This window comes from Saimiri boliviensis, chromosome 8, assembly GCF_048565385.1.
Source record: "Saimiri boliviensis isolate mSaiBol1 chromosome 8, mSaiBol1.pri, whole genome shotgun sequence".
In the NCBI taxonomy this organism is placed as follows: Eukaryota; Metazoa; Chordata; class Mammalia; order Primates; family Cebidae; genus Saimiri; species Saimiri boliviensis.
The window spans coordinates 18,889,061-19,007,605 of NC_133456.1; the positions used below are offsets into that span (position 1 = coordinate 18,889,061).

At 41.2% G+C, this 118,545-nt stretch overlaps 1 protein-coding gene across 3 annotated transcripts; it reads left to right on the plus strand.

Moving 5' to 3' along the window:
* Positions 1-2,612: 2,612 nt before the first annotated feature.
* On the plus strand, positions 2,613-83,336 carry PAK2 (p21 (RAC1) activated kinase 2). 3 transcript variants are annotated; one of them, XM_003926200.4, is made up of 15 exons: positions 2,613-2,918; positions 39,025-39,235; positions 52,849-52,949; positions 53,931-54,078; positions 56,260-56,291; positions 57,435-57,542; positions 58,794-58,926; positions 61,616-61,679; positions 63,364-63,412; positions 63,893-64,005; positions 65,483-65,600; positions 69,530-69,629; positions 73,510-73,706; positions 78,542-78,679; positions 79,130-83,336. In XM_003926200.4, exons 2-15 carry the CDS (start codon positions 39,046-39,048, stop codon positions 79,214-79,216), a joined length of 1,578 nt encoding a protein of 525 aa, XP_003926249.1. In that variant the 5' UTR covers positions 2,613-2,918; positions 39,025-39,045; the 3' UTR covers positions 79,217-83,336. The 3 variants fall into 3 exon arrangements, with proteins under 3 accessions (XP_003926249.1, XP_074260154.1, XP_074260153.1); XM_074404053.1 differs by lacking the exon at positions 2,613-2,918 and adding an exon at positions 7,887-7,979; XM_074404052.1 differs by lacking the exon at positions 2,613-2,918 and adding an exon at positions 22,006-24,080.
* Positions 83,337-118,545: the final 35,209 nt, after the last annotated feature.

A 118,545-nucleotide genomic window follows, 5' to 3' on the forward strand; every position in this document is an offset into this window, starting at 1 on the left:
GCTACTAATTTTCTCTTCACTTGTGTATAATCTGCTATTTAACCAAACGTTGGCTTTGGTTTCAATTATTCTTTATTTCTAGAAATTCTACTTAATTCATTTTCTGTTTTTGTTTGTTTTGAGATGAAGTTTTGCTCTTGTTACCCAGGCTAGAGAGCAGTGGCACAATCTCGGCTCACTGCAGTCTTTACCTCCCAGGTTCAAGCAATTCTCCTGCCTCAGCCTCCCAAGTAGCTGGGACTACAGGCGCTCACTACCACGCCAGGTGAATTTTTGCATTTTTAGTAGATAGGGTTTCACCATGTTGGCCAGGATGGTCTTGAACTCCTGACCTCAGGTGATCCGTCCGCCTTGGCATCCCAAAGTGTGACAGACGTGAGCCACTGTGCACAGCCTACTTAATTCATTTTCAAAGCTATTTGGTTGTCTAAAAAAAAAAAAAAAAAAGCTGCTTATTTCCTGCTTATGTTTCCTAGCTTCTGTCTTTCTTTAATCATTTAAATAAGTGTATTTTATATTCTGTAGCTATCAATTCCAGTAGCTAAAGTCCGTATGGGTTTCATTATGTTATTTGTAATTTCTCTTGACTCACTCATTGCAGCTTATTTCCTTAGGTGTATTGTATTTTGGGTGCTGATGTTTGTCTCTGGAAATCCTGTTTATCTGTGGAATCTTTTGAGACCAGGTTGAGGGTACACCTGTGCAGTCAGGATTTGTATTTGCTTCTTCCCAGGCCCCCCAACTCTCTAGCCTGGGACCACTTTCTTGACAAATTTGAACTTTAAAACTTAGTAAGGGAAAAATTGTGGTTTTTATTTCTAAAGGGAAAATGTTCTTTTTCCCTCCACGCGCACCGCAGACCAAAGTAAATAAATGTTTTGTATGTCTCCCTGGGCTAGTATAGGGTTTTTTTCACCCAATCTGTTCTTGGAGAGTATAGCACTTTGAATTTCCAGTCCTATGCAGGATCACACTCCTGATTTCTTGTATAGGCCCAAGTCCTTGTCTTTAGTTTCCTGTGCAGCTGTTAAAACTCTAGAGATTTCTGAGATAAGTAGGTAGCCTCAACCATGGTTTCACTGCTCTGCTTACCACTCTGGTTTCCTGCTCCTTCTTCAGGTTGAGTGTGAAGTTTGGAAGACTATCAGAAGCATTCTCTTTTCATTCTTGCAAGTTATGCCTTTGAAATGATGTCTTACTTATCTAATGTTTCTGTGTGTTTAATAATCAGAGCATTTTTCAGGTTATCTTGTACTGTGCCATGTTGTTCCTTGATTCCTTTCTCTCCTGTACCCTCTTTATCCTTTGAGTTTTTTGCTCTACATTGATAGAGAAGCACAATCTCTCTTTATTACCACTGCCTTCCTAGTTTATTTCCCTTCTATGCTGGCATCTCTATACTCCATTCTCCACATTGCAGTCTAGTGATCTTAAAGTGTAAACTAGGTAACATCACTTCCCTGCTTAAAAACCTTTTAATAGCTTTTTGTAATAAAGTGCAGACTTTTTACCATGGCATTCAGGATATTTGATGACCTGAATCTTGTCTGCTCTAGTGTTTTCTCAGTAGTACTGCCTTCTTGTACTAGGCCCCAGCTACACAGGCCTTCTTAACCGACTGTAGCAAGCTCTTTTCTTTCTTCTCCTGCTTGTATTGCTTTTCTTTGGGTGCTTCTTATTGCTTTCTCTTTTTGTTCTTACCTTAAGTGTCACTTCCTTCACGAAGCCTTCCAAAGTAATCTCCCCAAGTTTTTTCTTATACCAGGTGTGACTAATTGCTGTGTCTTCATATAAGCTCCACAAAGGCTTGGTGAATCAATTTGCATTTCTTTTGTGTTTTTTTGTTTCGTTTTGTTTTGGAGATGGAGTCTGGCTCTGTCACCCACACTGGAGTGCAGTGGTCCAATCTTGGCTCACTGCAACCTCCTCTTCCCAGGTTCAAGCGATTCTCCTGCCTCAGCCTCCCCAGTAGCTAGGACTACAAGCACTCCCCGGCGAATTTTTGTATTTTTAGTAGAGATGGGGTTTCACCATCTTGGCCAGGTTGGTCTCGAACTCCTGACCTCAGGTGATCTGCCCGCCTCTGCTTCCCACAGTGCTGGGATTACAGGCGTGAACCACCACGCCTGGCCTACCCTTGCATTTCTGATGCTTAACAGTATCTAGTCCATATTGGACATTCAAATATTTGTAGAATAAGTGAAACATTGATGAACTCCTCAGTGGATAAAATAGGGAAGTATTAATTTGTAAGGAGGTGGGGCTTAATTTAGCAGCAGAATTGGTTTGTAAGCAAAAAAGCAAAGCGGATAACATATGAATTCCCAGAAACAAATGTCGCGGAGGAAATGTGTATAACAGCAATCGTCTGTCAGCGTCTTCTGTCGGCAAAGACCTGCTTGGAGACAATGCTAAATTAAATGAGGGACTGGCTGCTCCTCTCAGTGCAAAGACTACCAAACGAATAAAAAGCAACGTCGATCACCAAACTACGACTCCCAGCGGTCCCCGCGCGGGCCTGCCCGTGGGAGGCGGTGCTCGTCTCCACTCTGGGGAGCTCCGGCTTCAGGGCGGGAGGGGTTCTGGGTTCTGGCCCCGCCTCGCACTGCTCCCTGCCGTCGCCCTCCCCCAGGGTTGTGGCCACGCGCAGCGGCGGCGGTTGTTCCGCTTCCCCTCCGGCCCGGGCCGTCGCCATTGCCGAAGGCTCCCTCCCCTCCCCTCCCTGGTGGCCGCAGGGCTCCGCCGCCGCTGGGCCTAGCGGTAGCAGCGGCTGCTCCAGTGCGGCGTCTCTTCCCGCCCCGCTTCCCCTTCCCTCCCCTCCCCTCCCCGCGCCGCGCGCTGGCCCGGGGCGGTTCCGCAGCCCGCCGGGAGCTCCGACCAAGGCGCCTCGCTGGGGCGGGGACCTTGGCTCGCCTGGGGTAAGTGCACACAGGCCCGCCGGCGCGGGACGCGGGCCGGCTCTCTTCCTCCTTCCTTCTCCGCGGCCTGGCGGGCGGGAGCGGCCCGGGACAGGGAGCCGCCACCTGCGTGCTGGGAGCCGCGGCTCCCGGGGCGGTGGCTCATTGTCTGCTCCCCAGGGCTGTTTTCTTCTCTGGCTTTAGCCCGAAATGGGAAGCTTGCTGAGCTGCTGAGGTCTGACTCTTCCTGGACCCAGCCCTGTCCTGAACCGTGCGGCACCACGGGCTCTGCCGACTCTCGGTCTTCCCTTCCCTTGCGTTTCACCCTCTTCCTCTTCTCCGTTTTCTTAAATGCTCGGGTTTTGCTCCTTGATTTTTCCTCTCTCACTGATTCTCAGCCCCTCCTTGCTAGCTCTCTGTTCACCCCAGTTTCACTGCTCAGGAATATTTTCGCGAGTACCTTAACCGTTTTCTCAGCTCGGGTCTGTAACCTCTTTTCCACATTCCACATTTGTAAAAACCTAGAGCGTCCCGGGCGCTCGAGGGCCACTGCCTACGAACAGAACTTTCAGAGATTCTTGCTCCTATTTGATCTTCAGCCTGGGGGTGAAAATTCGGTTCTTTAGGTAACTTAGGTGAAGTTAAGATTGGTTTTTCACCATGTTTGGCTTTCTTTGAAACACACGCACGCACAAACATAAAACGTTGCCACAGATTTCTCTGTGGACTCAACCTTTTGACTAATTCTTTAAAGATAACCCATCCAAGAACAGAAGTGTGTCATTGTCAGTTCGTGTGAGGTTGTACTCATCCTTGCATCTTAATTTTAATAGTAATGCTCTTGTGAGCGTGATTTGTTTTCCCTTGATAAAAGAACGAACTCCCATTGATATCATTATCTCAGTTTGGCTTTACAGGTGACGTATCATTTCTTTGTTTTCTTTTTTAATCTTTATGAAAAGACAGAATGGTTAGTCCTAAAATTAGACTACGAAGAGCTGTGTTTTGGATCAAGGTTGTGCACGTCACGTTTTTTCCCCTGCTGTGTTCGACTCTTCCGCTCTTATAAGTAGGCAGGATATTGAAATGTACAAGAATTTGCTCTGGGGGTTTTGTTTTTGTAAGGTTGTCCAAAAGAATAACACTCAATAAAGTTAGATTGGGATGAAGGCAGTGAATAGTAATTTTTAAAGCAGGTTAAAACCTGTCAATTTTGCCAGAAGCTCTGTGGCTTTTGTAAAACACACTCTTGCTTGTGTATATATGAAGAGCCTTTTTCATGTTCTGTTACTGTGATTTCAGGCAACTTTTTCACTCTTGTCATCTTCAGCTTTTAAATCTTTTGAGCTACTAATTAGCCAAGCACACTGATTTACACTTATATTATGGAAAGTGAACCTATAATAGATGTAGGTCTTAAACCAGCCTTCTGGTTTGGTAACAGAGGTTGACCTAAATTCAGTGTATTTTGTGTTTTCACTAGCCCATTGTTACCTTTCCCTCCTGCAAGGCTCTGAAACAAGTGGCTTCACTACTCAGCTTCAATACTGCCATCGTTTATTAAATAGTAGTATCAGTTGTTTTTAATTTAATGGATGTTTTATGGCCTGAGGGATTAAGGTGTAGAAATGTTGGAGTTTGAAACTTGGTCTGTAGATGTTAGCGTCTATGCCGGTTTTTTCTAAAAGCAGATATTTTTATGAAGGTTCCTGGGTATTTCACTTCCTTTAGGGCCTCAATTTATGTTTTACTATGATTCAGAGACAGTTAACTCTTCTGGACTTCCTGCTATTTAATACCAACCTTGCAAACCCAAATTCAAAATGTAAGTTCATAGTTCCAGTATACAAGTGATAGGGCTCTGTGATCTTTATGGTAGACAGGTTCCCAAGTAGATGCGGTTAACAGTTTCTTTTTTTTTTTTTTTTTTTTTTTTGAGATGGAGTTCCGCTCTTGTTGCCCATGCTGGAATGCAGTGGCGTGATCTCGGCTTAATGCAACCCAAGCCTCCCCATGTTCAGGAGATTCTCCTGCCTCAGCCTCTGGAGTACCTGGGATTACAGACATGCACCACCATTCCTGGCTAATTTTGTATTTTTAGTAGTGATGGGGTTTCTCCATGTTGGCCAGGCTGGTCTCAGGCTCGAGTCTCCAGCTCCGGACCCGACCTTAGGTGATCCGCCTGCATTGGCCTCCCAAAGTGCTGGGTTTACAGGTGTGAGCCCCCGCGTCCGGCCAACAGTTTCTATTTCTTTTCAGTTATACTTTTTAAGAGAGATAACTTAGAACTTGTTCAGGTAGCTAAGGATAGACTTTATTTTTTTAATAGTACCTGAGGTACAAAGGATAGACTTTGAATTATACTTTTCTAAGATGTAAGAACTTCTTCAAGTAGCCAAGGATAAAACAAGTAGGTATTGTTAGATTGTTCCTACCTTTTTTTTTTTTTTTGATACGGAGTCTCGGACTGTTGCCTGGGCTGGAGTGCAGTGGTGTGATCTCAGCTTACTGCAACCTCCACCTCTCGGATTCAAGTGATTCTCCTGCCCCAGCCTCCCGAGTGGCTGGGATTACGGGCATACACCACCACACCCAGCTAATTTTTAAATTTTTACTAGAGACGGGGTTTCACTATGTTGGCCAAGCTGGTCTTGAACTCCTGACCTCGTGATCCATCCTCCTTGGCCTCCCAGAGTGCTGGGATTACAGGCATGAGCCACTGCACCTGGCTGGATTCTTCTTTTCTCTATCAAAATTGATTATTATTATATTTGAGTATGACATTTCTTTTGGCTTTCTGACTTGAGCACTTCTGATTAAACTTTGAAACTGGGTCATCTTGAAGACGTTAAGTTGTAAGGGTTTTGATCAGTTTGTTATCAAAAGCCCTTTCCAGTTTTAAGATATAAGTTTCCAGACTATTCAGAGAGAGGGTGTCAGTTGCAAATTGGGTGTCTGAACTCTTCCTAGTATCCTTTTTGTGCCTTAACAGAGCAGAAGAGGGAAGGAAAAAATAATCCTCATTGCCCCAAGAAATAAAATACTGATTGTCTTCTTCTGTGATCAGAGTTGAGTTTTTCATCACTTCTTCACTTCTAGGATCACCTACCTGGCTAAGGGTAGTCAGTCTGGATTTCAGTGTTCTAGCCTACTATCTCTGAGTTACTTTAGTACCGACTCCATGTATCACAGGTGGTTAGGAGCTAGAGTCCTGGGTTTGAATTCTGGCTGTTCTACTTTACCCTGGGCAAGATACATATTTTTTCTTTCCTTTTTTTTTTTTTTTTTTTTTTGAGATGGAGTCTCATTCCGTCACCCAGGCTGGAGTGCAGTAGCACAATCTCAGCTCATTGCAACCTTCACCTCCTGGGTTCAAGGGATTCTGCTGCCTCAACCTCCCAAGTAGCTGGGACTAGCTTTTTGTGTTTTCAGTAGAGACGAGGTTTTGCCATGTTAGCTAGGGATGGTCTCCATCTCCTAACTTCGTGACCACTCATCTCTGCCTCCCACAGCGCTGAATTACAGGTGTGAGCCACTGCACCCAGCCAAAATAGCATTTTTTCAAGACTTGCTTTTCTCATTTGCAAGATGGGGATAATAATAAACATAATATCAATTTCATAGGGATATTTAGATCGAATGAGAGAATGCAGGTAAAGTATTCTGTAAGTATTGTTCTTAATAAATGTTAGTTAATAGACTGCTCTTACATGCCGTAGAGTTGATACTCCTAAACTTAGATTTATAACTGCCTCCTCAGGTGGGCTCGTTGGCTCATGCCTGTAATACCAACACTTTGGGAGGCTGAGGCTGGTGGATCACTTGAGGTCAGTAGAGCGAGACCAGCCTGGGCAACATGGTCAAACCCTGTCTTTACTAAAAATACAAATATTAGCTGGCTGCGGTGGTGGGCACCTGTAATTTCAGATACTCAGGAGACAGGCAGAATTGCTTGACCCCTGGAGGCAGAGGCTGTGGCGAACTGACATCACACCACTGCACTTCAATCTGGGTGACAGTGATACTCCATCTCAAAAAAAAAAAAAAAAGTAAAACTGCCTTCTAAAAGACTGAAGTTTCTGAGACCATAACTTTAAAAAAAATATTTTTTAGGAGAAAAAATATAAAATAGTTTCACCACTGAAATAAAACATAGGGGTTTTGAACACAAGTATATCAGATTTAAAAACATGCATATTTCTTGTAGAAAATTTGAAAAGTGGGCAGTAGCTGGTGATGGCCTGTGTAGTCCCAGCTACTTGGGAGTCAGAGGATCTTTTGAGCCCAGGAATTTGAGGTCAGCCTGGGCCACATATGGAGACCCCCATCTCTTAAATGAGTCAAAGATAAAAGTAGAAAAAAATATCAAATAAGAAATTTGGAAAGTAGTAAAAACTATTAAGACAAAAATCACCTTAGTCTCAGCTGGCAGAGGGAACCATCGTAACAGATTAGAACAGTGGTTTTGTTCCTTATTTTAAATTTAAATTCTAAAAGCAGTACATGTTTATTATAAAAGGTTCATACAAGTCAATTAAATATTTAAAGAGTGAAAATTCCAGCACTTTGGGAGGCTGAGGCAGGAGGATCACCTGAGCCCAAAAGTTGGCGGTGCACTGAGCTATGATTGCACCACTGCATTACAGCCTGGGTGACAGAATAAGACCCTGTCCCTCAAAATTTTTAAAAAGTGAAAATTGCTCTCTCTTCACTTTTTAGTCCCATTTCTTAGAAGTACCTACTCACTGTTAATAGTTTTACTTAATAAATTAGCAATAAGTACCTATTGTGTGTGAGATACTTTTGTTGTTCTTCTTGTTTTGAGATGAAGTCTCACCCTGTCGCCCAGACTGGTGTCCAATGGCATGATCTTGGCTCACTGCAACCTCCATCTCCCGGGTTCAAACAAGTCTCCTGCCTCAGCCTGCTGAGTAGCTGGGTTTACAGGTGCCCACCACCATGCCCAGCTAATTTTTGTATTTCTTGTAGAGACAGGGTTTCACCATGTTGGCCAGGCTGATCTCCAACTCCTGACCTCCTGATGCGCCTGCCTCGGCCTCCCAAAGTGTTGGGATTACAGGTGTAAGTCGTCTTGCCCGGCCTGAATACTTTTTATGTTGATTTTAAAATAAAAAATTGGATCTTTATATATTGTTTTTTTATCTTATTACATGTAATGGCACCTCATCTTTTTAAGTCATAAGATAGTACATTATATAGTAGTACTTTAATTATTTGTCGTCATTTATGTTTCTTTTTTTTTTTTAATGGTGAAAAGATATACATATATTTAGAATTAGCCAGTTGGACTCCGTTTAGATGATCCCAATTTTGTTGGCAACATCCAAAGTATCATAATCAGGAGCCAGTCGAACATAAGCCTTCTTCTCTCCATCAGGCCGAATCAGGGTGTCGACCTTGGCCACATCAATGTCATAGAGCTTCTTCACAGCCTGTTTGATCTGGTGCTTGTTGGCTTTAACATCCACAATGAACACAAGTGTGTTGTTGTCTTCTGTCTTCTTCATGGCAGACTCAGTGGTCAGTGGAAACTTGATGATAGCATAGTGGTCCAGTTTGCTTCTCCCGGGGGCGCTCTTCCGAGGATATTTGGGCTGCCTCCGGAGTCGCAGTGCTTGGGCCGCCGGAATGTGGGTGACGTGCGGATCTTCTTTTTTTTGTGGCTGTGGACACCTTTCAACACTGCCTTCTTGGCCTTTAAAGCCTTCGCCTTCGCTTTGGCTTCGGCTTTAGGTGGGGCAGGAGCTTCCTTCTTTGCTTTCCGCGCCATCTTGTGAAAAGGCCATTTATGTTTCTAATTTTGATCAGCTAAAACTAGAGCCATAATGAACTTCCTTATATGTATGTCTGTGTGCACATGCATATGTATACAAGTATTTTCTTAACGATTTGTGTGTGTTTAAATTTCTTTTTACTCTTTTTGAATTGCCTTCCAAAAAGACTTTACCAATCTATATTTCCTTATTGAATTAGAGAAGCTCTTCACATGTAATAGATATTAACCTGTGGCCTTCTGTTTAAGGACTTCCTCATTCCACCTTTACAAAAAATATTCTTATGTGTTTTCTTCTGGTACTTTTAATAATTAGTTATTATTATTTTTTTTTTTTTTTTTTTTTTTTTTTTTTTGTGGAGGCTACATAGTCTCACTCTGTGACCCAGGCTGGAGTACAGTGATGCAATCTCAGCTCACTGCAACTTCCACCTCCCAGGTTCAAGGGATTCTCATGCCTCAGCCTCCCCAGTAGCTGGGATTACAGATAGGCACCACCATGCTCGGCTAATTTTTTGTGTTTTTAGTAGAGATGGGGTTTCACTAATTTGGCTAGGCTGGTCTTGAACTCCTGACCTCAGGTGATCCACCTTGCCTCGGCCTCCCAAAGTGCTGGGATTACAGGCATGAGCCACTGCATGCGGCCTGGTTACTCTAAGTGCTTATTAGAACTAATGGAAATAGTCTGGGAGCAGTGGCTCACACCTGAAATCCCAGCACTTTGGGAGGCCGAGATGATTGGGTCACCTGATATCAGGAGTTAGAGACAGCCTAACCAACATGTGAAAGTCTATTTATTTTGTTTTCCAGGTTCATTGTTTTATATGAGAATAATATTAACTTCAACCTGTTTTCTTTTTTTTTTTTTTTTCAGCCTGTTTTCTGTAGTTAAAATATTTAACCCTGTTTTAGGTCTTTATTACATTGGCCTGAAATTCCAAGACTTGATTCAACAAGAGAGGTGTCATTGTCTTGAAATGACTCTAGTATTAATATTTTTGCATTTAGGGATGATGGCAGCTATTGGTTTTAAAGAAAGATTCTTTTTGTTTATTTCTTGCTCTGTCACCCAGGCTAGAGTGCAGTGACACAGTCTCTGCTCACTGCAGCCTTCACCTCCTGAGTTCAAATGATTCTCCTGCCTCAGCCTCCTGAGTAGCTGGGATTATAGGCACACGCCACCATGCTTGGCTTATTTTTGTGTTTTTAGCAGAGATGGGGTTTCACCATGTTGACCAGGTTGGTCTCGATCTCTTGACCTCGTGATCCACCCGCCTCGGCCTCCCAAAGTGCTGGGATTACAGGCTTGAGCCACCGCGCCCGGCAATTATATGGTATTTTCAAACAAAGATCTGGCTGGGTGTGATGGCTCACGCCTGTAATCCCAGGACTTTGGGAGGCCAGAGAGAGTGGATCACTTGAGGTCAGAAGTTCAAGACCAGCCTGACCACCCTGGTGAAACCCTGTCTCTACTAAAATAAAAAAATTAGCCAGGTGTGGTGGTGGGTACCTGTAATCCCAGCTACTCAGGAGGCTGAGGCAGGAGAATTGCTTGAATCCAGGGAACAGAGGTTGCCGTGAGTGGAGATTGCGCCACTTCACTCCAGCCTGGGCAGTCTTTCATGATCACCTCTGCCTACCCCGACTCTGCGTCTGACTTCCTGCTCCACTGTGTGTTTATTTTCCTTTATAGCACGTCCGTCTGAAGTTTCTTTCTCATTTACCTGGATTTTACTCTATTTTACAGAGCTTTGAATAAATAGGTATGGAATAAGTATGTGTTGGTTGAGTGTCACTCTCTTATTTCTAATGATATTTTAAAATGTTTATTCATTTTAATTAATAGACTTTGCAGGATTTTAGGTTCACAGCAAAATTGAGCCTAAGATAGAGTTCCCATACACCCCATGCTCCTCACACCCCTCTTCTCCAAGCCTCCCCATCATCAATATCCTGCATCACTGTGGTATATTTGATAGTCAGTGAACCAATATTCACACATTATTACTACCCAAAGCCCATAGTTTACATTAGGGTTCGCTCCTGTGGTACTGTACATTCAGTGGGTCTTGACAAATGTACAGCAACATGTATCCACCATTATAGTATCCTACAGAATTGTTTCTTCACCTTAAAACTCTCTGCTCCACCTGTTCCTCTCCACTTTACTGCAAGTCCTGGCAACCACTGATCTTTTACTATCTCCATCGCAGTGCCTTTTCCACAATGTCCCATAGTTGGAATTACATAGTATGTAGCCTTTTTCTCTTGGCTTCCTTCATTTAGCAGTATGCATCTGAGGTTGTTCCATGTTCATGGCTTGATAGGTCATTTCATTTTAGCACTGAATAATATTCCATTGTTTGGATGTATGTTCACCTATTGAAGGACCAGGTTTGGTGATTATGAGTAAAGCGGCTATTAACATTGATGTGTGGAGTTTCTCATTGTGGTTTAAAATACACATAACGGAATTTACCATCTTAACCAGTTTTAAGTATATAGTTAAGTGGTACTAAATACATTTATCATGTGCAGCTGTCACCACCATCTATCTCTGAAACTCTTTCCATCCTGCAAAACTGAAATTCTGTACCCTTTCAGAAAGTAGAAGGAAATTTTGCTTTCTGTCTGCATGATTTTGACTACTCTTAAGTACCTCATGTAAGTGGAATCATAGAATATTTGTGTTTTTTGATTTATTTCACTTATCCTCGAGGTTCATCTGTGTTGTAGCAAGTCAGAATTTTTTTTAGGGTGAATAATATTCCCGTGTATGTATTTGCCTCATTTTGCTTGACACTTGGGTTGCTTCCATATTTTAGCTATGGAGGATAATGCCACTATGAACATGGGTATACAAGTATTCTTTGAGACCTTTTTTCCAGTTCTTTTTGAGTACATATCCAGAATGGAGTTGCTGGGTTATATGATAATTCTGTTTAATTTTTTTAAATTCTTTGTTTAATTTTTTGAGGAATAACCATATTGCTTTGCACAGTGGCTGCATCACTTTACATTTCCACCAGCAGTGCACAACAGTTCCAATTTCTCTGCCTCCTTTTTGACACAACTGTTGTTTTGTTTGTTTTGTTTTGAGATGGAGTCTCGCTCTATAGCCCAGGCTGGAGTGCAGTGGTGCAATCTTGGCTTACTGAAACCTCCACCTCCCAGGTCCCAGTTGAAGCAATTCTCCTACCTCAGCTTCTCAGGTAGCTGGGATTACAGGTGCACGCCACCATGCCTGCCTAATTTTGCATTTTTAGTAGATACGGGGTTTCACCATGTTGGCTAGGCCTGTCTTTAACTTCTGACCTCAGGTGATCTACCTGTCTGGGCCTCCCAAAGTGCTGGGATTACAGGCGTGAGCCACCGCACCCAGTCACAAATGAGTGTCATATTTAGACTTGGGTCTCATCCCCAAGATATCTCATTATGCAAATATTCCAATGTTAGAAATCTGAAACAATTCTAGTTCCAAGCATTTTGCATTTTGGATAAGGCGTACTCAACCTATAGTACTTAATTCCTTTTTAAAGGTGAGTAATATTTCATTCTACGTATTATACCACCTTTTGTTTATCTGTTCACCTATCAATGTTTTCCGTTTTTTGTTTTGTAAATTGTATTTGGTTTGCTTTTATCTCAGATATTTGGAATGTATACATCCTGTTTTTAAAGTGTACTAGCTTAAGTGAATTTGAGTCTAAATCTGAATTGAAAAAAATTTTTCTCATCTGTCAGTCTGAAAAAGAAAATTGTTTTGACTCTTCCTATATCTGAAAATTATTAAGATTTCTTTTCTCTTAACCGTTTCTCATTTTATCCTCCTTTCACTTCTTTGGTGAGCCTGGACCACAATATTGTTAATATTTTTTTCTATATTTCATGTTTCTAATCCCATCATCTTTCAGTAATTTTGTTTTATTTATTTATTTGAGACAGAGTCTTGCTTTGTTGCCCAGGCCTTAGTGCAGTGGTACGATCTTGGCTCACTGCAACCCCCTCTTCCCAGGTTCAAGCAATTTTCCTGCCTCAGCCTCTCTAGTAGCTGGGATTACAGGTGTGCATACCATGCCTGGCTAATTTTTGTATTTTTAATAGAGACAGGGTTTTGTCATGTTGGCTAGGCTGATCTCAAACTCCTGTCCTCGAGTGATCCACCTGCCTTGGCCTCCCAAAGTGCTGGGATTACAAGTGTGAGCTACCATGTCTGACCTATTTATTTTTGAGACAAGGTCTCGCTCTGTTGTTCCAAGCTCACCATGGAGGTGAAAAGAGGTTAAAGTGAGAATGGGTTAAGAGAAAAAAACATCTTATAATCTTCAGATACAGGAAGGTTGCTCAGGTTGGAGTGCAGTGGTGCAACCTCAGCTCGTTGCAGCCTCAGGCAGTCCTCCCGCCTTAGCCGCCTAAGTAGTGAGACTACAGGTGCATGCCACCACACCCGCCTAATTTTTAAATTTTTTGTAGAGATGAGGTTTCACTATGTTGCCAAGGCTGGTCTCAAACTCCTGGGCTCAAGTGATCCTCCTGTCTCAGCCTCCCAAAATGCTGGGATTATAAGTGAGGGCCGTCACACCTGGCCTAATTATTACTTTTATCTCGGCAATTACATTTAGTATTAACACAAGTTATTTAAACTTTATTTATGTGAATTCATTGCTCATTGTCAGTTTTCTCAGTTTTACATTTAAATTCATTAATCAGTATATCATCTAGTGTACATGTTCAGCTAATATTTTCAGTAGGAGTACCTGGAAGCCACATTTAATTATTTAGATTACTAACTTCCCTCAGAAATCCTGTTGATGTTCTGTCACCTTGAGTTAATCATTTTGTTTCAGATCTTCAGTCTCTCCCACCCCATTTCTGCTGTGTCTGAATGGTGGTAGGAATTTTCCTTTTTCTTTCTTTTTTGAGGTGGAGTTTCGCTCTTGTTACCCAGGCTGGAGTGCAATGGCGCTATCTCGGCTCACCGTAACCTCTGCCTCCTGGATTCAGGCAATTCTCCTGCCTCAGCCTCCCGAGTAGCTGGGATTACAGGCACGTGCCACCATGCCCAGCTAGTTTTTTGTACTTTTAGTAGAGACGGGGTTTCACCACGTTGACCAGGATGGTCTCAATCTCTTGACCTCGTGATCCACCCGCTTCGGCCTCCCAAAGTGCTGAGATTACAGGCGTGAGCCACTGTCCTTTTTCTTTAAGTATTTTGACAGATTCTGTCTTGTACAGGCTCACTAATGTTGCCTGAAACTTTAGCTCCTTATGATCTTTGTGCCTGGTGCTTTTTTAAAATTTCCAATAATACTTTTGGTTATTACTTTTGTTTCAGTTCTTTTTCCTTCCTTGGAAACATGTAATTATTAGGTTGGCTTACCATTTCTGTCCTCTTCGGAGCTGCTCAAATATTTGCCCCCCCTTTTTTTTTTTTTTTAATCACTCGTGTGATTTTTCTTTTTCACTTCCAATATTGGCTTTATTTTTGCTGCAATCTTAATTTTTTTGCATCCTTTTAAAATTTATCTCACTTTTCTTAAATTATCTTATCTCATCTTGGTCTCTTCTCTCCATATATGCCTGTTTTGTGTAGTTTGCCAAATAGGGACTGGAAGTTAGTTCTGTCCTGAAGTAATTTACCATCTAAGTTAGGTTTTGCCTCTGTGAGAAGGGTAATCTTCCTTGTGGTTTTCTTTTGTTGTTAGGATCAGTGCTGGATTTCTTACTGCTTACTCATCATTGAACAGTAACTGTTATGTCCTATCTGATGTGCATTTGTCAGAAATGTATGTGGGTTTTCCTTGCCTCTACAGTGGACTGGAGTTCTGATGAAACCACTTCTCAGATGTATTGCTGAGGGGTGAATACACAGCTCCTAGTGTGATTTCCAGTGATTAACAGACATTCCTCTTCATATGGTAGTTCTGGGCTAGGGTAGGAGGATCTTATCCTACCCTGTTTCTGTCTGTGTAAGTCTCTGAACTGATACAGTTTGAGAGGGGTCCTGATTTCTAGCATGTGCTGCTGTTAAGGCTTTTCTGATTCTAATCTTATACCCGCAACATAACACTCTCCTTGTGACTTCATTAAACCTCCCAGGAAGCAGTGTGTCTGTCCATTCAGGTCTTCCTGCCCTTACACAGCTCCACTGGAACCTTACCTACACACAGACGCAGATACACACTTCCTTGTTTGTTTTCTGGAATTTGCGCCTGGTAGTCTCCCTGGATGTATGTTGAGAGATCAGAGAAGATAAGGAACTGTGGCTGCTGCAAAAACTGCCTCTGCGTAGCGAGGGTTGGCTGACCAATTCTTGATTCTGCCTTGATTCTTCAAAGCAGACGGAGTCTCCAAATAAAGGGATGGCTAGTGGAGAGACACAGGGTATCTTCATATCTTCTTTCAGGCAGATGGTTGAGCTTTGTTTTATGAGGCAGGCAGGCTGGGTTGTGAGTCTTTTTTCAGTTACGGTTGACCTTAAAGCTAGTAGAAATTCTTCAGAGATATCATATAATTTGTATTGGTGGATATTTGGGACAGACTACATTGTTGATTTCTGATTTGATTCCATTATTTACTAGAGTAAGCCTGTTCCAATTTTGTGAAATTCAGGTAACCACTTAATAACATCAGTCTTGACTTTCATCTTTCAGTAAAAGATTTTACCTCATATTGATAGATTTTCACTTTGATAGTAGGAGAATGGTATCTTGTTCCATATTTGCATCTGTTTGGTAAATCTAGTGAGGCTGAAAATTTTTCATGTTTATTGCCCCTCCCTCCCTGTTTTTCCATTTTGAATTGCCACTAGGGTTCGTGGCCAAAATTAGGGAAAACTAGGCTTCAGAATGTTTATGTATTTCTTCTGACTTTTTTTTTTTTTTTGAGATGGAGTTTCACTCTTGTTGCTCAGGCTGGAGTGCAATGGCGTGATCTTGGCTGACCACAAGTGATTCTCCCAGGTTCAAGTGACTCTCCTGACTCAGGCTCCCGAGTACCTGGGATTACAGGCATGTACCACCATGCCCAGCTGATATTTTTAGTAGAGACAGGGTTTCTCCATGTCAATCAGGCTGGTCTCGAACTCCCGAACTTACGAGGTCCACCCGCCTTGGTCTCCCAAAGTGCTGGGATCATTTTTGCATTTTTAGTAGAGATGGGGTTTCACCATGTTGATCAGGCTGGTCTTGAACTCCTGACCTCGTGATCCGCCCACCTCGGCCTCCCAAAGTTCTGGGATTACAGGCGTGAGCCATCGTGCCCGGTCACTTCTTCCAACTTTTTTAGTCATCTTTCTTGTTGCTCGCCTGTTCTCTCCCTGTTCCCACTGTAAGGCAGTTTTGAAGCATTTTCTGAGCCTCACCACTTGACTTCATGCTTTGTCGTTGTTTCACTTTTTAGTGTGGTGATTGGGTGAAAGCCAAGGAGAAGAAGAAAAAGAGAAAGAAGGGTCACATTTGAATTACAAAATGCCTTTACACTCCCTGTGGTCTCTGTTTACAGATACCTTCCTCTCTTTCTTTGCCTGACAAATTCCTTCTCATCCTTCAAAACCCAATTTTGATTTTTTGCCTAATTACTCTCACCTAAATATGAGCTCTGGGTCCTCCTTTCCAGTGCATTCCATTGGGCCCTGCCAGCTCCTTAACTTATTTCAGAGTAGTCGTTGTTATTTGTGAGCTCCAAACTGAGACTGTTTTAGGCACTTAATAAATACTTGAATGAGTGAATAAATTAGGAGAGACTTACGAAGAGTTCCTGTTATTTTTTCCAACCATGTTATTTCTCTACCTAGTAACTTCTAGTGTGAAAATATCAAAAACAGGTATCTCTGAGCAGTGGACTTAGGGCTATTTTTTTTTCTTTTAGACTTTATTCTGGTTTGAGGTTTCTGTGATGATCATGTACTACCTTTATTATAAGAATAGGAAACACCATTAAAACCAAACCCCTCAAATTTCCAGATGCTCCCTATTGCCCAGCACCTGCGCCGTTCTGGCCCTACTCAGCTTAGTAGTATTTCCCAGTGCTGCTGCCTGTGCCCTTGGATCTCCTTGCTGTCTTATGCGCTACATCATAGATCCGTTCCTTTGGCCTGGAGTCCCATCTTCTGGTGAAAAAGATGCTCTGTTGTAAATACTGAGAACACTTACGTTAGAGATTGAATAGTGAGGGTTTAGATTAATGACCTGGAGTATCATCTTGAACATTTGATGGTTAAGGGATGAAGTCTTTGGGTCAGTTTTCAGTTGTGATGATCAAGATAAATGGAGCGTTTGTCTTAGCTTTCTAGAATAGTGGCCTTAAAGGAGACAGAATAGTGAGTGTATCTTCAAACTTGCCTGGGTCTCCACTAGCCTAAAGAAGAAAAAAACCCTTTAATTCTGATGCTGTCACAGATGAAATCCTTTCATTCACTGATTTATTCATTCAAGAAATAATGACTCATCACCTACTCTGGGCTAGACACAGTATCCAGTGTGATAGTGATGTAATGGTCAACAAGATACTCACAGGATTCATGCTTGTGGATTTCGTACATAGTTAGAGAAGATAAATGTTAACAAAGGAAATCTAGTGTGATGAATGTTAAAAGGAAATAAACCAACACTTGTGGCAATGAACAGGTGTCAGAAGTTTCCTGAGAAAATGATTTTTAAGCTAGTACCTGAAGTAGGTATTTGCCAGGTGAAGGTGGTGATCAGAAAGTAGTCATCAGTTCATTCTGGTTTGTCCACGACTTTCCTGGTTTTAGCACTCAGAGTCCTGTGTCCAGGGAGGTCATGTGTGAAGGCTTAAGATGGCAGTTAAAGAAGCTGTAAGAATAAAAACTTAAAGCCTGAAGAGGGAAAGAGTAAAATGAGATGAGTCTAGAAAGTTAGACAGGAGGCTGATGATATGTACACTGTTGGGCTTTGCCTTAATAACCATGAGGTTTTAAGTAGGAAAATGAATTAATAGTATTTTAATTTTTATTCTTATTTTATTTTGAGACAGAGTCTTGCTCTATCATCCAGACTGGAGTGCAGTGGTGCAATCTTGGCCTCCTGGGTTTGGGTGATTCTCATGCCTCAGCCTCGAGTAGCTAGGACAACAGGCGCTCGCAACCATGCCTGGCTAAGTTTTATATTTTTTAGTAGAGACACAGTTTCACCATGTTGGCTAGGCTAGTCTTGAACTCCTCACCTCAAGTGATCCGCCTGCCTCAGTACCCCAAAGTGCTGGGATTATAGGCATGAACCACCATACCTGGCCAAGAATGTTAATTTCTTAAAAATGGAAAAACCACACGTTTTTATTCTCGTATCTTTCTGTCACTGGGTAGAAATTTTACTAGCAGAATAATAATGCCTGTCATCAACATTTTTTTCAGACATGAAGAGTAAGCGTAGAAGGTAGGAGGCATGGCAGTGAGGTCATTGAAGTGATCTTTTCCTGAACACAGCAGATGCCATAAATGATTTCTGTCACCATCAAAGTAGTCTCATTGAGAGACTACCTGATTATTCCAGTGATGCTTCCACTCTTCAAATTATTTCTAGAACTCTTCTTTTTGCATTGCCGGAGGAGCCTCTGGCATATTCTTTAGAGCATCTTCTTCACCAGAGGCAAACTCTTCATCCTTGCCGCTGCCTCTGTTTCAGGTCAGTTTTTCTTGCTCTTTGCATCTATGTTTGGCCCAATGTGGTTTCTTTCTTTTTCTTAAAAATTCCTTAAATTTTAAAAAAACAGATATTCATATACATATAAAATTTATATACAGTAAAATTCACCCTCTAACGTGTACAGTTAAGTGGATTTTTTTAAGTATACTCACAAAGTTATACAGCCATCCCCACTATCTAATTAGAGAATATTTGCATCACCTCAGAGAGAAATACTGCACTCAATAACTCTCATTCCTTATTTCATTTCCCCAAAAATAACCACTAATCTATTTTTTGTCTCATGAATGGAATGATATAATATGTAGTCTTTTACTGGTTTCTTTAACACAAGTTTTCAAGGTCCATCCATGTTGTGGCATCTGTTAGTACTTCATTCCTTTTTACTGTTAACAGTTTCTGTTTCTTTTTTTTCTTTTTTTTTGAGATGGAGTTTTCACTCTTCTTGCCCAGGCTGGAGTGCAATGGCACAATCTTGGCTCACCACAACCCCCACCTCCTGGGTTCAAGTGATTCTCCTGCCTCAGTCCCGAGTAGCTGGGATTACAGGCGCCCTCCACCATGCCCAGCTAATTTTTGTATTTTTAGTAGAGACGAGGTTTTACCATGTTGGCCAGGCTGGTCTCGAACTCCTGACCTTAGACAATCCACCTGCCTTGGCCTCCCAAAGTGCTGGGATTACAGGCATGAGCCACCAGGCCTGGCCTCTGAGCATAATTTTTTACCTCATTGTTCATATTTGTACAGTAATAAGTAGGCATCATTCATGTGCAGCCACATTATGGCCCTGTAGCCATGACTAGTCTGTGAGTTTGAGCAGTTTGAATGCATAAGGATATAAAGATGCTTTTTTTTTTTTTTTTTGAAACAGAGTCTCACTCTGTCACCCAGGCTGGAGTGCAGTGGTGCAATCTTGGCTCACTGCAACCTTCACCTCCTGGGTTCAGGGAATTCTTCTGTCTCAGCCTCCCAAGTAGCTGGGACTACAGGTGTGTGCCATCACACGGAGCTAATTTTTTTTTATTTTTAGTAGAGACGGGTTTCACCGTCTTGGCCAGGCTTGTCTCAAACTCCTGACCTCATGATCCGCCTGCCTCAGCCTCCCGAAAGTGCTGGGATTACAGGTGTGAGCCACCGTGCCTGGCCAAGATACATTCTTAAGCTATACAAATTATTTATGCTTTGCTGGTTAAGATTCTGAAACAAAGTTTGTCATTAGAAAGTGTTTTACTTGTTTATAGTGGCCTTAAACTAATGAAGGTATATAGCAGGCGTCCCCAAACTATGGCCTGCGGGCCGCATGCAGCCCCCTGAGGCCATTTATCCGGCCCCGCTCCGCACTTCAGGAAGGGACACCTCTTTCATTGGTGGTCAGTGAGGAGCACAGTATGTGGCGGCCCTCCAACGGTCTGAGGGACAGTGAACTGGCCCCCTGTGTAAAAAGTTTGGGGATGCCTGGTATATAGGGTATTTATGAGTCTTGAAGTGTGAATTTAAACGTTTGTTGGTGTCTGTGTTAAAAGCATTATGATAGATAGTGTCAGATAGATACAGAAATGTATGGAAAGTGTTACTTGCCAGCCAGTTTATAATCTTGTAGAAAGAGAGAAGAAAAGTTAGAAGCCAGGTGACTGAATTTCAAGGAAGTGTGCAAGTACCATATGGATGGATGGGACTGTATCATTCTGTATCATATCATCCAATCAGGAGAGAGAAGACATGCAGTAATTTGAACCTGAGAAAACATAATTGACTGCTTATAAGTGGGTAATTGAGTAATGAGGGATTAGCCAGTAAAAAGCAAATAGCGCTCTAAAGAATGTTAGAATAGCAAAAGTTAAGAAGCAGCTACTACCCCTAGGGCTGAGATAGAGCCCCCTGGGGAAGAGCTCTTCCTTTCCCCAGAGCTGACTGAGATCCAGACCTTATTGGAGAGAGCACGATTGTAAATCATTGAATAGCAAAGAAGTTTCTGTCATTTAATCGTCCTTTGTTGGCCAAAGTTGTTGGACATCTGCCGTTTAGGGTGCCAAGGAGAATTGTTAACTCTGATACAAAACTGCCCGAAAAGGGTATGTGGGGTGGTTTCTTGTTCCAGTAGACTCGGTGCTTCTGGCCACCTTCCCCTATTGGAGTCTGATGCTGGCAGAGTCACCTGCCCATCAGGAGTCTTGTGACAGCTGGAACCAGGAAGTAAAACTCCTTTTCTTCTGTGATGTCTCTCCAGCACCCTGTATTGACAAAGCTTAGCATCATGCCCTGGCAAAGGAAAAATTCTTAAATTTTTTTCAGAACGGACAGAAAGGATGAATTTGGAATGGAGAGACAGGAGTGCAGTGGTGCCATCTCAGCTCACTGTAACTTCTGCTTCCTGGGTTCAAGCAATTGTCTTGCCTCAGCCTCCTGAGTAGCTGAGATTACAGACCCACACAAGCACACCCATCTAATTGATTTGCATTTTTTGTAGAGACAGGGTTTTGCCATGTTGGCCAAGCTGGGCTGGAACTCCTGGCCTCAAGTAATCACACACCTCGGCCTCCTAAGTAACTGGGATTACAGACATGAGCCACCGTGTCCAGCTCCTACAGTTTTTTTCTTTCTTTCTTTCTTTTTTTTTTTTTTTTTTTTGAGATGGAGTCTCACTCTGTTACCCAGACTGGAGTGTAATGGCACACTCCTGGCTCACTGCAACCTCCTCCTCCCGAGTTCAAGCAATTCTCCTGCCTCAGCCTCTCAAGTGGCTGGGATTACAAGCACGTGGTACCACACCTGACTAATTTTTGTATTTTTAGTAGAGGTTGGGTTTCACCAGGTTGATCAGGCTGGTCTCGAACTCCTGACCTCATGATTCACCCGCCTCAGCCTCCCAAAGTGCTGGGATTACAGATGTGAGCCACCACACCCAGCCCAGCCTCCTAAATTTTCTAAAGTAGTTTTGCCAATTTATACTCCTGCCAACAGTATGTAAGAATTTTCTTTGTGCCACATTCCTTCTAACACTTGATTTGAATCAGGCTTCTTAATTTTTGCCAATGTAGAAATTGTCAGATGGTATCAGCTAAAGGCCTTAATTTACATTTCAATAATTTCTGAGTTTGGACATATTATGTAAGTGTTCATTATTTGTCATCTGTGAAATGCCATCTCTCATCCCTATCCACTGTGAGACTAGATAACACAGGTATTACTCCATTATATTGGTGATTAAATAAAGGGACTTAAAGGAAGAGTGATTTGGCTTTCAGTTTACAACTTTATAAGTGGCAGTAGTTTATTTGCCTATTTGAAAAACAGACTTTGAGTTTCTGTGATGTATATAACACTTTGCTAGGTGCTTCTTGGGAATGAAAAGAACTATAAAATTAGTATCTTCCTTTTTTTTTTTTTGAGACTGAGTCTGCCTCTGTTGCCCAGGCTGGAGTGCAGTGCCATGATCTCAGCTCACTGCAACCTCTGCCTCCCAGCTTCAGGTGCTTCTCCTACCTCAGCCTCCTGAGTAGCTGTGATTACAGGTGCGAGTCACCATGCCTAGCTAATTTTTGTATTTTTAGTAGAGATGGAGTTTTACCATGCTGGCCAGGGCTAGTCTCAAACTCCTGACCTCACGATCCACCCACCTCAACCTCCCAAAGTGCTGGGATTACAGGCATGAGCCTCTGCCCCCGGCCTCCTTTTTAAGTTTTTATTTTTATATTTTATTTTCTCTTCCTCTCTCAAAAATTAATATCTTCTCACAAAGAGTAGAGTTCAGTAGAGGAAATACACATTTTGTAACTAATAATAGAGGCATAACCTATTAATAGTAGAGCTAATAGCCAGGTCATAATCTGGTTAATGAGTGTTTGCTAACTGTGTAATCCATATAATATAAAAAGTTACCATTATCTATGGTACCATAGATATCATAATCTCTAAAGATATAAGAACAGAACCACTGCCAGTTTACATTCACTTCTGTTCAGTATTTTGGTCTTCACTTAATTGTAAATCTAAATAAGGTTCATATGTTGTCTACAAAGCAAAAGAATACAAGGATTTTTTTTTTAGTGATCAATGGATGGGTATCTTACTATAAGCAATATTGTTCATTCTTCATAAGCTGGTGATTTGATGTAATTTACAGAGTTCCAAAAGCAAATATACAAAGAATCTATATTCAGAAAAATCTAGGGTTTTTTTTGTTTTTGTTTTTGAGACGGAGTTTTGCTCTTACCGTCCAGGCTGGAGTGCCATGGCAAGATCTCGGCTCACCATAACCTCTGCCTCCTGGATTCAAGCAATTCTCTTGCCTCAGCCTTCTGAGTAGCTGGGATTACAGGCATGTGCCACCTTGCCTGGCTAATTTTATATTTTTGGTAGAGACCGAGTGTCTCCATGTTCGTCAAGCAAGTCTTGAATTCCCTACCTCAGGTGATTCGTCTGCTTCAGCCTCCCAAAGTGCTGGGATTACAGGCATGAGCCACCACACCCAGCCAAAATCTAGGTTTTAACTTACTCCCATCTCTCCTAAAGTAACTATTTTTTAAAATTATGGTTCCTCCACCAACCCCACCCCCAACCCACGCAGTAACTGTGGAGGGTGATAGATGTCTTAATTTGACTGTGGTAATCATTGCACAGTATATATGTATATCAAATCATCATAATGTGAATATATGTAGTTTTGTCAATTATACCTCAGTAAAGCTGGGAAAAAATGGTTCTTCCATTTAACAAAAATAAAAACAAGTACAACCTTGTGTGTGTGTGTGTGTGTGTGTGTGTGTGCGCGCACGCGCGTGTGTGTGTATTGATATACCTTCTTCCCCCAATCTCCTTTGGTAAATTATAGCATCCCATATATATTTTTTTCTTCCAACTGATTTTCACTTAATGTATCCTGGAGATTACTCCATAGCAGTATATAGAGTGATTTTGTCATTTGGGGTTTATAGCTTCAAAATATTTTAGTGTACAGTGTTCTGTAGTTAGTTGAGCTGTTCCTCTATTTATGGCTATCTGAGTTGTTTCCTGTCTTGCCATTACTGATAATGCCACAATAATAGCCTAGTGTATGTATCTTTTTGTATTTTTGCCAGTATATCCTTTGGATAGATTTTTAGAAATGGGTTATCTGGGTGAAAAGGTATATATATGGTCAGTACTCCTAAACACTGTGTTATACTGCTTTCTTATGAAATGAAAATTATAGATTATTAAACCTAGCCTCACAGAATTTTAGGAGGAAAAAAATCAATAGAATGCCCTGACTATAATAGAAAAAAAAAAAAAGAAATAAAAGGCAAGCAATTTATAATGAAATACATGTTTTCATTTTAAATAACTGTATTACAGCTGTACTAAGTCAGTATGCAGTGATCAAAGACTTGTGTCTATACGTGGAGGTGGCCACAGTATAGCCTCATAATAAGGCCTGCTATTGGTGACTCAACCAGCATGAGCATGGTATTGCTAGTGATGTGATTTCCTAAATTCTGAAGAAACTTCTTGGTAAAGTCTGAGCAAAAGTACAAGCTTCTCTTGATGTACATAATGGTTGTCTATCTGGAAAATTCAGTGTATGCTAAAACTGTAAAAATATTTTAATAGGTAAAACAGAATTGTGTCCTCAGTTCTGATCATTAGAAGTTCTAAAATTATAAAGCAACATGTGGTGGGACACTGAAGTGTTGTGAGGACGTTGCAGAATACCTGATACCTGTGATCTCTGCTCACTAAATGCAGGTAGAACCGCTTTTCATTTCTAATATCGTTTATTTTTATTCTTCGTTTTGATTAATTTTGCCAGAGATATTTTACTAGTTTTGCTCAACAGTCTATTTTTAGTTTTATCGATAATACTTTTTATATATTAGTCTTCAGTAATTTCTGCTTTCTTGATTGTTTCCTTCCTATGTTCTTTGGATTTATTTTGCTGTTTTTGAACTTCTTAGGTTAGATGCTTAACTCATTGATTTTTATTTCTCCTTTCATTTTTAGAAACAAGGTCTCACTCTGTTGCCTAGGCTGGAGTGCAGTGGCAACCCCAACTTCCTGGGCCCCAGTGAGCCTCTTGCCTCAGCCTCTAAAGTAGCTGAGATTATGGGTGCAAGCCACCACGTCCAGCTAATTTTTTATTTTTATTTATTTATTTATTTATTGAGACCAAGTCTTGCTCTGTCACCCAGGCTGGAGTGCAGGGCGTGATCTCAGCTCACTGCAACCTCCTCATGGGTTCAAGCGATTCTTCTGCCTCAGTCTCTCCAGTAGCTCGGATTACAGGCAGGCACCCCATTGCTGCCGGCCAATTTTTGTATTTTTAGTAGAGAAGGGATTTCACCATGTTGCCCAGGCTCGTCTTGAGTTCCTTATCTCAAGTGATCTAGCTGCCTTGGCCTCCCAAAGTGCTGGAATTACAGGCATGAGCTACTGTGCCCGGCCTTTTTTTTTTTTTTTTTTTTTTTTTTTTTTTTTTTTTTTTTTTTTTGCAGAGTCTTGCTATGTTACCTGGGCTAGTAGTTCTCCTTTTTTTGATGTAAACATTTAGAGCTAGCTGGGCACTATAGTGTACACCTGTAATCCCAGCAATTTGGGAGGCCGAGGAGGATGGATCAGTTGAGGCTGGGAGTTCAAGACCGCCTGGGCAACATAGGGAGACCCTGTCTCTACAGAAAATACAAAAATGAACTGGGCGTGGTGGTACATGCCTGTTGTGCCAGCCTCTCGGCGGCTAAGGTAGGAGGATCACCTGAGCCCGGGAGGTTGAGGCTGCAGTGAGCCGTGATTGTGCCACTGCACTTTTGCCTGGATGATAGTGAGTCTCAAAAAAATAATGTAAATAAAAAATAAAAATTCAGAGCTGTAAGGGCCTCATATCCTAGCAAGGTTTTGTGTTGTGCTAGTGGTGGAATATATATAACATAAAATGTATTATTTAACCATTTTTAGGTGTACAACTTGATGGTATTAAGTATATTCAGTGTTGCACACTGTCACCACCATCCTTTTCCAGAACATTTTCATCATCCCAAGCAGAAATTCTGTATTCATTAAACAATAACTCCCCATGCACTTTCCCCAGTCTCTAGTAATCTTTATTCTACTTTCTGTCTATGAATTTGAGTACTGTAAGGTGTCTCACTTGAATGAAATTAATACAGTATTTGTTAGGCTGGACACAGTAGCTATCTGTCATCACAGCACTTTGAGAGGCCAAAGTGGGAGGATAGCTTGAGCTCAAGAGTTTAAGACCAGCCTGGACAACATAGTTAGAGCTTGTCTCAACTAAAAGTTTAAAAGTTAGCTGGGGATGATAATATCTACCTTAAGTTAGAGCTACTTAGGACGCTGAGGTGGGAGGATCACTGGAGTCCAGGAGGTTTACACTGCAGTGAGCTGTGATCATGCCTTGTAATTCAGTCTGGGCGACAGTGAGACCCTATCTCAATTTAAAAATATATATACAGTATTTGTCCTTTTGTGTTTGGCTTATGTTACTTAGCATATTATTTTCAGGGTTCATCCTTATTAATAGTTTATATCAAAATTTCATTCCTCAGCCAGGCATGGTGGCATGTACCTGTAGTCTCAGTATAGCTACTTGGGAGGATCAGGTGGGAGGATTGCTTGAGTTGAGGAGCTGAAGGGCTGCAGTGCTGTTCTGTGATCATGCCTGTGAGTAGTCACTGTGCAAGACCTCATCTCTTTGCTCTGTCACCCAGGCTGGAGTGCAGTGGTGCAATCTCAGCTCACTGCAACCTCAGGTGATCCAGCCACCTCGGCCTCCCAAAGTGCTGGGATTATAGGCATGAACCACTATGCCTGGCCCGACCTCATCTCTTAAAAAAAAAAATTTTTTTGTGCATATGTATGCCACATGTTGTTTATTCAACTCTGCAAGTTTTTTATATATAGTATTTAATCTTACAGACAGAGTCTCCCTCTGTCTCCCAGGCTGGAGTGCAATGGCACCATGTCAGCTCACTGTAACCTCCGCCTCCCAGGTTCAAGTGGTTCTCCTGCCTCAGCCTCCCAAGTACCTGGGATTATAGGCATGCACCACCATTTTTATACTTTTAGTAGAGTCAGGGCTTCACCATGTTGACCAGGCTGATCTCAAACTGCTGACCTCAAGTGATCTCTTCACCTTGGCCTCCCAAAGTGCTGGGATTACAAGTGTGAGCCACCATGCCTGGCCTGAGTTTTTTGTATATAGTCTTTAAATTTTCATTCAGTTCTAAGTATTTAAAATTTTCATTATGTCTTTTCTTAATATGGATTTGTTGGAGGTGTTTTAAAGTTTCTAAACATGTTTTTCTTCCCTGTTTACCTTTTTGGTTTTTCAACTTAACTGACTTTAAGAGTGTGTAGTGATTGTGGTCTTTTTTAAAAAAAAATTGTCTCAATGTTTCTATTTACCTCATTCTTAAAAGATAGTTTTGTTGGGTTTGCAGTTTATGTTGGCAGCTTCTTGCCTCAACACACTGATTCCACTGTCTTCTTGCTTTCATCGTTGATATCAAGAAATAAGCTGACCATTGAATTACCACTTCTGTGAAGTTTGCCTTTTTTTTCTCCTTTGGCTGATTTTAGGAACTCTTTGTCTTTGATATTCTTAATAACACTATGATGTGTCTATTTCTAGGTAATTTTTTATCCTGCTTTTGATTAATTAGACTTCTACTTACAGATTTGTGTTCTTTATTAGTTCTGGAAATTTCTCAACTATTTATTCAGTGGACCAGTCCTTCATTCTGCCATCTTCTGGAACTCCAAACAGATGTATGTTAGACCATCTAACATACTCATCTCCTCTTTCATACTTTCTGCCTCATTGTCATTGGTTCATTATTCATTAGTTCTCTCTAACACTGTGTGTTGCTTTTTACTTAAAATGTTGAGTTTTAGCTTTCACATATTTTTTCTTATTGAAAGTTCTATATGGTGTTTTCATATTTGCTCTATTCTGCTTTTATTTTCAAGCTGCTTCTATGTGTTCTGTGACACATCATTCTATATCTATGTTTTTCAGAGATGTTTTTCCTTCCCTTGCCATCACCGTTCTCAGAATGCTTAAGGTTTTCTTGTTCCTTTCTGTCCAAAGGGATTTATTCCTGCTTGGTCCTTCTGTGGGTGATAGCCTTTTTCAGGCCCAGACTTATGTGGGAAGGACTCCCGTTAATTTTTCAACATTAGGCAGACTGGGCTTTACTTCCTGTCCCCTGTGGCAGCCATCAAAGTGGAAGCATGAGGTCTCCAGGGTTTAGTCAAAATCCCTCTAGAATAACTAGATTAGTAAATTGCTTACTCTTTTTGAGTTCCTGGTTTCACTTTGCTTTGGGGCTCTGTGGAATCATCCCTCTTATTTTACTAGCCCATCCATGCATTTAAAAAGATTTGATATGTTATCCAGTCCAGTCTCCAGATAGTGTTTTCTTCATCTCCTTTCTCCGTTTTCCTCTTTTCTTTCTGGCTTTGCTACTAGTAGGACTGATGTTATGGCCATCGTCACCAAATGAGAACACTCTTTCTTCTGAGTTGTGAACCTTTTGTTTAGAGTGTGCGTCGTCATCTTCAGGTGATTTGGAAATGTTTTCTTTCATGCTTTTGCCCTCAAAGGCATTTGAGGCTTTTTTTTTTTTTTGATTGGGGGAGGGAAGGACCATTGGTGTTGGGGTTCTTGCAGCTTATTGAGAGATTGTGGGAAGTCTGATTAACTAGTGTTGCATTACTATATTCATAATGTACTGAAAAGTAAATAAAAATGTAAAGCAAAAGTGTGCTCTTTAAATTATTGTGTTTTTCAATACTACATGGTTTACACTTGAAGTACTGCAGTTGATCCCAGTAGATAATAAGTTCAGTAATTTCCACTATTTGAACTGACTGGTTCCAGATACCACTACGTTTGTTCGTTTCTGCTGTATATTTAGCTACCCCTAGTCTCCTTCAGTAGACAATTGAGGAATTGTTTGTGTTTGAGTCGTGTCACAGTTTAACAATGGGCCTCTTAGAAGAGTACAGTGTGTTTTGGGCACACTTTTTGTTTCGCCTACTTGTTTTTCACTGAAAAGTAGCAAAAAGTGTTTGAACAGATTTGGAGAGAGGCACTACTTACCATTTGCTCTTTTTTTTAGTATAGCATTTTTGACTAATGGTTGAGCAAAACATAAGGTAAATCAGTATTTTACCATGAATTATTTTGATACCTAATATTGTTTTGGCTAAAATGTAAGGTGAACATGAAGAACTTTATCACAGTCTCATCTAGTACTTTTCAGGCATTTGACACTGTCAGAAGCAGCAATTCACACACACACACAATGCTATTTTATGGAAAAGAGAACTGAAGGTCATGAATCACATGTGAGGAGAAAAGTATAAATCTTTCTAAAGATATTTTTGTTATATGGGGAAGTTTATGTTCTTTAGTGCTGTTTGATTAAGAAAACAAATTCAGGCCAGGCGCAGTCACTCACACCCGTAATCCCAGCACTTTAGGAGGCTAAGGCAGGTAGATCACCTGAAGTGAGGAGCTCGAGACCAGCCTGACTCATATGGTGAAACCCTGTCTCTACTAGAAAAATACAAAAGGGCTGGGGGTGGTGGCTCATGCCTGTAATTTCAGCACTTTGGGAGGCCAAGGCAGGTGGATCACCTGAGGCTGGGAGCTCAAGACCGGCCTGACCAACATGGATAAACCATGTCTCTACTAAAAATACAAAATTAGCTGGGCATGGTGGTGCATGACGGTAATCCCAGCTCAGCTACTCAGGAGGCTGAAGCAGGAGAATCACTTGAACCCAGGAGGCAGAGGTTGCAGTGAGCCGAGATCATGCCATTGCACTCCAGCCTGGGCAACAAGAGCAAAACTTCATCTAAAACAACAACAACAACAACAAATTAGCCAAGTGTGGTGGCTTCCACTGTAATCCCAGCTACTTGGGAGGCTGAAACAGGAGAATTACTTGAACCTGGGAGGCGGAGGTTGCAGTGAGCCAAGCTCAGCCACTGCACTCCAGCCTGGGCGACAGAGTGAGATTCCATCTCAAAAAAAAAAAAAAAGAAAACAAATTGAATGGGCCAGGTATGGTGGCACACTCCTGTAATCACAGCTATTTGGGAGGCTGGTACAGGAGAATCACTGGAACCCAGGAGGTGGAGGTTACAGTGAGCCAAGATTACGCCTGTAATCTCAGCACTCCAGCCTGGGTAACAGAGTGAGACTTCATCTCAAAAAATAAAAAATAAAAAATAAAAAATTCAAGAATAGTATTTTATCTGTGGACAGAGTTTGGTACCATAAATCAGTAAACGTTGTCTAACATATGCACAGTACCTGCCCTTGAATTGCTTTAGGTGTTAGGAAAAACGGGTAAAATAACTTAAGGGCTTACAGTTGTAATTCATTACTGAAGAATGATCCAAAATATTAGCATAAGTAAGAAAAGAGAGCATGAGATTAAGAGTTGTTAGGAACTTGAGTTCTAGTCTTAGTGCTGTTAGTCAGTAGATTTATGTGCCTTTAGGCTAACCACTTACTTTTTGGTGGTTCTTTTTTTTCCACATATAAAACAAGGCAAACAGACTAGGTGACTTCTAATCCTTTACAATTTTAATACCATCTGAATTTATTTTCCCATGTAACTCAAATTTAGAAGATGTGAGGGATCATTTTGGGCTAGGAGTGACCTTAGGAAGGAAATCATTTTCACTGGGTCTTGAAAGGTTTGGGTGGGTAAATAAAAGGAAAAAGAAAAGCTAAAAATGCAGAAATATGTACATAAAAATGATATAGGCCCTTCAAATACACCAAAGTCTTTGGTGTATTTGAGGAATATGAGGCATAGGATTTACATGGTGCATTCACGTGAGATCAGATTGACTCAGCAGTTTGGAGTTCAGTGGCCCAAATGTAAGAGTTTAGTCCTCAGTCTGTAGGTTATGGGCAGCTGGTCAGGAGAGAGTCATAGCACTTGTTACTGCATGATAATTAAAGTACATTTAACCAATTTTGACTTCTTTCTGCAAACAAAAAACTGAACACATAGAGACTCTAGGAAGCTAGTTATTAGGTTGGTACAACTACTTTTGCACAAATTACTTTTGGTGCAAAAGTAATAGCACCAGTGTAACTAGCCATTATTTTTAATAGCAAAAATCGCAGTTACTTTTGCGCCAACCTAATAGAATTTCTTGTAACTTCCACTGAACAACAGCTGAAGACATAGAGACTGAGAAAAATCCAGACATGAAGTGGTAAGTCCTCAGCTAAGCAGATGGCAGAGCCATCAGTATTGTATCAAAGGTTGTGCTTATATTTACTAAGATCTCACTCACGTGGCATATAAGAATTGTTGCAGTATATTTGTCATCTTGAGTAATTTCATTAGGGACATCTCTGACTCAAGTTTACTATTTGGGTTTTGTTTAGGCAAATATCGCTGAAAGGATAAGTCAGGTTAATTGGAATTTCCTTGAGACAGCTACTTCAGCATGACTGTGTGTAATTACTAAAAAGTTCTGAAAAACACAATGCTCTGGCTCCTCTTTAGTTCTACTAGACTGAATTTGTGCAGAAAATAAAAAAGTTACTGCACAGTATATTAAAATTGAGCAGTAGAAAAGTTTTTAAGGATAACCAAGGTATAAGGAAAGGCTGTGTTCTGAAAGTTGCTATGTAATGTCGTTTGCTTAGAATTTAGCACTGCTTCTCATAAATGAAAGTGTCTCTGGCTAAGTCATGAAAGCCTACTGATCTTTCTGATACTGTAATGAAAAGCAGTAGAGCAAATACTATTGCATGTATTTGGATTTTCGACATGTTAAGGATTGAGGAGGCGTTTGTACCTTAGCTTGGAAATCTAGCTGTTGCTCATTTCTTCTGTTAAAACATGTTCTATAGAGTATAAGATGAAATAAATATGAGTCTTCTGCCACCTCCGTAAAACATCAGAAAGAATTGAGGGTATGTAGGTGAAGTATAACGATGGAGTACACTTTAAAGCAGCAGTTCTCAAAGTTTGGTCTACAATACTGTGGGGGAGTCATGATGTCAAAACTTTTTTTCATAGTATTTTTTTTTTTTTTTTTTGAGACAGAGTTTCGCTCTTGTTACCCTGGCTGGAGTGCAATGGCACGATCTCGGCTCACCGCAACCTCCGCCTCCTGGGTTCAGGCAATTCTCCTGCCTCAGCCTCCTGAGTAGCTGGGATTCCAGGCACGTGCCACCATGCCCAGCTAATTTTTTTGTATTTTTAGTAGAGACGGGGTTTCACTATGTTGACCGGGATGGTCTCGATCTCTTGACCTCGTGATCCACCCGCCTCGGCCTCCCAAAGTGCTGGGATTACAGGCTTGAGCCGTCGTGCCCGGCCTTTCATAGTATTCTTAACACATTGTTTGCTCTCACATTATGTCAGCATATGCATTGATGGGGCAGAAGCAGAAGTGGATCAAATTGCTTGTTACTTTAACACATATCAAGGTCATGGCCATGTGCTTGCAGTAAAGAGCCAGTTTCACTTAATAATGTACTTAATGGAACCATAAAGTATTGATCAAGTATTCTATATAGCAAAATGGGAAGTACTCATAAGGTACTTTTGCATACCAAAGTCTGAATCATTGTCTTGGAGATAACCACTTTTGCAAGAGAACTAAACTAGTCCCTGTTTCATGGAACATCATTTTTTTTATTTGAAAGAACAACTGGCTCACAAATTCTGGTTGTTCAGACTTACGTATTTTGCAGACATTTCCTCAAAAATAGTGACAATTTGTTGTTACTGATATAATTTAAGCTTTCAAGCCAAAATTAGTTTTAGAAAACTTGAATCTACTATCTTGATTTTAGCAGTTTCCCACCACTTAAAGGATCTTTCTTGTTTTGTTTTGTTTTGTTTCTTTTGAGACTGAGTCTCTCTCTGTCACCCAGGTTGGAGTGCTGTGGCATGATCTCAGCTCACTGCAACCTCCACCTCCCAGGTTCAAGGGATTCTCCTGCCTCAGCCTCCTGAGTAGCTGGAATTATAGGTACCTGTCACCACGCTTAGCTAATTTTTGTATTTTTAGTAGAGACAGGGTTTTACCATCTTGGCCAGATTGGCCTTGAACTCCTGACTTCATGATCTACCCACTTTGTGATCCACCCACCTTGGCTTCCCAAAGTGCTGGGATTACAGGCATTAGTCACTGTGCCCGGCTTGAAAGACTTTTCTGATGAGATAGGTGGTGATATTAATGAATGTGATTTTATTTTTACTGTATAATGAAATGTGTCAGCATTTGGAATATCTTTTAAAACCCAGGGAACCAATATTTTCCAAAAACCAATTCATGATATTGTAAAACTACTGCATAGGTAACAGATTCATTCAAAATTCAAGAGAATCAATTGATGTAAGAGTACAAAAAGATTCATTGCTGTGGTTTCAGATTCCACAACTATCCTTTTAGGAAGGTCGGGTTTAGTGTAATACCAAAGAAGAATATCCACAATTATCTGAAGGCTGTTAAAATACGCCTGCCTTTTCAGGTGTGTATCTGTGTAAGACCAGATTTTTTTTCATAAACTTCAGCTAAACAACATACCACAACAGACTGAATGTAGAAGCATATCTGCTAATCCAGCTGTCTCCTACCATGTCAGACACGAAAAAGACTTGCAGAAATATCGAAGAATACCGGTCTTCTTACTCAACTTACTTTGTTTTGGAAAATAGTCATTTTTTATAAAAATGTTACTTATGTTAACATGTAATGGTTTATTGTTATATTTAAATGAATTATTTAAAAAACTTGGGTTTTTTTGTTTTGATTTGTAACTTTGAGAAGGATTCTTCCTCCGTAACCCAGTCTGGAGTACAGTGGCTCTATCTCAGCTCACTGCAACTTCCACTTCCCGGCAGGTTCAAGCGATTCTCCTGCCTCAGCCACCTGAGTAGCTGGGATTACAGACACACACCACCACGCCCAGCTAATTTTTGTATTTTTAGTAGAGACAGGGTTTCACCATGTTGTCCAGGTTCATCTCAAATTCCTGACCTCAAGTAATCCACCCACCTTGACCTCCCAAAGTGTTGGGATTACAAGCATGAGCCACCACACCTGGCCAATAACTTGTTTTAATTTTTCATCAGTAAATATAGATAGATATAACTCTCATCAACAGAAACTCTTTGGACTCTATTAATTTTTAAGAATGTAAAGGGTCTTGTGAGCAAAATGTTTGAGAACGGCTACGTGAAGAAACTGAGTAGCTTTAGTATGCCTGTGTTGAGAACAGACACTTTTAAAGGGAATGGCTGACCTAACTCGAAAAAGTCTGTATTGGTCTTTCCCCCTAGGTTATGAACTCTTAGAGAAGACTCTGGTTGTCTTTTATTTCTTAGCATAGAGTCTTATAAATAATAATGATGATAACAATTACAGCAGCTTTTAATCTGTTAGTTCATTTAATCTTTATTCTGTGAGTCGATATTAATTTATTGAGATACAATTTGCATAGCCTAAATTTACCGTTTTAAAGTTATACAATTGAGTGGTTTTAATATATTCACAAGACTGCGCAACCATCACCACTGTCTTCATACCAAAACATTTGCATCCCCCAGAGAAACTTCATGCCCATTAGCAGTCACATCTCATTTCCCCCACTCCTTAGCAACCACTCGCCAATCAGCCATGTTTATGAACTAAATTCCTTTCTGGATCTGTGGATGCCCCTGTTCTGGACATTTCATCTGAAATGGAATCTTACAATATGTGGCCTTTTATGGCTTTTTTCCTCTTCATTTTCAAAGGTCATCCATGTTGCAGCATATATCAGTACTTCTTTTTGTGGGCAAACAATATTCCGTCTTATGGATATGTCACATTTTGTATAGCCATTCATCAAGTGATAGATATTTGGGTTGTTTCTCTCTTTTGGCTATTATGAACACTTCTGTGAACATTAATATAAAGTTTTTGCATGAACATGTGTTTTTCAGTTCTCTCGGTTATATACCTGGGAGTGGAATTGCTGGGTCACATGGTAGTAGCTCTATATTTAACTCTATTAAAAAAGAGGTGCAATTTGCATAGCCTATCAGAGGAGACATAACCATAAATGCAACATGACGCTCTGGTTTGGATCCTGGAACAAATGCAATCAGCCATTCCTTTATCAGTATCTAAGGCAGCCGTTCCCTTTATCAGTATCTGTTCTCAACTCAGGCATACTTAAGCTACTCAGTTTCTTCTAAGTAGCCATTCTCAAAACATTTTGGCCACAAGACCCTTTATATTCTTTTTTTTTTTTTTGAGACAGAGTTTCACTCTTGTTACCCAGGCTGGAGTGCAATGGCGCAATCTCGGCTCACGGCAACCTCCGCCTCCTGGGTTCAGGCAATTCTCATGCCTCAGCCTCCTGAGTAGCTGGGATTATATATTCTTAAAAATTAATAAAGAGTCCAGCCGGGCGCGGTGGCTCAAGCCTGTAATCCCAGCACTTTGGGAGGCCGAGGCGGGTGGATCACGAGGTCAAGAGATCGAGACCATCCTGGTCAACATGGTGAAACCCCGTCTCTACTAAAAATACAAAAAAATTAGCTGGGCATGGTGGCGCGTACCTGTAATCCCAGCTACTCAGGAGGCTGAGGCAGGAGAATTGCCTGAACCCAGGAGGTGGAGGTTGCGGTGAGCCGAGATCGCGCCATTGCACTCCAGCCTGGGTAACAAGAGTGAAACTCTGTCTCAAAAAAAAAAAAAAAAAAAAAAAAGAGTCCAAAGAGTTTTTGTTGGTGAGGGAAATTTTTTAATAGAGTTTTTATTAGGGAGTAATTTTAGATTTACAGACAAATTGCAAAGATAGTAGATTTCCTATAATACCTATCACCCAGCTTCCTCTAATGTTAACATCTTACATAATCGTGGTATGTATGTCAAAACAAAGAAGCCAACATTAATATCTTACTGTTAACTAAATTCTAGGATTTATTTAGATTCTACTAGTGTTTTCACCAGTGCACCTTTTCTGTTCCAGGATCCGATCCAGGGTGTCATGTTGCATTTATGGTTATGTCTCCTCCGATCTGTTATAGTTTCCCAGTCTTTCCTTATTTTTTGTGTCCTTGACAGTTTTGAGGAATGTAGCGATCAGGAATTTTATAGCATATACCTCAATTTGGGTTTGTCTGGTGTTTTTCCTCATGATTATACTGGGGTTATGGGTTTGGGGGAAGAATACCATAGAGGTGAAGTATGCGTCTCATCACATTAGATTTGGGGGTAAGTAATACTACCATGACTTGTCACTGGTGATGTTAACAGTGGTCACTTGGTTAAGGCATGTTTGCCAGGTTTTTTCACTGCAGTTATTTTTCCCTTGCCATACACTGTTCTTTGGAAATGAGTCACTAAGTCCAGCCTTCACTCAAGAGGAGACACAGATTAAGCTGGTACTCCTAAAGGGAGATGTATTTTCCTATTTTATTTGCAATTCTCCTGTAAGAAAGATCTGTTCCTTTTCTCCCATTTATTATTCATTTATTTGTGTCAGTATGGAATAAAATTTATTTTATACTTTGGGTAATAATCTAATAGTACCCTAATTTGCTCAGATCATCCCACATTGGCCTGTGGAAAATCTTTCCTGTATCCCTTTGGCATTTCCTCATCTTTTTAAAGTACTTCCTTGCCTTCTGACACTGCAGCATGCTCTAGTCTCATCTTCCATTTTCCCTGTCCCATGCCTAGAGTCAGCCATTTCTTCAAGAGCCATGAGACATGGTTAAGTAATTCGCCCAAGGACACATACTAAGTCAATGGTGGAAACAGGATTCCATCCAAAGCAGTCTGATTCTGGAACATATGCTGGTAACCGCAAAACTGGTTAACGTGCAGCTGATTTATTACTATTATTGAAGGTGCATTGGCAGTTTCTACTCATGTTCCATCTATGTGGGAGTCTTGAGGATAGAATTTATAGTCACTTTACACTAAGTAATTCTTGTGCCCTTTTTTGTGTGTTTTTTGTTTTTGTTGTTGTTTTGTGATGGTGTCTCATTCTGTTGCCCAGGCTGGAGTGCAGTGGCATGATCTCAGCTCACTGCAACCTCCGCCTCCCCAGGCTCCTCTGCCTGAGCCTCCCAAGTAGCTGAGACTACAGGTGTGTGCCACCACACCTGGCTAATTTTCGTATTTTTCATAGAGACAGGTTTTTACGATGTTGCCCAGACTGGTCTCAAACTCCTGACCTCAAGTGGTTCATCCATCTTGGCTTCCCAAAGAGTTGGGATTATAGGTGTGAGCCACCACCCCTGGTTGCAATGTTGTTACTAAACCTTGTCTTTCTTCTATCTGTAGCAAGATAGGTCCCCTCTTGTAATGCACACTGGTAGTAGCCCATACTTAGGAATAGCAAGTTACATCCTGCTTGCATCCCACCCCAAAACAAAACAAACCCCACATGCTTTGATGAGCTGGTTAGGAAGAATCATCTGAGGGCATGTTGTCTGCCCCACCTTAGTTCCGGCTCTCATTTCTTTCTTATACCAGTCTTTCTCACACAAAGATAAAGATCCTTTTCACTCCTTTTCCCAGCCCTTCTCTACCTAGTTACCCCCTCCATTAGTCTGTTTTCATACCGCTGACAAAGACATACTTGAGTCTGGACAATTTACAAAAGAAAGCGGTTTAATTGGACTTAACAGTTCCACATGGCTGGGGAAGTCTCACAATCATGGCGGAAGGCAAGGAGGAGCAAGTCACGTCTTAACATGTATGGCAGCAGGCAAAGAGAGAGAGCTTGTGCAGGGAAACCCTTTGTAAAACCATCAGATCTTGTGAGTCTTATTCAGTATCAGGAGAACAGTACAGGAAAGACTTGCCCCCATAATTCAATTACTCTCACCTAGACCCTCCCACAACACATGGGAATTCAGGATGAGATTTGGGTGGGGGGAACACAGCCAAACCATATCACTCCCAGAAATGTGTTTGCTTCTTTACCTTTTTTTATTCTTCCTTTTTAGTAGAATGAAAAAATAATCATCATTTTGAGAGTTAAAATATACCATAGTGCTAGTGACACACTCCTATCAAGGAAATAAAAGCTGCAAGATTTGGTATAATCTTCTTAAATTATACCTGCTTTTCATCAGGTATAAGCATTCAAACTAATAACTTTATTTTTAAGTTGGCATTCTTTTCATTGTATATATGCAAGGTTCTGTTCACTTAAATGCATTAAGTAATCTTGCAATCAAGATTCAGTTACGAATCAGAACCATGTTTAGTGGGGAAATATGTTGTTTCCTAATACATACTTTTGAATCAGAACTCATATGTAAGTTAGGGATCCTCTCCCTTTTACTGCTAATTTCAAATATGTGTAATCTGCTTTTTTAAATATATAAAATATATACCTAGAAGTATGGATAAGCAAGATTGAAGTTTTCACTGAATTAGCCAGAGAGATTACCTGACTGCCTGGACAGGGCACTTACAGGGGTCACAGAACCTCAGGGATGTGCCCACACTCAGCCTTTCAGCCATGCTCTGTATTTAATTTTGTCACTGTATTCAGATTGATCAAGCTCTGTGCAATTGTCTGAAAAACTCAAATGGCTAATCTGTGTAAATTAGGATGTCAGATTTTCAGAGACCAAATACTACATCAGCAGTGCATTGTTTTAAGAATCCTTGGCCCGGTGTTGGGGTGCATGCCTGTAATCCCAGCAGTTTGGGAGGAGAAGGCAGGCGGATCACTTGAGGTCAGGAGTTCGATACCAGCCTGGGCAACTTAGGGAAATCCTGTCTCTACTAAAAATACAAAAATTAGCCAGGCGTGGTGGTACATGCCTATAATCCTAGCTACTCAGGAGGCTGAGGCAGGAGAATTGCTTGAACGCAGGAGGTGGAAGTTGCAGTGAGCTGAGATGGTACCATTGCACTCCAGATTGGGCGATAAGAGTGAGACTTCATCTCAAAAAAAAAAAAAAAAAAAAAAAAAATTGGCATCCTGGTTCACGCCTGTAATCCCAGCTACTCAGGAGGCTGAGGCAGGAGAATCGCTTGAACCTGGGAGGTGGAGGTTTCAGTGAGCCAAGATCATGCCGCTGCACTTCAGCCTAGGAGACAGAGCAAGACTCTCAAAATAAATAAGTAAATAAATAAATAAGAATGCCTTAGGAAAGTTTTTGTGAAGGCTAAGTTGTAACTGCAGGGTTGGTGTGCATAAAATAAGATTAGAGGTGTGCTGTTTAATAGGTTTAGTAGCAAAGCATCTGTCTCTGCTCTAGAGGTGCACCTACCCAAGATAATCCTGTAATTTGCTGGTTGGAACATATTTCTTCTCTTTGGAATTAAAAAGATTCCATGTTGTCTGTCTTTCCATTGAGAACAGTCTCCTAAAATCAGTTGGTTAGATCAATAGCTTTTGTTAGTATCATCATGGTTTCATTTAACTTTTCAAACATTTTTTCAGCTGACCATTACCAACTTTGTTAAGGGAAATTACCTTTGTTACATCTCAAGAGAGTTGTATCTCTTACACATTGCTTCTCCAGATTTTGCAAATGTCATTCTAAATGGATAATATTTTCCAACTTGGGAGTTGTGGCAGGAGTAGTTATTACTGTTTTTTGCTTGTTCATGCTATTTTTTTTTTTACCTTTTTACTAATTGTGACTTTTGCCAATTTCAGGCCATTTCATAATTCTGAATCATGTCTGATAACGGAGAACTGGAAGACAAGCCTCCAGCACCTCCTGTGCGAATGAGCAGTACCATTTTTAGCAGCGGAGGCAAAGACCCTTTGTCAGCCAATCACAGTTTGAAACCTTTGCCCTCTGTTCCGGAGGAGTCTAAAAAGCCCAGGAATAAAATCATCTCCATATTCTCAGGCACAGAGAAAGGTAAATAGCTCTTGTGGTTTTAAGAGTCTTGGTATGGATTTATTACTGTATGTTACCCACGTTGATAACTTTTATGGTGAGAACATTAAAACAGATCATGAAAACAATCGATGCTAATATACAGTCACTATTTAAAAGGCTGGTTTATTTTAAATTGTGATTTTAAAAAATTGTAAGATGTAGATTTCTTTCTCACCCAACTTGTTATGGCCAGTGAATTTCTATATTCATCTCCTTGGTTTTCTGAAACCTTGGTCATATTTTAAATGAGATTTGTGACATTTGAGGAAGACACGCTATTACAAGAATGGTGATACAGGGCCCCCAGTCCCCTGCCTGAAATCCCTGGAACCAACTGTGTTTTGGAATTAAGAGTTTTTCTGATTCTTAAGTAGTAAATACCATCTTTTACCATGTATTCTGTAATGCCCTCAGAAGTGTCTGAGGCAGCCTCGGTATCACAGACTCATGTGTCCTCAGCAAAATATATGTCTAGTCCAGGGTTTCTCAGCCTTGACCCTGTTGATATCTTGGAGCCAAATAATTTGTTGTTGCAGGGACCTATCCAGTGGGGGCAAAATCACCCCAGTTAAGAATCAGTGGGCTGGACACAGTGGCTCATGCCTGTAATTCCAGCTCTTTGGGAGGCTAAGCCAGGTGGATCGCTTGTACTCAGGAGTTCAAGACCAGCCTGGGCAACATGTGAAAACTCATCTCTACAAAAATTAGCTGGGCGTGGTGACACATACCTGTAATCCCAGCTACTTGGGAGGCTGAGGTGGGAAGATGGCTTGAGCCCTGGACAGGGAGGTTGGAGTGAGCTGAGATTGTACCACTGCACTCCATCCAGTCTCATATAAATTGAAATTGCTGATTAGTTTTGGTGTCAAATTTGACACCAATGTATATAGTATATATACTATAGAGTATATATATATATATATATATATATATATATATATATGGTATATATAGTATAGTGTGTATATATTATAGTGTTTGTGTGTGTGTGTACATATATATATACACACACACACACACACACACATATATAGAGAGAGAGAGTGTGTGAGTGTGTGTGTGTGTGTGTGTGTGTCGAGTGCAGTGGCTCACACCTGTTAATCCTGGCACTTTGGGAGGCTGAGGCAGGCAGATCATCTGAGGTCAGGAGTTCGAAACCAGTCTGGCCAACATGGTGAGACTCTGTCTCTTCTAAAAGTACAAAAAAATTAGCTGGGTGTGGTGGCACACCTGGAATCCCAGCTACCCAGGAAGCTGAGGCAGGAGAATTGCCTGAATCCAGGAGGTGGAGGTTGCAGCGAGCCAAGATTGTGATACCGTACTCCAGCCTGGGTGACAAAGTGAGACTTGACTCTGTCTCACAAAAGAAAAAAAAAAAAAAAAAAAAATATATATATATATATATATATATATATATATATATAAAATGTGTGTGTGTGTGTGTATACATATATACACGTGTGTATATATGTGTATGTATATATGTGTATATACACACACACAACATCCTTGTACCTACCACTCAGCCCAGAATTTTATCGGTACCTCTGAAGTCCCCATCTGCTATGCCCCATCTTATCCTTCTCTTCTTCTTTCCCAATATCCTTCTTTCCCAATATCCACCATACTGAATGCTGTGTTTTTATTGTAATTTTATAACATATCTATTCATCCTCAAATATATATGGTTTAGCATGCCTGTTTGGGAATCTTTCATGAATGGAATTTTGCTGTCTGCATTTTTTTCTATATGTTTTCCACTCAGCTTTCTACTTTTGAGATTTGTTGATGTATATGCTGTAGTTTGTTCACTTTCACTGCTGTATGTTGCCACACTGTAAATATACTGCAATTTATTTAACCAGTCTCCTATCTATAGACATTTGGATTGTTTTCATGAATAATGCTGCTGTGGATAATCTTGAACATACATATTACTGGACATGTTCAAGTATTTCTCTAGGGCAAAGCTTCTCAAACTTTAGGTGATCCATTCGTTTAGTTTTTGAATTGCTAATTAGAATCACCTGGGAAGCTTAATAAATTTGTGTTCACACTCCATCTCATTCCAGTTGAATCAGCAGTCATCATCTTTAAGGGCTTACCCTGGGTATCAGTTTTGATTTTGTTTTTAATTTTTTTAATGACCCAGATGATTCCAATGTGCAGCCCATATTAAAAACCACTGCACTGGTGGGTTATGAAATCTGTATAGTGGATGATACTAAATGAAAGAGAATAATCAGTATTGTGCACACAGTAAAAAAGTTGTCTTATGAAACAATTTGTTTTAGTTATGTATATACTGAGTCAGGATATAAAATGTATTTCTTGGTTTGGATCCTAGTCAAAGATTTAAAGGTCATTCAGAGGTATATATTTAGGAGTAGAATTGCTGGGTTACAGGCTGTTCCCGTGTGTGACTTGACTAGGTTTGTCAGATTGTTTTCTACAAGTTTTTAGTGTATATTCTCACCCACAGTAAATGAGAGTTCCCATTGCTGAACACCCTCAGCAATTCTGGGAGGGGTGAAAGAGTGGCTCATTGTGGTTTTAATTTGCCTTTCTCTGATTACTCAAAAAACCGAGCATCTTTTCAGGTTAATTGACCATTCATATGTGCTTTCTATGAAATATCTGTTCAAAAGAAATTACTGTTCAGTATCTGTATTAGTCCATTTTCACACCACTGATAAAGACATACCTGAGACTGGGTAATTTATACAAGAAAAAGAGTTCATTGGACTTTAAGTTCCACATGGCTGGGGAGGCCTCATAATCATGGCAGAAGGCAAGGAGTAGCAAGTCACATCCTACATGGAAGACAGCAGGCAAAGAGAGAGATCTTGTGCAGGGAAACCCGCTTTTAAAACCAGGATATCTTGTTAGACTTATTCACAGTCATGAGAACAGCACAGGCCCCCATGATTCAATTACCTCCTGCTGGCTCCCCCCCACTACATTTGAGAATTCAAGATGAGATTTGGGTGGGGACACAGCCAAACCATATTAAGGTCTTTAATCCATTTGTCTACTGGGTTGTTAGTTTTTTTGTTTTCTATTGATAAACATTCCTTATAGTCTGTATACTAATCATTTGTCAGTTATATGATGTTAAAGATAGTCTTCCAGGATGTGATTTGCCTTTTCACCCTTTCAGTAGTATCTTTTAAGGAATAGAAGTTATTTTGATATGGTGGAATTAATCAATTTATCTTTTTTATGGTTTGAGCTTCTTTTTTTTTTTTTGAGGTGGAGTTTCACTTTTGTTGCCCAGGCTGGAGGGCAATGGCATGATCTTGGCTCACTGCAACCTCTGCCTTAGGTCCAAGCAATTCTCCTGCCTCAGCCTCCCGAGTAGCTGGGATTACAGGCATGTGCCACTATGCCCAGATAATTTTGTATTTTTTAGTAGAGACGGGGTTTCTCCATCTTGGTCAGGCTGGTCTCGAACTCCTGACCTCAAGTAATCCGCCTGCCTCGGCCTCTCAAGGTGCTGGAATTACAGGCATGAGCCACTGTGCCCCACTGAGCTTTTTGTTTTTAAAGAAATTTTTGCTTAACTTGGGGTCATAAAGACATTCTCCTATATTTCTTCTATAGTTTGCCTTTTACATTTTAAATCTTTGAACTATCTGGATTTTATTTTATTTATTTTTTTTTATTTTTATTTTTTTGAGACAGAGTTTCGCTCTTGTTACCCAGGCTGGAGTGCAATGGCGCGATCTCGGCTCACCGCAACTTCCGCCTCCTGGGTTCAAGCAATTCTCCTGCCTCAGCCTCCTGAGTAGCTGGGATTACAGGCACACGCCACCATGCCCAGCTAATTTTTTGTGTTTTTAGTAGAGACGGGGTTTCACCATGTTGACCAGGATGGTCTCGATCTCTTGACCTCGTGATCCACCCACCTTGGCCTCCCAAAGTGCTGGGATTACAGGCTTGAGCCACTGTGCCCGGCCGATTTTTTTTTTTTTTTTTAAGAAAGAACACGTATAATCATAGTACATTAAATTGTAAACTACTTGTTTATAGTTAGCTAATAAATATTTTCTCCATATGTAGGATATTCAGTTAGAAGCCAAGGGGTGGGGGTGGGATGTAATACATAGGCTGAAAAGAGTAGGGATTAGTTGAAAATCAACATAGAAAGTGTCAAAGGCCCCCCAGGACTCCTCCTTTACACCCTACACATCCATCTAAATGTAACCCCCATCCTCTGGAAGGAAAAAAGAACAAACTGACATTTACGTTTATTTCCAGAGAAATTAAACCAGAGAATCCTCTGTTCTTATCAAGGCAGTCAGGAAAAGTTGAAGCACTAGAATAAAAAAGGTGACTTCCAGGCCGGGCGCGGTGGCTCAAGCCTGTAATCCCAGCACTTTGGGAGGCCGAGGAGGGTGGATCACGAGGTCAAGAGATCAAGACCATCCTGGTCAACACAGTGAAACCCCATCTCTACTAAAAATACAAAACATTAGCTGGGCATGGTGGTACGTGCCTGTAATCCCAGCTACTCAGGAGGCTGAGGCAGGAGAATTGCCTGAACCCAGGAGGCGGAGGTTGCGGTGAGCCGAGATCGCGCCATTGCACTCCAGCCTGGGTAACAAGAGCGAAACTCCATCTCAAAAAAAAAAAAAAGGTGACTTCCATGAAAGTCACATTTTAAACTCTTTTCCCCATCCTGCTTTCAGAATACTTGTAGCCTCCTGACTCATAGCCCTCATACAGGAGATTGAAAGATTATTCTCTGGATAAACAATTGCGTGGGGAAAAAAATACTTTAGGTACCTTGCATACTTTCCTTATCTTTAGTGTTAAGGCTGGCTTATCTCCCAGTTAGCTTTTTAGTACTTTTCTGAGTAGACAGTAAAGGATCACTAGACATTTATGAAAAACCCTTCTAAATGAGAGGGAGAGTCCAAAACAATAGGGATAAAGATAGGAACTTAAATAAGACAGTGTAAGGAGAAAACCCCAGCCTGTGCATACACATGTACTGGATAATCTCTAAAGAGAGGAGATAAATGAATCCATGAAACAAGAAAAGGGTTGTCAGAGAAAGAATGATCAGAGAACAGTGAAAAACAGTTCTTGGAATATGAACATTTAAAATTGCCAAAACAAACAAAAGGTAGCAATAGAAGGAAGAGTGAAAGATAATCAAGAAAATTCTCCCAGCTAGAGCCTGTAATCTCAGCACTTTGGGAGGCCCAGGCGGATGGATCACTTGAAGTCAGAAGTTCAAAACCATCCTGGACAACATGGTGAAACTCCATCTCTACTAAGAATACAAAAATTAGCTGGGCATGGTGGCACATGCCTGTAGTTGTGCCACTGCATTCCAACCTGGGTGACAGAGCAAAACTCTGTCTCAACTTAAAATGAAAAGAAAAGAAAATTCTCCCAAAGAATTAAACAGAAATACAAAGATGGAAAATATGAGAGAAAAGGTAACAGTTAAAAGATCTAACTAATGACAATTAAGTGCAGGAAACAGCAACTTCTAGTTCTAAAATGGTGGTGTAGAAGCATGCTGGCTTCACTCACTCTGCCCACGCCACCACAGAAAACCAAGAACATGCAGCACTAAGATTGTCACCAGCAATATCCAAGAACTCAATTATGAGAAGGAGACAGTTATCCGGGCCACAGAGAAATGAAAGAATGCCAAGCTTGCTATACTAATTGGACTTCTGGTCTGCAACACCCCCTCCTCCAGTCTGACTGACACCAAGTCTTGGAAAATCTCCCCCAATTCACAGTTTCTGCACCGGAAAAAGTGAGACTGAGGAGGACAGCCACCTTCCCCACCATCTTGGGTTCCCTGGCAGGAGACCCGTCCCTGCCTTCATCCACAGGAGGCATAGGGAGAAATACTTCAAGGACAGCCAGAGGCAAAGGAGGGAGGTGGGATTGCTATTCCCAGCCTTGGAAACGCTGCTTTAGAACTCAGCCAAAGGAGATGCCAAATCAGAGCAGCCGTTCAGCAACACGTGTTGTAGGATGTTTATTCCACAGCACCCTTGGACAAGAACCCTAAGCTACCCTTCCTGTACTGCCACCAGAATATCACACTGGGGACTCCTTTCTCCCATTTAGGATGGGCTGCATTCTGCTAGAACCAAGGCAAACCTGGGTTTATTTTGCCTTTTAGTGCTGAAAAGGAGGCAGCAATCTAGCACGGGGATGGGGAAAAGAAAGAAAATCAATGGGTAAATTATAGAGAATCTCTAAGCAAACATATCCAATAAAAACCAGAATAAATATCCTCATACTTTTTTGAAAAATGGTTTAAAATTTTCCAAATTTAATGAAAACTGTAAACCCACAGATTCAAGAAATTTAACAAAATTTGGGCATAGGAAACATGAAAACGACCCCAAGTCTTAGAGTAATCAGATTGTTTAAAACCAGATGGGGCTGGGTGCAGTGACTCACACCTCTCATCCTAGAATTTGGGGAGGCCAATGTGGGAGGATCACTTGAGCCCAGGAGTCGGAGTTTGAGACCAACCTGGGCAACATGGCCAAACCCCATCTCTACCGAAAAAAAAAAAATAGAAAAATTATCTGGGCATGGTGGTGTGAGCTGGGAGAATTGCTTGAGGCCAGAGGTTGAGACTTTAGTCAGCTGAGATCATACTACTGCACTATAGCCTGGGTGTCAGAGCGAGACCCTGTTTCAAACCAAAAAAAAAAAAAGAGAACACAGTGATAGAGAAAATTTTAAAAGCTACCAGAAGAAAAGACTCATTATATGTAAAGGACAAAGATAGAGCAATCACAGACTTTATGTAAGTAACAGTGCAAGCCAGAAGACAAAGAACAACATCTCTAAAGTATTTAAAGAGAAAAAAATCTGTCAGCCTAGAATTCTATAGTGAAAGTGTCTTTCACAAAACAAAGGAGGAGGCCAGGCGAGGTGGCTCACGCCTGTAATCCTAGCACTTTGGGAGGCCGAGGCAGGCGGATCACGAGCTCAGGAGATCAAGACCATCTGGCCAACGTGGTGAAACCCCGTCTCTACTAAAAATACACAAAAATTAGCTGGGTGTGGTGGCGCACGCCTGTAGTCCCTCTACTTGGGAGGCTGAGGCAGGAAAATTGCTTAAACCCAGGAGGCAGAGATTGCAGTGAGCCGAGATCACTCCACTGCACTACAGCCTGGGCGACAGTGCAAGACTCCATATCAAAAAAAAAAGAAAAAAAAAAAGAAAAGGAGGAAACAGACTTTTAAATGTGTAAAAGCTGAAAGAGTGTATCACCAGCAGACATACTACAAAAAAGTGTTAAAACTAAGCCCTTGAGGCAGAAGTAAAGTGATGTCAGATGGAAATGTGGACTTACAGAAAGGACTGAAAAGCACTGGGAAGTAGTACATCTCCTGACCTTTATGGCACCAGGATTGGTTTCACGGAAGACAATTTTTCCACAGACCCAGCGGTGTGGGGGAATGGCTTCCAGATGAAACTGTTCCACCTGAAGTCATCAGACGTTAGATTCTTATAAGGAGCACACAACCTAGATCCCTCACATGTGCAGTTCACAATAGGGTTTACACTATGAGAAACTAATGCCACTGCTGATCTGACAGGAGGCGGAGCTCAGGCGGTGATGCTCGCTCACCTGCCACTCACTTCCTGCTGTGCAGCCTGGTTCCTAACAGGCCTTAGAGTGGTAACCAGTCCATGGCCTGGGGGGTTGGAACCCCTGTGGTATGGGTTCTTTCTTATCTAAATTTCTTTGAAAGATAATGATTTGAGTTTTTAAGAAACAAAGCACTGATATACCTTGTAACATGGATGAATCCCAAAAACGTGAAGTAAAAAAAAGTCATTCACAAAAGACTGCATATTTTATGGTTCCATTTATATTAATGACCAGAACAGGCAAACCTGTGGAGAAAAAGTAGATTAGTGGTTGCCTGAGGTTTGGAGTGGGTCAGGGGCTGAAGTGGGGGGTAATTGCCATTAGGTACAAGGTTTCTTTTGGGTATGATAAGTTAGATTGTGATTATGATCACACAACTCTAAATATACTAAAACTCATTAACATGTACAATTTAAAGAGGTGAACATTATGGTATGTAAAGAGATACAGCTTGGGAAACAACTGAGTAGATAAAAGGGAATCTCAAAAAATATTTAGTCCAGCAGAAGGCAGAGAAGATTGATAAAAACAGACCTACCTACAGGAAATCTACTTTAAAACATAAAGCCACAAAATAGGTCAAAAAAAAGGATAGGAAAAGGTGTGCCGACAATTCAGAGAAACCTGAACTGGCTGTATATACAGCAGACAAACTAGATTTTAGAGCTAAAAAATACTATCAATGATAATAAGGAAGGTTGTTATTCCATAATAAGGCCCATTCATTAAGATGATATAATGGAACTAACTATGTACCTAATAACAGAGTTTCAAAATTCACGAAGCAAAAACTGAGAGGATTTCAAGAGGAAACAAATTCCATTATAATTGGAGATTCCAATACACTTCTCTCAGTAACTGGTAGAACAAATAGACAAAAAATTAGTAAGGATATATAAAATTTAAACATAACTGTCAGCCAACTTGACCTAATATGCATTTATAGAACACTCTACCCAGTAACAGCAGAATATACATTCTCTTTAAAGACACATGAAGTGTCTTTAAGAACTTTTTTAAATTCTTAAAAATGTTGGCCAGGTGTTTTGGCTCACACCTGTAATCCTAGCACTTTGGGAGACTGAGGCGGGCAGATCACTTGAGGTCAGAAGTTCAAGACCAGCCTGGCCAACAAGGTTTAACCCCGTCTCCACTAAAAATATAAAAATTAACAGGATGTGGTGGCAGGCACCTGTAATCCCAGCTCCTTGGGAGGCTGAGGCAGGAGAATCGCTTGAACCTGTAAGGCAGAATCTTCAGCGAGCTGAGATCACACCACTGCACTCCAGCCTGGGTGACAGCGTGAGACTCCTCTCTAAATAAATAAATGATTGAATGAATGATTTAAATCATACAAAGTGTGTTCTTGTGACCACAGTATAATTCAATTAGAAATCAGTCACTAGAAGGTCTCTGGAAATACTTGGAAAGTAAAGAAAGCACTTCACAAATAAATAAAAAAGATATTTAGAAAATATGTTAAGCTGAGTGAAAATTCAAAACATCAGTATTTTTAGGATACTGCTAAAGCAGCACTTAGTGGAAGATTTATAGTATTGAACACCATATTCGAAGAAAAGAGATTTTAAATAATTGACTTTAAGCCATCTTAATAAACTAGAAGGGAAGAGCAAATGAAATCCAAAGTAAGTAGAACAAAGGAAATAATAAAAAGAAAAATGGGAATAAATGAAATGGGGGGAGGGGGAAAGGCAGCAGAGAAAATCACTGCAACCAAATTAGATTCATTTAGAATATTAATAAAATGGATAAACTTGTAGCCAGATGGGCAGTGGTGAGGAGAGACAAATTACCTGTATTGAAAATGAGAGAGGTGGTGGCACCCCTACAGATTTTATAGATATTAAAAACATAAACTAATGGTATGAACAAATATGTACCAATAATTTTCTCTCTCTCTCTCTCTTTTTTTTTTTGGAGAAGGAGTCTTGCTCTGTTGCCTGTGCTGGAGTGCAGTGGTGTGATCTTGACTCACTGCCTCTGCCATCTCTTGGGTTCAAGCAATTCTCCTGCCTCAGCCTCCCGAGTAGCTGGAATTATAGGCATGCACCACCACACCCAGCTAATTATTGTATTTTTAGTAGAGACAGGGCTTCACCATGTTGGCCAGGCTGATCTCGAACTCCTGAGCTCAAGTGGTACCCCCCACCTTAGCCTCCCAAAGTGCTGGGGTTACAGGTGTGAGCCACTGTGCCTGGCCAGTGTTAAAATCTTAGCACGATTTTAGCAATTGGAATCCGACAGTGTATAAAAAGGGTAATACATCATGACCAAGTGGATTTCGTTGGTTTAATGTTTGAAAATCGATAGATGTTACTTACTATATTAATAGAATAGAAAGGATAGGCCATATGTTTGTCTCAATATATGTAGAAATAGCATTTGACAAAATCTAATATCCATTTCTGATATAATTGTTCAGCAAACTTGGAATAGAAGAAAATACCTTTAGTCTCATAAAGGACACCTTTTAAAAACCTACCACTAGCATTGAACTTAAGGGTAAAAATGAGAATTTTCCTCTTAGATCAGGAAAAATAATATTCCTCTTTATCCACTTTTATTCAACAATGTACTAAAGGGTCCAGCTAGTGCAGTAAGGTAAAATTAAAAAAAAATTTTTTTTTTTAAAGAAAATGAATAAAAGAAATCCAGATTGGAAAGAAGTAAAGTTGACTTTACCAACAACATAATTGAATTTTTATAGGAAAATTCTATATCTACAAAAATACTAGTGTAAGTAAGTATGATAAGGTTTCAGGATATAAGATTAGTATTCAACAATTGATTGTGTTTCAATATGGCAGCAATGAATGATTAAAACAGAAATGTTTAAACTGCCATTTGCAGTAGCATAAAAAATCAGGAAATACCAAGGCAAAAATCTGATGAAACAGTGACAAATCTGTACACTCTACACTGGTAACTACTTCTCTGTTTTGAATGTGTCCACCAAAGTTCATGTGTTAGAAATTTAATCCCCAGCACAACAGTGTTTAGAAATGGAACCTTAAAGAAGCAGTGAGAGTGGTGGATTCATGTCTTTATTGTGGATGTGAATTGGGTATAAAAGCCAGTTTGGCCCTTTTCTGCTCTCTTTCTTGCAAGGTGATCCCTTCTGCTACGTTATGACACAGCTAGAAGGCCCTCATCAGATGTGGCTTCTTGATCCTTGATCTGGAGGACTTTCCAGCCTCCAGAAGAACTGTGAGCCAAATAAACTGGGTTTTGTTGTTGTTGTTTTGTGTTGTTTTGTTTTTGAGACAGAATCTCGCTCTGTCACCCAGGGTGGAGTGCAGTGACACGATCTCTGCTTACTGAAGCCTCTGCCTCCTGGGTTCAAGTTATTGTTGTGCCACCATACCTGGCTAAAGTTAGTATTTTAGATACAGTGTTTTGCCATGTTGACTAGGCGGGTCTTGAACTCCTGGCCTCATGTGATCTGCCCACCTTGGCCTCCCAAAGTGCTGGGATTACAGGCATGAGCTAATGCTCCCAGCCAGCTTCTATTGTTTATATTAATAAATTGCCTAGACAGTGGTATTCTGATAAAGTGTACCAAACAGATAAAGACAGCTGCAAACACTGCTGAGAGAAATTTTTAAAGACCTAAATAAAGGCAAAGATTTACTTTTTTTTTTTTTTTTTTTGAGACAGTCTCACTCTGTCACCCAGGCTGGAGTGCAGTGACGCAATCTCTGCTTACTGCAGCCACCGCCTCCTGGGTTCAAGTGATTCTTGTGCCACCATACCTGGCTAAAGTTTGTATATTAGATCTTAAAACTTGGTGTTGCTAAGAAATTAAGAAATAGATTCTCAGCCAAGTGCAGTGGCTCATGTCTGTAATCCCAGCATTTTGGGAGACCAAAGCAGGTGGATCACTTGAGGCCAGGAGTTTCAGACCAGCCTGGCCAACCATGATGAAACCCCATCTCTACCAGAAATTACAAAAGTCAGCCATCAGTGGGGTCGGTGGCATATGCCTGTAATCCCAGCTTTTCAGGAGGCTGAGGCAGGAGAATTTCTTGAACCTGGGAGGCAGAGGTTGCAGTGAGCTGAGATCATGCCACTGCACTCCAGCCTGGGCAACAATGAGTCTCCCTCTGAAAAAGGAAAAAAAAGAAATAAATTCTCCCCTAACAGTCATCTGTACATTCATTCTAATTCTAGTCAGAATTTCAACAGGCTTTCTGTAGAAATTAATGAGCTCATTTTAAAATTCATACAGAAATGCAGAGGACCTGGAATACCCAAACAACTTTGACAAAAGAAAAAGAAGACTTACGTAACATAGTTTCGATGCTTATTATAAAATGGCAATAAAATGATCAAAGCAGAGCCTCCAGAGATAGACTCATACACATCCAGACAATTGACTTTTTGTTTTTTGAGACGGAATCTAGCTCTTGTTGCTCGGGCTAGAGTGCAGTGGCACGAACTCAGCTCACTGCAACCTCCGCCTCCCGGGTTCAAGCAATTCTCCTGCCTCAGCCTCCCAGGTAGCTGGAATTACATGCTTGTGCCACCACGCCTGGCTAATTTTTTGTATTTTTAGTAGAGACAGGGTTTCTCCATGTTGGTCAAGCCGATCTTGAACTCCTGACCTCAGATGATCCACCTGCCTCGGCCTCCCACAGTGCTGAGATTACAGGCGTGAGCCACCCCACCCAGCCTGACAATTGACTTTCAACAGAGGCTCTAAACAAAAACCAAAATGGCATTGGCCTTCTAAATAGCAACTGAAAATGCTGAGGGTAAAAAAAACACATTTCCAACCTAAATATATTTATATATATATGTATATATAATTAGTCAGGAACTGTCAACTAAAGGGATAAATCAAGAGGAGGGAAAACATAAGACCTGGAAAATAGATTCCAGTACAGGTAAGAGTAAGGGGATGTCATAGGACAGTAACTGTGCAGGAAGCCTAGGCATGAGATTAAAGCAGGAACAGCTGAGAGGGAAGGGGTGGGGGTGGGAGGGAAGGAACTGATGTGTTGGAATTTACAGAGAATAATATTGATAGGTGTGTGGCAGAAATGTTCCAGAAATAATTTACAATCAGGCCATAGAAAAACTGAGTAGTTTTTAAATGTGGCGATTAGTAACTCCACTAAAAAGGAAGGATTAGGGTGGCACAAAAAAGAGAGGTGGCCTTCTAAACTACTTGTCTTCACAGTGTGTATTATCTTCGGAGTCATTGTAATGCAAATCTTACTTCCCATTGAATGTAGCTGAGTAGAAATTGGGTTTGCTATGTTTGCTGTCCACATTGCTCAGGATCTGAGATGTAGCCATATGTGAAAGAACTGGTGTCCTAAGCGGGTGTCTTTTCTGCATGTGCCCTGTTATTCAGGTCACTCCATGTGCCTCCTCATCAGGATAGTGTTTGGTTGTCTCCAGCCCTGCTCTATGGCAGGACAGTATGCTTTACTTCATTTACCAGTTTCCTATTAGCCGGTGTTTTTAGGGGAAATCTTTTCTAGAATAACTTTGATCCTAATATGTTTTAGGAAAAATACAAACATACTAGGCCAGGCGTGGTGGTTCATGCCTATAATCCCAGCATTTTGGGAGGCCGAGGCAGGTGGATCACCTGAGGTCAGGAGTTCGAGATCAGCCTGACCAACATGGTGAAACCCCAACTCTACTAAAAATACAAAAATTAGCCAGGTGTAATGGTACGCATCTGTAACCCCAGCTACTCAGGAGGCTGAGGCAGGAGAATTGCTTGAACCTGGGAAGCAGAGGTTGCAGTGAGCTGAGATCGAGCCATTGCACTCCAGCCTGGGCAACAAGAGCAACACTCCATCTCAAAAAAAAAAAAAGACACATAAAAAACCAACAATAATTAAAGTACCTTTACTAGTCTTGTTTAAATAGGCTGATTCTTTTTCTTTTTTTTCTGATGCCCTCTAGGAAGTAAAAAGAAAGAAAAGGAACGGCCAGAAATTTCTCCTCCATCTGATTTTGAACACACTATCCATGTTGGCTTTGATGCTGTTACTGGAGAATTCACTGTAAGTTTACCTGGTTCGGGCCTATTTATAACATTTAAAATAGCACTCAAACATTTTCCTTCATTACTAAATTTGAAATTAACACTTCAGGCTGGTCTCACATCTGTAATCCCAGTACTTTGGGAGACCAAGCTGGGCGGATCACTTGAGGTCAGGAGTTTGAGACAAGCCTGGCCAACATGGTGAAACACCATCTCTACTAAAAATACAAAAAAACATTAGCCAGGAGTGCTGTTGTGCATCTGTAATCGCAGCTACTTAGGAGGCCAAGGCAAGAGAATTGCTTGAATGCAGGAAGCGGAGATTGCAGTGAGCTGAGGCCACGCCATTGCACGCCAGCCTACGCAAGAAAAGCGAAATTCTGTCTTAAAAAAACTAACAAGGCCGGGCTCAGTGGCTCAAACCTGTAACCCCAGCACTTTGGGATGCTGAGGCAGGCGTATCACAAGGTCAGGAGTTCGAGACCAGCCTGGCCAACATGATGAAACCTAGTCTCTGTTAAAAATACAAAAATTACCTGGGCATGGTGGCGCGTGCCTGTAATCCCAGCTGCTTAGGAGGCTGAGGCAGAAGAATAGCTTGAACACAGGAAATGGAGGTTGCAGTGAGCACTGAGATCGTGCGTCCAGCCTAGGCGTTGCTCTCCAGCCTAGGCGACAGAGTGAGACTCCAACTCAAACAAAACAAAAAAATAAATTAACATTTTTATCCATATGTTAACTATGAATTCTTAAAGCTTTTTGCTGTTTAAAAAAGTGTTAGTGGTTGGATATATTGTTTTCCTAGAGAGCAGAGCCTATTATGGTTACCCAAAACAGACTTAGAAAAAATAGAACTTTAGAAAACGAGATCCTTTAGAATTTAGTCAAAAGTTATACTCAGAGGATTGGTTTGTTTTGTCTATTTTGTCATTTATCTCTGGAAATTAATTTTATTGGATCAATTTAAACCATAACTAATTTCTGAATATCTGTTTGTTAGGGCATGCCAGAACAGTGGGCTCGATTACTACAGACCTCCAATATCACCAAACTAGAGCAAAAGAAGAATCCTCAGGCTGTACTGGATGTCTTAAAGTTCTACGACTCCAACACAGTGAAGCAGAAATACCTGAGCTTTACTCCTCCTGGTAAGACAATGGCATAAGGCTGAATCAGATGGAGATTTGTGAAGCACTTGTAGATAAAAAGATTCTTCTGGAAAAATTAAAAGCTAAACTGTGGTTCTTGTCCATACTTTTTTTCCCTGGATAGATTCTACCTTCTATAGACTGATCCAGGGCAGTTCTGAAGCATAATTTGGATCTGTGAATTATATTAATATCATAGGTTTGCAGAAATGGGAATTGATGAATATTTTGGCTTTTTGTTTATTTGGTTTTTTATCCTCTTTGTTTTTTATTTTATTTTTTTCACTCCTCACTGCTTTTAAATGACTTCCAGCAATCAAAAGAGAAGGTGCTGATTGATAGACATGTTTATGCTAGATACTTATTGTTAGTGGGATAAGAGGAAGGTTGTTTTGCACAGATTTGAACTAAAAAATGTTTAGGTCCACTCAAAAAACTGAAAACTCGTAAGTATGCAGATAATAGAATATATGTATTTTAATATATAAAATAGATAAATCATATATAAAATAAGCATTAGAACTAAAAGGATTTATACCTCAGAATTGGAATATCTGGAATATTATCTATGTAGTGAAATTGGGTTTGATTTACTTTGTTTTCCCAGTTGCTCAGTATCTGAGATACACGCTTATCTATGAAAGAACCAGTGCCCTAAGAATTGGTGTAGTGGATTTTTAAAAATAGTTTGTTCAAATAAAGATCAGAATAAAGTTCACACATTGCAGTTGGTTGATAGCTCTTGAATCTCTTTTGATCTTTAGGCTTCCGCTCCCACACACCGGTTCATGCTGTCTTTTCTTGAAGTTTGTTAAAGAAACAAGATCATTTGTCCTGTTTTCCTCAGTTTAGATTTTGCTCACTAGATTCTCAGGATGTCATCTTTAAGTGTGTTTCTCTGTCTCTGAAGTCATACATGTGGTTTTCAAACACAGTATGATTGAGAAAAACCATGCGTGTGATTTTAATTGATGATGCTTAATGTTTGCATCCTCACAGAAATAAAGGCCATGCTCAAGGAAGAAATGGAAATCTTTTTGCAAGTGATCTTGACCTTTTTTGTTTAGTCTAGTACACCCTTAGGAAAAGGTCTGACATGTTCCTAGAACTTTTGTATCAACCAGCAAGTCTACAGATTAGTAATTTTTTTTTGAAAATCAATGATTGGCCACAAAATAGTAGCTTATTTTCATCTAGTACACATACTTTGTGTGTGTGTGTGTGTGTGTGTGTGTGTGCACGCTCAAGTGTGTATGTGTTTATGTGTATGTGTATATATATATATATGTCTCTGGGCATTTTTAAAAGAAAAACAAAACTGTCAAAATTTTACTTTGCACAATTGTCATTGTCTTAATGGTTTCATTAAGTTCCTCAGTCAACAGTTTTCTGGAAAAAGCATCTTTATGAATAAATTTGTTTTGTTTTAATAAATACAGATTGATAGGTATAGTTTCAAATAAATTTTGATAGCTTTGTTGAGGCATAATTTACATGCAATACAGTTCATCCATCAGTTCATCACTGATCTTTAGTAAATTTATAGTTTCATTTAGATTTCAGATTCATTACCTTGCTCTTACATAAATTTTTTTTTAATGGGGTTTCACCACATTGGCCAGTATGGTCTCAATCTCCTGACCTCGTGATCCACCCACCTCAGCCTCCCAAAGTGCTAGGATTACAGGCTTGAACTGCCACGCCCAGCCAGTCTTATATCAATTCTTATTTGACTACTTGGGTTGTCAGTTTTCTCAAGAATTAATTAAACTTGAAATCAGTTTAAGAACATTTGCTTTCTCTATTTTATTTTTTTCCTTTTGTCGTATAAAAGTGCCATTTCGGCCGGGCGCGGTGGCTCAAGCCTGTAATCCCAGCACTTTGGGAGGCCGAGGCGGGTGGATCACGAGGTCAAGAGATCGAGACCGTCCTGGTCAACATAGTGAAACCCCGTCTCTACTAAAAATACAAAAATTAGCTGGGCATGGTGGCGCTTGCCTGTAATCCCAGCTACTCAGGAGGCTGAGGCAGGAGAATTGCCTGAACCCAGGAGGCGGAGGTTGCGGTGAGCCGAGATCGCGCCATTGCACTCCAGCCTGGGAAACAAGAGCGAAACTCCGTCTCAAAAAAAAAAAGTGCCATTTCTTGAATTGCTAACATTATATTTTGTTTCATATTCAGAGAAAGATGGCTTCCCTTCTGGAACACCAGCAGTAAGTTAATGATATTATTTCCTGTAGCTCTTGTTCTAATTTAGGTTACGCAAGACAAATCTCAGTTTTTATTTTGCTTTCTAAAATAAATTACCAGCCATCAAAAGTGAATAACTACTTAATAGGTGTTTTTAGCCACTGATTAGTTGAAGAAGCTATATTAAATAGAAATTCCTTGATATGATACTTAATCTAACTAAAATTTATAATGACCTTCAGAACTGTTTAGCTACTTTTGGTAATGTTAACATATAGAAGCGTGAGTACAAAAAACTTGCTAGCATATATTTTCCTCTCTACCTTGCAGTTCTTCTGCTACTATTTTACTGAATATAGACTATGGAAAGGTACTGAATAGTTGAAACTTATCAGTCTTCAGAGTTATCTAAAACTAAGTTATCACATAAACACAGTCACTTCTTGGAAGTAGTTAGTTTTATTTGCAGTTCCTCAATTGGGAGGAAACAGTCTCCTGGAGTTTTATATTATATTTTATTTATTTATTTTGAGACGGAGTCTCGCTCTGTCACCCAGGCTGGAGTACAGTGATGTGATCTTGGCTTACTGCAACCTCTGCCTCTTGGGTTCAAGCGATTCTCCTGCCCTAGCCTCCCGAGTAGCTGGGATTACAGGTGCACACCACCACACCCAACTAATTTTTTTGTATTTTTAGTAAAGATGGGGTTTCACCATGTTGGCCAGGCTTGTCTCAACCTCTTGACCTCAGGTGATCCACCCACCGTGGCCTCCCAAAGTGCTGGGATTACAGGTGTGAGCCACTGCACCTGGCCAAATCTGACTATTTTAAATGTCACCAAATGACTCTGACATGCAAAATCTAGAGGATCTTTGATTTGGGTCTCAACAAATAATATTGTTTATTTTCAGGGCATTGTATATGTATGCTTAGGGTAAATAGTACTTTATTTAAAATATTTGGTATTCACCATATATGTTTCATAAACTTTCTCATAATGTTAGATTATGATTCTGTTCAGTTATATAAATACGAGCTAATGAGGTTTAATGGTTTTGAAATGAGCTATCAAAGAAGTAAACTTTTTGAAGTATGTTCAAAAAGGGAGACAGTCACACATAAGCCTATTTGACTTGCTTTCCTTACTTTGCTCATAATAAATGCAGTTGAATGCCAAGGGATCAGAAACATCAGCAGTAGTGACAGAGGAAGATGATGATGATGAAGAAACTGCTCCTCCTGTTATTGCCCCACGACCAGATCATACAAAATCAGTGAGTGTTTGATCAGTGAACTAGGCTGTGTGTTGTGCATGTGTGTTTTAAAAAACAGCAGTCTGTATTTGACTTACAGTGACTGGTTTTGAAAAGCCCTCAAGTTTAAAATAGTTTTAGTATGGCGAAGTTGAACTAAGAGATCTGTAACCAAAGAACACTAAGAGATCTATACCCAAAGAACACTCAACCAAAAACTAGTTTTCTGAAGATTAAAATGTGATGTGTCTTTAAAAGTTAACATATTGGCCAGGCTCAGTGGCTCACACCTGTAATCCCAGCACTTTGGGAGGCCAAGGTGGGCAGATCACCTGAGGTCAGTGAAACCAGCCTGGCCAACATGGTGAAACCCCAACTCTACTAAAAATACTTAAAAAAAAAAAAAAAAAATGTTAACATGCTTATCACTGGGCTTTTTTCTTTCTATAGTACACCTTTTCCAAAGGGTTCATCTGTTTCCCAAGCTTTCTCTGTTTGTCTCAATGTAGGTAACTACTAAATCAAATACATAGATCTTTCCTCTTACCCAGATTATGCATTTTAATCTTCCATGTTACACTTCTCTCAAAGCCTTGATGTTATTCAAAAGGCAATTGAGAATGGAATTCCTAACCAGGTAAGGGAGAGTTTTTTAAATGATGACCTTAAATGGAGCCAAGAAAAGAGGAATGACTGCAACTGCCATTCTGCTCCCTGCACTGATGTAAGTAGGGTGTTGGGAAGGTGCTATGCCACCGCAGGCAGGCAGAGCCCTGAGGACTGCCTCTGGATTCTGAGCTGATGGCAGAGGACTCCCATGTTTTTTATCTGTTAGACCTGGCTGTTTGAAATGAAATGGGTGGCAGGCATTGTAATTGTGTAAAAATTTTGGGGGGAATTAATAATAGTTCTTTCAACATCAAGGTTTCTGTTATTTTGCATTTTAATTACATTTGTAGTAAAAACATTTTAACCTGTGCTTTTTGATACATTGTTACATCATTTTAGATCTTGACATACTTAAATTTCATTCATGGACCTGCTGTTTTTCTAGACAACTTTTCAAATGTATACATGCTATGACAAAGAAAAATGTTTCACATTTATTCTTAGTTACACATCTCTTATATCTGAAAATAGTGTTCTTATTATTTAGAACAGTGGAAAAGAGAACTTTGTTCAGGTTAAACATCAAAGAACTGAACAGTGTGCCAGCAAGAATATCTGAAAACATTATTCCTCAAACCTTAGTAATGATCTGTGTCTCCACAGATTTATACACGGTCTGTAATTGACCCTGTTCCTGCACCAGTTGGTGATTCAAATGTTGATGGTGGTGCCAAGTCTTCAGACAAACAGAAAAAGAAGACTAAGATGACAGATGAAGAGATTATGGAGAAATTAAGTATGTCATCTACATTTTACATCGTTGTTAAATTGTTAACAGCTCTTAAACTATTTGGCCCAGATGGATTTGAAGTTACACCTTACATTGTGACTTAAAGTATAAACAGATTGTTTTCTTATAGCAACAATAGCTTCAGTTACAATCTAATGATGTCACTGGGTGCTGTGGCTCACACCTGCAATTCCAGAACTTTGGGAGGCTGGGGCGGACGGATCATCTGAGGTCAGGCATTTGAAACCAGCCTAGCCAACATGGTGAAACCCCATCTCTACTAAAAATACAAAAATTAGCCAAGTATGGTGGCACAAGCCTGTAATCCCAGGTACTTGGAGGCTGAGGCAGGAGACTCACTTGAACCCAGGAGGTGGAGGTTGCAGTGAGCCAAGATTGTGCCACTGGCCAGGTGTGGTGGCTCACTCCTGTAATCCTAGCGCTTGCAGGGGCCAAGGTGGGCGGATCATGAGGTCAAGAGATCAAGACCATCCTGGCCAACATGGTGAAACCCCATCTCTACTAAAACCACAAAAATTAGCTGGTCATGGTGGCGCATGCCTGTAGTCCCAGCTACTCGGGAAGCCAAGGCAGGAGAGTCACTTGAACCTGGGAGTCGGAGCTTGCAGTGAGCCAGGATCATCCCACTTTACTCCAGCCTGGCAACAAAGCGAGACTTTGTCTCAAAAACAAACAAAAACATACAAAGAATGCTTACTGGCCAGGCGCTATGGCTCACACCTATAACCCTAGCACTTTGGGAGACCAAGGTGGGTGGATCACTTGAGGGACTTGAAGTTAGCAAGACCAGCCTGGCCAATATGACAAAACCCCGTCTCTACTAAAAACACAAAAATTAGCCAGGCATCACAGCAGGCGCTTATAATCCCAGCTACTGGGGGGGGCTGAGGCAGGAGAATTGCTTGAACCTGGAAGGCAGAGATTACAGTAAGCCGAGATCGTGCCTCTGCACTTTACCCTGAGTGACAGAGTGAGACTCAGTCTCAAAAAATAATAATCAAAAATAATAATTAAAAGAATATTAATCGAGAGGGATCAAGGAAAAATACTTTATGGAAGGATTGTTTTAAACATTTAGGCTGGGCATAGTGGCTCAAACCTGTAATCTCAGTACACTGGCTGGCCAAGATAGCATAGCTTGAGTTCAGGAGTTCAAGGCCAGACTATACAACTTAGTGAGACCCCGTCTCTACCTTAAAAAAAAAAAAAATTAACGAGGCATGGTGGTGTGTATCTATAGTCCCAGCTAACTGGGAGCCTGAGGCAGGAGGATTGCTTAAGTTCAAGGATGTAGTGAGCTGTGGTTGCACCACCATACTCTAGCCTGGGTGACAGAGTGAGACCCTGTCTCTAAAAAATAAACAATCATGTATATGCCCTAGGTTTATTTGCTTTTGATTTATCAGTGCTTTCAAGTATAAACTTGGCTTTTACTCTTACTCTTTTTTTTTTTTTTTTTGAGACAGTTTCACTCTTTTTCCAGGCTAGAGTGCAATGGCGAAATCTCAGCTCACTGCAACCTCCGCCTCGCAGGTTAAAGTGATTCTCCTGCCTCAGCCTCCCGGGTATCTGGGACTACAGGTGCCCACCACCACGCCCAGCTAATTTATGTATTTTTAGTAGAGATGGGGTTCCACCTTGTTGGCCAGGCTGGTCTCAAACTCCTGACCTCAAGCGTGAGCCACCACACCAAGCCTACTCTGTTACTCGATAGGCATATAAGAATTGTTGTAGGAGAGCTGCTACTTAAAAAAAAAAAAAAAAAAAGAAGATTAACTAGAATCCTAATTGTCATCATTCAGTTATCACCTTTAGCTGTCACATCCCCAGGCTTTTTGGTGTCTTTTTGCTTTTAGTCTCTTATTGTTGATCCTGTTCCTTTGCTAATTGACTTGAGGTTGGATACCTACATAAAATTATTTATGTGAGTTTCCTTGATATGGTCCTATCCTTTTTTACCTTGAGCAAGTGAAAGTTTAGTGTGGTTTTTCTTACATTTTGACCATTAGTAATAAGAATATAAGTTACGATTTTATGTCCAGCTTTCTAATTTTAAAACTTGTTTCTTGTGACTTTGAACTTTCCTAAAACAAACATATGATTAGTTTATGTTAGAGCGTAATAATCTTTATGGTAGTAAGTGGTTTTCTAAAAATATTGAAAGATAGATGATATTTTATATATACCAGAAGAGTCAGAAAGATCATTTAGGGTTTAGATGGCCCTTATTATTTCTAATACTAAGTAGTTTCAAACTTATCTATTAATAGATATGTTCAAATGTATCCATTAATATATTTCAGTCTTATAGGAAAGTAGAGTGACCAGCTTGTCAATTTTCTTGAGATTACCTGATTCTAAAGCTGAACATCTGAGAATCTAATCTCTGGCAAACTGGTATAGTCTTTCCAAACTGTGACCATTATTGAATAAATGATTAGTTAAGAGGTCTAATCTAATGGAAATAATGTGTCTTCTTATTTCTGATACTTTTAAACTTTTATTATGTATTTATGTTTTTTTAGTGTTTTGTGTTTGAAACATGTTATTTTTGAAACTTAGTGTTATGTTTGAAAACCACATATAAAAAAGTGGAGTTTATCAAAAGGAATAATATCAAAATTAATTTACACTTAAAATGCTTACTGAGCTTTCAGCTTTTTGTTTATTCTAGGAACTATTGTGAGCATAGGCGACCCTAAGAAAAAATATACAAGATATGAAAAAATTGGACAAGGGTAAGTATTTGTGACTGTATTAGCATACTATTCAATATTCGACATTTCTTGGCTTTATAGCATGATATTTCTTTTTCCTGTTGACATTGAGCACTTACAGTATTCTGTGAGTGGTACCCTTGGGGATTTGTGTAGATAAATAATGCAGTTATTTCTAGATGCTATTAAAAAACTGTACTAGTTGTTAGCAGTGACTGTATATCATTTTTTTTTCTTAAATGTCATTTCTCATTCATGGTAAAGGATTAGAGGGAAGAATTGCCCATAAAATATATTTAAAAGACAGTAAGAATATTTTACTGCAGGATTATATGCAATTGAAAAGGTACATTTAAATTATGTCCTTGGGTATTGACTTTTGAGTCTATTGATCTGATTTTGTTCTGTAGTTTTTGTTTTGTTTTGTTTTGTTTTGTTTTTGAGACACAGTCTTGCTCAGTCACCAGGTGCCAGGCTGGAGTGCAGTGGCACGATCTTGGCTCACTGTAACCTCTGCCTCCTGAGTTCAAGCAGTTCTGCCTCAGCCTCCCGAGTAGCTGGGACTACAGGTGCGCGCCACCACGCCTGGCTAATTTTTATATTTTTAGTAGAGATGGGGTTTCACCATGTTGGCCAGGATGGTCTCCATCTCTTGACCTCATGATCTGCCTGCCTCAGCCTCCCAAAGTGGTGAGATCACAGGCGTGAGCCACCGCGCCCAGCCTATAGTTTGTATTTTTTAAGTATACTGACTAAACTTTTTTCTGTTGCTTGGAAGCAAATAAACACTTTAAATTTTTAATGTTATTAAACTCTGGAAAGCATTCTGTGAATTTAGAGTGAGGGCCGAAGCTATTTTTGAAAACTTCTATTTGAGTTTCTTTTTTTTTTCCTTTTTTGAGTTGGAGTCTCACTCTGTTACCCAGGCCGGAGTGCAGTGGCACCATCTCAGCTGACTTCAACCTCGGCCTCCCAAAGTGTTAGGATTACAGTTGTGAGCCACAGCACCAGACCTGAATTTCTTTCTAACAGCTAAATTCAATTTCAGCACTGGTTTGGTTTTTTGGTTTTTGTTTTTTTTTTTTTAAGGAGAATTGAAGGTTATCTTAATATTTTTGAGCATTAATGAACAAGCAATGCCTATCCATATGGATGACCATCACAAATCCAGTGTTGAGTAACAAAAGCAAATTGCAGAATAATATGTGAAATGAAACTATGTGACATTTAAAATTAGGCAAAGTATATTTTATAGGGATACATACTTGTGTCCTTTGTAGTTAAAAGTGTGGAGAAATTCATAGAAATGATGAATGTCAAATATGGGATAAACACCAAATACAGATGACCTTTGAGTGGAAAGAGGCTGCTATTGGAAAGGGCACATGAGAATCTTCAAATTATTTATTTGGTATCTTAAACAGGGAAGTGTTTAAGTATATGTTATATACTTTTTTTTTTTCTTGCTCTTTTTTCTCTGCATTTTTGTAGGTCTTAAATATTTCAGACATAAGTTTTGGCCATGAGTGCTTCTTTCTTTCCCCCCACCCCTTTCCTTATGTTTTTGATTTCACTCCTTTTAAGCATGTTAGGTGTCAACTGTTCTTTAAGTCTTTTTTAATTGCTTGAGGTGTAAAGTCTTTGGATATTGTAAATGCTAGTGATTTATAAACCTTAAATCTGGTTGTGTATTTTCTCCCATTAGGGCTTCTGGTACAGTTTTCACTGCTACTGACGTCGCATTGGGACAGGAGGTAGCTACTTTGTCATACTTCTGGATGTTACCATTATTTTGTCATATAGGTGGAAACTAGATAAAGCTGAGAAGAATCAATAGAAATCTCTTTTAAGTTGAACATGTTGTAAGAATTGCTCTATGTATTTTTATAGCACTTGTGTTATTAAGGAGAACAAAGAATTGTGAGTTTAATGTCATAAACAAGCAAATATTTAATAATTGTTTTATCAGCTTGAAGTGAAAAGAGAATTAATTCTTAGTGTTGGACTGACTGTGGGTAGATTAATCAACTTCAAGAGAAATCTAAAAATGTTTAGGCTCTGTACCTTCCAAAGCATTGTGCAGAGGCAGTTTCGAAGTAAAAGTACTACCTATGAGTAATAGTATTGTGTAATACAATGTATGTACTGTAAGTTAAATTATTAACTGGCTGGTGTTTGTAATTTTCTAAGAGAATTCATAGGCCTGATTTCTTTCAATCCTGTTTTTATTATAGGTTGCTATCAAACAGATTAATTTACAGAAACAGCCAAAGAAGGAATTGATTATTAATGAGATTCTGGTGATGAAAGAATTAAAAAATCCCAACATAGTTAACTTCTTGGACAGGTAAATATGAATATTTCTTAAACATTGGGATAAAAGTGTAGATATTTTATATCCCATGGTTTGGACAGGCGTCCCCAAACTTTTTACACAGGGGCCAGTTCACTGTCCCTCAGACCATTGGAGGGCCGTCACATACTGTACTCCTCTCACTGACCACCAATGAAAGAGGTGCCCCTTCCTGAAGTGCTGCGGGGGGCTGGATAAACGGCCTCAGGGGGTTGTATGCAGCCCTCAGACCGTAGTTTGGGGACAGCTGGTTTGGAGGGTTAGCCACTTCAGAAGAAACTGTCAGTGCTGAGAAATAAGATTGAAGAAGGAAGAGGAGAAGTAAAAATAGCACATTGCAGTTTTAGAAGGTCTTCTCTCTACAAAAATATCACTTGGCAAGTGAGAGGAGGCAGTTGAATGAGGGCCATAGCTGGTGGTGTTTGTATTCATTGCAAATGACCTGAAGTGAAAACAGGAATGGTTGGCAGTGATTCATGTTTTGACTGTCAGAGAGGACTGGTCAAAACTTGTAGATCAATTTTTATTTCAAGTGCTATTCTTCATGGACAAATTGTTTGTCTAGCAAAACCTCATTTAGCTTAGGAATTCATGTTAAACAACAGACCAAAAAGAATAGAAAATAATGTATATTGGCCAGATGCAGTGGCTCACACATGTAATCCCAGCTACTCAGGAGGCTGAGGAAGGAGAATCACTTGAATCCAGGAGGCGAAGCTGCAGTGAGCTGAGATCGCACCACTGTACTCTAGCCTGGGCAACAGAATGAGACTCCATCACACACACAAAAAAAAGAAAAGAAAATGATGTATATTTTAAAAACCAGTCACATATACAAATGAGAGAAGATTACTTGAAAATGATAACTGTGGTTTTATTGAAGATAGAGGTGATTATAGGTGATTTTCTTCCATATTTAAATTTGTTTAGAATGAGGAAAAATAATGTTTCAAGACGTTAGTCCTAGTCATGGGGAACATGTTCATAGAAATAAACTTTTCAAGTACAATTCCCTGCTTTTTAAAATAATATTTCAAATCAACATAGTATGGTGGTTAAGATAAGCCATGGGCTTTGGAATCACTGATACTTGGCTTCAGATTCTGGTTTTGTCACTTACTATTAATAGCTACGTGACCTTGGATGAGTCACTTAACCTCTTCAAGTCTTTGTCTCTACCTCTAAAACAGGACGAGTAATTTCTATATTGTAGGGTTATTTTACTTGGATGATCTATGTGCATACTCAAACTACAATTGTGGGCAAACTATAACTTTAAAGTGATTCAGGATCATAACCTCAGTTATTTTTCTATGCTGTTACATAGCAGCTTTCCGGTTTTCTTCTAACTCTGAAGCTACCAGCTCTCTGGTTTTATTATTAGGGTGTTTAATATCTGAATTCTTTAACATAGATTACCATGTGTTTAGAAAAAATAGAAGTATGACCATTTGGTATGTTCTGTTTTTAGTTACCTGGTAGGAGATGAATTGTTTGTGGTAATGGAGTACCTTGCTGGTGGGTCACTTACTGATGTTGTAACAGAAACCTGCATGGATGAAGCACAGATTGCTGCCGTATGCAGAGAGGTAGGTTTGCTTCCTTCTTGATATGTTAGAGCGATACCTGGTTAGCAAGAAGTGAGCAAATGGAAATTTTCCTGCACAGGTGATTGTTATTGTGGGAAGTGCTTTCTCTGTACGCATTCTCTGCAAGTTATTCCATCTTCCATTTCATTCTACACAAGCATTTCAGCCCTTTCCTTCAGGTATATGATAATTTGGGGGCCGGGCATGGTGGCTAACACCTGTAATCCCAACTCTTTGGGAGGCCAAGGCAGGTGGATCACAAGGCAGGAGATTGAGACCATCCTGGCTAACATGCTGAAACCCTGCCTCTAGTAAAAATACAAAAAAATTAGCCGGGCATGGTGGCACGGTGGCACGCACTTATAGTCCCAGCTCCTCAGAAGGTTGAGGCAGGAGAATCTCTTGAACCTGGGAGACAGAGGTTGCAGTGAGCCGAGATCGCACCACTGCACTCCAGCCTGAGTGACAGAGCAAGATTCCATCTCAAAACAAAAAGAGAATTTGGGAATGAATTGTGGACCTTTGAAGATCTAAATTCACAGGGAAATTCTGGTAGAATGATGATGATCATTTACTATCCAAACAGGACACTTTTGAGATTAAAAAGGCATACCATTAGAAATGCACCTCTTGGCTGAAAGCAGTGGCTCATGCCTGTAATCCCAGCACTTTGGAAGGGTGGATTGCCTGAGGTTAGGAGTTCAAGACCAGCCTGGCCAACATAGTGAAACCCCATCTCTACTAAAAATACAAAAATTAGCTGGGCGTGGTGGCACGCACCTGTAATCCCAGCTACTTGGGAGGCTGAGGCAGGAGAATTGCTTGAGCCAGGGATGTGGAGGTTGCAGTGAGCCAAGATTGCACCATTGCACTTTAGCCCGGTGACAGAGCGAGACTCCATCTCAAAAAAAAACAAAAAAACAAGGCCGTGCATGGTGGCTCATGTCTGTAATCCCAGCACAGAACTTTGGGAGGCCAAGGCAGGCAGATCATGAGGTCAAGAGATTGAGACCATCAAGGCCAACATGGTGAAACCCCATCTCTACTGAAAATCGAAAAATTAGCTGGGCATGGTGGTGGGCACCTGTAGTCCCAGCTACTCAGAAGGCTGAGGCAGGCGAATCGCTTGAACCTGGTAGGTAGAGATTGCAGTGAGCCAAGATCACGCCATTGGACTCCAGCCTGGCAACAGAGTGAGACTCTGTCTCAAAAAAAAAAAAAAAAGAAATACACCACTCAGTAGTGGAAACTAGAACTATCTCAGGTGTGACACATATTCACCTTAAGTATCAATAAATCTGTGTCTGCCTTCATTGATTTCACTAATGGTGATAAAACTGGTCATTTATTTATATTAATGAATATCTAGACATACTGTTAGCTTAAGCTAGTAGGATTCTGCCAAGTTGCCAATTTAAGCCAAAATAAGCCTTTGTTTTTCCACCTATATCTAAGCTTTTTCTACAGATGAGATTTGAGCTAATGATTTGCTTGTCAGTGAAATCTCTAATAACATAGGAATCACTGTCACAAAGGGCAAAATTTTCATTTATAAGACTATATTGTGTTTTCTGTGATTTGGCTTTCAGTGACACAGAAGTGATTTATAAACTTTGTTCATGTAAGGACAATACATATATATTTCCCTTTTCCATCTTTCATTAAGGTGTTAAAAATATTCTTCAAAAATTTTTATTCTGAGTGGTATTCTAACTGAGGAATAGTAACTCTTTGGTTTAAGGGAGGAAATAACTCTTGAATGAAATATTAGTAAAATATGATATTCCTTAACAATGGATGCTTGGTCACTGAAAAGCTGATAAAAAACAAGAATTTACCTATTTGTACTTAATTTTGTTTTTTCTAATACATTTCTTCGTTAATTGATACAAAAATTAATTTTGGGAGTTCCTCTGATTACCATTCACTTGGGTTTTCTTTTGTGTGCCAGAACTTTTTAATTGTGACAAGTTTGTTTCTATTTATTTGTACAAGTATTTTTCTGGAATTTGAATCTGATTATTGCCTGATAAATATAATGTGGTAATACCCAATTTGTCTGTTTTTCCCTGACTAGTAGAAGATTTTGGATGAGATTTTTAGTTGTATAGACTTTGTTCTACTCTGATGGGACTAAGAAATAAACACACAGCTAACTTTATACGCTTGGTTTATATTCAAAAACACCAGAGTAAGCATATTATTACTGTTACTATTTTTGAGACAGAATTTCACTCTTGTTGCCCAGGCTGGAGTACAGTGGCACGATCTTGGCTTACTGCAACCTCCACCTCCTGGGCTCAAGTGATTCTTCTACCTCAGCCTCCCTAGTAGCTGGAATTACAGGCATGTGCCACCATTGCCTGGCTAATTTTTTCTATTTTTAGTAGAGACAGGGTTTCTCCATGTTGGTCACGCTGGTCTCGAACTCCCAACCTCAGGTGATCCACCCACCTCGGCCTCCCGAAGTGCTGGGATTACAAGCATGAGCCACTGCGCCCAGCCACAAGCAGATTTTTAAAATGTCATCTCATTCTCAATTTTAAGGAAGGGAGGAGTTTATCCTCACTTTGTGATTCAGTGCTTTCTGAAATACGGTGTAAGAGGAAAGTTGTTCTTTAATCATTCATGTCCAAGTTGTAGATACAGCTTAATATAAAATCCAGCATAGAAGAACATCTTATCTCTGGTGAACAGCTCAATGGAACCAGGCCACCCAGAATTTTACCCAGTTCTCCTTGGCTCACGTTGATTAGCCTTCTGAGTATCTCATATTCAAATTGGAGCGATCACAAGTTTTTTTTCATTGCTATTGAAATGATACATATATTTTTTTTTCTTTTTTCTTTCTTTTTTTTTTTTTTTTTTTTTTGAGGCAGCATCTCACTCCGTTGTCCAGGCTGGAGTCCAGTGCTGTGATCTTCGCTCACTGCAACCTCTGCCTCCCAGGCTCAAGCAATTCTCCTGCCTCAGCCCCCCAAGTAGCTGGGATTACAGGCAGTCATCATCACCATGCCCAGCTAAATTTTTTTTTATTTTTAGTAAGAAATGGAGTTTTACCATGTTGCTCAGGCTGTTCTTGAACTCCTAACCTTGTGATCTGCCCACCTCAGTCTCCCAAAGCGCTGGGATTACAGGTGTGAGCCACTGCACTCAGCCTGTTGAAATGATTTCTGAAGAGCCTGCGCTTGTTTACCAAGTGTTGTATATCTTTAGGCGTTTAAACCTGAAAGAGGCAATATTTTTTTTTTTTTTTTTTTGAGACCAAGTCTTGCTCTGTCACCCCAGGCTGGAGTACCAGGGGCACGATCTTGGCTCACTGCAAACTCCGCCTCCCGGGTTCAAGCGATTCTGCTACTTCAGCCTTCCAAGTAGCTAGGCTTACAGGCATGCACCACCATACCCAGCTAATTAATTTTTTTGTATTCTTAGCAGACACAGGATTTTGCCACGTTGGCCAGGCCAGTCTCGAACTACTGAACTCAGGTGATCTACCCGCCTTGGCCTCCCAAAGTGCCCCCAGCCACACCTAGCTAATTTTTGTATTTTTTAGTAGAGACGGGGTTTCACCATGTTGGCCAGGCTGTTCTCAAACTTTTGACCTCAAGTTCTCTGCCTACCTCACGTGGCCAAGAGGCAAGAAATTATACAGACTCAGCCAAACAATGTCTCTGAATAAGATCAGAGAGTAGGAGGGGATCTACTGACTTTTTTTAAAATTTTGTTTTCTTATATAAAACTGACGGGATCTAATTGCTTTTCATAACTTTGTATATAAGAGAGGATTTTTTTTTTTCTTTGTAAATAAAAGTATGGGAGGGTCTTCTGCTGGGTACCAGAAGCAGTACTCAGGCCGTAAGTACTGCATGTGAACTTCCTTGTGTCTTTTCAGGGACTGTTTCATTAATAGGTTTTTTTCTTCTGTTCAGTGTTTACAGGCATTGGAGTTTTTGCATGCTAATCAAGTGATCCACAGAGATATCAAAAGTGACAATGTACTTTTGGGAATGGAAGGATCAGTTAAACTTAGTGAGTAACAATTGGACAATTAATAATTATTTGTTATTTGTTAGAATGTTCTGCCTTTTGTTTAATTAAAAACTTTTCTTGAGCAATGCAAGGATTAATAATGATTTAACATAGGAAGAGGTGAGACCTTTGAAAGTGAGTGATACTCTGAGGGTTTTAACTAATCAGTGCCAGACAAAGGACTAGTAAGGACATTATTAAGTAGTGTCTTGTCTAGTGGTAAAGAAAGAATATGGACTCTGAACTGGACAGCCTAGGTTTAATTGGCATATCTGCTACTACTATCTGAATACTTTTGGCCAAGTTACTTAATCTGTTTGTGTGGAAATATGCCTATTTCAGAGAATTCTTTGAAGGATTAAAATGTAAAGTGCTAAGGAGTAGTGTCAGGGACTGTCATAATGTTGATGCTGTCTTACAGAGATAAACTTTTGTTTCTGCCATCTGTTAGAGTAGTTTTTCTCACGTTGTTCAGCCTTTAGGTTTTGTACTGCATGGCCTATTCAGAGGAGAGGGGTATGTGACCCTGATCCCAGTGATGACAAGGGAAATTAATCCCATTTAAATCACTTTCTCTAATTATTTTCTGTATCAGACATGGTAGAGTTATGAAAAAAAAATCCCAAGCCTCTCTCCTCTGCTGGCTGTAATCTCTACTTGGCTCTGAGAACTAGCCCACTGAAGGATTCAGGAACCCTTACTGAGGTCTCTCAAACTCTATAAAATTCAAGGCATTTCTTGCATCAAGAGATCAAAAACTTTTCTTCTGTTCTTTTACAGGGTTTGGTTCCTTTTTTAACATCTCTTTTTTTTAACTACATACTCCAAAAGTTATTCAATCACGGCTGGGCACGGTGGCTCATGCCTGGAATCCCAGTACTTTTGGAGGCTGAGGCAGGTGGATCACCTGAGGTTAGGAGCTTGAGACCAACCTGGTCAACATGGCAAAACCCCATCTCTACTAAAACTACAAAAATTAGCTAGGCATGGTGATACACACCTGTAATCACAGCTACTCAAGGAGGCTGAGGCAGGAGAATGGTTTGAACGTGGGAGGTAGAGGTTGCAGTGAGCCTGAGATCATGCCACTGCACTCCAGCCTGGGCAACAGAGCAAAACTCTCTCAAAAAAAAAAAGTTATTCAATCAGATGGTCAGAATATAAGATTGCATATGTGTATGTGTGTGATGGAGTTTTGCTCTTGTTGCCCAGGCTGGAGTGCAATGGCACAATCTCACCTTACTGCAACCTCTGCCTCCTGGGTTCAAGCTATTCTCCTGCTAAAGCCTCCCGAGTAGCTGGGATTATAGGCACCTGCCACCATACCTGGCTAATTTTTTATTTTTAGTAGATCCATGTTGATCAGGCTGGTCGCAAACTCCCATCCTCAGGTGATCTTCCCACCTTGGCCTCCCAAAGTGCTGGGATTACAGGCATGAGCTACCATGCTGGGCTATGATTGGTTTTTTTTAGGGTTTTTTTTTCGGAGGGGGAGGTTGAGACAGAGTCTCTCTCTGTCACCTAAGCTGCAGTGCAGTGGTGCAGTCTTGGCTCACTGCAACCTCTGCCTCCCGTGTTCAAGCAGTTCTCCTGCCTCAGCCTCCTGAGTAGCTGGCATTACAGGTGCATGCCACCACGCTTGGCTAAATTTTTTGTATTTTTAGTAAAGATGGGGTTTCACCATGTTGATCAGACTGATCTTGAACACCTGACCTTGTAAACCAGCCGTCTCAGCCTCCCAAAATGCTGGGATTACAGGCGTGAGTCACCTCGCCCAGCCATGATTACGTATTTTTAAGTAAACTTAATGGGGACACTGTCATACATTTTTGGTGAATATGCATAAAATTGAATCAAAGTTTTGGATTTTTTTTTTTTTTTTTTTTTTTTTTGGCTCTGCCATTTACTAGGTGAATAACCTTGGGTAAGTTATCTTTATATGTATGCTTCAGTTTCCCTATTTGTAAAATGGGAATAATTGTAATAATAAATGTACCTATCTCATAGGGTTACCATGAAGATTAAATATTTTAATTCTTATAAGGTACTTAAACAGTACCTGGCTTGTTTTAAGTACTGATTTTAGCTAGAAATATTATTTGACCTAACGGGTTACTCTTTTAGAATTCTGTCCTGTGGAATTAATTGATCCTACATACCACAGTAACTACAAGGATGCTGTCTGCAACATTGTAAAGAAAAATGAAAACTATGGCCGGGCGCAGTGGCTCACGCCTGTAATCCCAGCATTTTGGGAGGCCAAGTTAGGTAGATCATGAGGTCAGGAGATCAAGACCATCCTGGTCAACATGGTGAAACCCCGTCTCTATTAAAAATACAAAAAATTAGCTGGGCATGGTGGCGTGTGCCTGTAATCCCAGCTACTCAGGAGGCTGAGGCAGGAGAATTGCCTGAACCCAGTAGGCGGAGGTTGCAGTGAACCAAGATCGCGCCATTGCACTCCAGCCTGGGTAACAAGAGCGAAACTCCGTCTCAAAAGAAAAAGAAAAACGAAAACTATCTTAAAGTGTTGAGCAGTAAGGGAATAATTAAATAAATTAGCATATATTTGTATTCTGTATAATTTTTAAGATAAGGCAGGCCTGGTGCAGTGACTCACACCTGTAATCCAAGCACTTTGGGAGGCCAAGGCAGGTGGATTGCTTGAGCCCAGGAGTTCCAGAGCTGACTGACTGACATGGCGAGACTCCATCTCTGCTCAAAATACAACAATTAGCTGGGCATGGTGACAGGCACCTCTTGTCCCAGCTGCTCGGGAGGCTGAGGCAGGAGGATGGCTTGAGCACAGAGGCAGAGGTTGCAGTGAGCCAAAATTGCACCACTGCTCTCAGCGTGGGTGACTGAGTGAAACACTGTGGCAAAAACTATAAAAATAAAAAAAATTTTAAATAGGCAAATAAATGTACTAGTATGGAAAGATCTCTTTAAAAATTGTTTTACAGAACAGTTTACAGAATATCCTAATTGGGTCATATAAACCAAAGAGTTCATAGATACTCATATATATATATATATATATATATATATATATATATATATGCATAACAAACAGTCTAAAGCTTACAAACCTAAATGTTAACATATGGAGTAAAATGGGTTTAACAGTGTAAGAAAGAATTCTAAATACGAATCCTGACTTTTCCACTAAATTAACATTGGGTACTACACTAGGCATCTGCACCTCCACTACAAATGAGATGGTTGAGAAGATAATGCTGATGACGACCTTACTACTTGTTGCAGTTCAGTGTGTTCTTTTTCTAGGCCCTCTGCTGAGATGGATGTTTAGTGATTCTAGCTTCTGTTTGTTTTATTCCAGACTAGTTTACAGCTGGGTGTGGTGGCTGACACTTGCAATCCCAACACTTTGGGAGGCCAAGGTGGGAAGATCACTCCCTGTGTTGCCCAGGAGTTAAGACCAGCCTAGGCAACATAGGGATACTCTATCTCTACAAAAAAATTTTAAAATTAAAATTAAAAAGACAAAGTAGTTTCCACATCCTGACCTTTGTCTGATTCACTGCATTTAGTTTTGGTGTCTACCTTTGCTTTAATTTTTCTTAGGCCTCTTTCAATTTTATTGAATTTTTTAGGATAGAATGAATTACTCAGAATAAAAGGCCTCCTGGTAATTTGGGCTCTGCTTGTGGCAAGTAAAAGTAAAATGTGAGAGGATGTTGCATCACGAAAATATTTTGAACTCATTTTGATTTACTTTATTAATAAAATCTTTAAAAAACAAGAGGCTGAATAGTCAAAATGTAATTAATTACATCATCTGAAGTGAACTCTTTTGCTAAAAGAATCCATGGAAACCATTAACTCTAACTCTTTTGTTTTGTTTTGTTTTGTTTTGTAGCTGACTTTGGTTTCTGTGCCCAGATCACCCCTGAGCAGAGCAAACGCAGTACCATGGTCGGAACACCATACTGGATGGCACCAGAGGTGGTTACTCGGAAAGCTTACGGCCCTAAAGTTGACATATGGTCTCTGGGTATCATGGCTATTGAGATGGTAGAAGGAGAGCCTCCATACCTCAATGAAAATCCCTTGAGGGTAAGATCAAACACCAGCCTTGTTAAGTACTTTTCTTTAGAACATTTATTTAGAATTTGCATGTGCCAGGCACTGTCCAAGAATTTAAGGTAGAAAAACTCCGCGTCTAAAAATTATTTGCTCTCTGATTTACGTAGTTAATGTGTTAGATAAGAATTTGTAGGTTTTTAGTAGTTAGTAGTAAGCTGTGTTGTTTTGTATTTTACGTATGAAGTTTGGAGCACCTCTCTGTCTCTAAATCTTCTCCTTCTTTTATTTTACTTTTTTTTTTTTTTTTTTTTTTTTTTTGAGACAGGGTCCCACTCTGTCGCCCAGGCTAGAGTACAGTGGCGCAATCTCAGCTCACTGCAACCTCCACCTCCTGGTTCAAGCGATCCTCTCACCTCAGCCTCCTGAGTAGCTGGGACTATGGGCATGCGCCACCACACCTAACTAATTTTTGTATTTTTCATAGAGACGAGGTTTTTCCATGTTGTCCAGGGTGGTCTCAAACTCTTGACCTCATTTGATCCACCCGCCTTGACCTCCCAGGGTGCTGGCACTATAGGTGTGAGCCACCGTGCCCAGCCACTTTTCCTTCTTTTAAATTACCATATGTGGCTCAGCATTATCAGTTATTAAGGAAATGTAAATAAAAACCTCAAAAATCGGAGGCTGAGGCAAGAGAATTGCTTGAACCTGAGAGGTGTCAGTTGCGGTGAGCCAAGACGGCACCACTGCACTCCAGCCTGGGTGAGACTCCATCTCAAAAAAAAAAACCCAAAAAAAAACCCACCTCAATAAGAGAATACTTCAGAATGGCTATACTAAAAAAGACAGTAATAAATGTTGGAGAGAATATAAAGAAACTGGGACCCTTGTTCATTGCAAGATATAAAATGGTACATCTGCTTTGGAAAGCAGTTTGACAATTCTGTATGAAGTTAATACTGAATTACCAAATGACCTAGCAGTTCCTCTGCTGGGTACAGAGCCAAAAGAATGAAAAGCATACATTCATCAAAAACCTACATGCAACCTGAATTATTTCCACTAAAATATTTCAAACCTGGTGAAGAGTGGAATATGATTTGGTCATAGAAAGGAAGGAAGTGCCAATATGTGTTACAGCATTGAACCCTGAAAGTATTATGCCAAGTGAAAGAAGCCAAACAACAGATGGCATTAGATTCGGCCCTCTGTTTCCTGAATGCTTCCATCCCGTTGCCAAATATTCCGGTTTATGTGGGCACCTAAAGTACTTCTACAGAGGTGATTAACTTAGACCACTTCTCAGAACAATGTTTAAAGCCCTCTAATTTCTTTCATTCATTTATCCAGTATTGATTTGAATACCTGCCATGTGCTAAGCACTATTCAAAGTGCTGTCTAAAAGAACCCATAAAAATTCCTTATATTCTAGTGGAAGAAGAGAGAAAAAGAAAATAAATCAGAATAATTTATAATATATTAAATAATGGGCTCTCAAGTACTGAGACTGGCAGGAAAGAGGTTAGGGTGTTTACTTTCAAAAGGTGGGCACAGTGACTCACGCCTGTAATCCCAGCATTTTGGGAGGCCACGGCAGGAGGATTGCTTGAGCCTAGGAGTTCAAGGCCAGCCTAGGCAACATAGTGAGACCCTCATCTCTACAAAAAATTTAGTTATTAGCCAAGCATGGTAGTGCGTGCCTGTAGTCACAGCTAATTGGGACTGTCCTACCTCAGCGGGTGGGTCTCTTGGGCCCAAGGAAGATAAGGTTGCAGTGAGTTCCTGTCATGTCACTGCACTCCATCTTGGGTGACAGCTGGGCCCTGTCCAAAAAAATAGAATAAAAATAAATTATAAAATTAAAAGAGTGCATAGGGAGGGCTTTACTGAGGTGACATTTGGACACAGGAAGTAAGAGAGTAATACTTACCTAAGGGAAAAGCATTCTAAGCAGAAGTCACAGCAAGTACAGAAGCCCTAAAGCAGGAGTGTCCTGGTATTTTCAGAGATCATACAGGACTGCAGCATAGCTGGAGCACACTGAGCAGACAGCAAAAGATGTGGTCCATCTGTGAAGAAACGAGGCCAGACTGTCGTGCCTTCTAAGACCTTTGAAAGGATTCTGTCTCTTACTTGAGGCCTAATGGAGAAACTGTTAAAGAGTTTTGAGCCGGGCACGGTGGCTCAAGCCTGTAATCCCAGCACTTTGGGAGGCCGAGGCGGGTGGATCACAAGGTCGAGAGATCGAGACCATCCTGGTCAACATGGTGAAATCCCGTCTCTACTAAAAATACAAAAAACTAGCTGGGCATGGTGGCGCGTGCCCGTAATCCCAGCTACTTAGGAAGCTGAGGCAGGAGAATTGCCTGAGCCCAGGAGGCGGAGGTTGCGGTGAGCCGAGATCGCGCCATTGCACTCCAGCCTGGGTAACAAGAGCGAAACTCCGTCTCAAAAAAAAAAAAAAAAAAAAAAGAGTTTTGAGCAGAGGAGTAAATTATTCTTCTTAGGTTTTAATAGGATTGCTCTGGCTACTTTGTTGAGAGATTCTTGAGGAAAGCAGAGGCAGAGCAGAAGACCAGTTAGGAGACTGATGTAATAATTCAGGCAAGCAGTGATGATAGCCTAGACCAGGACAGTATCAGTGGAGGTGGTAAAATGTGATGGGATTCTGGATGTATTATGAGAGAAAAGACCAACGGAATCTGTTCTCAAGTAACTTAACTGCATTCTTGTACAAAGCTGAAGAATATTTTCAAGGCTGCAGCCACACCCAGGAGTGTACTCAGGCTTCAGGACACCTTGGGCTGGGCAAGGTGGTTCATCTCATGCCTGTAATCCCAGGACTTTGGGAGGCCAAGGTTGGGGGGATCACTTGAGGTCAGGAAATCATGACCAGCCTAACATGGTGAAACCTCATCTCTACTAAAAATACAAAAATTAGCCAGGTGTGGTGGCACATGCCTGTATGCCCAGCTACTCAGGAGGCTGAGGTGGGAGAATCGCTTGAAGGGTGACAGAGAGAGGTTCCGTCTCAAAAAAAAAAAAAAAAAAAAAAGTCCACCTTGGCCCACAAGCATATGGACATAACTGCTAATGCACAAATGCCAGAAAGAACCTGAATGAGGAAGATGAGAATTCTGCCCTGGCTTCTAGGAAGACACTGTGAATCTACGAAGATTGACCTTCACATGTATCAGACCTGGTATATGAAGTGAAGGGGAATGTGTTTAAAAACAAGCAGATTCTTCAGAACTCATTCCAAGCTGAAGATAGACAAGGCCTCATGAAGCTTCTGGTTGACCAGGCCAGGGCACATGGGTCTAAGACCAGAAGAGCCCTGTAGTTCCATGAAGAGTACCTCCACGCCTAGAAGGAGAGAATCATTAAGACTGTCCCAGGAGGAAAAAAACTGTGAAATAAAGGTATCCCTCTCGTCTGTACATAGTGGTTCTAGGTAATTACATAGATCAGTCATTAAAATAAAACAAGACTTCATCTGCCTGATGGGGCAGGGGAAGAATATTTGTAGGAATATAGGAATAGCCAGGACCCAGCAAGCACTCAGACATCCAGTCAAAGTTTACCAGACAGGCAAAGGAGTGGGAACATGCAACCCATAATGAAAAATCCAGTTAGAGACCAGCCTGACCAACATGGTGAAATCCTGCCTCTACTGAAAATACAACACTTAGCCAGGTGTGGTGGAACGCGCCTGTAATCCCAGCTACTCAGGAGGCTGAGGCAGGAGAATCACTTGAACCCAGAAGGCAGAGGTTGCAGTGAGCCAAGATCGTGACAGTGCACTTCAGCCTGGGCCAGAGCCAGACTGTGTCTCAAAAGAAAAATAAATAAATAAAAATAATTCAATTTCTAGAAGTGTAATGGAAATAATCCAAACTATGTAAGGATTTTCTAAAGGGAGTTGATTAAATTATAAAACATTCATATAAGGCAATATTTACTTAAGTCATTACAGTAATTTTATAGATCTAGGTAGTTACTAGTAATGATAACCTGGGATAATTTGGTTTTGGGGTTTTGTTTTTGAGACGGAATCTCACTCTGTCACCCAGGCTGGAGTGCAGTGGCGTAATCTCAGCTCACTGCAACCTCAGCCTCCCAGGTTCAAGGGATTCTCCTGCTTCACTCTCCCAAGTAGCTGGGATTGCAGATACACACCACCATGCCCAATTAATTTTTTTGTATTTTTAGTAGAAACAGGGTTTCACTATGTTGGCCAGGCTGGTCTCAGACTTCTGACCTCAGGTAATCCACCCTCCTCGGCCTCCCAAATTGCTGGGATTACAGGCATGAGCCACTGTGCCTGGCCTGAATCTCATTGTTTTAAATGATATGTATGACTTGGAAAAAAAAAATTGAGAAAACTGAACGGGATGGTCAATGGTGAGATTGCAGTTATTTTTAATTATTAACATTGCTTTATTTTTTTTAAAAAACAATATGGGCCAGGCACAGTGGCTCACCTCTGTAATCCTAGCACTTAGGGAGGCTGAGGCAGGAGAATCACTTGAACTCAGGAGGTGGAGGTTGCAGTGAGTCAAGATTGCACCACTGCACTCTAGCCTGTGTGACAGAGCGAGACTGTCTCAACAAAACAAAAGCAATGTGTATTGCATTTATAACCAAAAAAAAAAAAAGTGAATCTGATTTTGGAAAAATAACTTACGGAAGTGTAACATCTAAAAATAAGAGGAAAGTATCAAATCTGAATTTAAATGAGATAATGATAACCCCAGTTTAGTATTTACAGCAATTTTCTTGAAAGAAGTCCATAAACTTTATAGAGTGCTCTGTGACTTTGTTGAGCTGTCTTAAGTATGTTAAAGATGTTCTTTTTTATTTAGGCCTTGTACCTAATAGCAACTAATGGAACGCCAGAACTTCAGAATCCAGAGAAACTTTCCCCAATATTTCGGGATTTCTTAAATCGATGTTTGGAAATGGATGTGGAAAAAAGGGGTTCAGCCAAAGAATTATTACAGGTAAATTTTAAAAGGATTTCGTTTTGTGGAATAGTTGAGTTTTTTGGTAACCAACAGAAAATTTTCCTAGGGCCAATAATTAGATTTCACTATTCACTGATGACCAGCAGTATGGCAGCTGCCACAACTGGGTTGTGGTTTAGGGTTTCTTCTGCTGGAAATAAAATTCTGACTATAACATAATGTGCAGTTTGTGCATATTATCAATTCTCGGACCTGTTTATTGCTGGCATGTGAATATTTGTCAGACTAAAATGATTCTGCTTTTATTCAACTCTAAAAGTAATGCATTGATTATGTTAGTCTGACAAAGGTATTGAAATATGTGTTTAGTTTATTAAATGAATTATGATAAACAAGTAGTGTTTGGGGCTTAATCGAACAGAATTATTTTGTTTCTGACCTGATGAATGGCACTTATACATTTATTTTTCCCCTTCTTTCTGGCAGCATCCTTTCCTCAAACTGGCCAAACCATTATCTAGCTTGACACCACTGATCATGGCAGCTAAAGAAGCAATGAAGAGTAACCGTTAACATCACTGCTGTGGCTGAATATTCTTTTTTCCATTTTCTAAAAGAAGGCTTTTAGTATATGAAAATTATTACTCTTTCTTGGGTTTAAAGAAATGGTCTGCATAACCTGGATGAAAGAAGCAAATGACTATTCTCTGAAGACAACCAAGAGAAAATTGCAAAAAGAAAATTATGACTTTCATATGAACCCCTTCTTGAGGGTCCAAAAGGAATTGTGGACTGAATCACTAGCCTTAGGTCTTTCAGCAAACAGCCTATCAGAGCCATTTATCATGAGTGAGGTTTGCATTTTACTTTGCTGACTTTTTTGTAATAGATCCCATTCATTGTCCCAATTGGGGTATTTCTAATACTTGAATGGCAGATTTGAGTTTTTCAGCGTATTTGTTTCATCTGCCAGTCTTTCTCTCATTCATAGCTTTCCTTTTCCTTAACTTCCTCCCTCTGAGTTGCTTTTGAGTTTCTCATGCCTAGGCAAGTGTAATAGAAATTATGTAGCTCCTTATGTTGGCAGAGGAGCTCTGTATAGTTTCACTTTGTGTAAAAGTTAGGACCAGCTGTTGTTACATGTAATATTTTAGTTCAGAACTTGACCTGAAGGAACGGAAGAAAAGTATGTGATTTTTACCTTTTTTAACAAATGTGAAAAAGTCAGTTTTAGAAATTTTGTGGCAGTAAGTTTGGCATTTGTTACATGTATAGAGAGAAGACTAATAATCTATATTTATAACTAAATCACTGAGATAGAAAAAGATTCCCATTGACTATAGAATTCTTCCAATTTTGTCTTCCCTTCTGCCTGTTTTCTCTTCAGGTTTGGCTCTAGGAGCCAAAGTGATTTGTTCTTGTTCCAACCTGGGCTGTATGACTGGTTAGTGCCACTACCTTCCTCTTCTCTCCTTTTTCCCCTTCATTTTGGAAATAAATTTCTGTATATGTTGCAATTTTAGGTTTAGGTTTGTTCTTTTTGTTTTTCGTTAATCCTCTCTCGCCTCACACATACCCCCCTCCCAGGGCAAATAATATAATAACCAGTGAATTTTCAGAATTTAAAATTAGCTTCCCCCCCCCCCCCACATTTAAAGGAGAAAAATACTTGGGACTAGCAGAGGCAGAGTGAGAGACGTGAACTTTGGTGAGCTCTGCTACAGTGAGACAAGATTATATTCATGAAAGAGAAATGTTAGTGTTACAGAGGAGCAGCTGATAACCAATCAACCACAGACACTTGTGGAAGTCTCATTGTCCCGGATCATGATCCGTGTTTTATTATCTTTGGGAGCTTAAGTGACAGAGTATTTCTTGGTGAATTTAGAGATCATTTGAGATGTTGAGTTACTTTAGTTTAGTTTAGTTTTGTTTTGTATCAAATAAGTAGAGAATATTAATGTAAAAAACTGGAGAAAGAAAAATGATATGTGCGTGTTAATAGCAATAATTTTTTTCTTTTAAAGATTATAAAAGGTCTGAGACCTGTAGCATTAATTATTTGAGTGCCCTCTCTTCTCTCCTCCCCTCCCTCTCTCCTCTCCTCTCTATTTGTTGTTTTGCTTTTGGAACAGGTATTGTTCAAATATCTGTGGTTTCGTTCTGGCATTTTGTTCCCGCTATGCCCTTCCCCCCATTAACTTCACCCTTGCTTGCCACCTTGCAGTCGTACAAATCATGAATAAAAATAATTTTGCTGTTGTAGTGTACATTGGGGAAACCAGCAGGGTTTTATTTCCATTATTTTATTCCCACTATATCTATGTTAAAGATACAATTATAAGGAGAGAAGTGACTGTTTTGTATTGATAAAGCAGGAAAGTTTTCAGAAAAATGAGTAAAATAATTAATGAAACATATTTAGAGCACTTAATGGTCTCTGTTTTCAATATAATTCTTGATTTCATTTCTCTCTGGACTGTATTGGCCTTCTACAGCTATTACTGAATTACAGAAACTGGTTTATTTCTGGTAGAAAGCTGCAGTGCCACTGGAGTTTCAAATTTTAACATTCTTCATAAACAGTTGGATGGATTATGAAAAAGATGCTACCAATGAAATAGAAAACCAACTAGATGATAAGACTGTGACCGTCATGCACTCAAAGGCACTTCCATCCTAAGTCAAAGACCATATTCACTGACTGTGCCAATGCCTTGTTTTAGGCTTGTGACTCAGCAAAGGGCTTTTCAATTGGTAGAAGCAGTTTGGGATTTATAGTTACCACTTCTTTGATAGTTACCTGCACGTGCATTGCTGGTAACTGACTTTTGTCATTACAACCTGGCTCTTAGATTAAGGGAGCTACACTGTGGTTTATTCTTAAGTTACCTGGATAAACTCACCTCCAATAGAAATATACTTCGGTTAATTTTGAAATGTGTCATTTTTAAACAAAATAATCGTAAAACCAAAACAGAATTGTGATTTATTATATGTGCTGCTGAAGTGAGCACAGAATTGTGATTTATTAATTTTAACTTAAAACGTTCAGAACTTGTTGGAAGAACAATTTGAATCAAGATTCTTTTTTTTTTTTTTTTGAGACAGTGTCTCACTCTGTCACCCAGGCTGCAGTGCAGTGGCATGATCTCAACTCACTGCAACCTCTACTTCCTGGGTTCAAGCGATTCTTGTGCCTCGGCCTCCTGAGTAGCTGAGACCACAGGTGTGCACCACCATACTTAGCTGATATTTTGTGTTTTCAGTAGAGATGGGGTCTCACCACGTTGCCCAGGCTGGTCTCCAACTCCTGAGCTCAGGCAGTCTGCACCTCAGCCTCCCAAAGTGCTACAATTACAGGTATGAGCCACTGTGCCTGGCCTCATGTTTTTAAAATAATTGCCTTTTATATTCACCTCTTTTGTTATCACTCTAGAATGAAAGTTCCCATTTAAATCTAAAAGTTACTTTAATAGTCCTCTTGTTATTAGGACAGTATTACTATAGTACTTATTTATTATATTTTAGACTCTCTGGTAGTCTTAAAGTTATCTTCTCTTTTTCTTCTTTCTTCTACTTTTAGGGACAGTTAAAACTGGGAAACTATGGAACATTGAACATTTTATCCTACCTAGAACAGTAAATGAGTAATTGTGTAGCATAAGACACCAAGGCTAATAAAACTATCTTTGAGTGCCTGGCACATAGTATTAATTCTCTTCCCTTTAACATATAAATGTTAAGCTGCTTACAATTTACTTAGTAACCACCAGTTTTAAATGAGCCTGTGCCTTTAACAAGCAGTTTTAAACTACCTATGAGTATTTCTTTATTGGGCTCACTTAAATACATGTTTGTATATACTGTATTCTAGCCAGTATAATTTTAGATCTGATCAAGTAGTAGCTAAAATTAGAAAAAAAGTAGTTGCTTAAAGAATTTGCATCCATTTTTGAGTCTAAATCTTTTTAAATATACTGAGATCCATATTTAGTGAAATGTCAGTGTCAAAGTAACATTGTAGATTATAGCTAAAATCCAGATTAATACTCTTTTGAGGTTTTTTATAGTGGAACTTGATAGTAATATAAAAAGCAGATTGTCTTCCTGTCTCTGCTGCTCCCACAGTAGGCATTTAAACAGGTAAAATCAGTTTTTTGATAGAGTGTGTTTGTGTGTGTGTGTGTGTGTGTGTGTGTGTGTGTGTGTGTGTATAAGAAAAAATATATATACACATTCTTTTTTCTCAACACATTGATTGAACACTCTGGCAAAGATGCTGTGGTAGACGAGGCTGGAGTTAAAAAAGAAGCAGCAAGCACTGGCTTGTCCTTGAAAGAACTGAAGTCTTTCTCACTCTTCTAGAATGCTGCCGAGACAGAGCAGAAAGAAATGTATGATAATTCTGTCAAGCATACTTTGATTCTTTATTAAGAGGAACAGTTATGTTTGGAATTCAGCATCTTTGGTTGGAACGCATTGGCTTTTTTTTTTTTTTTCTTGGTAGAAATTGAATTAAGTGAAAGTTCATCTTTTCTGTTGTCTTCAAATTTTATAATGCCTTTTATTTTTAATTTAATCCCATTCAATTATTTAAATGTTATACATTGACATTAACTGCTGTATTTTATGACTGTTCAATAATTTTGTTCTTTCAGGGCTAGAAATAAACTTTTTTAAAAAATATGCATCTTTCCCTTTCCTAAAGTTTTATTCTTTCTTTCGATCAGAATAGCATAGAAGAATATTTAAATGTCTTTATAGGTTTTCTAGTATTTATAGTGATAATTTTTTTTTTTTTTTGGTTTGGTTTTGGATTTTTCGTTTGTTTTGTTTTGTTTTGAAACAAAGTCTTGCTCTGTCACCCAGGCTGGGTGCAGTGGGTGATCTCCACTCACTGCTACCTCTGCCTCCCAGGTTCAAGCAATTCTCCTGCCTCAGCCTCCTGAGTAGCTACGATTACAGGTGCGCCACCACTCCCAGCTAATTTTTGTATTTTTTTTTTTTTTTTTTTTTTTAGATGGAGTTTCACTCTTGTTACCCAGGCTGGAGTGCAATGGCGCAATTTCGGCTCACTGCAACCTCCGCCTCCTGGGTTCCGGCAATTCTCCTGCCTCAGCCTCCTGAGTAGCTGGGATTACAGGCATGCGCCACGACGCCCAGCTAATTTTTTTTTTTTTTTTTTTTTTTTGTATTCTTTTTTAGTAGAGACGGGGTTTCACCCTGTTGACCAGGATGGTCTCGATTTCTTGACCTCATGATCCACCCGCCTCGGCCTTCCAAAGTGCTGGGATTACAGGCTTGAGCCACTGCTCCCAGCCGTTTTTTTTTTTTTTTAGTAGAGACGGGGTTTCACCATATTGGTCAGGCTGGTCTCCTGACATTGTGATCCTCCCACCTTGGCCTCCCAACGTGTTAAACTCCAGCCTGCATGAGCCACCATGCCCCACAGATATTTTAAATCTTTTAATGGTGTTTTGCCACCATTTTGAATGTATTGCAAAGTTCCGAAGTAGGAAGATTTCTAGAAATGTGTGGGTAGTAAACGTGAAGTTTTCCGTTTTTTTATTTTGTTTTGAGACACAGTCTCACTCTGTCTCCCAGGCTGGAGTGCAGTGGCATGATCTTGGCTCATTGCAACCTCTTCCTCATGTTCAAGTTGTTACTCTGCCTCGGCCTCCCAAGTAGTTGGGAAAGTTTTCCCCTTCTAAATCAAGATTAATTTTCTCATCAATGTTTCTTTATCAGACACAGGGAAATACTTCTGATTTGAACACACACCTGGCTGAAGTAATAACCTGATCAGAATTTCTGTGTTAAATGAACCAAGAAACCTTTAAGAGTGCAGTGCATTGCAATATAGCATAAGGCATCACTTCATTATATGAATTTAATTTGGAATGTTATCTATCCTAACATAGGGAACAGCCACAATAATGGTTTACTATCAAAAAGCATAAAATAAGGCCAGGCCTGGTGTCTCATGCCTGTAATCCTAACACTTTGGGAGGCCAAGGTTGGCAGATTCCCTGAGGTCAGGAGTTGGAGACCAGCCTGGGCAATATGATGAAACCCCATCTCTATTAAAATACAAAAACTCAGGTGAGCATAGTGGTGTATGCCTGTAGTCTCAGCTACTTGGGAGGCTGAGGCACGAGAATTGTTTTAACTCAGGAGGTGGATGTTGCAGTGAATCAAGATCGTACCATTGCACTTTAGCCTGGACAACAGAGCAAAACTCTTGTCTCAAAAAAAAAAAAAAAAAAAAAAAAATACACTTTTTTTACTGAAAAGGAGTTTTGCTCTTGCTGCTTAAACCTACTTAGTTCAAGCGATTCTCCTGCCTCAGCCTCCCAAGTAGCTGATATTACAGTATGTGCCACCACGCCCAGCTAATTTTGTATTTTTTAGTAGAGATGAGGTTTCTCCATTTTGGTCAGGCTAGTCTCAAACTCCTGAACTCAGGTGATCTGCCTTCCTCAGCCTTCCAAAGTGCTGGGACTACAGGCATGAGCCACTGCACTCGGCCAAAATATACATATTTTAATCCTGCGTGAGAGATGGAGGCAATGACTTTATTTTTAATTAATTTATTTATTTTTGAGATGGAGTTTCATTCTTGTTATCCAGGCTGGAATGCAGTGGTGCTGTCTGAGCTCACTACAACCTTCGCCTTCCAGGTTCAAGCAATTCTGCCTCAGCCTCCTGAGTAGCTGAGATTACAGGCATGTGTCACCACGCTCAGCTAATTTTTGTATTTTTAGCAGAGACGGGGTTTCACCGTGTTGGTCAGGCTGGTCTCGAACTCCTGACCTCAGATGATCCACCCTCTTCGGCTTCCCAAAGTGCAGGGATTACAGGCTGACAGTGACTTTAAAATGTATTTGTTACACTATATGGCTATTTTGTCTTATTCTAACATTTACATTTCTTTAATAGCCAGTGCTCAAAGCATTGCCTAAGAAAATTTTTTGAAGCCTGTAATTAATTTCAGCTCTATTTCTAGTGCTTGGTGGGAGAATGGCTTAAGCCTGGGAGGCAGAGATTGCAGTGAGCCAAGATTGTGCTGCTCTACTACAGCCTGGGCAACAGAGCAAGGCTCTGTCTCATTTAAAAAAAAAAAAAAAAAAAAAAAAAATTTGATAATTACCTATATCTCTATAGAGAGAATCCTGTAGTCTCCATAATTCTGATTATAGCTGTTTTACCCTTGCATCTTAGTTTTAGTTAGGAAAAAAAAAAAAAAAGACTAAAAATGCTGCATTTCTGGGAAACGATTTGTTCAGAAAATGACAGCATTTATATAAACTTGTAACTAAAGAGACTGATTATCTTGAAAGGAATGACACTCATGGATACATAATCTCGTATATTTAAGAGACGCCTGTTGCATTACCTTATTCCATTCGTCCCAGTTTGTGCTCTGTAGGAGATAAAACATCCCTCCCCAGTAGTGCTTTTTTTTTTTTTTTTTTTTTTTTTTTTTTTTTTTAGCAATCCAGATAAACAGTGCCATACATTTCTTTCATTCTTGGACCTGTATTGTATATACAGCATCATCGATGCATTGTCAAAAAAAAAAAAGTTTTCTTTATTTCTTAATAAACTACTTCACTTTGACTTCTATATTAAAATAAGTGTAGGGCTGGGTGCAGTGGCTCAAGTCTGTAATCCCAGCACTTTGGGAGGGCATGGCAGGTGGATCGCAAGACCTGGCCAACACAGTGATACCCCGTCTCTACTAAAACTACAAAAAATTAGCTGAGCGTGGTGACACATGCCTGTAATCTCAGCTATTCGGGAGGCTGAGGCAATCACTTGAACCTGGGAGGCAGAGATTGCAGTAAGCCAAGATCACATCACTGCACTCCAGCCTGGGTGACAGAGCAAGGCTCTGTCCCAAAAATAAAGAAGTGTACCATTTTCAAAACCTATTTGATCTGGGCCATAAAATTAAGGAATACCTAACAGTACAATCCAACTGATTGCTTTAATATATTGTCATTAAAATCTTTAAAGAGTTTAGGATTAAAACTAGAAAACGTCTTAGTCACTTTCAATATTCCTTACGTTTTAGTACACTTCATGATTTGCTGCTAGTAACTTCGTTGGAGAGCTGTTTTTCAGTAAACTAAAAACCTTAACCATTTGAGTTTTTCCTTTAGATATTGTCACTGGTTTGTTCACACTTCTTTTCAGTGCTATGAGAAGTGTTTAAATGTTTGACCATCTCATTTGTTTATCTGTAGATCTATTGGAGCATGTGGTAAGACTGTGGTGTCATTGAAAATGACCTTAGGCCATGGACTGTTGGTTATGTGGATCAGCTACGTTCCCATAACCTGCATTGTCAGCAAATACTTTTCCACTTCCCTTCAGCCCTGCATATTTTACTACTGATGAACCGTATTCTGTTATGCGTCTGCTCTGTCCCGTTTCCGTGTTGTCTTTTTTTGTTTTATAGCAGGGCACAGGTAGCCAAAGTGTTAACCACAGGTCTGAGTGCCGCTTGCTGCACATTTCCTCATCTGGTCACGAAGCACTGCAAGACAGAACTGTATTAAAGCTTATTTTTACCTAGTTTCATCTTGGAGTCATGTTTGAGCTTGTGAGTTTCCTTTAAATGAAAATGTGTATAATTTTAAGATTTGCTGCTAGAGGGAGGACTAGTTAACGCTTTTTTTTTTTTTTTTTTTGAGACAGAGTTTCGCTCTTGTTACCCAGGCTGGAGTGCAATGGTGCGATCTCGGCTCACCGCAACCTCCGCCTCCTGGGTTTAGGCAATTCTCCTGCCTCAGCCTCCTGAGTAGCTGGGATTACAGGCACGCGCCACCATGCCCAGCTAATTTTTTGTATTTGTAGTAGAGACGGGGTTTCACCACATTGACCAGGATGGTCTCGATCTCTTGACCTCGTGATCCACCTGCCTCGGCCTCCCAAAGTGCTGGGATTACAGGCGTGAGCCACTGCGCCGGCCTAGTTACGCTTTTTAAAGTTAGTAACAGCACTATTGTAGTAGCATGTGCACTAAAAACGGTTACTGTGAATTGGTGGAGTTGTTTTGTTTTGAGTGATAATACAAGTGCCTACAGATGGGGTTTTCAGGGTTAAATTCATTAATTTCACATAAAATATTTAGAATGATGTCTAGCATGAAGTAAACGTGATAAATGTAATCTCCTATCATTACTTTCCCCCCTCCTCTGTGATATTGCGGGAGCAGATGCAGAAGAAACAGAATGCTGCACAAAACTATTTGCCCTTTTCCCCCACCTCTCATCTTTTAAAAACGTATATGCATTAGGGAAATTAGGCTGCAACTATTACACAGCTTTTTTTTTTTTTCTAGTAGTCTGAGTCTTGCCCAGGCTGGAATGCAGTGGCATAATCTCAGCTCACTGCAACCTCTGCCTCCTGGGTTCAAGTGATTCTCCTGCCTCAGCCTCCAAGTAGCTGGGATTACAGGCACCTGCCACCACGCCTGGCTAATTTTTTGTATTTAGTAGAAATGGAGTTTCACCATGTTGGCCAGGCTGGACTTGATCTCCTGACCTCAAGTGATCCACCTGCCTCAGCCTTCCAAAGTGCTGGGATTACAAGAGTGAGCCACCACGCCCGACTGTTCCACAGCTTTGTACTAAGAAGGCCACCAGTACGTGCCTATTTGGCCACACAGTATGAAATTGTATATTTTACAGTATTTCACAGCTGGCAAGGTGAGAGTGTGCATTATAGTTTGGACAGTCACTTTCCTGAAGGGGTATTGCAAAGAAAAAGCTTTTAAGTTTTTGTTTTTTGAGACAAACTCTTACTCTTGTCACCCAGGCTATAGTGCAGTGGCATGATCTCAGCTCACTGCAGCCTCTGCCTCTCAGGTTCAAGCGATTCTGCCTTAGCCGCCCGAGCAGCTGGGACTACAGGTGCGCACCACCACACCCAGCTAATTTTTTTGTGTTTTTAGTAGAGATGGGGTTTTACCATATTGGCCAGACTGGTCTTGAACTCCTGACCTTGTGATCCACCTGCCTTGGCCTCCCAAAGTGCTGGGATTACAAGCATGAGCCATGGTGCCCAGCCATACCCAGCTAATTTTTGTATTTTTAGTAGAAGTGGAGTTTCACCATGTTGGCCAGGCTGGTCTCAAATTCCTGACCTCAAGTGATCTGCCCGCCTCAGTCTCCAAAGTGCTGGTATTACAGGAGTGAGCCACCACGCCTGGCTGTTACACAGGTTTATCCTAAGGCAGCCCCCAGTACATCCCTATTTGGCCACACAGTATGAAATTGTACATTTTATAGTATTGCACAGCTGGCAATGTGAGAGTGTGCATTATAGTTTGGACAGTCACTTTCCTGAAGGGGTTTTGCAAAGAAAAAAAATTCTAGAATTGGAAGTTGTTGTTTGTTTGTTGTTTGCTTGTTTGTTTAAATAGAGACAAGATCTCACTACGTTGCCTGGGCTGGTCTCAAACTCCTGATCCTCCCACCTCAGCCTCCCAAAGTGCTAGGATTACAGGTGTGAGCCACCACACCCAGCCGAGAACTGTTTTATGTATTTATTAGAAATGTTTGTAAGGCTGGATGTCTCTACTAAAAATACAAAAATTAGCTGGGCGTGGTGGCAGGTGCCTGTAATCCCAGCTGCTTGGGAGGCTGAGGCAGGAGAATCGCTTGAACCCGGGAATCGGAGGTTGCAGAGAGCCAAGATTGTGCCACTGCATTCCAGCCTGGCAACAGAGTGACACTTTGTCTCAAAAAAAAAAAAAAAAAAAAAAATTAAGAGAGAAGGGAAATAAGTTTGTAAACCACAGGTTCCAAAGTGTTAGTACCTTTAATTAATGTAAAAAGAAGTTCAGTGTATGTTGGTCTAGGGTTGTCCTGGAGTCCAGCTACCCCACCAGGAGACAGACTCTATCCACATTTCACTCTACCACTCTTAGTATGTACCCGTATCCTTATGCCTTTTGTAACATAGATACTAGATGGCTGGTACATCTCCAACCTCTTGTCTAGATGTCAGGCAGGAAAAAGAGAGATGGCAAAAGGCAAAGTGGAAAGCAGAAGGGAGTAGTGCTTATTTCAAGAGCACACAAGTGTTCCCAGAAACCCTCAACTTGTGTCCCATTGGCCAGACTGTCATTTGGCACTCCATAGCTGCAGGAGTCTAGGCAATAGTGTTTCTCCAGATAAAATCAGACTTGTTAGTAAAGGAAGAGAGATGGGAATAGTATATAGCTGTGACCACCATAGCCTGAGTGTGAAAAGTGCTCTACTGGAATTTTTTTGTAGCTGTTCCCCTACTGCTGTTTCTACGGGACACTTCCCCATCTGTTCACCCCTTTGACACTACATGGCTGATAGGGGTGCTCACTTAGAGATGAGAAAAAAGGGCTCCAGGTAGTATTTCAGCTCTTCTGAGTTAAGTAACTGGAAACTTCAGCTCTCTAGGCCTCATCTGAGCTAGATAGCTGGTTTTGAAGGAATGTAAATGTTTATGAAGTCATAAATGCAATTTAAATGTAATTGGCAGTGTTGCCAGTTTGGTGATCCATCTTTGGGAGAAGACCACAAGTATTTGCTATAAATTCCTGATTAAGCGATTGATTGATTTAGTTTAACTGAAACAAGGCAGCCGCCCAGAGCAGGAGCCTAGGTGATCCTGAGCAAATAGACCTTCATGTCTGTTCCTGGCCCCTGAGTTTCCTCTAGGGAGTGCTGCTGCCACTGTCATTCTCCTCAAAGATAGAGCCAGCCAGAGGTGAAAGCCCAATTCTTGCCATTGCTCTGCTATCCTCTGGTTTATGTCACCATTCTGAAAGAACTTAAATATAATGTTCGCAGTCTAACTATTCAGAAATAAGGGGTTCTTTTGGTTCTTGAGTCAAACTTGGTATCAACAAAGCTACCTTCTCATAGGGAGAGAAAACAAGTCTAGGTGTCTCCCCAACTTCCTAGTGCTCCAGAGAGCCTGTCTCCCTATAACAATATTTTGTTTTGTTTTATTTTTTAGATGAGTCTTGCTCTGTCGCCAGGCTGGAGTGCAGTGACGCCATCTTGGCTCACTGCAACCTCTACTTCCCAAGCGATTCTCCTGCCTCACCCTCCTGAGTAGCTGGAAATACAGGTGTGCGCCACCACACCCAGCTAATTTTTAAAATATTTTTGGTAGAAATGGGGTTTCACCATGTTGGCCAAGATGGTGTCGATCTCTTGACCACTTGATCCACCCGCCTCAGCCTCCCAAAGTGCTGGGATTACAGATGAGCCACCGAACCTAGGCCAGTAATTCTTATTCCTGGCTTGAGCCCAGGATTTCAAGGTTGCAGTGAGCTGTGATTGCACCACTGAACTCCAGCCTGCATGACAGAGTGAGACCCTCTCTTTAAAAAAAAGAAAAAGCATTGGCCAGGCGAGGTGGCTCGTGCCTGTAATCTCAGCACTTTGGAAGGGCCGAGGTGGGTAGATCACCTGAGGTCAGGACTTCAAGACCAGCCTGACCAACCTGGTGAAACCCCGTATCTACTAAAAATACAAAAATTAGCCGGGTGTGGTGGCATGTACCTGTAATCCCAACTACTCTGGAGGCTGAGGCAGTAGAATTGCTTGAACCCAGGAGGCAGAGGTTGAGGTGAGCCAAGATCTCGCCATTGCACTCCACCCCAGGCAACAAGAGTGAAACTCTGTCTCAAAAAAAATTTAGGAAAATTTAATGTCAATTTATGATTAAAATATATATATATATTAGCAAATTAGGAGTAAACTATTTTTTTTGAGATGGAGTCTTGCTCTGTCACCCAGGCTGGAGTGCAGTGGCACAATCTCAGCTCACTGCAACCTCCGCCTTCCAGGTTCAAGCAATTCTCCTGCCTCAGCCTCTCGAGTAGCTGGGACCACAGGCATGCATCACCATACCTGGATAATTTTTGTATTCTTAGAGATGGGGTTTCACCATGTTGGCCAGGAGTGGTCTTGAACTCTTGACCTCGTGATCCACTCACCTCAGCCTCCCAAAGTGCTGGGATTACAGGCGTGAGCCACCATGCCCAGCCAGGGGTAAACTTCTTTAACCCAATAAAATGCACCTCCACAATCCTGCAAAAAGAAATCATGCTCAGAAGTGAAGCACTGAAACCATTTTTTTTGAGGACCAGAACAAAACAACGGTGCCCATTATCACCACTCTTTTTTTTTTTTTTTTTTTTGAGACACAGTCTCACTCTGTCACCCAGGCTAGACAGCAGAGTCATGGTCTCCACTCACTGCAGCCTTCACCTCCCAGGGTCAAGCCATTCTCCTGCCTCAGCCTTTCAAGTAGCTGAGGTTACAGGCAGGCACCACCATGCCAGGCTGATTTTTTGGTTTGTTTGTTTTTGAAATGGAGTCTTGCTCTGTTGCCCAGTCTGCAGTGCAATGGCACTATCTCGGCTCACTGCAGCCTCTGCCTCCTGCGATCAAGCTATTCTCCTGCCTCAGCCTCTTGAGTAGCTGGGATTACAGACATGGGCCACCACGCCAGGTTAATTTTTAAATTTTTAGTAGAGACGGGCTAAAATGTTGGCCAGGCTGATATCAAACTCCTGACCGCAAACTGATCCACTCACCTCGGCCTCCCAAAGTACTGGGATTACAGGCGTGAGCCACCGTGCCTGGCCCATTATCACCACTTTGATTTAAATTTGCAATTGAAGATCCTAGTTTGTGCAGTAGGTAAAAGATACAAGAACTGGAAAGCAAGGGCTGGGTGAAGTACAGACAAGAGCAAGACTCTGTCTCAAAAAAGAAAAGAAAATGTGAAGATTTTACTGAAAGATTTTAAATGTTGCATTGGGAACTATTTCATGGATAGTTGAAATTGTGCTTGTTGAAAAGAAAAAGTAAAACAATTTAATTCAGTTTAACCCAGATAAATGAAACACTGGTTCAAAGTCAGAAATAAATAGTTTTCTAAACTCTAGTATAAAGAGACACTTCCTAGAAGCCATAAAGTAGCCTGTATAATAATCTAGTGCCTTTTGATAGCAGTTTTTCTTTGTTTGTGTGCCATTATCAGTCAACATGGAACGTACCAGTTGGTGGCAGGGACCTGGTTTCTACTGATTCACATCTTGTTCTAACTATCCTGCCAGTCAAGAAACTTCATTAAATTCTGGAAGCCTCTTATTTGTAAGTGGGGGCCCTGAACTCTCCTTTTGCTAGAGACAGAGTGGTTGAAGATAGAAAAACAATTCCAGGTATTTTCCTCTGATATATGGTTGTTGAAATTAGGTCCAGACCATTCTATGAGAAAAATATTTGTTTGTACTAAAAGATTTTCTTTGTTGCAGATATCCCCTGAGGGATTTAGGCACCATCAGCAACACCTCCCTTTTGGTGTAAATTTCACTAATCTGTTAATCAAAACTCTAGTTGAACCTTCATTAATTTCTCAGAGAATGAATATTTTGTTTGAGGCTGGAGGGAGAATTCTGGAGTACAAAGGGCTGACCATAAAGAAGACCTTCATAGCACTGGGTAAGCACCTGCACAAAGAAATGCCAGCTGCTTCTAACGTTTGCTTAGGTAGGACCTTGGTGTTAATAATATTCAAAAAGAAAAGAGGCTGGGCGTGGTGGCTCATGCATGTAATCCCAGCACTTTGGGAGGTCAAGGTGAGCAGATCACCTGAGGTCAGGAGTTTGAGACCAGCCTGGCCAACACAGTGAAACCCTGTCTCTACTAAAAATAAAAAATTAGCTGGGTGTGGTGGCACGCACCTGTAATCCCAGCTACTCAGGAGGCTGAGGCAGGAGAATCACTTAAATCTGGGAGGCAGAAGTTACAGTGAGCTGAGATCGTGCCATTGCACTCCAGCCTGGGCAAAAAGAGCACAACTCCATCTCAAAATAATAATATTATTATATTCAAAAAGGAGAATACTTGGGAAGGCTATAAATTTCAGACTATCCTAATTCAGGAATCCTGCTTCTTGGAGGAAGAGAAAAAGGTGTCAAAGATGAATGAATATTGTATACCTCCTTTTCAGGATAATTTAGTGCAAACTTTAATATTCTCCATTCAGATGCAGTTTAGTCACAACTCCTAAATGTGTTGAGGGCCTGTTGTGTGTCTGGATTAGTGGATAGGGAAAGAAGGCCCAAAAGGCAATTTTGAAGCCTGGCTCTTTTCAGAATTGCAGAGTTTGGTGGACTTTATATTGAGAAGCTTTTGTGGTTGAGTAAACTCTGGACTTTTGGAGGGAGAAGAGGTAGAAACGTGTTAATGGAAAGGGATCCCAATCCTTCAGGAGAGGGTTCTTGGACCTCATGCAAGAAATAATTCCTGGGAAGTCCACAGAGTAAAGTGAAAGCAAGCTTGTTAAGAAAATAAAGGAATAAAGAATGGCTACTCCATGGACAGAGCAGCAGCTCGGGCTGCTTGACTGAATATACTTACAGTTACTTCTTGATCTTATGCTAAACACGGGGTGGATTGTTCACGAGTTTTCCAAGAAAGCAGTGGGCAATTCCTGGAACTGAGGATTCCTCCCCTTTTTAGACCATATAGTATAATTTCCTGACATTGCCATGTTATTTGTAAACTCTCATGGTGCTGGTGGGAATGTCCTTTAGCAGCTAATACATTATAATTAGCATGTAATGAGCAGTGAGGACCACCAGAAGTCATTTCATCGCCACCTTGATTACGGTGGGTTTTGGCTGGCTTCCTAATGCATCCTGTTTTATCACTAGGGTCTTTGTGACCTGTATCTTGTGCTGACCTCCAGGTTGCAGCCTTATTTTACCCAGTCCTTATTAAAGATGGAGTCACTCTGGTTCAAACCCCTCTGACAAATGGATGAAGAAAAATTTGGTTTGCAGATTGTTGCAAACCAACCTAAGCCAGGTTTGATCATGGCTAGTTTTTGTTTGGTTGTTTTTTGCTTTTTATTTTTTTTAGACAAGGTTTCACTCTGTCGCTCAGACTGGAATGCAATGGTGCGATCTCGATTCACTGCAACCTCCACCTTCCAGGCTCAAGCAGTCCTACCACCTTAGCCTCTCAAGTAGGGACTACCCGCCACCACACCCAGCTAATTTTTGTGTTTTTTTGTAGAGACAGGTTTCACCATGTGGCCCAGGCTGGTCTTGAACTCCTGGCCTCAAGTGATCCACCCACCTCGGCCTTCCAAAGTGCTGGAGTTACAGGCATGAACCACCTTGCCTGGCCATCCTTAGGTTCCTTCCATAAAGTTAGTTACCTATGGAGTTTGAGGTGGTGAGGGTTAACTAACTCTGACAACCCCACTGCCAAATTATAATGAAAGCAAGTCTCAAACAAGATCTTGCCACACACCTAGAAGCTAATTTAGGCAAACATTTATCAGCAAAAGTGTTTGTTCCTCCTGTCCTGTAGCTCACTATAATCCATGCTCTCTGTCCTAAATGCTCTGTCCACAACCTTGCATGAAAAGTTCGCTTAAGGCAGAGAGGGAAACATGCCAGGGGCCAGGATTCTGTTACCCTTAAAGATGGTATCATGTAACTAGATGTCTTCTTAACTAGTGGCTGGTCACAGGATTATTTAAGGATGGAGCCTTGAGGGCCATTCCTAAGGAGTCAAGTTGCTGGCCTGACTAGATTCTTACACCTTGATTATGTAAGGCAGCAGGTGTCTCTCAAATAACTTTACCCAATGGAAATATCCTGAACACCTTTCATTTCACTGATAAGAGCCCATTTATGACCTCAGTACTAATTAACAAGCAGCTAAGTTCATAAAGAAACAACCATTTCTTTTTTCATTGATTGATTGATTGATTGATTGAGACAAGGTCTAGCTCTGTTGCCCAGGCTGGAGGGTAGTGGTGTGATCATGGCTCACTATAGCTTTGACCTTCTGGGCTCAAGCAATCCTTCCAGCTCAGCTTCATTCATTCATTCATTCATTCATTTGTTCATTCATTCAGACAGGGTCTAGCTCTGTTGCCCAGGCTGGAGGGAATGGTGCAATCATGGCTCACTATAGCTTTGAGCTCCTGGGCTCAAGCATTCCTTCCAGCTCAGCTTCCTGAGAAACATGAACCAGAGATGCTTGCCACTTCACCTGGCTAATTTTTTTAAGTTTTTTTGTATAGATGAGGTCTTACTTTGTTGCCCAGGCTTGTAACTGTCCAATGTGTTCACCTTGCCCTCTGTCTGGACACACCCAATTCATCAAGACAGAGGAATTGCAATAGAGAAAGAGTAATTCATGCAGAGCCAGCTGTGCAGGAGACCAGAGTTTTATTATTACTCAAATAAGACTCCTCAAGCATTCAGGGATCAGAGTTTTTGAGGATAATTTGGTGGGTGGAGGAAGGCCAGTGAGTCGAGAGTGCTGATTGATTGGTCCAGAGATGAAATCACGGGACACTGAGGCTGTCCTCTGGTGCTGAGTCAGTTCCTGGGTTGGGGGCTGCAAGATCAGATGAGCCAGTTTATCGATCTGGGTGGTCTGCCAGTTTATCACACTAGCTGATCCGCCAAGTTCAGGATCCTCAGAATATCTCAAGCACTGATCTTAGGAGCATTTTAGGGAATCGCAGAATCTTGTAGCCTCCAGCTGCATGACTCCTGAACCATAATTTCTAATCCTGAGGCGAATTTGTTTGTTTTACAAAGGCAGTCTAGTACCCAGGCAAGAAGGAGGTTTGTTTTAGGAAAGGGCTGTTACCATCTTTGTTGTAAACTACAAACTAAGTTCCTCCCAAAGTTAGTTCAGCCTATGCCCAGGAATGAACAAGGACAACTTGGAGGTTAGAAGCAAGATGGAGTTAGGTCAAATATCTTTCACTGTCTGTTACAATTTTGCAATGGCAGTTTCAGGCTGATCTTGAACTCCTAGGCTCAAGTGATCCTCCCACTTTGGCCTCCCGAAGTGTTGAGATTACAGGCCTAACCCACCCCACACCCTGTACCTCCCATCCCCCTCCCCTCACACCCAGCGAAAACATCTATTTCTGATAATCACTCTGCTTGTTAGCAGAGCCTCAGGTGTTGGTTGAGATATAGATAATAGTGCTTGTATTACTGCACTCCAGTCTGGAACAACAGAGCAAGACCCTAGCTCCTTTTTAAAAAAAAGTGCCGGTAGTAGCTGCCTCTAGTGTATAACCTTTCTGACTAGACAAGACACTGGCTATTCTAATGTGTGAATTTTATTTTTCTCTTTTGAGACAGAGTTTTGCTTTTTGCCCAGGCTGGTGTGCAAGGTCATGATCTCGGCTCACTGCAACTTCTGCCTCCCAGATTCAAGTGATTCTCCTGCCTCAGTCTCTCGAGTAGCTGAGATTACAGGTGCGTGCCACCAAGCCCAGCTAATTTTGTATTTTTAGTAAAGACCGGGTTTCTCCATGCTGGTCAGGTTGTTCTCAAACTCCCTACCTCAGGTGATCTGCCTGCCTCGGCCTCCCAAAGTGCCGGGATTACAGGTGTGAGCCACCATGTCCAGCCTTCCTTTTTTTTTTTTGAGACAAAGTCTCACTCTGTTGCTCAGGGTGGAGTGCAGTGGCACAATCTCAGCTCACTGCAACCTCTGCCTCCTAGGTTCAAGCAATTTCCAGCTAATTTTTGTATATTTTGTAGAGACAGGGTTTCACCATGTTGGCCAGGCTGGTCTTGAACTCCTGACCTCAAGTGATCTGCCCACTCTGGCCTCCCAAAGTGCTAGGATTACAGGCCTGAGCCACCATACCTGGCCTGAATTTTCTAATAGTACAATGCACACCATCTTTGCTAAAACCTTTTAAAGTAAATTGCAGACATCGTAAAAGAAATTGGTTCTTAATATTTGTAATTTAACTGCTTATTAGCAGTAATTTGTAGTTGCTTGTCATTTTATTAAGGTAGGAATTTAATTTTGTGACCTAGAAGATGGATGGGTAGGGAAGAAGGTCACTTGGCTTAGTAAATGAAGTTAGCCGGTCACTCTTCATTCAAACTTCCTTCCTGGTATTTAAGCACTAACTCCCGTTAACGTCTAAAGGGAGACACTTCCATTTTCAGTTGAACTTCAGTGATTTTTTTGCAGGGGAACATTATGTTATTTAGGGTGATTTGGGAATTTATGATGATATCAGGATGTCAGAGATTTGTGTCGTAAAATTTTGCCTATGGCAGACTATGCCTTCAGTCTTTGTCCCAGAAGTTGTTCAGGTATCTTTACCTCTGTCTAAGATTCCAGTTTTTAAAAAAATCTTATAAATAAATAAGATACAATAAAATTTCAGTTTAGAGCTAGGCATTCTGGTTCACACCTGTAATCCCAGCTACTTCGGAGGCTGAGGCAGGAGGATTGCTTATACCCAAGAGTTGGAGAGCAACATAAGCAAGAAATTGAGATGCCTGTCTCTAAAATACAATAAAAAAAATCCAACTCACTGTGGCTAAATTATACAGTCCATATCCTTTGATGCTAACACATAGTTCTTGGGGTCATGGCATGCTTATTCCTGTGAATGAAGTGGTGATCTTCTGCAGCTTAGAAGAAGCAAAAAGGAATGGGTAACATAAAAATCTGGATTAATATGCTAGTTCTGGGCAATTATTCTGCAAATTCTGCCCAGTAATAAAAGTAAGTAGGGTGTCCAGAACCTGGAAATTTCTTTGTTTTGGAAAGTAAAACCAAGTAATTTCATGACCCCCAGAGGAAATATTTTATATCTTGGCAAGTAAAATTTTAGATGGAAATAATCTACTACGTCACCCTTGCAGGAGTTGCCGTACTCACTCTACTATTTGTAGTACAGCTATACATGATAGCACCTTATAGCTGTATGTGTATGTTTATTTATATACATATATTTGAGACAGTGTTTCACTCTGTTCCCCAGGCTGGAGTACAATGGCACCATCTTGGCTCACTCCAACCTCTGTCTCCCAGGTTCAAGTGATTCTCCTGCCTCAGCCTCCCAAGTAGCTGAGATTACAGGCACCAACCACCATGCCTGCCTAATTTGTGTGTTTTTAGAAAAGACAGGGTTTCACCATGTTGGCCAGGCTGGTCTCGAATTCCTGACCTCAGGTGATCTCCCTCACCTCAGCCTCCCAAAGTGTTGGGATTACAGGTGTGAGCCACTGTGCCTGGCCATGTTTTGCTCAATTATTACACTTACAGCAGGGATAATAGTTACCAACCAAAAGGAAGCATGAAAGTTTTACTATCACTGAGCCTGCTAGAACTTGTTCCTGGGTTTGGTAATATGTCACACCCTGGCTATGCAAAGAAGGTTACAAAGGAAAGAGATTTTATATAAGAAAGGATCTTGTATGGTAAATACGTGTCCTAAAAAGAATAGTTGGTTGGGTTTTTTGGTTGTGTTTTGTTTTGTTTGTTTTGTCTGTTTTGTTTTTTGAGAAAGAGTCTTGCTCTATTGCCCAGGCTGGAGTGCAGTGGTGCAATCTCAGCTCACTGCAACTTCCGCCTCCTGGGTTCAAGTGATTCTCCTACCTCAGCCTCCCAAGTAGCTGGGATTACAGGCACGTGCCACCATACCCAGCTAATTTTTGTATTTTTTCTATTAGAGATAGGATTTCACCATATTGGCCAGGCTTGTCTTGAACTCCTGACCTCAAGTGATCCACCTGCCTTGACCTCCCAAAGTGCTAGGATGACAGGCATGAGCCACCACACGTGGCCACGAGGTTCAGGGCAAGTTAGAAAGTTTAAGCATGTGCTGCATGGTCTGTGGAACTCATGAAGGGATTCATAATTGCAGGAAAGATTTAGCCAGGGTTAACACCAAAGTTACTCTAGCCACCCAAATCCAATGCCACTTACCTTAAAAGGAATGTTACTTTTATTTTATTATTATTTTATTATTTTTAGTTTTTGGCCAGGCACAGTGGCTTACACCTATAATCCTAGTACTTTGGAGGCTGAGGTGGCAGATCACTTGAGGTCGGCATTTTGAGAACAGCCTGGGCAACACAGTGAAACCCCATCTCTACTAAAAATACAAAAATTAGCTGAGCATGGTGGCATGTGCCCATAGTCCCAGCTACTTTGGAGGCTGAGGCAGGAGAATTGCTTGGACCTAGAAGGTTGAGGTTATGGTGAGCTGAGATTGCACCACTGCACTCCAGCCTAGGTCACAAAGCAAGACTCCATCTCAAAAAAAAAAAAAAAAAAAAAAGGAAAAAGAAAAGAAAAGAAAAAGGAATGTTACTTTTTTTTTTTTTTTTTTTGAGACGGAGTTTCGCTCTTGTTACCCAGGCTGGAGTGCAATGGCGCAATCTCGGCTCACCGCAACCTCCGCCTCCCGGGTTCAGGCAATTCTCCTGCCTCAGCCTCCTGAGTAGCTGGGATTACAGGCACGTGCCACCATGCCCAGCTAATTTTTTGTATTTTTAGTAGAGACGGGGTTTCACCATGTTGACTGGGATGGTCTCGATCTCTTGACCTCGTGATCCACCCACCTCGGCCTCCCAAAGTGCTGGGATTACAGGCTTGAGCCACCACGCCCGGCGGAATGTTACTTTTATATTAACATTTCAGCAACATGTGGTTGAGGCAAACCAGTGTTACAACCCATCTGAATGGCTGACAGCAATCAAACTCCAAATGGTGCTGCAGACAGAACCATGCATGGACACACCTTTTTTCTGAGGACCCTTAGATTGACCCCCAGAGGAGCCCTAGCTGCTGTTCCCCACGTAACACTCCTTTCGGCAGGAAGTAGCCAGAAAGAGTCATCATTCAACACCTAATAGCTGTTAGATTACCACTCTAGAAAGGGGTATCAGAGGAATGATACAAGAGTTAAGAAGAAATTACTTAGGCAGATAGTGAGGGTATGGAGGTTCTCAGTTAGGTTTCCTTTTAGTGAAAAGCAGCCCAAATTATTTTCCTTTCTAACAAAGAGCAGCGGTAAACTGGAGCTGCAGACATACATGCCAGCAGTTGTGCCAATCATGTTCAAGATGGCGGCTCCATCTTCCCTTCTCTGACAGCCACATGTACAGTAAGGAGCAGACAAGATGGCACCGACCAAGAGTATAGTTCATTTGCATAATAAGATTAGGATGGAGCGGCCAGCCTTCCCCACAGGCTATGTAAATATCACACCTAATTGAACCAATCTGTGAGCCCTCTGTAGATCAGACACCACCTCCTCAAGCTCAAATATAAAATCCAGTGCATTCGCTGCCAGCCAGAATTTTCCTCTCTGAAGTGTCTTCTCTCTTTTCTCTTTCTTTGTCTGTTAAACCTCCACTCATTCACTTAAGGTGCTTAGCACAGTGTCTGCAAATAGAAATCTATCAAAACATATTCATTATTATTTATCACTTTAAGATATTTATTTATATATTTATTTGAGACAGAGTCTCGCTCTGTTGCCCAGGCTAGAGTGCAGTGGTGCAGTCTTGGCTCTCTGCAACCCCCACCTCCTGGGTTCAAGCAATTCTCTGCCTCAGCCTCCTGAATAGCTGGGATTACAGGTGCCTACCACCACTCCCAGCTAAGTTTTTGTATTTTTAGTAGAGATGGGGTTCCACCATCTTGGCCAGTCTGGTCCTGAACTCCTGACCTCGTGATCCACCCATCTCAGCCTCCCAAAGTGCTGGGATTACAGTTGTGAGTCACTGAGCCCAGCATTATTTTTATTTATTTTTATTTTTTATTCTTTTGAGACAGTTTTGCTCTTGTCACCCAGGCTGGAGTGGTGCAATAGCATAATCTTGGCTCACTGCAACCTTTGCCTCCTGGGTTAAAGCAATTCTCCTGCCTCACACTCCTGAGTAGTGGGGATTACAGGTGTCCACCACCACACCTGGCTAATTTTTGTATTTTTAGTAGAGATAGGGTTTTGCTATGTTGACCAGGCTGGTCTCAAACTCCTGACCTCAGGTGATCTGCCCACCTCAGCTTCCTAAAGTGCTGGGATTGCAGTGTGAGCCATTGCACCTGTCCGTGAATATTTTAAGATAATCTTAGATTTACAGAACTTAAAAGATAGTACAAAGTGATCTCATCTACCTTGACATAGCTTCTCCTAAAATTAGCATCTTACTGTAACCATGGAACATTTATCAAAACCAAAACATTGGCACAATAATATTAACAAACTATAGACCTTGTTCGAATTTCAGCAGTTTTTCCACTAATGTCCTTTTTCTGTTCAAGGATGCAATCCAGGATATCATATTGCATGTAATATTATTAAGTTTTTAAGAAAGAGAATCTGATTTTCTCAGTTCATCCTGAATTTTGGATGTTCAGTATAGTGACATCATCAGGCCTCTGGGAGGTGTTTAAGACGTTCACCTTAATTTTCTGGGAGTTTCACATCAAGGTACCTCTCCCAGTCACACAGGCTAGGTCATTCTGATGAGTTATCATTTTCACACTTGAGGACTTCGGGGAGATGGTCTCAGGTGCTGAGAGTTGAAGACTGGGCAGAAACTGAATTCCAGGAGCTGAGCTAGGAATTGGGGCAACTATTAATAGTTACTTGCTCATAGGGTTGTGGTGCCCACAACCAAGGGGGCAGCATGGGAAGCAATGTATCAAGGAAGTGTCACATGGGGACTAAGTAGATAATGCAAAAGTGGCTTACCAGCCCAAAGTGGATAAGGCAAAGAGAGGATGTTTATATATAAAGGAAGAAAAAAAAGTTTTAAAAAAGTCGGTGGCTGGGTACAGTGGCTCATGCCTGCAATCTCAGCATTTGGGAGGCTGAGGTGAACGGATCACATGAGGCCAGGAGTTCAAGATCAGCCGGGCCAACATGGCAAAACCCCATCTCTACTAAAAATATAAAAATAAGCCAGGCATGGTGGCAGACACCTGTAATCCCAACTACTCAGGAGGCTGAGGCTGAAGAATCGCCTGAACCTGAGGCAGAGGTTGCAGGAAGCCTAGATGGCACCACTGCACTTCAGCTTGGGCGACAGAGCAAGACTCCAACTTAGAAAAAAAAAGTTTAGAGCCAAATGATTTGAGAGAAATGACAAGAGCAGTGCCTAGCACAATCCATGAGCCAGATATTAAGCAATGGGAGCTTTTAATGTAATCTGTGGCTATGGATGCAAGACGGGCTGGGAAGGAACAAACAGAAAAGTGAATGACTAGATGAAGGACTTTTTCTGGTCTTCACAGTTCTAGACATCTGTGAAAGAAGAATATCCTGCCATTCTTGGGAAAGAAGTGTATATTTTGTTATAATTTTAGCTTCATATGAGCAAAGTTTCTCTTGTTTAATAGACATCAGGCGAAAGGATGGAAATAATCTTATTTTGGTGGCAAATTAAATAAGCATGTGCTTATCTCCAGCTTATTGCAAGATTGGATGCAGTATTTGTGCAGCAAAAACAAAACAGAGGTTATATATTAAAGAGTTAAATTGTATTTTTTATTTTACTTTCAAAAATAGCAGTTTTATGAAAAATGGGCTTATACAGGAGAGCAAGAAAAAATCATGTATAATTGTAACTATTAGGGCTACATTTGAGCTGGATCATATCACTCAGTAAGAGAATAATTTTTCAGGCTGGGCATGTTGGCTCATGCCTGTAATCACAACACTTTGGGAAGACAAGGCAGATGGATCACAAGGTCAGTAGTTCAAGACCAGCCTGACTAACATGGTGAAACCCCATCTCTACTAAAAATACAAAAATTAGCTGGGCATTGTGGCTCACACTTGTAATCCCAGCTACTCAGGAGGCTGAGGCAGGAGAATCACTAAAATCTGAAAGGCGCAGGTTGTGGTGAGCTGAGATCACACCAATGCACTCCAGCCTGGACAACAGAAAGAGACTCTGTCTCAGTAAAAAAAAAAAAGAAAGAAAATAATTTTTCAAGGTCTTGTACAAAATGAACTTAGGGTATATTTTGTTTTGTTTTATGGTCTCTCTCTCTCTCTTTTTTTTCCCCGAAACAAAGCGTCTCTATGTAGTGGCCTTGAATTCCTGGGCTTTAGGAATTCTGCCTCAGCCTTTTGAGTAGCTGGGAGTACAGGCACACACCACCACGTCCAGCTAATTTTTCTATTTTTAGTAGAGACAAGGTTTCACCATGTTGGCCAGGCTGGTCTCAAATTCCTGACCTAAAGCGACACACCTACCTTGGCCTCCCAAAGTGCTGGGATTACAGGTGCAAGCCACCGCTCATTTTTTTTTTTTTTTTTTTTTTGAGACAGAGTCTCACTCCATCTCCCAGGTTAGAGTGCAGTGGTGTGATCTTAGCTCACTGCAACCTGCACCTCCCAGGTTCAAGTGATTCTCCTGCCTCAGCCTCTAAAGTAGCTGGGATTACAGGTGAATGATGCCATGCCCAGGAAATTTTTGTATTTTTAGTAAAGATGGGGTTTCACCATGTTGGCCAGGCTGGTCTCAAACTCCTGACCTCAGGTGATCTGCCCATCTTGGCCTCCCAAAGTGCTGGGATTACAGGCGTGAGCCACCATGCCTGGCCTATGTTTTTAAAATCATATTGCTTTGGCTTGTAGTTTAGTATCGTTATTATTCAACAATTTCAATACATTTTTGTGTTGTAAATAATATTTATTAAAATGAATTTATGCTGGGATGTATGGTGGTTCACCATGTTGGCCAGGCTGGTTTTCTGTTGTCCTGGTGCATAAGGAGGTGAGGCCAGGTGTTTGAGACCGGTCTGGACAACATAGGAAGCCCTCATCTACATAACAAAACAAAAAAAAGTCAATTCATGGAATGAGACTTTTGGTAATGGTGACATTAAGAGGTTAAGCAGTTTTTCCTACAGAAAACAATTATAAAAGTTGGACAAAAGTATTAAAAATAGCTATTCAAAGCCACTAAAATGACTAAAAGCAGGCAAAATTCTTTTTTTCTTTTGAGACAGTCTCATTTTATCACTCAGGCTGGAATGGAGTGGCACGATCTCAGCTCACTGCAACCTTCACCTCCTGGATTCCAGTGATTCTCCTGCCTCAGCCTCCCAAGTAGCTGGGATTACAGGTGTGAGCCATTCTGCCTGGCTAATTTTTGTATTTTTAGGGTTTTACCATGTTGGCCAGCCTGGCCAACGCAGTGAACTGACGTCTCTATTAAAAATACAAAATTAGCTGGGCATGGTGGCAGTACCTATAATCTCAGCTACTTGGGAGGTTGAGGCAGGAGAATCACTTGAATTGAGGAGATGGAGGTTGCAATGAGCTGAGATCTCACCACTGCACTCCAGCCTGGGCAACAGAATGAGAATCTGTCTTAAAAAAAAAAAAAAAAAAAAAAAAAAAAGCCTACCACCATGGCTCACGTGTATAATCCCACTTTGGGAGGCTGAGGTGGGTGGATCACCTGAGGTCAGGAGTTCAAGACCAGCCTGGACAATATGGTGAAACCCTGTGTCTATTAAAATTCAAAAATTAGCCAGGTGTAGGGGCATGTGCCTGTAGTCCTAACTACTCAGGGGGCTGAGACAAGAGAATTGCTTGAACCCTGGAGGCGGAGTTGTAGTGAGCCGAGATTGTGCCACTGCACTCCAGCCTGGGCATCAGAGCAAGACTCTGTCTTAAAAAAAAAAAAAAAAAAGGAAAAAAAGAAGTCTTAGATGACAGGAACAAATGGAAAAACATTTGATGCTCATGGATTTGAAATATCAATCTCATTAAAATGGAACACTGCCAAAAGCAATCTACAGATTCAGCATTATTCCTTTTTTTTTTTTTTTTTTTAATTTGGAGATGGAGTCTGGCTCTGTCACCCAAGCTGGAGTGCAGTGGTGTGATTTCGCTTCAGTGCAACCTCCACCTCCCAGGTTCAAGTGATTCTCCTGCCTCAGCCTCCTGAGTAGCTGAGATTACAGATGCATGCCACTACAGCTGATTAGTTTTTTGTATCTTAGTGAGACAGGGCTTTACCATGTTGCCCAGGTTGGTCTTGAACTCCTGAGTTCAGGCAGTTCTGCCGCCTCGGTCTCCCAAAGTGCTAGGATTACAGGTGCAAGTCACTGCACCTGGCCTAAACATTATTCCTATCAAGCTACCAATGTCAATTTTTACAGAACTAGAAAAAACTATTATAAATCCATATGGAATCAAAAAGAGCCTGAATAGCCAAAGCAATCCTAAGTCAAAAGAATAAAATCAGAGGCATCACATTACTGGACTTTAAGTTATAGTACTAGGCTATGGTAACCAAAACATCTTGGTACTGGTTTAAAAAAAAACAAACACATGGTTATCTGAACTTTGGCAAGGTCGATAATAACAAGCAAAGGGGAAAGAACACCCTATTCAATAAATTGTGCTAACACAGTTGGCTAGCTACATGAAAAAGAATGAAACTGGACCCCGACTTTTCACTGTATGCTAAAATGAAGGCAAAATGAGTTAAGAATTTAAATGTAATATTTCAAATTATAAGAATCCTAGAAGAAATCCTGGCTTTGGGAAATAATTTATGACTAAATCCTCAAAAGCAATTGCAACAAAACAAAAAATTGACAAGGCCAGGTGTGGTGGCTCATGCCTGTAATCCCAGCACTTTGGGAGGCCAAGGTGGGTGGATCACGAGGTCAAGAGATTGAGACTATCATGACCAACATGGTGAAACCCCATCTCTTAAAAAAAAAAAAAAAAAATTGACAAATGGGACCTAATTAAAGCAAATAACTTCTGCACAGTGAAAGAACCTATCAACAGAGTAAACAGACAATTTACGATGGGATAAAATATTCATAACTTATACATACAACAAAGGTCCAATATCAGACTCTATAAGGAACTTAAAAAATTGAACAAGTAAAAACCCCCTTTAAAAATGGGCAAAACGGCCAGGGGACACAGATGATGCCTGTAATCCCAGCACTTTGGGAGGCTGATGGGGGCAGATCACAAGGTCATGAGTTCAAGACCAGCCTGTCCATCATGGTGAAACCCTGACTACCAAAAATACAAAAATTAGCTGGGTGTGGTGGCAGGTGCCTGTAATCCCAACTACTTGGAAGGCTTAGGAGGGAGAATCGCTTGAAACCTCCAGGATATGGAGGTTTCAGTGAGCCGAGATTGCACCACTGCACTCCAGCCTAGGCAATAGAGTGAGACTCCATCTCAAAAAATAAAAAATAAAAATAAAATAAAAATGGCCAAAACACATAAATAGGAACTTCTTAAAAGAAGACATACAATTGGTCCACAAACGTATTTTTAAAATGCTCAACATCACTAATCATCACAGAAAAGCAAATCAAAATCACAATGAGATACCATTTCACACCAGTCAGAATAGCTATTATTATTATTATTATTTGAGACAGGGTCTCCGTCTGTCTCCAGGCTGGAGTGCAGTGGCGTGATCTCAGCTCACTGCAACCTCCGCCTCCAGCGTTCAAGTGATTCTTCTGCCTCAGCCTCCTGAGTAGCTGGGACTACAGGTGCACACCACCATGCCCAACTAATTTTTTTCTTTTTAGTAGAGATTGTGTTTTACCATGTTGGCCAGGATGGTCTCCATCTTTTGACCTCCTGATCTGCCCACCTCAGGCTGCCAAAATGCAGGGATTAAAGGCATGAGCCACCATGCCTGGCCAGAATCAGAATAGCTATTATTTTAAAAAAAAATTTTTTTGAGACAGAGTCTCGCTCTGTCACCCAAGCTGGAGTGCAGTGGCACCATCTTGGTTCACCACAACCTCCGCCTCCAGGTTCAAATGATTCTCCTGCCTCAGCCTCCTGAGTAGCTGGGATTACAGAGGTGTGCCACCACGCCCAGCTAATTTTTGTATTTTTTTTTTTTTTAGTAGAGATGGTGTTTCATCCTGTTGACCAGGCTGGTCTTGAACTCCTGATCTCATGATTCCCCCCACCTTTGCCTCCCAAAGTGCTGGGATTACAGACATGAGCCACCCAGAATAGCTATTATTAAAAAGTCAAAAAAATAGCATGCTGTGAGGCTGCAGAAAAAAGGGAATACTTATACTCTGTTGGTGAAAATATAAATTCGTTCAGCCACTGTGGAAAGCAGTTTGGAGATTTCTTTTATTTATTTATTTATTTTGAGATGAAGTTTTGCTCTTGTTACCCAGGCTGGAGTGCAATGGCGTGATCTCGGCTCACCGCAACCTCCGCCTCCTGGGTTCAAGCAATTTTCCTGCCTCAGCCTCCCGAGTAGCTGGGACTACAGGCACGCCCCACCATGCTTGGCTAATTTTTTGTATGTTTAGTAGAGACGGGGTTTCACCATGTTGACCAGGATGGTCCCGATCTCTTGACCTTGTGATCCACCCGCCTCAGCCTCCCAAAGTGCTGGGATTATGGATGTGAGCCACCGTGCCCAGCCTTTTTATATTTTTAATTTTTTAATTATACTTTAAGTTCTGGGGTACATGTGCGGATTGTGCAGGATTGTTACATAGGTATACACATGCCATGGTGGTTTGCTGCATCCATCCCCCCATCATCTACATTAGGTATTTCTCCTAATGTTATCCCTTCCCAATCCCCCCACCTCCTGCTATCCCTCCCCTAGCCCCTTCACCCCTTAATGGGCCCTGATGTGTAATGCTCCCCTCCCTGTGTCCATGTGTTCTCATTGTTCAACACCCACTTATGAGTGAGAACATGAGGTGTTTGGTTTTCTGTTCCTGTGTCAATTTGCTAAGAATGATGGTTTCCAGCTTCATCCATGTGCTTGCAAAAAACATGAACTCATCCTTTTTATGGCTACATAGTATTCCATGGTGTATATGTGCCACATTTTCTTTATCCACTCTATCATTAATGGGCATTTGGGTTGGTTCCAAGTCTTTGCTAGTGTAAACAGTGCCACAGTGAACACACGTGTGCATGTGTCTTTATAATAGAACAGTTTATAATCCTTTGGGTATATACCCAGTAGTGGGACTACTGGGTCAAATGGCATTTCTATTTCTAGATCCTTGAGGAATTGCCACACTGTATTCCATAAGGAGTCAAAAAAGAGCCCACATAGCCAAGACAAGCCTAAGCAAAAACAAAAAAACAAAAAAAACAAAAAACAAAAAAAAACAAAGCTGGAGGCATTGCACTACCTGACTTCAAACTGTACTACAAGGCTGCAGTAATCAAAACAGCATGGTACTGGTACCAAAAGAGAGATATAGACCAATGGAACAGAACAGAGGCCTCTGAAGTAATGCCACACATCTACAACCATCTGATCTTTGACAAACCTTACAAAAACAAACAATGGGGAAAGCATTCCCTATTTAATAAATGGTGGTGGGGAAACTGGCTAGTCATATCCAGAAAGCTGAAACTGGACCCCTTCCTTACACCTTATACTAAAATTAACTCCAGATGGATTAAAGGTTTAAACATAAGACCTAACACCATAAAACCCTAGAAGAAAACCTAGGCAAAACCATTCAGGACATAGGCATAGGCAAGGACTTCATGACCAAAACACCAAAAGCATTGGCAACAAAAGCCAAAATAGACAAATGGGATCTAATCAAACTTAAGTGCTTCTGCTCAGTGAAAGAAACTATCATTGGAGTGAACTGGTAACCAATAGGATGGGAAAAATTTTTTGCCATCTATCCATATGACAAAGGACTAAGATCCAGAATCTACAAATAACTTAAACAAATTTACAAGAAAAAAACAACCCCATCATAAATTGTGCAAAGGATATGAACAGACACTTTTCAAAAGAAGACATTTATGCAGCAAACAAACATATGAAAAAAAGCTCATCATCACTGGTCATTAGAGAAAAGCAAATCAAAACCACATTGACATATCACCTCACACCACTTAGAATAGCGATCATTGAAAACTCTGGAGACAACAGATGCTAGAGTGGATGTGGAGAAACACGAATGCTTTTACACTCTTGATGGGAGTGGAGATTTCTAAAATAACTTAAAATAGAACTACCATTTGACTCAGCAATCCCACTACTGGGCATATACCCAAAAAACCATAAATTATCCTACCAGAAAACACATGGATTTGTGTGTTCCTCACAGCGCAATTTACAATAGCATTGTAGAATCAACCCACGTGCCCATCAATGGTGGAATGGATAAAGAAAATGCACATACATGCTATGGAATACTATACAGCCATAAAAAGAATGAAGTCATGTCTTTTGCTGCAATATGAATGCAACTGGAGGCTGTTATCCTAAGTGAAATAATGCAGGAATGAAAAACCAAATGCTGCAGGCTCTCACTTATAAGTAGAAGCTAAACAATGAGTACTCATGGATATAAAGATGGCAACAACAGGCCAGGCACCGTTGCTCCCATCTGAAAACCCAGCACCACTTTGGGAGGCCGAGGTGAGCGGATCACGAGGTCAGGAGTTCAAGACCAGCCTGGCCAATATGGTGAAACAGCGTCTCTACTAAAAATACAGAAATTAGCCAGGTGTATTGGCGGGTGCCTGTAATCCCAGCTACTCAGGAAGCTGAGTTAGGAGAATGGCTTGAAAACAGGTGGAGGTTGCAGTGAGTCGAGATTGTGTCACTGCATTCCAGCCTGGATGACAGCGAGACCTTGCCTAAAACAAAACAAAACAAAACAAAAAACTAACCCTTGGGTACAATGCTAAGTACATGGGTGTTGGGATCAATTGTATCCCAAACCTCAGTAGTATGCCATATACCCAGATAATGAACCTGCACATATACCCTCTGAATCTAAAAATTGAAATTATGAAAAGTTAGGCAAGGCATGGTGGCTCATGGCTATAATCCTAGCACTTTGGGAGGACAAGGCAAGTGGATTGCTTGAGGTCAGAAGTTTGAGACCATCCTGGCCAGCATGAGGAAACTCCCTTCTATACTAAAAATACAAAAATTAGCCAGGTGTGGGGTGCACACCTGTAATCCCAGCTGTTCAGGAGGCTGAGGCATGAGAAACACTTGAACTCGGGAGACAGAGGTTGCAGTGAGCCGAGATTCCGCCACTGCACTCCAGCCTGGGAGACAGAACAAGACTCCGTCTCAAAAAATAAATAGGCTGGGCACGTTGGCATGCCAGTAATCCCAGCGCTTTCAGGAGCTGAGATGGGTGGATTACAAGGTCAGGAGTTCAAAACCAGACTGGCCAATATAGTGAAACCCCATCTATGCTAAAAACACAAAAATTAGCTGGCCATGGTGGTGCATGCCTGTGGTCCCAGCTACTCGGGAGGCTGAGGCAGGAGAATCACTTGAATCTGGGAGGTGGAGGTTGCAATGAGCTGAGATCATGCCACTGTACTCTAGCTTGAGCAACAGAGTGAGACTTCGTCTCCAAAATTTAAAAAAAAATAAAATAAATAGGGCCGAGTGTGGTAGCTCACACCTGTAATCTCAAGTCTTTGATAGGCCGAGGTGGATGGATAACTTGAGGTCAGTAGTTCGAGATCAGCCTGGCCAACATGGTGAAGCTCCATCTCTACAAAAAATACAAAATTTAGCTGGGCTTGGTGGCGGGTGCCTTTAGTTCCAGCTACTTGGGAGGCTGAAACATGAGAATCCCTTGAACCCAGAAAGTGGTGGTTGCAGTGGACCGAGATTGTGCCACTGCACTCCAACCTGGGTGACAGAGCAAGACTCCATCTTTAAAAAAAAAAGTAAATAGGCCGGGTGTGGTGGCTCAAGCCTGTAATCCCAGCACTTTGGGAGGCTGAGGCAGGTGGATCACGAGGTCAGGAGATCGAGACCATTCTGGTCAACATGGTGAAACCCCGTCTCTACTAAAAATACAAAAAATTAGCTGGGCATGGTGGTGCGTGCCTGTAATCCCAGCTACTCAGGAAGCTGAGGCAGGAGAATTGCCTGAACCCAGGAGGCAGAGGTTGCGGTGAGCCGACATCATGCCATTGCACTCCAGCCTGGGTAACAAGAGTGAAACTCCATCTCAAAAAAAAAAAAAGTAAATAAATAATTGTTTTAAAACAGTAAAGACAGGGTTTCCCTATATTGCTGAGGCTGGTCTCAAGCAATCCTCCTGAGACAGGGAAATAAAAGAATGAAGAGGCTGGGCGCAGTGGCTCACACCTGTAATCCCAGCACTTTGGGAGGCCAAGGCGAGCAGATCACAAAGTCAAGAGATCGCGACCATCCCGGTCAACATGGTGAAACCCCGTCTCTACTAAAATACAAAAATTAGCTGGGTGGTGGTGTGCACCTGTAGTTCTAGCTACTTTGGGAGGCTGAAGCAGAAGAATAGCTTGAACCCAGGAGGCAGAGGTTGCAGTGAGCCAAGATCGCACCACTGTACTCCAGCCTGGTGCCTGGTGACAGAGAGAGACTCTTGTCTCAAAAAATAAAATAAAATAAAAGAATGAAGAAATAAAGTCACATAAAAGTAAGTTCTTTGTGTTAAACTGAAGACAGTCTGTAAGCCCAGGCTCTGCAGGAGCTTTGATATCGTTATCTCAGAAGCCAGAGCTCAAGGGAATGTACTCTGAAGACTTTCCCAATACTCCCTCACCATCTGGAGGGAAGCATCCCGAATCCCTACCTTCATGATATGAGCAAGCCTAAGAATTTGTAGATATCTGTGTATTGCAAGCCTGTTTTCTATCTAAATAACACAGTGAAGGCCATGAGAAATGTTCAAACAGGATGACTCCCTGGACATCAAAAAGGAGGCCAGAATGAACCACTCTAGGTTTGAGATAAGGCCACCTGGCACACATACCAAGAGTCATGTGTAAGCCTGTCACTGTGTTGATTAACTGCTTTTGTTCTCACTTCTGTAAGCCTGCTTCTTTTCACACCATTAGATGCATAAAAGGCACTTGCCCTCTTTGTCCAATGCTCAGTCCTTTGGATGCAAATCCACTGAGCCAGTGTACACCTTAAATAAATCCTCCTGTAACCTCTTAGGTCTCTCCATTACCCTGATTTCCTATAACATTTTCTGGGGGCTCGTCCAGGATTGGAGATGGCAGATTTACTGTCTCCTTTGCCTGTGGGACTAGAGCCCCAGGCCAGGGGAAACCTGAGACTGTAGGTGCCGATGGGAGAACTTCAGCCCAGAGAGTGGATTGGCTCTCCTGTGTCCCGGTGCCCTTTTTTCTAACAATGCAATGGGACCTACAAAGGGGCCACCAGACAATTACAGGAGCAGTGTGCTTTCTTCAGAACCATGGTAAGGTTTTTGGGGCCCAAGGCAGGACCTGTCCTGTAAAGGCAGAAAGGGAGCTTGATCACCTCCTGGGGTGTAATTACTAATCTGACCCAGAGGGGCTGGGGGCAGTGAGAGTGGCTCGCCAATTCAGATGAAAGCTACATCCCAATTAAGGAGCAGGAACTGGGAGTGAGGAGGTGTGTGAAAGTGTGTGAAAGAGACGGTTCTGGGAGGAACCAAGGTGGGGAGTGATGTGGGGAGACACAGATCCCTTAAGGTGGACTGACTGTGTGCTCAGAAGCCAGTGTGAGACTGACCAGAGCTAGGACCATTCCTCATATGACCAATAGGAGCTGCCCTACGACTGCAACAGTTGTAGTGGGAATAAACTACTCTCCTGGCTAAGTGGTGCCTGAAACTCCTATAGCGGGAACTGGTCTGGTCAGTCCAGAATGAGAGGCTGAGTGATCGTGCATTGTAAAGGAAGGAAATGGGAGGGAATGTTTTGAAACCAACTCCATTGGAATGTATGTTAAAGAACTTTAAGAAAGGTTTTGGAGGAGATTATGGAGTTAAAGTGTCACCCCCAAGGTTTAGAGTTCTGTGTGAGGTGGGATGGCCTTCTTTCAATGTAGGGTGGCCAACCGAAGGAACAATAGACAGGGAAACAATTGGCTGTGTACACAGGGTAGTGACTGGGGTCAGAGGACAGCCCAGGCATCCAGACCAGTTTCCATACATCAACTCCTTGTTGAATGTAGTCCAGACATGTATGAAGTGGCTGCAGCCTTGTTTGGCAGATTACTGTTAGACCTTAGTGGCTCGATCTGAGTCTGAGATAATGAAAAAGCCTATATTGCCAGAGCCCCAGAGGAAAAGAAGCAGCAGCAGAGAAGCCAGGAAAAGCCAATCCTTCAAGCACCTCTGGAGGACAGGGACTTCTCCCTATGCTCCAATATGCCCATCCTTATCACAGCTAGGACGAGGTGCTGAGCAAATGGCTCTTGATAAGTTCAGAAGGGAGTGAGTCCCAAGCAGCACCCTACAAAGGGGAACCAGAACCCCATCCTATAAAGAGCAAGGAGGGAGGCCAAGGTGAGGCAGCAGGTTGCCTCTGATCTGACTGCACCCGAGCCATGCAGATGCCCCTCTGTGAAACTCGAGCACAGATCTAACATGATGAACAGGGCCAAATCCAAGGAGGACAGTGAGTTTTTGCCTATCAATCTTCTTCTACTACTGACCTAAACTGGAAACATTGTACTCCCTCTTACACAGAGAAGCCCCAGGCCCTTACAGACTTGATGCGGTCCGTCTTTTTAACTCATAACTCTACCTGGCCAGATTGCCAACAGCTCCTTTATACACTGTTCAATACAGAAGAGCCTTGGAGAGTGACCCAAGCAGCTCTCCAATGGTTAGAGAACAATGCGCCTGAAGGCATGTTAGGCGATATGCTACGGAACAGTTCCCAGAAATTGATCCTGAGTGGGGCCCAGATGAGGCAGAGGAGCTGCAGCACTTGCAGAGGTATAGAGAGGTGCTCCTAAATGGAATAAAGGCTGGTGGGAAAAAGGCAATAAATAGAGAGAAGGTTTCAGAAGTGCTCCAGAAAGCTGATAAGAGCCCAAGTCAGTTCTATGAAAAGCTTTGTGAGGCACACCAGCTCTATATACCATTTGACCCAGAGGCTGCTGAGAACCAGCACATATTAAATACATCATTTGTGGGTGGTGGGTGTGGGCAGTAAAAAAAAGAAAAGAAAAGAAAAGAAAGAAATAAATACATAAATACATCATTTGTTGGTCAGGCAGAGGGAGACATCAAGAGAAAGCTATGGGAAATAGAAGGTTTCTCAGGCATGAATGCCACTCAGCTAATAGAAATAGCTACTAAGGTGTATGTCAACTGAGAGCAAGAGAAAGATAAAAAGGTTGAATGGAGGCTTACGAGACAGGCTGAATTTCTGGTGGCTGCCCTCGTTGAGAGAGAATAGCGTGGTGTGAGGACGTGGATGTGGTCGTGGTCATGGTGTGGAGGAAGTCAAGGCAGAGAGGGACTTGAGAGCCGGCTGAGGCTTGGGAAGGATAAGTGTGCACAATGCAAAGAGAAAGGACATTGGAAGGATGAATGCCCAGAGAAGGATGAAGGCAATAGCCACAGCAGAGAAACTTGGCCAAAGCCTCTGAGTGCAAGTCACTGCATTATGGAAAGACGGGATGCCAGTTTGATCAGCTGGGCAGAGGCCGAAAGCTATGAGGACTGAGACAGACTGGGCTCCATCCATTTAGGCACCCAGGAGCCCATGGTCACAGTGGAAATCAGGGGCAAATAAATGGACTTTATGGTAGACATCAGCACCAAACACTCAGTGGTGACTCGGCCCATTGGGTCATTGTCCAAAAACTCTGCAACTATTATTGGGACAACTACAGTTTCAGAAAAAAGACCTTTTTGCCAGACTAGGAGGTGTGTGGAGAACGAGAAGTCCAGGATGAGTTCTTATACCTCCCAAACTGCCCAGTCCCTTTGCTAGGAAGAGACTTAACATCAGAAACTGCAGGCACAAATCACCTTTAGGCCTCAAGGAAACATGACCTTAGACCTGAGTCAATCCAAGGTTAGGGTGTTAACTCTCACCCTTCCAAAGGCCCAGAAATGGAGCCTGTACACAGATGGACCAGCATGTAAGCTAGGGATTCTTGAGATGTTTTGGCTGCTTACCAAAATTCCCAGAGTGTGGGCAGAAGATAAGGCACCTGGGTTGGCTGTAAATCAGGCACCAGTGGTGGTACAATTAAAACCAGAGGTTTCTCCAGTATGGGTTCACCAATACCCGTTATTTACTGAAGTTACATGGGGTGTCCAAAAGCACATAGACTGGCTCTTCAAGCACGGCTTTATAATAAAATGTAAATCACCTTGGAACACTCCCCTTCTGCCGGTACGGAAGTCGTCTGGTGAATATAGACTGCTGCAGGAGTTACGTGCTGTAAATCAGGTCACAGAGACTATCCACCTGGTAGTGCCCAACCCATATACATTAATGGGACTCATTCCAGCAAGTGCTGCCTGGTTTACCTGCTTGGACTTAAAGGATGCCTTCTTTTGTCTCCAGCTGGCACCTATTAGCCAGCCTATCTTTGCATTTAATTGTGGGGGAACCTCAGTATACCTGGATAAGACTCCCACTCCTACAATTTTTAAAGAATTGCTGGTGACAGATCTCAGGGCATTTAGTCTGCCAAATGACAATTTCATTCTGCTCCAGTACATAGACGACCTCTTCTTTGCAGCCCTACTTGGCAGGACTGTCTACAGGGCACTGAGGACCTCCTCTGTCTCTTGTGGAAAGCAGGATATAAAGTGTCTAGGAAAAAGACACAGATCTCTTCTCCAGCAGTCAAATATCTAGGCTTCATAGTGAGACAAGGAAAACGTGAACTTGGCAGTGAGCAAAAGCAGGCCTTATGTGCACTTCCCACTTCAACCACCGGGCAGCAAATAAAGGAATTCCTAGGGGCAGCAGGTTTCTACCACATTTGGATTCCAAATTTCTCACTCATGGCAAAACCTCCATACGAAGCCACAAAGCTGGGTGAAAAGGAGCTCCTCCTTTGGGGAACTGACCAGGAGATGGCCTTCAAGGAGATTAAGATGGCCTTCATTCGGGCTCCGGCATTAGGGCTGTCAGATCAGACTAAGCCTTTCTTCCTACATGTCCATGAGCAGAAAGAATGGCAATAGGAGTCCTGACCAAATGTTAGGATCATGGCATTGACCTGTGGCATACCTATCAAAGCAATTGGACCCTGTGGCACTAGCTTGGCCCCCCTGTTTTAAAGCAGTAGACGCTACAGCCCTGCTAGGACAAGAAGCCAACAAACTGACCTTAGGACAGAAAGTGATCATTCCGGTGCCACACACAGTTATTACGCTCATGGACCAGAGAGAGCACACTGGTTGTCAAACCCAAGAATGACTAGGTATCAAAAACTCTTATGTGAGAATCCTCACATTATTTAAGAAACTATCAATACTCTAACCCAGCCACTCTGCTACCCACAGAAGAGTCAAAAGATCCCCAACCACAACATAACTGCACAGATGTTGTAGAGGAAGTATTTTCTAGCCAAAAAGACTTGACAGATCAGCCCTTTGGAAACCCAGATGAGGAATACTTTACAGATGGAAGTAGTTTCATGACAGAAGGGACCTCGCGAGCTAGGTATGCAGTAGTGACACGGGACTCAGTGGTGGAGGTGCAACCCCTACCAGCCAGAACATCAACTCAGAAGGCAGAACTGATAGCTCTAACAAGAGCTTTACTATTGGCTAAAGGGAAAATAGTAAACATCTATACTGACTCTAAGTATGCCTTTGCCACCCTGCACACCCATGGGGCTATATATAAAGAAAGAGGACTTTTAACTCTAGAAGGGAAAGAGATAAAATATAAGGAGGAAATTCTACAACTGTTAGATGCTGTGTGGGCTCTGGAAAAGGTGGCTGTCATTCATTGCAAAGGACATCAGGTAGATGGGACTTTTGAATCAAAAGGAAACAGGAAGGCAGACAGAAAGGCAAAACTGGCAGCAATGAAAGCCCTACCCCCTAAAGAGGAATCCCTAGCTATGCCTCTTCTCCTGGAGATTCCCCTACCAGAGACCCCTAGCTACACTCCAAACGAAGAGGCTTGGCTTGCCCAGGAAAGTGGAAATTATATTGAAGGAGGATGGTGGAAGTTTTCTGATGGGAGGCTAGCCATACCGGAAATGGTGGTCCCCAGATTTGTAAAGTAGTTCCACCAAGGAACACACATGGGGAAACAGCATTAGAAACATTGCTTGGACCATATTTCTATATGCCACGGTTCACTGCCATCACTCGAGCCATTTGTGAACAGTGTCTAACTTGTGCCCAAGACAACCCATGACAGGGGCCTACGCAGCCCCCAGGAATTCAGGAAGTCAGAGCAGCACCTTGCCAGAACCTACTCACGGACTTTACTGAGTTGCCCCGGGCTGGGGGCTGTCAGTATATGTTAGTGTTAGTCTGCACATTTTCAGGATGGGTAGAGGCTTTCCCCACTCGGACAGAAAAGGCACAAGAGTCAGCAATGACTAAGGTATTGCTGAGAGACATTATTCTAGATTCGGACTCCCCCTAACTCTGGGGTCAGACAATGGACCGGCATTTGTGGCTGAAATAGTTCAGGACTTGGCTTGACTGTCAAAAATGAAATGGAAATTACATACAGCTTATAGGCTGCAAAGCTCAGGAGAAGTGGAACACGTGAACTGGACACTCAAGAAATTGCTGAAGAAATGTTGTCAAGAAATCCACCTGCCATGGGATCGGGAATTGCCTATGGTCCTCCTCTGAGTCATATGCACCCCCACAAAACAGACTGGGTATTTGCCCTGTGGGGTTTTGTTCAGCAGGACACCCCCCCATTGTAAATCAGATTAAAGGTCATCTCCATGAGTTAGGGGAGCTAACTTTAAAAAGGCAAATTCAGGCTTTAGGCATGGCAATGAAGAAGTACACACTGGGTGCAGGAAAGGATGCCTATAAGCCTAACAGAACGAGCACATTCCTTTAAACCTGGAGACTCTGTTTGGGTCAAGAAATGGAGCCCAACTTCTCTAGGACCCATATGGGTTGGGTTCCATACTGTAATTTTGATCATCCCCACTGCTGTTAAAGTTACAAGTATTGTGCCTTGGATCCACCACAGTTGGCTGAAACCCGCAGCCCAGGACCAGCGGACCAGTCAACAGGATCCAGACCATCCTACCCAATTAATCCTGTGACAAGACCGTGTTGCCAGTGAGGGTGACTACAGCC

Bases quoted from the DNA above. Each gene is read 5' to 3' on its own strand.
- PAK2 (XM_003926200.4), top strand. From the start codon at position 39,046: ATGTCTGATAACGGAGAACTGGAAGACAAGCCTCCAGCACCTCCTGTG. The intron at 57,543-58,793 runs GTGAGTGTTTGA...GTGTCTCCACAG, and splicing joins GACCAGATCATACAAAATCA to ATTTATACACGGTCTGTAAT. The intron at 65,601-69,529 runs GTAGGTTTGCTT...TCTTCTGTTCAG, and splicing joins TTGCTGCCGTATGCAGAGAG to TGTTTACAGGCATTGGAGTT.